This window comes from Oenanthe melanoleuca, chromosome Z (assembly GCF_029582105.1).
Source record: "Oenanthe melanoleuca isolate GR-GAL-2019-014 chromosome Z, OMel1.0, whole genome shotgun sequence".
Classification (NCBI taxonomy): Eukaryota; Metazoa; Chordata; class Aves; order Passeriformes; family Muscicapidae; genus Oenanthe; species Oenanthe melanoleuca.
The window spans coordinates 31,055,930-31,183,913 of NC_079362.1; the positions used below are offsets into that span (position 1 = coordinate 31,055,930).

A 127,984-nucleotide genomic window follows, 5' to 3' on the forward strand; every position below is an offset into this window, starting at 1 on the left:
TGATAGATCCTGAATTATAATGGTTTCATTAGCCAGGGTCACACAAGAAACTAGTAATGAAACAAAAAAAAAGAAAGAAAAAGAGTTGTGTGACTTTGGTTTTAAGATAATGTAAACTAAGTAAACAGATGTAGTTACTTAAGAGGTTTTCATTTACATAGGACATTTAATAGGTGCATCAGCAGCAGGTGTTCTTGGTACTCAGACATATTTGAAGATTCATTCTTGCTTTTGAGAATCCTTATACAGGTTCACAGACATACCTTTTGGATTTGGGAGACATTGGGAAAGGGAAAGGTGAGCTCAGATACTTGCAAAGCCACATTCTTTGCACGCGAGTATATTGCAGAGCAGCTTCCTGCATCATCAGTGGTTTGGCCATGACTGGTCTAGCCTGAAGAGCAGAATTGCCCTCCTCCTCTTTACTGATCTGCTCTCTGCTCCCTGCCTTTGTGTCACAGCATCTCCCTCTCTTCCTCAGCCTGTGCAGTGTCTGTCTTTGCTCACAAGCCTGTGTTACCACTGCTTGTGAGTCTCCTGGTGTTCTCAATAATTAGCTGACAATTTCTGTTGCTAGCTTCTAGTAAATCATATCACTGCATCCTGTGTACTCTTTTGTGATGCTGTTTTCCTGTCTTGCTTTCAACTACTGCCTACAACTCTAGTTTCTCTATCTTGCTGTAACCCTGCTTCTCCCACAGCTCACACTGGTGCACACGACCATCTGACTTTCAGATGTGGTATTTCCTTGCAACTGATTCATGATTTGCATGCCCGCAGTGCTTATCAACTGATTTAGGAATGACAGCATGCTTAAGAACAGATGGAGTTCCTAATTTTTTATTTAGCCCTACATGTGCAGTAGATGACGGGCTTGGCTTTTCAGGAGCAGTGGCACTGCTGCAGCTTTTGTCCAATTCTAGCCTTTGCTAACCTAGGTAGGTGTAGATGTATTTATTTAACATTCATAAGGATCTTCCCTTATCAATGACTCTTTGAGGAACTAGGGGATGCTTCTGTATCAACTGCCCTTGTCCTTATGGGGGACTTCAACTTACCAGAAATCAACTGGAAGCTGTCATACAGCTAGTACAACCCAGGCTGTAACATTCTTAAAAACCTTGGTGACAGCTTTACAGAAGGGAAGGGAACCAGCTGGGAAAGATTCCCTCCTTGACCTACTGCGTGCCAACAAAGAGGATCTTGTGAGTGGAGATTGGCATCTGTCTTGGCCACAGTGGCCATGAAGTGGTTTAATTTGAAATCTTTGTTGATGGAAGGGGAAATCCCAGCAAAACCTCAGCTCTGGACATGAGGAGAGCAGACTGCTGACAGACCTAGTAGGTAAAATCCTCTGGGAGAATGTTTGGGCAGATGCTGGGGTCCATCAGTGATAGTCACTTTTTAAACACCACCTCCTAGGGTCACAGTAGCAGGCAATTCCTAAATGTTGGAAGTCAGGCAGATGAGGCAGGAGGCCAGCTTGGCTGAGCAGGAATCTTCTCTTGGAAATAAAGGCAAAAAGTAAAGTGTATGCGCAGTGGAAGTAAGGTCAGGTAACATGGGGAAAGTGCAGAGATGCTGCTTCCCACTGTAGTGAGAAAATCTATGCAGCCAAAACTCAGCTGGGTGTGGAAGCTGTCCAGAAATGGGGACAATAAAAGCAGTCTTTTCAAATATATTAATCGCAAAAGACAGTGTAGAAATAACATCAGCACGTTACAGGATGAGGATGCAAATGGACAGGGGCAAGGCAGAGATGTTTAATGCATTCTTTGCCTCTGTCTTCAGCATGGATCTAGTGGGGGTGTCAGTGACCTGACCTGGAGGACCATTGCTACAAGAAAGAACGATTTCCTTTTGACCCTAAACTTGTACAGGATCTTCTGCTCCAGCTGGGTGCCTGAAAATCTGTGGGGTCTGATGGGATTCATCCAGGAATCCTCAAAGATTGGCAGAAGTCATCAGAAAGCCTCTCACAATGGTTTTTGAGCAGTCTTAGGAATCTGGAGAGGTTCCAGCTGGCTGGAAGCTGGTGAACGTTATCCCAATTTTCAAGACGGAAAAGAAGACTCCAAAAACTACAGTGAAGTCTCACTTCACTGCCCAGTAAAATCGTGGAAAGGATTATTCTGGGAGTACTGGAAATCACCTGGAGAACAACCCAGTCATTCATCACAGCCAGTAGGTCTTCATGAGGGGAAACTCCTGCTTGTCCAACTTGATTTCCTTCCACAGCAACATAACCCACCAAGCTGAACAAGGGAAGCCAGGTGATAAAATCTTTTCAGGTTTCAGTAAAGATTTCCATTCTATCTCTGTCAGTAACTTTATGCACAAAACATCCAGCACACACCTGGATAAACATATAATGGGATGGGTGAGCAATTGGCTCACAGATCAGGTGCAAAGGGTTACATGAATGGGTGACATCAGACTGGTGACCTGTCACTGGTGGGGTTCCACAGAGCTCCAACCTCAGCCCTGTGCTCTTCAGTATCTTCATAAATTGCTTGGACACAAGACTGGAAGGGATGGTAAGTTTGCCAACAACACTAAATTGGGAGAAGCTGTCTAGTCCCTCAGAGGCTTGTAGAGAATCCTGGACAAATGAGGGGGCTAGACAGGCATCAACTGTATGAAGTTCAGTGAGGGAAAGTGCCAGATTCTGTGTCTGGGCCATGGCAACCCTGGGTGTGTGTATAGTATGAGAGGAATGAGTGGAATGAGAGGCTGGAGAGCATCTCCATGGAAAATGACCAGGGGGTCTTGGTCAGTGGCAAGGTGAACATGAGCCAGCAGTGCCCTGGCAGCCAGGAGGGCCAACCCTGTCCTGGGGTGCATCAGGCACAGCATCACAGCCAGGCAAGGGAGGGGATTGTCCTGCTCTGCTCTGAGCTAGGGCAGCCTCAGCTCCAGTGCTGGGAGCCGCTCTGGGCACTGCCTCAATATAAAAAAGACCTTAAGCTTTTGGAGAATGCTCAAAGGAGGCCAATGAAGATGGTGAAGAGTCAAGAGGGGAAGCTGTATGAGGAGCAGCTGGAGATCACTTGCTCTGTTCAGCCTGCAGGAGGCTGAGGGGAGACCTCATTGCAGTTTTCAACATCCTCACAAGTGAAGGGGCAGGCACTGATCTCTTGTGACCAGTGACAGGACTTGAGAAAATGGCATGAAACTGAGTCGTGGGAGGTTTAGGTTGGATTATCAGAAAAGACTCTTCACCCAGAAGGTGTTTGGGCACTGGAACAGGCTTCTCAGGGAAGTGGTCACAGCACAAAGCGTGACAAGAGTTCAGAAAAGGTTTGGACAATGCTCTCAGGCACATGGTGTGATTCTCCAGAATGGTGATGGAGGGCCAGGAGTTGGACAGAACAATCCTGTGATGGGTCCCTTCCAACTCAGGATATTCTGTCTGTGAATTGCTGCATCCACAATTGCTGTGCTTTTAAAAACATGCAAATAGAATGTGAGCCATCACTTCTGAAATGCATATTCTGCCTAGCACAGTCTCACATGCTGGCTTTTGCAGTGGATTGCACTGTACCGCTTAACATATCACTGTGTCTTAAAGTGCAGTTTCCAGTTGTGAAAGAACTGGGGTACCATCAGACTTCGGGTACCTAGAACAAAATTAAGCAAAAGGTTTTGAAATGGACATGTTGGAGAGGCTCATCCTGGCACCACTAGAAGAGTCTAAAGTTAACAGTTGTGCAGATGCCCAAGCCAACAGAGTCCTCCATGATAAATGTCCTGGGAGATACCCCACCAAGCTCCACTGTCTCACTGTTTCTTCTTCTTGCAGGAGAATAATTTTCACAAAATCGCATTTGCTAGAGTTTGGAGAATGTCTGATTTTTTTGAGAGGCAGTAAAGGGAAGAATATGGAGAGAGAAGTTAAGAAGCAGTTCACAGCTCATTTGAGTACTAGAAGCTTGGGCCATCATATAAACTTACTTAAAAACTATAAATAAGTCCGTGAGTTCAACAAGAGAAGAAAGAATTGTATGCTAAACAAGGAATAGAAATCTTTTTTTCATGTGCAACAGGCTAGTAATGAAATTAAGTACATAGACCATAAGGATTATAGGGTCTGCCATCTTATAAAACAACATCTTTAGCGAGTAGCTGTGATAGTTTTTCACAGTAATTAGAAAAAAAAAAAAAATCATAAAACAATCATGCTAATTGAAAGAAGTAATTATGCATACTGATGCTGCTAAAACACGTTTTTGCAATATCTGAAGTATTGGCTCTCATACAGCTTGCTCTTGCTCTGCAATTTACTGACCTGCTGTTGCTCATAGACCATATCCCTTCTGTGTACAGAGGTTATTACTACCCTATTGCAACATACACTTCCTTTCTACACAAATCTAGTCCAATGTGCAGAGCCTGGAGCACTTTGGGCCTGTATGATTTAATTTTGCTTGGCCTTACGACATTTTGCTGTGTCTTTTCCTTCTGAAGAGCAAGGCCAAATTAAAAAAATAGTTGCTGCAAACTGCTTTTCATCTTCCTGTATATGCCACTGCCTCTTGGGGCAGCATGAACAGTTTTATCGAAATAGAGCAGGGAAAGGAGGTTGCAGAGCATGAAAAGAAGTGATTGAACTTCATCTTTGAGACTTCAGCGTGGAGAATGATCAGGAATAAATGCAGTGGAATACTACAAATGACACAGCATCAAGAAACAAAGATGTCAGTTTTGATCTTGGATGATTTCTTACTCACATACTAAAATGAATTCTATCACCAGACCATCTGTCTGTTATTAATGGGATGTCTCATTCAAAAAATGAATGTGTTCTACAATGCACAATGCATTAACTGTACACAGAAGGACAGGAAACTATACAACTACTGTAGGATTCGACATTTACTGATGAATATCAATACCAGATGCTGAGGAAGTCACAGAGAAGACAAACACAATAATGAATTTGTATGGTCATACAATTCTGCATACCCTTATTTTTGTGTAATGTCCTCAACAAGTCAAGTTGCATCAATTTACTAATAGAAGAAGAGTGGAGAAGATAAAGAATTGTTGTGTGACTTCAGTTTATTGCAGGGGAGGGACTAAGGATGAGGACCAGAAACACAAGCCTGCAAGTTAACTAGAGGTCATGTGGAATGGTTAGCTGCTAAATTCATCCTGAGGTAGCAGGTAGGAGTGCTATTTTGACAGAACTCCATACCTGAAGTGAAAGGTACAATCTGTCTGAACCCATTAAGAAAGGAAACAATGATCTGCTTTGGTAAATCTTTCTCAGGGTATGCGAAATTCAAAATACAGACAAGATTTGCTGAGTTAAGGAGACTATTTGCTGATTAAGGAGACTATTCCTTGGGAATCCACTTACACAAAATACTCCGGGCTCTGGTCTTCCTGGGAATTGTCTTAGTGAGCCCATAATTCTGCTTATGATGGATTTTTGCAAGATCTGATGCCAGGAGGAATCTCAGCATCGAGTGTCTTACACATCACAGCATCCCTGAGCTTCAGAAACACTGCTGAGTCTGTTGGACAGAATTTCTGCCCACATTTCATGGACTGTTAGGTAGGTGGCTCTGTAGGAGAGTAGAAATGAAAAGATACACTTCCATTTAGTTCTTGTCTTGGGACCTGGAAGAAAAAATGAGTCAAAGGGAGTTGAGAAGACTGTACCCAGGCATAAGGAGCCCCTGCTGCACTGTGCCCGTTGGATGGAGCCAAATGCATTAACCAGCAGAAGGCTTTCAGTCTCCCGAGGAAATGCAGATGGCAGCAATTCAACAAGTAATTTGTTTCTGCACGGGGCATTGCCTCCACTGCCCTGTGAATCTGGCTGTGCCTCAGAGCTGCAGCTTCAGAACACAAAATGTTCAAACACGATGCAAGTGCTACAGACTCCCAGTCCTCCTCCTCCCTTTTGTCTTCCCCCACCTCTCCACATGGTGTGTTTCGCCTTCAGTAGTGGGAGGGATCGTGGCTTATTGCCAAGCTGAACCAATTTCCTGCCCTTTGTGACAATGAGCGCACAGAGCAGACACAGCTCAGGACAACATCGCTGCCAATGTGACAAAGCTCCTTGTGAGCTGTGCAGACAGCTCAGCCTTGCTGCCACATGGTGCTGCTGGGGGAAGCTGGTCTCTGAGCTCTTTCTTAGATGCTATCGAGTGTGTGTGAATGTTGCAGAAAGTGCTGAATTTTTTACAGTCCTGCTGTAGCTCTGGGGCACAGCCATGGCACTAGGGAATACCTTTCCACCTCAGAGTGGAAATAGCTGTCTTTGCTATTAGGTGGATGAGACTGGGAGTGCTTCTCTCCTCAGTGGGTTATGCAGAGGGGCAGGGTCACTGACAAACACGGGCATGCAAATTGACAGCAAGCAGACTGTGTAAGGCACAGTCCTCAAACAGGGAGTGTTCTGCTTGGCATCCTTTCTGCCCTGTGGGAGCCAACATTTTCTATGAAAGCCAGACTCCATGAAAAGGAGGATATTTCATTTTGAAAGGGTGGCTTCCATGTGAGTTGTTCATGGACGGCATAATTTCATTGACAGGGCATCTAAATTATGGCAGATTGGCATGTAGATGTATGGGTTCAGTTTTGAATACAGCTAAGGCAGGGTTAACCTAAGTATGTATATGCACTTGTGGCTGCCATTATTGCACAGTAATTATTACATTATTATTATTATACAATAATTACATTATTACATAGAAATTCACCTCTTACACCTCAGATAGTAGGTAAATGGTACCTACATACCTGCTGATAGTCCTGGACTATTTTCCCAAAAATCTGCAGATTGTTATCTGCCACAACTTGGTGGGGCAGTTTCTATTTCCCTGGAAATTTTCTGGGGAGATGTTTTATGTGCCTTTTGGGTAGGAACTTCAGCTGCTGTACTTTGGTCCCTGAAAGGCTACCATCTGTTACACAGGCAAGAACCACCTGCTCTGCAATCAGCAGTGTTGAGGAAGTATTACAAAAAACTGATAACCAGGATAATATGGGTAAGCAAAGGGCAGAGGACATAGAGAAAATCTATTTTAATAAAATTTCAATTCCCAATGAATGCAGATAGATTTTAGCCTTTGCTGGGCTGTCCTAGGAGAGTGGTTTTGATCCTACAGTTCATCAATAACAAGCAAAATAGAAAAATAGAAAGTGAAATCAGAATGTTGTCATAAATAGAGAAAATATATGGAGAAATGGGCAAAGATAATGGGGATGTCCCAGTTTAGGACACTAGGCAGTTTTTAAGACACTAGGGCTCTGCTGAGAGTCGTTTGCCTTGAACCTGGGCAGGTTCGAGGGAGCTGCTCTCAGCAGAACATCATCTTCCTCAGCCCTCAGCTCACACCAGCCAGGGGGGAGGGATGCAGCTTCCTTGTGCTCCAGGCTGTGGCTGCCCACGAGGCACCTGGGGGTGACGAGGCATTCCTTGCACTGGGGTGGGCAGGTGGGTCTGAAACTCCTGCCTGTCATCAAAAGGCAATAAGTGGGAAGTGTGCCAGGGCACTGGGGGAGTGTCGTGGGAAGCAAGAGCGTGTGATTGAAGAGGAAGGAAAGGAGCTAGTTACACTTTAATTCTCTCCCTTCAGCTGGTTTTCAGTTGTGGTATCATTTGAAATGTGGCCTGAAGACCAGAGAGCCTGTGTAATAAAAGTGTTCTGCTTGCAGCACAAAATCTCAATGAATTGCAATGGATTAATGAAAGCAATGAATTACAACTGGTCTATTTTAGTCAAGTATTGAGTGCATTGTTTCACAGGGAGCCTGGGACAGTGCTCCTTCTGCTCTGAAGGCTTTCAGTGCACAAGCTAAGGATGAACTCTGACAGATGCAGCTAAGGCCAAATCCATGGCTTTTACTGTGGCCCAGGTGCTAGAGGAGATGTTCACTCGTCCACTGTCAGCACAGAAGTACTTCATGCTGTAGGGAAGTGCAAGAAGAGGGATGAGGAGCAGCAGGGTTACAAACAGATGCTCTTTGGAGGCACTGAGTGCATGACTGGGGACATTCAGGTGTACCCATACCCTGACCCAACCCCTGCTGGCACAAGTAGCCCAGGAGGAGCAACATGTCCCTCTAACTTTAGCTGGGGAGATTTTTTTTTTAATCCAACCTTAAAACAGGGACAGAGAAGGGGGATGCAGCTGAGGCTGCTAATGTTCCCGTATTCCCTGCATGTGTGCTGCCTCCCAAAGGATGTGGGAGCTAATTCCAAGCCCCTCACACTCTTCTTTCTCCTCTTTTTCTGTCTTTAATTTTCCATCCTCTGTCTGAGGTCCCTGTGCATCAGCAGCAGTTGTCAGGGCTGAGAAAGGCTTGTTGGGTCATACTGTGGACTCCTCTGCCCTGAAACTCTGCTAGTTTCAGGGAAAGCTCATAAGGAACAGCTAGGAATGCCTTCCCAGGTGCCAGCCTACTGGCAGAGAGCTGCTCTCAGCCCTCACCCACCCAGAATGGGCATGTCAGAATGCCTTTGGGGAACCCTTGCCCAGACAGGGTGGCACTTGCAGGCAGGGCTACTGCCTCTCCCAAAGTTATTCTGGAGAAATACCATCCTTGAAGGAAAACCCATGTCTCTTCTGCCCTTCCTTCCTCACCAGATGGTGGATTGGGGCTTGGGGGTTCAAAGGAAATCTTTTCAAATCTCTACCACTGTTTCCAGTCTCATGGTGTTTGGCAAACTGGGAGCTTTGGTGTTTGGCACCTGTTTCTGTACAAGCAGCCAGAGAAGCAGCTCAGTGAGGCTGGTGGACATGGCACATGCTGAGGTGCCAGCATCTGGAAGGGCCATACAGCACCAGGATGAAAAGGCTCAAGGAGCTCAGCTGTGACTTCCCAGCACAAAGGAGATATGGACATACTGGAGAGAGTCCAGCCAAGGGCCACTGAGGTGATGAAGGGTGGTTCTGCTGTAGCAAACACCTACCTATTTGTGGGTAGCAAACAGGAGGGGAAGGAGATTTAATTTTAAAACACCACTTGTGCTTGCAAGCACCAGATGCCTGGCTGTGGTGCACAGTAAGCCTGTCCTGCTGCCAGCATGCACCAGGGCCCTGGCTCCAGCTAGAAGTGCCCCCTGTGCCCCAGCCAGACTCAGCTGCAGGGTCCAGACCCAGGGCCAGCCAGTGCTCTCGGGGTGCTGCAGGATCTCTGCCTGCTGTGAGCCCTCCCAGCAGTCTGAAAGCAGCATTCCTGCAGAGCCCACGCTCTCAGGTCCCTGTGTGTCTCTCCAAAGCCAGAGGAGCTCTGGCCCAAAAGAGCCAAAGGCAAGGCAAGACTTGGTGCTGCTGGGGCTGTGCAGAGCTGCCCCTCATGTTGTCTGAGGGCGCACCTGCAGCTCAGCTCTAGTGCTGGGGATTTTCTCTAGGGCCACCATCCAGCTCCCAGCCTTCCCAGCTGCCAGGGGCTTTGCTGGGGCTCTGCAGTGCCCAGATGGCCCAGCCCCGCCAGCAGGGAAGAGCCCAATTGCTCTGGCTGTCCCCAGCAGACCTTTGCACCCTCCTGCCCTGGCTGAGCAGCTGTCTCTGCTTCCCACACCTGCCAGCAGTCCCCTAGCCTGATTGCCAGCATGCTTGCCCCAAGCCAGGAGCCTGTGTTTGGAGCTCCTCTAATGCATGGACAATCTTTCCCGTCCCTCATGAGCATGCAAATTCTTCTGGAGCAGAGGCAGATGTGCTTGGAGCACAGAGAGAAAGTTTCACATGTTTTAGCCCTAAACCCTGCAGGAAAATAATACTCCTGGGCCATGTGTTAGTCTCTCATCATGGCTCAGGATGATACTGGAATCACACCAAACAAATTTTTTAACAAAATTTGAAGCATTAGAAGGCAGGCTAATAAGGTCCTAGAGGTCCATCCAAAGGGGTCTCTGGTGTTTATACTCCCTGAATGCTTCAATATTAAAGGTGACCTTCCCTCAAACTTTTTCTTTGGGCATGGCTTCTTGTTACATAACTCCCAAAAACCACAGTAGGCCTCTTTATCTGTTTCTCCACTGGCTCCAGCTACATTTATCGTCCTGTGTGCATACCTTTACATAATTTTCTCTCTTTTTTGTTAGTCTTTAAGCTCAATTCAGCAGCTTCAGGGCAGCTGAAAATTTCTATTTCTATGTCACTTGTCAGGGAGTACCTGAGCTTGGGTCAGAATGACAATAAGTTTGTCTTCTTTCTGCTGCAGGGAGCAGTGGTAGCTCCTTTTTTCCTGTTCTGCTTGACCTCTGGTCCTCTCTGGGAGAACTCTGGGACACGAATTAAGCTGGGGCCTGCCCCACTGCCCTGCCCAGTTGCAGCCCTCTTGGGAGACTAGAAGTGCAAGTTCACTGGCAGCTATTTGTGTGTAATTGAGAAACCAATAAACAGCTTTGATTCTGGATGGTTTCAAACCGTGTGAGGTGAGCACTGTTCCCCTGTGACAGGAAGGATCTGGGTTAGTGAGAAACCCTGGGGAAGGACGGCAGGGCAGTCAGCATCCATTCTTTATGCAGTGTTAGGGGCATGTCTTCTGCCCTATAACCACCTTTATGCCCATTTTGGCTTGTCCCAGAGGGCACCTTACCCTGTGCTCCTTTAACCCCAGCCATCAGCAAAGCCCCACACAGCTGCTCACTCCCACACCAGTGGGATCAGATACAGAATCAGAAGGGTAAAAATGGGGAAAACTTGTATGTTAAGATAAAGACAGTTTAATGGGGAAAGCCAAAACCCACCCAAACAAAAAAAGAAAAATAAGGAGGAGTCATTCCTCTCAGTACGGGCTGGGGGATGAATGGGGCTGTGACCAGCCCTGCAGAGAAGGACCTGGGGATATCAGTAGGTGAAAAGTTAGATATGAGCCAGCAATGTGCACTAACAGCCCAGGAAAACAACTGTAATTTGGGCTGCCTAAAAAAGGAATTTGTGTTCCTCTGGTAAACCATCTGAAGGTAACTGCATTGGAGCTCAGCCTTGAGGGAAGACAACAGTGTTGGGTGGGTGGGTAAACAAGCTAGGAGAGGGCATTCCCAGCCTTCCCCCTGTGTGGCATCCCTCTCTCCAGCGTGTCACACAGCTTGGTGTCAGGGCCACAGTGCTGAGGGTCCCACTGCCCTGCCATTGACCAAGGTGTTGGGCAACACTGCTCCCAGCACTGATCCCTGAGGGGCATCCCATCTTCTCACAGCTGCAAAACCTCTTCAGAAGGATGCTGTGAGGGACAGTGAGCCCCACTAAAACCCAGGAAAACTACATCCATTGCCTTCCCTTCATCCTCTAGTTTGGTGACCTCATCATAGAAGGATAGTACATTAATTAAACAGGACTCTCTCCTTGTGAATCTGTTCTGGCTGTGCCTGATTATCCTTTAAATGCCTTTCAACAGCACCCAGTAGGATCTACTTGAATTTTTTTTTCAGGTACTGAAGTCAGACTAAGAGGTCTGCAGCTCCCTGAGTCATCCTTCCTGTAGTCCTTCCTTGTAATAGGGATAACACCAACTAGCTGCCACTCAGCAGCACCTCCCCCAAGAACTTAGCAGGTGATGAGAGGGGTCCTGCTGGAACATCCACCACAGCCTTCATCCTTCTGGGATGAAACCTGTCTGGCCACACAAGTCCTACAAACAGTCAGCTGGTCCCTGACAATTCCAGTGTCCACAGATGGAATGTCACTTCCCATTGTCATGGTCCTCCCAACTCCAGTTGGTTTATTCCCACTATTAAAAACTGAGGCATAAAAAAAATACACTTACTTATTTTTATCCCTATTTGCCTGGGATACTTTTCAGTGCTTTAAAATATGGGTGTTGAAAGGGTTTGCCAGCCAACTCAGTGATACTACAAGGAAAGGCAAAAATTTCATGTCAGCTTGAAGTAATTCTGACATTCCTTTAATGTATACTATCTTTCCACAATACTGGAGAAAGTATATTTTGAAAAGCATGTGTTTGAAAGTGTATGCTAAAAATTAGAAAGAAATATATACACTGATTTTTAATTTTTTTTTTATAGGCTAAAATTAAAGAGTGGACAGCTAAGCGACAGAAAATTTCTACTTTCATTTAGTTTCTTAATGAAAATATCAAAAGAGTATCCAGTGCCAGTAAAATTAAGACTTTCAAAATTTAATTTGTTTTTCAGGAAAAAAAAGACTTGAACATGAAACTGAACTCACATAGCACTGCTAAGACATTCAAGCTGTACAATTAAAACACTAAAAATACATTCATGTATGAATGTTTCCAGGAGGTTCTCTTGACTCAGAATTAAATAGATCTTTCCTGTGTGGTCCCTCTGGGAATGGGTAGCCCTGAGGCAAACCAAACCAGGATAAACTCTGGTTTCTGCAGTAAAAATTATTTCTCTTCTTGAGCCACTGGGAAGGGTGACTTCTGTTGAAAACAGTCCATTTTGATACAGATTTCTTCAGCCTTATTTAACATTCAGCCCTTGTGTGGCAGCAACCAAAGGGTGTTCAGTGTGTACAGGTGGTGTATTAGTGCCATTCAAATCACAGTCCTCAATGTCTTTGCTGAATTGGTGATTGCACTTGGTTTTGAGTTGTCTGGTTGGTTGTTTTGTTGTCTGCAAAGATGTCCAGATCTGCACCAAGACCTGTAAATTGTGCACTAAAACAGACTTCCCTCCTTTACTCCTACACACAAGTATGAAGATGAAATCAGAGCTTGTATCAGAAATTTTCTGTACAAAGAAGTAGAGGATGCTACACCTAAACAAAAGCCTGGTCTCTGTGTTTTGCATGCTGCCAGCTTCACACCAGAATTTTGCAGAAATGCATCTGTATTTTGCATAAGGCTTATATTGGGTCCAAGTCAGGAGAGGGAAAGTGTCATTTCACCTCAAAACTAACAGATGAAGTCTCAGACTCATTCTGACCCTACCAACGCACTCCACCCACGTCTTCCTCAGCTGGCTTTCACACAGAGACTGTGCTGAATGAGGAAAACATTATTACTGCCTGTTTTCTTTTGATTTAATTCTCCTCTCCACTGCCTGGGCTAGAGGATGATTCTTCTTGGCAAAAACAGCATGAGGCATGCTCTGAGACATTTAAAACCTGTTTTGAAAGACTCAAGGTGTTCCCTCCAGAGAAATGAATGTGGGAGCTGGATGCAAAGAGAATCTTCAAACCTCTCACAGCCACAGTGCAGCAGCACTTTCCCCCAGTGTTAGACAGTAAAGTACTGGGGAGAAATTACATCTTATTTTGGTGCATTATACTGTTATCCAGTAGTGTTTACACAAACATTATTTAGTTCTGCCACAACTCACTTCTCCTCAGTAAACAATTTAAAACACTAGAAAGCACAGAGAATCTAACTCAGTAAGTTCATTTGTAATAGGAAATGCCTCTAGGTACTAATAATGTGCAAATTCTAACGCTGCAAGTAATAGGCCTTGAAATGTCCTTACAGACAAACTACGACATTGTTTGATAGATAGACTAGAACACCTGAAATGGCAGCTGGGGACTAGTGCCATTGCTCTGAGGTGGAAGATGAGCCCAGGGTGCCCTAATGCTCTTATCAGCAATCAGGCAATAGGATGGAATATGCCCTCAGAGTTTGCTGTCATTACAAACCAGGATGGTATGAAGCAGAGGATGAGGAAAGAGCCTGTCTTCTGAGGGACTCTGAGGTGCTGCAGAAATGCAGCAGCAGGAACTTCACAAAGATCAAGGCAAGTGTCTGGGCTCATCCAACCCGTGAAGTGACTGCAACAATTGAGAGTGGACACCAACAGGCTGGGGATTAGAAAAGGAGCCAGGGTCCTGAGCTGGGTATCTTCCATCAGCACTGTGTGGCTTTATGGTGATGAAGGCTGGCCATGTGCTGAGGAACACACTCAGTGCAGGTAGCTCGGGGTGCAGTTGCAATGAGAGCTGCAGGTTGAGCTCTGGATGGGAGCCTGAGGCAAGAGGCCATGAACTGCCAGCTTTTGGCACAGTAAAGGGCACAGGGACCTCTGGCACCAGCCTGGGGACTGGACACTGAGACACAGCAGGAGCTGAGGACTCAACGGGAAGATCCCAGACTTTCTGGCATGCAGACTGTGGGGGTATAAAAGCCCAGATAATGTTTTGTTCAGGGTTTCTCCTTGAGGCAGCAGCTTGCACTCTTACTCTGTTGCTACCAGGATTAAATTACTTGTGACCAGAGGTCTGGCTGAGTCCCTCATCAGTGACAGGCAAGCACCACTCCAAATGAAGAGCAGTGACTGCCCTGCCCTCCACCCATCAGTCAGGTGCTGGGTTCAGATCCCTGCACCCAGGGATGGGTGCCATGGGGCACAACCAGTCAGGAGCTCTAAGCAGGGCTCTGACAGTGCCCAGCGAGCTTCCCTGCCCATGGCCATTTTGGGGAGGGAGGGTTGGGCTGTGCTGCTCTCTGTCCGTATCCACAGCAGATCTCCACAGTGATCTGCCCATCTTCTGACAGCTCTTTTTTGAGGCAATTCCTGTGAGACACTTAGAAAATTAGGATCTTAGTTACCTTGCTGAAAACAATTAAAAGTTAGAAGGGAGTAGTTATCTGAAACTTAAATAATTGATTGTCTGTCATTTTATGTTTGCTCAGCTGTGCTTACAATGGGAAAAGACGAAACTAGTGAGCAGATCCAAAGGAACATAGACAGTGCAACCAGAAACCCATTCTTTGGAAAATTGGACTATCCCCAAAAATCATTTGTATTGTCAGTGATAGAAAAGGTCAAGAGTTTAGGGTGAGGAAGACTCGCTTTACTTCCTCCTTTTAAGACCCCTCCCCACAAAAATGAACCCAGACTTAATTTAAGAAGTCAATCACACATGCTTAATAGCTATTCAAGCTAATTACCATAGGAAGCAGGGGATGGAGGGGCTGTTATTATGAATATGTATTTGTTTGAATCCTTTGCTAATAAATACACTCTGTGATCACCTGTGATTTTGCACTGTGTATTAGAGGATTACCTCACGCTGCTGCCCAGCGCTGAATAAACATACACTTTGTAACTTTAAACTGTTAGAGAGTCTTTTGTCTGTCACAGCTGAGTATCGGTGTTAGACCAATACTCATATTTTGGTAATTCACCTGCACAGACAAAGCATGTCTCTGGAGATGCACAAAACACCACAAAAAACAGCCCACCCTCTGTTGCTATTATGTGCACATGGTGTTTCTTCACAGTGGGGAATGCAGGGAAATCTGCACTTGGAGGAATGTTCATCTTCAATCTATGTGTTATTGTAACTATTTGAATTGGTTGTTGTGGTGTAAACTTGAAATAGCAAGAGCAGGTTCTCCAGAAGGTTTATGTCAGCTGAAAACACTGTTTTATTTTTAGTACATGTAGAGATTTCCTCTGGACTAGTACTTGATTGTAATGATGATAATTCAACATATATTTAAAAAAACCTAGTAAACAAGAAAATGCATGAAAGTTCTTTTATGGTCTTCACGATATCAAAGGTTAGACCCATTGAATCTGCAGAGAATATTGGCACTTAATGCACTTCAATGAAGGTATAAAATTACTGGGCAAACTGGTTCTTGTACAATATGTAGGTGGTCTGTCATTGGCTAATTGTGACAAGAGTGGTTATATATTAGACAGTATATATTTATGTATCTTGTGTATTTATGTTGCCAAAAGAGGGAACAGCCTGCATCTCCATCCAAACTTCAGCTGTTCCGGAGAAGAAGTTAAATATTTAGGCTTTACTTTGGGAAGGGATGATCCAGAATGAAGAGAGGCTCTAATTAGGCTCTCACATCCAGTCATGAAAAGCATGTACCAAGTTTGCTCAGAGCTGTGGGATTTTGCTGGCCTTAGATTCCTGTGTTAGAGGAATTGACTTAGCCTCTGACTGAGGAAACCAGGAACAAAGAGATAAAGTCTATCACACAGGACCTAGAGAGGGAATCAGCTTTCACAGCAAAAAAAGGAGCTCTGGTTTCTGCTCCTGGTCTTGGGTCCTAGGTTACACAAAACCCTCCAATCTGTACAGGAACCAACGTGTACAGGAATGTAAAGGAATAGTGGTAAAGCATAATTTATGACCCCTCAGAGACATTTGCATATTACTCAGTTAAATTAACTTCACTTGCAGCAGGAGCACCAACTTGTCAGTGGCAACAACAGCAAAAATATAAGAAATAAGTTGTCCCCCTTGTCCTGACACACCCAGAAACAGTTCATATCCCACATGATGTGGAGATACTGTTGACAGTCTGCAGCCCTAACTCTAACACAGCAATGAGCACATGGATATGAACTGATCTTCACAGTGTCAGATAATATCAAAAAGTTGTAATACGTTGAATCCAATGAGCTCAATGCCTCTACCTGATGGCAGAGAATGTGCTGTTGTGGCTCTGGTTGGCCAGAGTGGACCCTAACCCTAACCTTAACCCAAACTTGAGAGACCCTAAGACCATGCATGAGAAAGACTGCTCAACAGAAGAAAAGAAACAATGGGAAAAGTGGGAGGCGACACAAAATTATGATGGAATATTGTCTACAGAGGGGAAGCCAATTCAGCCAAAGAGATATTTAATCTGTGTGGTTAGATGGTTTCACAATAAAGTCAGTGAGAAGCAGAGGCAACAGTTAGCCAAGTAAAAAAGAATAAAAAATAGGCAACTCCAGGAATTTATGATGCTGCAAAAAGAATCACAAAGAGCTTCCCAGCCTACCAGAAATTCCCAAGTTAGGATGGCTAACCGTGAGCCTACTTCCCTTTTCAGCTACTACAAATAGACTCTGTGGACACCCATGGCTGTGTGTAAGCATTTGTTAGTGATAGCAGACCAGCTATCAGGCTGGGCAGAAACCTTTTCAACAAAAAGAGCTGGCACAAGGGGACCAGAAAAGGCCTTGGCTTAAAAAAGTTATCCTTAGATACAGGGCTCTACAGAGTTTATGGAGTCAGACAGGGGTGCACATTTTACAGCTGATATAAACAATCAGTTGTGTAAGTCTTTGAGAACAGAGAGAAAATTACATGCAACTGTATCACTCACGATCTTCAGGATGAGTAGAGGGGATGAGCAGGACATAATAATATGCACATGCATTTATCTGAAATGACCAGAAGCCTTAAATTTGGTGCTGTGGAATGTTTGGAATGTTCTATCACAACCTGTAGCACTGGCAGAAAATCTCTTTGGAAGGCACTCAGCTATATCAGTACTTATATTCCAGCTAAGGCCAGCCTTTTGGATGGAAAAGAATGCATGACCCAGTATTTTATGTATAAAATATAGAAAGGGTTCAAGGAATGGAGATAGTATGAACAATAGTATCAGCACAGCCCACTTGAAATAAAAGTAAATGATGCACAACCTGCAGATGTAGTGTTAATGAAGATATTCTCACAAAAAGGCCAGATAGAACCTAAATGGGAGGGACTGTATGCTGGCTTACTGTGTTCTTATTTTGCTGTTAAAATTTTGTGTTAGGAAAACTGGATAGACCAGTCTCATATCCAATAAGTAGTGGATGATAAACCAGTTGGACAATAAATGAGTTTCAAGAATCTTTCATGACCTAGCCTTGATAAAAATTTCTGACCTATGACAACGTCAGCCTTAATTCTGTTATTTGTAATAATGTAAGAGCAGTGTAAAATGCCACGAAAGCTTTCTTTTTCCCTTTTAATATATTAGCAGGTATGCTCAATACAAAAAATGGGACGAGCATTCAGTGCAGGTAGCTTGGGGTGCAGCTGCAGTGGGAGCTGCAGGTTGAGCTCTGGATGGGAGCCTGAGGCAAGAGGCCATGAACTGCCAGCCCTTGGCACAGGAAAGGGCACAGGGACCTCTGGCACTGAGACACAGCAGGAGCTGAGGGCTCAGCAGGAAGACCCCAAACTTTCTGTCACACAGGTTGTGAGGGTATAAAAGTCTAGGTAATCCTTTGTTCAGGGTTCCTCCTTGAGGCCCCAGCTGGAGCTGTTACTCTGTTACTGAACCTAAATAAATCTCTTCAGGGATCCAGAAATCTGAGATTCTGTCACTGGAAACGTGGGGTTGAACTGTTAAGGAAGCTTTGTGTGATTGTGTGAGTGCAGGGTGTGTAGGGAGACAGGCAGGGACCCTTTGGCTCACTGTGAACCCTCTGAAGGGCATCAGTCCCAGCAGTTACAGTCTCTGGTGGTCACTGCCAGAGTGCTCCTGAATGGTCAGATGGGAACGTTTACTCAGCACACACATTCCTCTGGTCGAGACCACAAGGGCAAACCCTCCTGCAGAAGCTGCAAAGACAGTACTGGAGATGAAGCCTAGCATTTCAACACACACAGAACTGGAATTGTTCAGCTTCTGTCAGAGAACTCAGTGCTGCCTACAGCTGGTGTATGGGCATAGATTGAGATGGGATTGAAACTCCCCTTGGAAAGGCACAGTGAAACAACATGGCTCCAGCTGTAATGAGAAAAATGTTAACTGACAGCAGGAAAAGTTTTCTTTCTGAGAATGGTCAAACACCAGAACAGGGTCCCATAGAAGACATGAAACTCTTATTTTATTAAAGCAGGCATTAGCACTTTCCTTTGTGTGTGTAGAAGAAGAGCAAACAATCTACAGATATCTATAATGATCCCTGAGATTCCACGACTCTAGCCTGGGGTCCGTACGAAACATTTTCCAAGAAAAAAAAAATCTGACTTTTGTATGTACAAGGAACCTTCTAATTAGTTAGTTATGTCAGCAGCTCTTTTGCAGGCATAAAATTCCATCTGATTTCAACAGGACTGCCCTTGTTCCTCAGTGCTACATATTCTTACGTACTTATACATATTCTGACTTTCATATGTTCCACCAAAATGCTTGGTTTTAAGTATCTTCCTATTTTTTCACATCTTGTGTGTGTATGTGAATACTCTGTATTGCTTTTATTCACAGGAATAACAAAGCATATTAAAAAAAGAGTATGAATTTGGTTGAATGTAGGTAAGAGTTACGGCAAATGAAAGCGTGCAAACTCTGTAAAAGCAAGAGGACCCTATTTCGATTTCTACAGGTGAGAACTTTCAGAGCACAAAATTCTAACTGAAGAAAAGGAAAGTGACAAAACATACTCTGAAAGACACCGCGGCCACGGCTCGCCCGACCAGAGCGCGGCACCGCCGCCCGCTGCGCGCACCCTCCACACGCCGGCCGCGAATCCGCTCTGCCTGCCCCGCCTGCCCCGAATCCTCCTCTCCCTGTCCCCGCCTGCCCCGAATCCTCCTCTCCCTGTCCCCGCCTGCCCCGAATCCTCCTCTCCCTGTCCCCGCCTGCTCCGCATCCGCCTCTCCCAGCACCTGCCGGCCGCGCACCCCTCTGTGCCCGGGCTCCGGGCATGGCGCAGGCGGAGCGGGGCGCTCGGCTGTGCGGTGTCCATGCCGGGCGGCCCCTGGAGCTGTTCTGCGAGGACTGCGGGTGCTGCGTGTGCGCGCTGTGCCCGGCGCTGGGCGCGCACCGCGGGCACCGCGCCGCTCTGCTGCCGCACGCCGTGCGCCGCTCCCGGGTGAGTGCCGCAGCTGAGCCGGGATCGCCCGTCCTGCCTTATCCCTCCTTCCTGAAGCTTGTGCCGCTGGGCTTCCTTCGGCTAGGGCGTGGTGGTGGCCTCTGTGAGCGTTAGTGCAGTGCCGCAGCACTAAGCCGATCTTCAGCCTTGCTTTGCTTGCCTCGTAACACCTTTTGAAGTTCAAAGTTTGTAGGCTGGGTTGAGTAGCAGAACAAAGTTTCTGTACGTTCTGTACTTTGCAGGCCCCACATAGACAGGGTGAGCCTGATGCCACTGCACAAGGATATGGTTTGTGTACAAACCACTAGTCACACCCAAGCGTCCACAAACAGGTGTATAAATCAAGGGACAAGGAGGAAGTGGGTTTGACTGTTAGGCCACATGCAGCAGCATTTTATCCTCAGACCCTGTATGTGGAGTCAGAGGAGTGTGGCTGCCACAGGGAATTTGTTTTTTTGCCAGGCTGAAAGGACCTTTGAGCGAACCATAGATGACCCAGGGGAAGGGGAAAGGTAGTTTCTGTTTCCTGCCTGGCCCCACCATTGCAGTCACAGTGACTGCCCATGCACAGTTCTCTGAAAACTCCTCTGGGATGTTGTGGGTTAACCCCAGTAGGCAGCTAAGCACAACACAGCTGCCTGCTTATTCCCCTTCCTTGTCCAGTGGGAAAGGGGAAGAGGAACACTAAAACCAAGAAAATTATTGGGTTGAGAAAAAAATAAGTTTAATAGAAGGAGAAGTGGAGGGAAGAGAAAAAAAAACAAAAGTGGTGCAAAGGCAGACACTCACCAGACAGCTCAGTTCCTGAGCAAAAGACAGCTAACCACCTAAACACCCCACTTCCAGTTTGCTGAATATGATGTTATATGGCACAGATTACCTTCTGATTAGTAGGGGTCATCTCCTGCTTGTGACCCCTCCTAGTTTTTTGTGCACACACAGTATAGCCACATCTGAAACACAGCACCACACAGGCTGCTATGAGGAAAATTAACTCCATCCCAGCCATGGCCAGCCCAGGGGTTCTTCCCTAAGATTTTTTTTCTTCATCACAGTGTAGCTCTCCACCAAATATTCTCAGGAAGCTTTGCAAGCTTGCCAGCACTCCTGCCTGTGCTTTGTTTTAATTAGAGAGCCTGCCAGGGGGCTTGCTGAGGCCTGCATACTGTGATGCTAAGCTTGGAAGACTTAAAATATTGTAGCACAGAGGTTTAATGTTCAGAAGCTTCTTTTCTTTCTGTCTTTTTCTTTTTTTTTTTTTCCCTCTACAATCTTAGGAAGTTCTTCCCCACTCCTTGTAGGATATTTTGGAGCAGTGTTACTAGGAGGTTTCCTAAAGAAAACACTAGGAATAAACAGTTCCTACAGAACTTCCTGCTTGGAATTTCAAACAGATTGTGAGCTGGTACACAGGTCATGATAAACCCTTGGAGCATTTTATTGCACTTTGTGTTAGAGAGCATTACAAGGGCAGAAGGCCATGCACTTCGGTGCCACAAACAGCAGCACAGAGGTAAAACCATTTAAGACTTCTAAGCAATGCACAGCTCTGCACCTGCCAGCTGGTGTGCTTTCATCCCTCTTGCAGGTGGGAACTCACTACAGTTTGTGCCCTTCAGGGAAGGGCAGCAACGTGTGGATGATGCACGATTGTGCAGTGTCAACCTGATCTGAGGCAAAGAAAGGTGCACAAATCTACAAACTGTGCTGCTTCCCTGGGGCTCTGATGGAGTTGGTGAAGACCTATCTCTGTGTTAATCAGGAAGTGAGTGGGGTAGAAACTTGTACTCCGTGTCACCCTCTGTCCCTAGAAGGTATCTGCTGACACCTACTGGCTTAGGGCTGCAGAGATTTTAGGCACAATTCATCAATAGTTTTAGCCTAAGAGATGGTATTTTGGCTGGTGATTTTGTTTGCTGTGAGCAGTTATTCAGTACAGCCCCTATGGTGTGACATCAGCCAGGCAGCACTTCTTGCATTAAGAATCTTCCACAGCTCTTTCAGCAAATCCTACTGTGAGTGCTAAGGAGAAATGAGAACCAAGCAGTAAGGTCCATCAGCAGCTTCATCCTGGATCAGAGATTGTTTAAAATCATCAAAAAGGATGCTCCTGAATGCAGCACACAGGATCAGCATTCTTTGCACTTGATATGTGTCCTGTGAGCCTGACTGGAGCTCTGAGTGTCATCTCAGAAATCATTGCTTTTACAGTGTTTTCAATTGAATGAGTTAATGCACCCAGGCAATCCCTTAAGGAAGGTTTTCGGAGTTGATTCCTCAGGGTGAATGACATGAGTTGCTGGCATGGTCTTCAACCTGTAGGGAGCAGCTCTTTCATATACCTCTGTTAAGAAAGTAATGCATAACCAGAAATGCTTGGGACTGACATAAGTATTTGCATATGGTCACTGTTGATCACAAAGTGATGTGTGTTACTAGCAAAGAGGGAAGACTGGGTTTTCCCTGTGGTCTTTGTCAGTCTCTGAGGAAGGGAATGAGGTCTGGTTACAAAATAAACACCAAGACTATTCAACCTGCTGGGCAGTGGGCCAATTTCACAGGGCTGCAGGTGAGAAACTGGGGCAAGGCATAAGTAGGACATTGATTATGCTGTGCTGGGCACACTCCCAAATGTCACAGATATTGTGATTGATTACCACCCATCCTGACTCTATTGGCTGTTGGAGACATTCAGACCACAGCATCACTGTGGTGATAGTAGGGGTATCTGATTGGTCATTTTTACATAGGGAAGCATCCTGAATATCCTGGATTTTGATTCTAAATGGAGCCTTCCACTTATCCTCTAAATAAAAGTACTCAGCTGCCTTTCAGCTGCTAAATGCATTAGTCTTGAAATATGCAGCACCACAGATTTAAAGATGAAAATGGTTTTTTTTCACTCTGGGTTTCCCTATGCCTTGAGAAGGTGATGCTAATTTGCACAGACCTTATGACCTTATGAGTATAACCACTGGGTGAAATGCTGAAATCCTTATGGTTCATCACTATACTGGCCTTAATAAGCCTCATAAAAGGCCATTCATTTAAGAGTTGTACCTTCCAATTCAGAATATTTTATGGTTCTGAAACTGAATATTTCAGTATCCCCCTTTACGAAAATCAAGCTGGATAGTTGTTTCTGGCTTTTTACAGATGTTGCTATGAAACAGTGTTTTATTTTGTTTCATTGTTGTATAGGAACTCATGGAATTGCACTTGAAGAATCTAGAAGAGAGAAAAGAGCAAGAATCGGGTAACAAAAGGAGCATAGAGCAGGCTGTAAATGATGTGAAGGTAAAGTGTGGTTTCGTTCTCTACTGGATGGTCATTTTCCAAGGGGACACATTTTGTCTTCTCTGTATCTATTCAAAGACCCAGCCACCTACTGCTTCTCAGGAGAATACTGTATTCCCTGTATCTATCACAATACATTGCACTATCAAAGAGAGGAAAGAGGGATAGTCTCCAAAGACCTCATTCTTTGATCAGGTGAACATCTCTGGAAGACCAAGGGTGAAATTTTTGTGCAGAGAAATACTCGGAGCTGCCTATGTTATTCTGGCTTCACTTACACATCTTGCATTGCACTGAACTGTATTACTGAATTTTCTGGATTCAGAGCTGAGTAAACACAAGAAGAGTTCTTTTGATTCTGTCTTAAGAGCGGGAGTGTATGCTAAGCTGCACCTCATTTATAGAGCATGAAATGACTTCTGCCCTAAGAGCATCTCTAAACAGCTCTGTTACAGAAATGTCAGTAAGAGCTTGAAGGGGCTTTAGAGACTTGGTCTGATGTCACTTTGTTTTGAAGGCTTTCTCTTCCTACCAGCTACTCGTCTCCAGCTTGCTTTAAAAGCAGTCAAAGACTGGCTAGTGAAGGATAAGGTCTGCTTCTTGTTGTGATTGGTACTCTGTTGATTCCAGCTGAAAACAGATTTTTCTACATAAATAGGTATCTTGGAATCTTTCCTCAGTCTTTTTCATCAGCAGGTAGACCATGTCTGCCCTCCCTTAAGGGGTAGAAACATGTTTCTGAAGAAATGGAGAGAATCAGTAAAATTCAACCAAAACTTAGCACTGAAAGCCTGACAGAGAAGTGTCTGAAAGGTTTATGGTCTGTTGATCAGAGGGAAGACATTCTTCTGCTTCATCCATAGGCACATGCTGATATGATCAAACGGCAGCTGTCAGAAAAAATGACTGAGCTTCAGTTAGTTCTTCGGGAAGAAGAGAGTTTGGCAAAAAACTTCATTGATGAGAAGACTCAGCAAGCCCTGGGAGCACATGATCAGCATTTGAGGTCCTGTCAAGAACAGCTTGCAACCCTAGAGACCTTCACACATCAAATCAGACAAATACAACAGGACAGTGATCCTATTAATTTGCTGGAGGTGGTATTGTATGGTCTCTTTCTTTCTTACCCTGACAGTCCTTGGTAAATTTCTGTAGTTATGTCTTCTATAGATCCTTCAGTATGTAAGCAGCATCTTTCTAACTGCTTTTTAATCTGCTTTGTGTTGGTGTTTTGGTAAATGAATTTGGTTCCTGATTTTTGAACTATTAGGTATTCCTGCTAAGGCATTGATTTCAGGTCTGTATGAAATTCATGTTAGTTTTAAGCATAGAAGAAAAAGACACATACATGTCTTTTAATCTTGAAGACAAATGCTGTATCAAGTCTTTCCTTGTCCAGTGTAATAAGATCTGAGAAAAAGCAGCCCTCAGAAAACCTCAGGAGGGAAGTTAAAATGTTAACAGCAAGAAATCCTAATCACAATAAGCAATAGCCATAACTTCACTGGAGAAGGCAGTCCTTTTCTTTTTGCCTACAGATAAACACCAGTTTCTCTCTCCTAATGACCTTCACCTTCCTTAGGAAGAGTGTGTTGCCATGTGCTTATGCCCTGACACAAGCCAAAAGATGCCATTTCTTTCTGGCACATTTTTTCATTTTGGTGTCAGACTTGAGTTTCCATTGCTGTGATATGGTCCTGGCATTCTGCTGTGTGTGCTAGAAACACACCTCCACACAAGGAGCTGCTCTTTGTGGTTTTGTGGGGATTTTCTTGTGGGGAGGTTGGATTTTATTCTTCAGATTGCTTTCAAAACTTAATAGTTTGATTTTGCCATTGCTGGGATTTCCCACAAAGGATCCTGGCCAGGCTAAACTAATTTCCATTCTGGAGGAATCTCTTTTAGCCATGGCTGTTGAGTTCTCCTTGTCTGAGGTGGCCACTGGCTCCAGTGGCAAGAGGAGGTAGTGGGCAGGCTAATGAGCTAAAAGGCAGGCTGAGCTCAGCAAAGCTTGGCTGTTATGGCCCACAGGTTTACCCAGTGATGGAGCTGTCCTTGCTCTGTGGTGTATGCGGGCTGGGAGGGTCTGTTCATGTCACAGTCTCTGCTAATTGTTTGGCTTTCTGCCCTCAGAAGTACACAGAAATTACGAAGGAAATTAAGGAATCCAGGCACCTGCTAGAAGAGTGGCATCCAATACCTCTCTCTTTTGAACACTTACTTAACCATTATAAACACTTCATCAGAGTTCTTCAGTCCATTCTAGAGAAACCATTGGAAGCCCGGCTTAAAGACGGTACCTGGGAGAGTGCTCTAAGTTTTGCTTTCTTCTGCTCTCTCTGCAAATAAAGTATACTTTTTAAAGTAAGAACAGGACTTTTTACCAAATCATCCGGAGTAAAAACAGTGTTTCAGCATGGGTACTGTTTTCTGATAGCGTGGGTGTAATCCTGCTGTAGCAGTGGTGATTTAGGAATGTAAGAAGTTTCTCTTCCAAGTCTGAAAATGATCTTTCGTTTGTTCTTCTCCCCTCCCTGCACCCCCCACAACCCCAAGTTCTATCAGGTATTTCAATACAATTTGATGTAGCCCATTACCCCTACAGAATGTATCTATTCTCTCAGATGCTTCCAATTGTGTGTAAGTGCTCTGGCATTGGGGTACCTCTAAAATTTGAAAGCTTTTTCTAATTGAACTGCCTGGTGATCTACCTCAGTCTGAAAAAAAAAAAGATGATTTTTGGTACTATAGAGCTGAGCTAACATGTTCTATTTAGAAATCCTTTCATTTTTGAGGTGTTATTTCATCCTTAAATTACCTTCAGCATGATTAAGGCACGGAGTTTTTCCTAACAGGACACAGAACCACAAAGCCTAAATAACCATGGGAAAATCCTGATGCTCTTTGAGTGAGCAGGCAACACTGGCCATCACAATTCACCCAGCTGCCTTTTAATCCATTATCAGAGAATTGCCACAGAAAAGACAGTAGCAGGTTGCTGGGGCAAATGGTCAGACCTGATCTGAAAGGCCACTGCAGTGACAGGATGTGTGTAGGATTGCTGGAGAGCATCGTGGAGGTGCTCTGCAAGGTGCAAGCACCTGCAGCTATCTTCAGCTGCCTATTTTCATCTGGTAAGGGCTACCTTTTAAGGAATCAGGTGTGATTACTTAGTGGTGTGCCCAATTCTGAATTTCCTTGGCAACACTAGTCCAGCATAGTGAGTAGCCTCTCCCCAGAAAAAGTAACATAGTTTGTCCATGAAGTTGGAAAATGACTCCCTAAACTGTCCCTTTCCATCTTTGCCTAGATGTTTTCAGTAGCCTCAATCCCACTGCAAAGAAGGAGCCTGGGACAATGCTGAAAACCATGACTCCTATCGATCGGTTGCTTTTCCTAAAACGTAAGTATGATTATACTGGAGTCCTGGAATCTCTTGGGCTGGAACAGAGCCACAGAAATCACTAGGGTCCAACTCCTGGGCCTGCACAGGACCATGTGTCTCAGAGCGTTGTCCAAGTGCTTCTTGAGCTCTGTCAGGGCTGGTGCTGTGACCACTTCCCTGGGGAGCCTGGGGGCACTGGAAAGTGCCCAGAAATCCTCTAGGGAACCTCTTCCTAACATCCAACCTAAACCTTGCATGACAAAACTTCAGGCCATTTCCTTGGGTCCTGTCACTGTCACCACAGAGAAGAGATCAGTGCCTGCCTTTCCTCCTCCCCTGACAAGGAAATTGTAAACTGCAATGTCTCCCCTCAGTCTCCTCCAGGCAGAACAGACCAAGGGACCATAACTCTTTGTATGACTTCTCCTTATCCCATCACGATGAGTGACCCAGATTAGGATGGAGCCAGTCATGGTGCCCTGCTGTGATTCCCTTGGCACGCCTTTTCCAACCCATGTTCCTGGGACTGCAGGCTTTCTGACTGTCCCAAGACACTGCCAACTGTGGGGTCCATTGCAGGTATTTTGTAACTTGACTTCTTCTTAGGGTTAAGAGAAATGTAGCAGGTATGTTTATGGCTTTGACTGCAGATGCAAGATCACCAACCTGGGAATATGACAGCATTCACCCACGACTGAAATTGTCTGATGACCGTCTTGAAGTAAGCTGCAGCTGGAGGAAAATATTTTACCCCTGTAGCCCACAGAGGTTTGATAAATTATGGCAAGTGCTAAGCAGAGATGCTTTCCTTTCTGGGAGCCATTACTGGGAAGTTGACTTGCTCCATGCTGGAGCAGGATGGTGGATTGGCGCAGCCTACCCCACCATTGGCAGGAAAGGAGACTCGGAAGCCTGTCGGCTGGGCTGGAACAGAGCATCCTGGTGCCTTAAGAAGTTTGATTTTGAATACTGGGCATTTCACAAGGGAGAGAGAATCCCCATCCTGATAGAAGACGATCCTGAGTGCGTTGGCATTTTTCTAGATTATGAAGCAGGAATCCTTTCGTTCTACAATGTTAGCGATGGCATGGCTCATTTGCACACCTTCCGCTGCAAGTTCACGGAACCTGTTTATCCAGCTCTGAGACTCTGGGAAGGGTCCATTAGAACATGCAAACTAACGTAAGAAACAAAGCAAAATAAATTTAGCCTATTTCATGCTTTTTCTATTAATGTCACTTCAGCAATTATCTACATTAATTCATCTCTCTTGTATCAAAGTTGTAATTATGATGCTTTTAGAAGGTAGCGTAAGTTCAGGAAAACCAACTGTGATTTTTAATGCTTTTTCTTTTTTCAATGAGGGAAGGTGATCTGGCTTTTATAAATTATGTTGATGGACCATTTAAAGTGCCAATGTATTATTATACTTTTTTCAACTTGTAACAGTAAGAAAACCAACTGTATTTTTTAATGTATATATATTTTTCAATGGGGAAGATGATTTGACTTAAAAATGGTGTTGCTATACCACCTGAAGTGCTGTACGTAGTATTTTTCAACTTGCAAAATGGAAGAAGTCAGGTTGAAAGAAACACATTACAACTCAGACTGGAACCTGGATATTGACTTTTTGAAAATTTTTTTAATGAACTCCCTCCCCTCAGTGCGACCTGCAGAAGCTGCAGTTGTGTATGGCAATAGGCCTGGTTTGATTCAAGCTTCAAGATTATGTACTGCATGGGGGTACCACTGACAAAGTCAGATTTGGACAATAAATGCACTAAGTTCAGCTCATATTTAAGTGTCATCTTGGAAAAATCAAAGACTGGCATTGACTCTTGGAAAGGTCTCTGCTGAAGCTGGAGCTTCTGTGGACACATTTAATTGTCATTAGATGGTCTCACACATGACAGAAACTGAACTGGACTTCTGAGTGGCCCTATTCTTCCCATTGAGTGGAAGCATGGGAAAAAGCTGTGTACAGCCCCTAACAGAGGATGAAATATCTGCAGGGCTCACAGGTGCAATAAAACCACCAGGCCAGAGGTGCATTTGTGGCTCATTTATCCTTGTGTCCAATTTGCAATGTTCACATAAAACTAGGGGACACAGCTTGCAAGTTTCTGTATATGGACATTTCTGCTTCCACCAATACTTTAATTGAAAGTCCTGGAACTTTCTGGAGCCTTTGCTTACAGCAGTCTCCAGGACCAGCCCAGTTAAGAGTGAAAAACCACTGCTACTTGAAACTGGTCAGGTAATGTTACAGTATTCAAATACTAAAGGCCCTGTATCACCAGAGCTGGCAAAGGCAAGGTCTGACTGTAGGGTGAAATGCAGAAACGAGAGATTGTTTTATAAGCTAAATTTATTTTTCAAATTTGAAATAATAAAAAAAAAGTCTTTTAACAATTGAATAATTTTTTAATGTAAGGCAAGCATATTGCAGCAGTCACAGCTCACATATGGTCAAGTACACGACTCAACCTCTGCTTCCCCATTTAAAGATACGAACAGTTTCCTCAGAATTGCACAAGGGTAAACATTTTGAAAGTAAACAGTTTATAGGTACAAAACCACTCACCACTAAATTCAAGATACTTCACCAACTCATGACCCAAAGGTAGCAAGTTCCAAGTAACCATCACTAGTAAATGATTCCACCACAGAGAAAAAGCAGACGAATTATTGCGAAGAAGTTCTGTGCTAAGCAGGTAACCGAAGAATGAGGTTTGCAGCTACTGCTATATGACTCCCTTCTGGTCAAAGGGAAAGCAGCAGGTGATCAGAGTGGGATTGCATTTCTCACTCGAAAAGTGAGAAGTTGGGATGCAAAAGAAGAGCACACAAAAGGTGTGAAGCACAATGGTGTGATGTAGTCAGGCAGTCTGCCTCACGCATCTCGAACACCAGCGTTGAGAGAAAAGCCCAACACAGAGGATTTGCTGGTTAGTACAGAAAAAAACCAAGCTGCTCAGGCTTCACCAGCGTTTGGCTTCCTACCTGAGAAGCTGCCCCTAGGTCCAAACAGAGGCATCCAAATGCTCTGCAGAATCGACTTAATATTCCAGACTTCACTCAACTGGCAATAGATGCTTTTCACAATTTCTGAAGCACAGGTTAAGCTTATTTGCACTGATTCATCTCAGATGTGCTCTTCTTCACTGCTCAATCTCTCTGGCTTGCCTTTTGGCCTTCCCGTTCACAAGATTCTTTTGCCCCCTAAATGGGACCTTTCTAAATATCCCATATGCTTCCTTTCCTGGTACTGTCTCTTGAGAACACAGCTTTCTCAAGAAGCCCATTCTCCCACAGAATACAGATTCCTGCAACCCACTGCTTTATCATGACACTTTTAAGACTTTCATCTTAAAAAAAAATCCATCCAGGTTGCATTTGTAGTTTTCTGTTCAGTATATGTAAACTTTCATTTATCTGTATTCAACTCCAAGCAGAGTACTGCTGTCACAGGTGTGAGGCAAATGGCAGAAAGGAGAGGAATATCCAAAGATGCAGGGCTAGAACAGCTCAAAGTGTAGACAAAATTCTCATGATTTATTCTTAACAGAAAAGGAAAGCTGGAAAGCAGCAGACTGTGGTCTTATATTTGGCAAAATTCTAAATTAACGTAGATTAAGTGGAATGAAGAAAGGATCATGGCATTTCCTAGGCACAATGCAATGCATTTTCTAATAAAATCTTTATAATTTATATCCCCTTGCTTCTGAAACTTCCTGTTAATGAGAACCTGAAAATTCTAACCTGTTTGCATTCTCATAATTACACCCCTTTCTTCTAATCTATCATGCTGCTATTCTCAAACATGTTGTGTGGTAGAAACACTGAGAAATATGGAATGGAGCGCTTCGGTTTAGCACTTCACTTTTTTCACATGATTTTCCACTACTTGCTCAGTGATGGTTTCATCTTCTTCAATACTTTTTTTAACCTTCTGGCCCACCAGATCAAAGATGGATTCTGGAGGAAATCCCTTTGGCTCTCCCACCTTCACTGTCAGCATGTCAAGTGTCAATACTGCACCTTCAGGAATTGCCACTTTTGCCACTACCGACTTTCCCAGCTACAGGGGAGGGGAAAAAAGACAATGTTTATTTTAAATACATTGCTACCTTAGTATTACAAAAAAGGATAAAAAATATTCTACAGTTATTTGAGAACAAGTTGTGTAGAAATGCCTTCTCTATTACTTATTCCAAATGAAGATTAATTAACAGTGGTTACTTTCATTGCATCCAGGCTGCCAGGAACATGCACATGTTTTCTGAAATGGGACAGTGGCTCACTGGAATTTTTCAAAATCACTATGGAGTAAATCTGATTAGAATGACCAGTATTTTAGCTTAGTGTAAAAGCAGCTCATTTAGAATCATAAGAGATATTACTTCTATTACTATTGCCAAGTACCTGGCGCTGGTGAGGCCACATCCTGAGTTCTGTGTCCAGTTCTGGGCCCCTGACTACAAGAAGGACACTGAAGTGCTGGAGTAGAAGGGCCAGAGAAGGGTGGTGAAGGGTCTGAAACACAACTCCTATGAGGAGTGCTGAGGGAGTTTGGGTTGTTTAGCCTGGAGGAAAGGAGGCTCAGAGGTGACCTTAGCACTTTCCACAACTGCCTGAAAGGAGGCTGTAGCCAGGTGGGGGTTGGTTTCTTCTCCCAGGCAGCAAGTGAGAAATTGAGAGCAAATGGCCTCAAGCTGTGCCAGGGAAGGGTTAAACTGGATATTAGGAAAAATTTATTCTCTAAAAGGGTTACCAAGCACTCAAACAGTCTAGAACATGGAAGCAGTTGAGTCATGATCCCCTGAGTTACTTAAAATATGAAGATATGGCACTTAGGAACATACACTGGACTTGGCAGTGTTAGGTTGGACGGAATGACCACATGGGTCTTCTCCAATCTAAATGATTCCACACTGCTACTCAACTTAGTCAACCACTGGATGATAAACACAGAACTCTATTATAATCAAAACTGCCAGCATTAGGCAGTGTGAAATTTTTTAAGGGCAGAGGAAGAAACACTACTGCAATAAACAATTTGCAAGCTATTTTTCTGAATATAGAACATAGGTCTAAATTAGCTGCAGGTTTACATGGACCAAAATCAAAAGTTACCTTTTCATTGCAAGCCATTTCACAGGGCAAGAGTTGTTTGACTGGAGAACCCATTGCTTTCTCCACAGTACGGATGGCTTTCACTAACTCTGCCAGTTCATTTGGCTCCAGGGATGCCTGGTGGTCGCTTCCTTTCCATGTTTTGTCGAGAGTCACGTGGCGTTCCAGTACTTTAGCACCCATAGCAACAGCTGCCACTGAAATGGCTATGCCAGTTTCATGCCCTGAATAGCCAATGGGGATATCAGGAAAAGCTGACTGATATGCCTGGAATCACAACAGAGTTGGTCTGAATTACCAAGGTAGCAGTTTCAAAGACAAAGCAAATTTAACAATGATAACTGCAGTGGACCAATACTGTGCCATAGTATAAGCAGGTGGTTATGCAGAGAACACAACTTTTTAAATTCAACAAGTCACACTGCATGACCAATCACCATGTTCCAAATCTGACTAATACTACCAATACTGACAAGAAAAAGGAAGCATGTTCTTTTCTACGACCTAGGTTTCTTCTTTTTATTCATTTACACTATTCAAGGTCTTCAAAGCCTGTATCAGTGTAACAGTAACAGTATCCTATTTTCATCCAAGAACCCAATGGATTGGTTAAACTTAATTCCTATCCAAAACAGATTTCTTCAACATTGTAGTTAAAATCTGAAGCAATCTTTTAATCCATGCATAGAGAAGAGTCACCAAATCCTAAAGGCACTTAAATGCAGCCATGTATCATTCTATAAAAAATAATATACTGTGTATGCATAGGTCTAAGGTAATGCTTGAACACTGGCCAGTTTGGGAAAACTTTCTTATATTACTACTTGGTGTATCCATAATATTTGAAATTGAGGAAACTATAGTAGGGTGTAATCAATTTTCTTCATTGCTCTGATAGTCATATGAAGCTTTTTAAACAAAATTTCTGGTCTAGCTCCCTATTTAGAATTGCACTCACCTCAAGCACCTTCTTAATAATAACAGTCTACATGATTTTTCTGAGCACTATAAACCACAGGATTAACCTGTTAACCATGTTTTCCTCTGTTGAACTGTGAATACTCCAAAAACATCCTTTATCATATTCCTCAAAGATGAGCTCTGCTAAAAATGGACCCTGAGGATCTTTTTACTCCAGTGCTTGCATTGTGAATTAGAGGAACACGACACATCCTGTAACTTCTCAGAAGCGAATCCCAGCATACCCTAAGACCTGGAAGTGTATCTCAGTACAAGGACACGGCCCTTGAGTGCCTGCCACCCCACCCACAGCACGCTCTGGGTAACCCACTGACCGATATGACACGGAGATTGACATCCTCTGGCTGGAGCGGGTACGCGCTGGTGCACTGCAGGAAGCAGAAGTTCGGATTGATGGGCTTCACAATCTGATAAACCTGATGCATTGTGTTCATCGACTGCATCCCGCTGGAAATCACCATTGGGCGACCTAGCCATTAGAAAGTATGCACAAGTTTTGTCCTGGGTCTACAAGAAAGCTACCCAAGATTTAATTAAACTCTTTAAGTAAATTAATTCAGTAAAACTAGAAAAGAATGTGGGGTAAAACTTTTTTTTTTCAAAGTTTGAGGGTGAGTTTCTTTAAAAGAAACTTCTAATTTTTCCCAAAAATCAACTGGAGGAAAGACCTAATAACTGAGCTACTGAGAAATTGTGATGTTCACCAAGATGGGTCAAAGGAAATGCTTACCTTTCTTGGCAGTTTTTTCCAAATATGGGAAATTATTTGTATCTCCTGATCCTACTTTGAAAAATGGAACATCCAGTTCATGTAGAAATTCCACAGCCATCTACAAGGAGAAGAAATTACTGTGTTTTAACACTTCACTTCAGCTGGATCAAGGGATAAGGAACTACAGTGCTTGGAAATACACAACCCTTTAACACAACAAACCCAAAGCTTGATTAAACAGGTTGGTATTACAGACATCTCCTCAAAAACCTCTGCTCCTGAAATAACATTTGCTACCCTCACAATATTAGTTTCTGATTTCCCTCCAGGTGGAGTGTAATTATGATGCCTTCTTTCATACTTCCATTTTAGCACAGATTTTTGACTGGGATCACTGTCTCAAGGCAGTATCTCATCTCCCACAAGTCTCTCTCTGGTCACACCAGCTGTGCATTCTGCTGCCCAGTTCAAGTGAGCTCCACCTCAGCTTAAAGATGAACTAGCATACCACAGCATTACTGCTTTTTACTGTTTCTCTCTTCTTTCAAACACTACCAGAGAGAGCAACTACCTGCAGATGGAAGTCTGCCCATTGAAGAGGAAATGTGCTACAATCACACACACAGTTCTCCTGCCACACACGTTTTGCAGGTCAGAAATATTAAGCCACAGAGTGTTTAAAATTACAGGTAGTAGAACAGATTCATCACACTGAAAACTTGTATGAGCATATTAAATAAGCACCCTGAAAAAAACCCCAAGAATGCCCAAAAAGGAAAATCCAAAATGAGTTTGCTTTTAGGAGAGATACTAGACAATAATACATAAAATACACAAAAACATAGACTGTAAAACTGTTTATTTAAATGCCAATTATACACTGTCTAAAAATACAAATTTAAGAATTATTAGAGGCTTTCCAAAAACAAGTATTATATCAGTAAGTAGCCTTTTAAAAATTAGTACTTTATTGGAAGAAAATTTAAATTCCATATCTATTACAGGCAAGAGGTATTTAAATCCTCCATTCACCCCTGGGGAAAATAATGAAATAGTTACCTTTGTCCTCTGTCAAACTCCCACAAACAGTTTTAATTTCTTCAACTTTTTCCTTGTTGCAGTTAAATTTACTTAGTGCCAGAGAAAGAATGCTAATGCCCAAGAAGATAATCACATCTTATTTAATCTAATTTTTCTATCATCATATGATGGAGATTCAATTTCTTGTACCTGCAATTATTACATCTCTCCATTCACTATTTAATATAGTTTATTCAGATGCATTGCACATAAAGACAGTAAGTGTTCTATATTAAAACAGATCTTATCTCAGGAGATGGCAAAAATTTAAATATGACACGTAGACTCTGTATCTAAGGCCATTCTTCATCAGGTAATTATCTCTTGAAAATCAGCAGCTCTTCTTTAAGAGATTCAAGAACCAGGAAGTAATTTCAAACAACAGAAATTACATTAAAGGGAGTGGTTCAATGAGATCCTGCTTTGTCTCCAGTACACACTGGAACTGAATAGATAAAGAACTTATTCATAGCCTTTGTATTAATGTCACACACCACTTCAATAATTTCCTCGTATAGGTAAACACACAATTTAACCTCTTTGACACAACTGGACTTCTGGAGATTATGTTAAATTTACAGAAGTTAATGTATTCTCAAAGAGTTTTTTTTTCAATTGATGCAATATTTTCCTTAAGTTCCAAACCTGTGTACTGTAGAAATGCCACCAGAAGTCTCAGGAGCTGTGCAATGTAATTACTGTTCCAATAGAAGGCACAAACATGTATCAGTTCTGTTAATTAGCTGATGAAGCTACATAAAAAGGAGCACAGCAGAGAAAAAGAGGGATCCCAGCAGCAGAAAGTGATCTTAGCTGCTGCCTAAAAAAGGTGCTCTCTGTTGCACTAGAGCCTTTAGAAACCAGAGCTTTTAACATCAAAGAAGGAAGGTGGGGCTTTTTTCCTCCCCAAAGACACGTGGGTCTTTAAGATCCCAGATATAGAAGTCCAAGACTTCTGGGCTTATCTACTCCTTTTTTAAAGGAGTACATGTTGCTCAGCAGGTCTTCTAGATGTGAAGACAGCAACAGAAGAAACATCACCGCACTCCTTTCACAGATCTATTTCTAAATCCTTGGCACTGCCAGATACACAAAACATATTGGTCTATCATCAGATGAAGAGGGAGAACAAATTATAACAAATAAGAGTAATGATGACATATCAGGAATCATCTCTGATTGCAAGAGTGAGACACTGAATAGATTGCTTTAAAACATTAAGTAAATCACAATCTTTCTTATCCTGGATATGTCCACTTGCAGAAAGCCAGTGACATTGCTCTGCTAACCATCTACAAGAGCAGCTAGCTTACTTCTGGTAGGGTCTCTTTTAGTTTGGTTCTCTTTGTTTTCTAGGCAACAAAGAAAATCTCAACAGTACAGATCTCTCATCTATACTGAAGTTCAAGTGTTACCTGACTTTAACAGCTCACGCCTTTCAACTGTATTTGTTAATACTGTCACTACCAATATTCTGAGGCAAGCAACATGCAACAGCTACAAGTATACAAGTCTTAAGGGAGAAGAACAGCAGATGTTTTGTGGAGTTGTGAGGCTGATGACTGACTATTCAAGAGGCCACTGACAAAAATCAGTAAATGATTCAGCAGTAACAGGCCAAGGTGCTGAGGCCCTCCATGAGATTAGTAAAAGAAATAGGGGCATAAACACTTCTGCTGCTTAGAAACACCACAGGGGACTAGTAAACAACAAGGAGGGAGGGAAAAAAGAGGGATATAAAAGGGATTAGATCAAAAAAGGAATCTGGTTTAAGTACAGAAGGAAGTTTGATATGCTTGAAACCAACACGCCAGACAACACCAGAGAGCAGTCTGAATGCCATCTTGATCTACTCTCAAAGCCTCAGTTGTTTAGGAAGGTCAAAACAAAGCCTTGTCCCTAATACTACTTACTGTATATAAGCACCTCAACACATGTGGCAAGTCCTCCAAAATATTCCATCAACCATTGTAGAGACACAGGTGAACTGGTAAATTACTCTAAGTCTCTCAGTCAGAAATTGATTGTCCACATATTCTTTTTATGCAAGAACTATCACACCTAAGTAATGCCCAACAGACACAACAGCCAGACTCCCCTTGTCATTCCAGTATGGCTTACATACCTCATCCATGCCAGAAGCTGTGAAGAAAATGCCAATCTCCTCTGCATACTTCTTTAGCTCTCTGTATTGGTCATGACTGAACTCCAAGTGGCGCTTGTGTTCCCCATAGGTCTTGCCCCAGGAGTGTTTAGAGGTGTAGGGCCTTTCTAATGCTTTCTTGTTGAATTTGTACTCCAGTTCACTCTTCTGGAACTTAGCACAATCTGCCCCGCAGTCCTGCAAAACAAGTTGGTGCACACTGAGTGGAAGTGCAAGTGAAACTGCACTCATCCTAACTCTGAATGGAAGGAGTGAGCAACTGATGTGCTCATCTGCTGTGGAGTTTTCAAGTTACCATCACAGCAATCACAGGAATGGTAAACGAACACAGTAACTGTGGACCTACACACACACACACTCTTATTTCAAAGTCCTGATACACTTAGTAGAGCAGCAGCAGAAAGAAGTCATATTAAACCTATAAAACTACTTAGCTATGCATGCTGCTTATTCAAAGAGTTGACTTCTGTGGTGTTTTTCCCAGATTAGCTGTCACTGGTAATCTTATATTAAAAAAGGACACAGGATTCTGTGGAACAAGGAGTATGAATCTGAAATATACAGAATCATCAAAGCTGGAAGAAACTTTTAAAATCATCCATCCAACTATGCACCCAGCATCACTGGCTATCCCTAGATCACATCACTAGCACCAGACACCTCTTGAACACCTCCAGGAATTTGAAGTCACGCAGTGAAGACATATCCTCATTAGAGCAGTCTCCACTTACCCCCCAGTCACAGAACTGAATACACCATGCTCCATGCTGTGATGATGTGTGGTTTTCTATCGAATGGATATAAATTTGAAAGCAGCCTGGCTGTCTTACTGGATGACACAAGCTTTACTGCAATAAAGTCCTGATGCCAATCAAGTAAAACTGCAGGTTCATTAGTGATGGTTCAGCAGCTGCCTGATACTTCCTAAATTCCCTCTGAGCTCATGCCCCATCTGAGGGGCTGCAACCATGACACAAGGTCAACAAGAATGAATTAGTTGGAAAAGACTTCTGAGATCATGGAGTCCTTGAGGTGACTGAACACCACCTTGTCAAATCGACCATGGCACGAAGTGCCACGTCCAGTCTTTCCTTTAACACTCCCAGGGACAGCGACTCCACCGCTTCCCTAGGCAGCCCATTCCGATGTCCGGGAAGCAATTCTTCCTCATGTCCAGCCGTAACCTTCCCGGCACAGCCCGAGGCCATGCCCTCTCACCCTGTCAGCAGCTGTCCCTGAGGAGAGGCCGACCCCACCTGGCTACAAGCTCCTCTCAGGCAGCTGCAGACAGCGCTAAGGTCACCCCTGAGCCTCCTGCTCTCCAGGCTGAGCCAGCCCAGCTCCCTCAGCTGCTCCTCACACGCCAAGCGCTACAGACCCTTCATCAGAGCCAAACGCAAGGGTCTCCCTGCAAACAATGCGTGTTTGGAATAAACCCTCCCGCGCGTCCCCCGGCCGCGCCCCGGCGCTCTCGCTCCCCCGCCTCCCCCCGCGCGCACCTTGGCCATACGGATCATGCGCTTGGCGATGTCCAGGTCGCCCTGGTGGTTCTGCCCGATCTCGGCGATGATGAAGCAGGGCTGGTCGCCACCGATGCGCCGCCCGGGACACAGCTCGAACTCCCGAGCCATGGTGAGATGGCGCCACCGCCACGTCCCGCCCACGACTGCGCCGCCGCTCCCGGCCCCGCCGCGCCTCCTCCCAGCCGCAGCCAATCAGCGCCGCCTCTCCCAGCGCCGCCACGCCTCCTCCCAGCCGCAGCCAATCAGCGCCGCCTCTCCCAGCCCCGCCACGCCTCCTCCTAGCCTCAGCCAATTAACGCCGCCTCTCCCAGCGCCGCCACACCCTGCTGCCAGCTGCAAGCAATCTGAGCCGCCGCTCCCTGCCCCGCCCCGCCCCCTGCCAGCTCCAGCCAATCAGAGCCGCCGCTTCCGGCCCAGCCACGCCTTCTCCCGGCCGCAGCCAATCAGCGCTGCCGCTTCCGGCCCAGCCACGCCTTCTCCCAGCCTATCTGCGCCGCCGCTGGGCGAGGACTCCCTCCCCCAGGGCCACCGCGGGCCGGCAGGGGGCGCCGCGGCGCCGCGCCCTGAGGGCTTGGCGTGCTGCGCCCCGCGCGGGGCCGTCGGCAGCGCCGCCAGGGCAGCGGCCTCCCGAGAAACGCACACAGCTGGGAGCTCCACCCAAGAGACCCTGAAAAACTTCCAGGAATGGTGACTCCACCACCTCCCAGGAAAACGTTTTCCACTGCCTAACTGTCGCCCTGACAGTGACAAATTTTATTTCTGATATCTAATCTCCCCTGCCTCAAGGCCGTGTCCTCTTGGCGTCTCGCTGCAGGCACGGCAGGAGAGACCCACCCCCACCACACTACATTCTCCTTTCGGGAATTGTAGAGGCTTGGTTCAGACAAAGCTCTCCCCGATACATGGAAATAATTGGTAAAATGTGAAACAATGGCTAAGTCGACTTCTGAGATTCCAAAATCCTTCTCTGACTGACATGCAGATACATTTGTGACATTCTGGGCCTATCTGTGAGGGTTTTGATGGAACTGAAAATCAGTAATTTAAATTGTTACAATTTTATGGTACGTCTGGTGTGTGTTTGTTTATTTGATCTGGTTTATTTTGTTCTGGTGAGGGATATGAAGCTGAGTTGACTCACAATGACAAGGCTTCATTGACACACAATGTTAATACCACAGTTACAGTACAGTAATTATTTTTGCTGGTATTCCCTAAGGAGAACAGCATCCTTCTGCAGACTGCAGTGACTGACAGGACACAGCCAGCAGACTCCAAGCTGTGTAGCACGACATCAGAGACAGCCTAAAAAATTGCCTCAATTTCAAATCAGAACTGGCCTTGAGTGATGTACTGCAGTATGCCAGTGGCTCTCAAAAGAGATGCTTTTACAATGGATTGCATTTTGTAAATTATGGTTGAGAACACTGTATAAATACAATTTTTTTGCGTGTGTGACTAAGAATTTGCAGACTGTATAAAATGTTTGTATCCATGTAAAACCAGCCAGTTCTTTAGAAACAGTTCAGTTGCCTGAGGCTGTCTCACAGAGAAGAAAGTTTCCTGAAAACAGAACTCACACTAAGCATTTCTGGTCAATTACATTGACTACAGTCACAGGTGGATACAAATGCAGGTGTAGCTTTTTTAGGGGTCCTGAACAACTGTTACAGAAAGAGTTCTGAGCAGAATACAGTCCCTATAACAAAGGTTTCATTTATGCAATGAATAATACATATTTAATGTTTTAATGAAAATTTTCCAGAGAAAAAAGTAGAAGGTTAAAACTATTCTGCATATCTATTATACCCCAAATGGGCTATAACAGTATAATTTCAGGAAGTACATAGACTTGAAGCCATACGGTACTCGGTTGACCTTTAGGATACTAAAAATTAACTAACAATTTACAAAACACCCAGCACGCAGTATTGGCTATGCAAAACAATTTGTGAATGTAACCTTAATACTGCATGCATATAAACACTGAGAATAATTATAATGATATTTACCCCAAAAGCTCACTGATTGAAAAAGCAGCTCATTAAGCATTTCTTAATTGTAGTATTTGAAGCAAGCCTCTAACATGCTATGTCTCACTGAATTTTAGTTTACACTTTACTATACCCCATGAGACATTTCTCCAACTAAACTACATGGCTTGAGGCTAAAACCCCAGCTTGTTCTTGTAGTTCCTTAGGTGCTCTAGGTTCTTCCTGCACAAACATTTACCACCATCTCCACAGAACAGACACACCCTTCTTTTCCAGGGCAAGTTCCTTGTTCAGTCATCAGGTAAAGAAGCAGGAAAAGAATGCCTCCAGAACACAAGCTATTAACTTCTGGAATAATTTTGCAATGATAGAATAACATTTTGCATATTATAGCCTAAAAATGACACAAGGGTGAGCCCCTGTTCTTTTAATTATTCAGTATTAAAGCAGTAGAATTGAAGGTAAGATGATATGCAGTGATATGTATCTATATCTATATATCTATATATCTATATCTATATCTATATCTATATCTATATCTATATCTATATCTAATCTATATCTATATCTATATCTATATCTATATCTATATCTATATCTATATCTATATCTATATCTATATCTATATCTATATCTATATCTATATCTATATCTATATTTCTAATGTAAAGCACAAAAGTAAGAAACAAATAATAGTGCAGAATCTGTGAACTATTCCAACCCATGCAGTTTTACACTCCCTAACACTTCCTAATGAAGATCTGGCCACAGCAATTCCAACACTGTATTCTGTGTAATGTCTAAAACCCTAGTTCTGTTGCAGGTTTGTCTTTTATTTCAGTGGCAGAGCCAGCTCATACTGAGGATTTGATGGATGTGGACAATAATGAGAAGCATACTTAGAACACAGTGGAATGCTTCCAGCTGGAAGGGATCATCCATGATTGTTTAGTGCAAGTGCTTGACCATTTCAGAGTGTTGTGGTGGTTGTCACAGTGATAGTTACTACTCTAGGCAAAATTGAATTTATGTGCAGTAATTCTTTATCCAGGAATTACAGAACTTGAGACAACAAGTGCATGTAGTTTATAGACTCCTATACACCACTAAAACTTGACTGGCATGATACAAGACATTTGAAGCGCCTTGTTCCTTGAAACAGGTGATGTGCTGGCAGCTTTGACATAGTTTTAAGGAAGAAAATTCCATGATGATCCAATGATGACAACCATTTGCCAGCAGGAATTCTTTTCAAATATCAGTATTTAGTACATTTCAACATTGCTTGAGTTTGTCATTGAATTTTAATTCTCTGGTCTCCTTTCCTTGGGTGATATACTCTGCAGTTCTGGGAGTGTTAACTTCCCACAGCCACATAATTTATTTGTCGTATTTGTAAACAGTGCATAAACTGCATGCACTTGTTGTTTGATTGCTTCCTTGTCCTCCCTGTTATGTCTAAAGCAGTGTTCTCAGCACTTAAGATTGTAATTCCTCAAGAACCAGAAGCTGACTGGGAGTGAGATGTTTATAGTCTTGTGGCTTCTGTTTTTAGCCTGTGCACATGTTTTTAAGGTCTCTGGTATTATCCCACGCTTAAACTCTACATCATAACAAAAGACACCTGGTACCCAACTTCAGTTTGCACTTGAATAAATTCACTCAAACTAATAACAAACCTAACAGCCTTGTTATTGTTCTTGTGGTCTTTCATTGCTAGCATTAGTTTTCTTACTAGCAATGACAGTATAATTTTTTATTGGGCCATCCAGACAACAGTGATCAGCAGTACATCTCCTTGTGGTGACAGCAAGAACTTGATTTCTGCAGATTTTATTTTAGCCCAACATTTGAATTTTAGTTTCCACACAAGTTCTGACAAGCTAAGAAGAGCAGTATATTTCCCTTTTGCTCTGACAAACTTTCTCATCCAACTTTGAGAGCAAGCCTTTGTACTGTGAATGAGCCCAGATGTGCTAACTGTTCAGTAAATTACAGTAAAGGACTGACTTGTCCTTTCACCACATCTTGTGGAGTTTGAGTAACTGTTTAAACAACTTTCACAGGAAGAAGTGAGAGATGGAGATTGCATACAATATTTGGGAGGGGTGGCTGGGATGATGTGGACAAGACAACTCTTACTGACAAACGGTGATTAAGGGTTACAGAGGCAGGAAGAGATTCAGAAGGTGAAAGATATAAGGAGAAACTAGGGAAGAGTGACAGAATGAAGTGGTACTGGCTGATACTGGCCAGTGGATTGCTGAGAATGCTATGAAGCCCAAAAATCTGAGGAGCATAAGAAGCTGGACTGAAAGTTGGGCAACAGGGGAACTTGAAAGATACTGGTTTCATGAGAAATGCTGCTGGAAATAGCAGCTGAGGGGACTGAGTCATGAAACTCAGAGAGCCTTTCCCTAGTGCTATGAGTAATGCGAGACAAATGGGACTATAAATAAGGGGTCTGCATGAGAAGAAGGCAGATGATGTTAAACATAATCTTTTTTTCCTCTAAAAATCACAATTGAAGGACTGTGACACATTCAAAATTGGTAAAAATTTATAATTTAGCTAGAGGCCTCCCATTAGTATATTTTCTCCCTCCTTCTGCACAAATGTCTTCCCTCCTTTAGTTATTTCCTGAACTGAAGGAGCAGAGATCTCTATGTTCCAATCCTGTGTATATCTCTGGGGTGCACTGGCTCACAGTTTTTGACTTGACAACACACATGATCAGGGCTATGATACAAAGCCGCATCTGTTTAGGGTATACAACCCTCAAATGATAGCAGCTGCTAGTTTTAAGATTTTTCAGTCATCATTTTTGCCTCTTTCAGCATACTTAGTGAACAGACAGTAAAACACCCCCCTTTAAGTGCTATCTTGCCCCAGACTGTACCAGATAGAGTGGAGGTGACTGTCCTACTCTGTATATTCTGTGTTTTACAAGACAGCAGGGAGCTTTGGGGAAGAGAAAGCTAGTCTCTAAATCAACCAGTTCTGATTCACTGTTTTTTGCCACCAAATTGCTGGATGATACTGCTTTAATCACTAAAATAAGCCTTTCACATTTAATTGTCAAACTGAATTCTTATAGCTGGCTTATTCAAGGTGTTATTGTTTAGTTTACAGATCTGTTGAATTCCTGCAGCTACAAATCAGTATGAGAAGTGTGCTGACCTAACAAAACACCTGTATAAAATGTCTGGTCTTTAGCATCTTTGAATTGGCATTTGGAATAAATAGACACCATCCACTCTAATCTGGTTGTACTTCAGTTCTACTCCATAGGAGCAGAGGAGGGAGGAACGTGCACTCTATAAATTGAGGGCAGAGAGGGAGGGGACTAATGCTCTCACTTTTCTGAGGGGTGTGTAAATGTAAATTACTACTTTAAGAAACCTCCAGGCGATTGTAAAAGGCAGAAGGGAGAGCCACAGGACAGAAATAATACATCTGTTGTCAGTGGAACAGTTGAAAAGTGTGTGATGCAGAAACCCGTGACACACAAACCACTGAGAATGAACAGAATGTTTGTTTGTCTTAGCTCAGGGCTGTCAGTCTTGCCTCAGTGGGGCTGTAGGAGTGCCAGTCTACACCTCAGCCTCCCTGCCTGCCTGGGTGACATTGCTCATCATTGACCTGCTCCCCACCACAATCGGTGGGCTGAGGTCAGAGCCAAACCCATTCCCAGCTGGTTTGTACATGCTAGTCACAAGCTGCCGCTGCAAGAGGCGCATCTTGCATCTGGACCAGTTTCCTCCAGCAGATCAGAGTCTAGGTGTGCTGTTGCAAGGAAATAGATCTCTAACACTTGCAAGCATTAGAGGGAAAACTGAGCCCTGACTGGAAAAATAAGCATTCGCATAAGTGATACTGCCTTCATTACCCAGGAAAAAAAGTCAAGTTAATGTATTCTGTGATAAAGCAGCTGAGTAGGTGCTTTATATATGTTCAGAATGTAGATTACTTTGACATTTTTTCCACCTTTGACAGGGGAAAGTGGTGCAATACCTCACCTTCTGTATGGAATTCAGTCATAAACCTGCTGCTGGTTTAGGAGGGAAATGAGAAAATCTTGGCAGATTCAAGAGCTTCAAAAGAGCTTCAAAAGCTCTTGGCTACCCAGATTTTCATACAGTCAAACTACCTTTCAAAGTTCTTTTAAAAGTGGCAATTAATTAAAAAGGCAAAAAGAAAAATCAGTGTCAATAAAGAATGGCTTTCCCCTTCTACCAGAGCCTTCTTAACTCAACTTCCTTACTTTGCAACCATCTGCAGTAAATTGTGATTTCTGTTCAGTATATGCTTCAACAGTCTCTCTATTGAAGTGGTTGCCATTTATTTCAGGTTCAATTAAACTTTAAAAAAAAAATTACATTTTAAAAGCAGTTTACAGCAGAAATAGAATTAAAGTGTTACTTTTATTTATACTTCTTTGCATGAGTTGTTTCTATGCAGTCAGATTCTTCGCAACGTTTTGTGACCTGTGTTGGGTTTGGGCAAGTTGAAATACTCATTCTGCACCTCATGGAATGCTTTTGTATCTGTAAATCAAATCCAGAAAAGGCCACTGCTTCATTGTTTCTAAGGAAGCCAGCAGGACTGTGATACAATAAAGAAGTGGTAGATTATTTGCTGATATTTCAATTAGTTTTACTACCTTAGGAGTTGCAGAGGTTCCACATTCAGAAGTGATTCTAAAAAACTAAGACAATTTATGTACCAGAAGTAGCCTTGGGAATCAAAACTGTAGAACATAGATGTAATACAGATTGTCCAGAAAACTTGATTGAAAATTAATTTGCTGAATACATTTTCAAATATATTACCAAAGAAAAATTTTTCACTGAATACTTCTGACGGTGTTGGGGGAATTTACAATTTCTGCTGTAAATTAAATTGGCCACTTCAATTATGTCAGAGAAGATGAGGGTGAGATTATAAGGCAGAAAGATGCTTATTACCTACACAGTTGCAATCAGTTTGATCAGACAGGCTAGGAAGTTATAATCTGTGGAAAACTAATTTTTCTCTCAGAAGAAAAATTCTGTCAGACAGGCTGACAAGTCTTCCTTTGGATGTAAGAACCTCACATGCAGCACATTCTACAACAACAAGAAACTGTGAAGTCAAACATACATGCCATTGCTTTGTGGAATCAGAGATTCTGTTTAATCTTTCTCTAGTGACGAATTCAAAATGTTTTTCTGTGAACTTGTTCTTGAAGATATGAATGATAATTGCCCCAGGCTTAAGGAACCCTCCCAGCTGGCATTTCAAAGATGATTGAGTAGCTCACAATGACATCAATCATCTTCCTTGTTGGCATGGATACCAGACAAGAGGAGATTTAGCAAATTTAATAAGACAGAAATTTGAGGCTTGTTGCAGGCTTCAGCAGTTCTACATGGTAACTTTTTTTTTTGTTTTGGTAATAAGCCTTTATCCTGCAAAGGGGCTTGCAAATGACCTGGCTTGCAAATATGTTCCAGAAATATCTGAAAATAGGTAACTTTCTCTTCTATCCCTACACAGGGCTTTTTCTTGCTGATGAGGAATGAGTTTTGTACCATTAACTAAAAGGGACCCTTCAGCTTGTTCTCCCATATTATTTCACATACCTCTTAGAACACCACAAAATGTTGACTTCACTGTCTTTATGGAAATGAAACATGCTATAAGAGCTTTTTCTGTGCATTTCATCTGACTCCTTTTTGCAAAGCAGATGCTCTTAAGAAAACAAATAATAAAGCATCAAAAACCTAGTTCTAGTTTTTCTTGTGTTTCTGAGGAAGTAATGATTTAATGGGAGAACATACTACAAAGACACCTATCTCTACACTGGATCTGTATGCACTTGAATCAAGCTCTCCACCTTGGATTGTGAGTAAATTTGGAGCACCTTATCAGGTCTGTTGCAATAAAACAATCCTAACCCTCAAGAATCTCAAGGATCTGCAAACAGAGGAATAGGCTGAACCAGAGAAATTGTCTGGAGCAAAGAAACTTTCCTTGGGTGGAGAAGGACCCATTTAAGGAGCACATAAACAAATAGGCTATACATACTCTTTACATACTCCACCAATGAAAATACTGACTGATGTCTTTGGGAGTTCACCCTTGATAGTCTTTGAAAGGCCATGGCAATTAGGAATGTTTCTCAAGACTGGAAGAGAGCAAGTATCACACATATCTTCCAGAAAGTTGAAAAAGAGCAATAGTGGAGCAACAGGCCAACCAGCTTCAGGTAAGCCCCTGGGAAGATGATGGAATAACTAATCCTGGATACCATTTCTAGTATCAGGAAGGACAAAAAGTCATCAGAAGTTGCCACCATTCACTTACAGAGGGCAAGTCATGCTTAACCAACTTGATGACCTTCCACAGTGAGCTGCATTGCCTGTTGCATGAATGGAGAGCAGTGAGAAATTGTTCATCTTTGTTGTAATAGGGTTTTAATGCTGTATTTCACAACATTCTAACAAGACAAACTGACAAAGTATGGGACAAATAAACGGACAGTGAGGTGAATTGAAATTCACCTGAATGATCAGGTGCAGAGGTTGTGATATGTGGCACAAAATCAAGCTGGAAGCAAGTTCACTAGCATTATACTTCAGGGAGTGATAGTGGGGCCAATACTACTGAGGTTCTTCATTAATGACCTGGATGGTGGAGCAGAGTGCTGCTACAGCAAATTCACATATTATACCAAACCAGGAGGAGTGACTGCTACATCAGGGGGTTGTGCTGCCACTGAGAAGGACCTTGGAAGGCTGGAAAATTGGGCAGAGGGGAATCTCACAGACCTCCACAATAGGAAATGCAAAGTCTTACACTGGGATAATTCCAGCCATCAGTACATTCTGGGAGCTGGAAAATAGCTTGACAAGGAAGGGCCTTGGGGTCTCTGGGAGCGAGAAGCTTATCATCTACCAGCAATATGCCCTCACAATGAAAAATGTGAAAGCATGTGAAAGACAGTGATCCTTCCTCTGCATTCAGCAGATCTGGAATGTTGAATCCAGTTTTGGGTCCACAGAACAAGAAAGACATGGACATACTGGAGTGAATCCAGGGCAAGACAACAAAGATTATTAAAGGACTGAAGTACTTTTGTTTTAAGGAGAAGCCTACTCTATCCATACAAAATGTTGACAAGACTTTACTTTCATGGTATTGCTTACTCTATAATTCATATAATTTCAAGTATCTTGACCCTGTATTTGTAAACCTGGCTTTTTACACTATTCTTGTCATATTACTTACTACTGTTCTGCTCTGACAGTCTAACCCTCCATCCATCCTCCTATCCATCTTTGTGCAGCTTTCTCCTTCCCTTGGGTAGGGAAAAATGTATATTCTCTGCTTGCTCAGATTCTGTTTGAATACCATGCACAGCTGTGATGATTAGATACTGCTTTTGGAGCAACAAAAAAGCATCATAGCACAACATGTTTATTAGTTGTAGGTACGTTCCTTATTTTATTGACTACTGGGTGTCCTTGGAAAGCAGCTGTGCTTATCTTGGGATGTTTGTATTTAACAATATGGATGCTACCAGCAGCGTCTCTTCATTCCTCCACCTAATCAAATTCTCATGGCAGCAAATCAGCATATCAGATAAACTGCAAGCAGTGTGTCTTGCTGTGGTACTGGATGGAGGCCTTGTAGCAGAAGACATGTTTGTCTGTATACATGTGAAGTAAGGGTGGGCCACTTCAAACTCTTGCCTAGCAGGTGACTTGCTGCACCCAAAGAGTCTCTCTCTCATGAAAAACCTGCCTTTTTTCTGAGGATGAGAATAACATATGTTTAGAGACTGGCTTCTTTTTCATGTTGTAGTAATAAACATGTCTCCAGTTTGATTGTCTGAATAGAGAATTGCCTTTGGCCTTCTGAGCTAGTCAGAGTGGGCAGATGGCTTATTTAAGCTGCTACTGTCAATATGAGTTATAGACCCTAGCTTGGCTTTAAATCCTTCCCCATCAAACAAGGTGAACAGCTGCAGTATGAGTCTGCAGTGCAGATGAGCTTGACCTGAATGGCAGCGACATGTACGAATGTTTTCTTTGTGGGCTTTAGTCTTCATAAACCCATTTAGTAGAACTGTTAATTGTAGCTGTAAGTGCCCAAGTCAGTGTATGGGCAGTGACCTTTACAAATCTGCTTTGAGGGAACTTACAGATTGATGTGAAGTGATGTGCAGGGTAGCTGCTGTGCAGCAGACTGATACTGGTAGCTTTATGTTCTTCTCAAACCAGTTCCTTTCAGCCCTTTGTACTTTGCAAAGGAATGGCAATCTGACCCCAAGTAGTCACCATCTTTCTGATACAGCTCATAGGTGAAAAGCTGGGAGGTTTTTCTAACTTGTGTCTACAGCTTGAAAGTTTGGTGTTTTTTTTTTCCTCTGGAAACATCTGTTCTACTAATTATTTAATTTCTTATATCAAAAACATTATGAAAGAGTCAGAGAAATTCCACTACATGTTGTAATGACTTTCTTAACGTTGGAAGTGCAGAGTTGCGAATCCATGTTTTCATAAATGCTCAGAAACGTATTTTTAAACTACTTCTAAACCAACCTCAGTACACATAGAAACTGGAATTAAATGTCATAGTATTTCAAAACTGGAGAGAAACAGAACAATCCTGACACTCCTATGCAGTCTGTTTGCCTTTTCATATTTCCATGAGGTTTTATTATCTAATATTTCTGTAATAAACTCTTCTCCCCATTGTGACATACCAACAAACCACTATGGATGAATAACAAAGGGCATGCTACTCTTATGTTTTGTACTTCTCTCTAAGGAGTAACACCTGCCTTTAGAAAAGGAAGTATCTTGACTTCTTTTACAGGGTAAGAAAGCAGAAAATTAATAATAGCTTTGTCGGTGCAAGAACAATTCATAGTGCATCTGAATTATAGATAACATAAAAATTTTTGAATTCATCGTCAAAACAGATCTAATGGCTCACTGTATTTTCCTTTGCATCTAAAGCAATAGCATTCAGTCACTCATTCTGAACACAGAAAATAATTTTCTTGGGCCATTTGAAAAATTGCAATTCTGCTTATGCTTCATATTCCTTAATCCCTATTCTGCAATTTTTAGACAAGCAAGTAACAGGATTTGCTTTTCATTTTAAATCACAATGTCCTACTTGTTTTTGTGCCATCAGAAATCCCTCAGAGGGCTAAGAGGCAGTGGTAAAGCAAAAGAGGAAATAGCTAGACAGTCATCTAAAATCTACTAGTCATAGTTAAAGGGAAGCAGTACAGTATCACTTTTATTTGCATAAAAGGAAAGAAGAGTGATGAAAATGAGAATGGGAGTATGTTTTTAGAAGAACTTGTGGAACAAAGTCAGCAAGTTTCTGTGAGAGCATGGCATACACTTTATGATAGTATTTCATTTTTATCGTCTCCTGTTGTGAATTATGGGCCTGCTTACTGCTGTTGTTTTTAATTCTTTAGCTTTCCCATGGCAGCTGTAGATTATTTAAAATAAATAACCTTACTGTGTTTCTATGAGAGACAAAATTCAGGAATGTCTAGCCTCCTGCCATACCAGATTCTGGGTTTTCATAGGAGAAACTAGACACATATTTTATTTGACCAAATGAGGTGAATCTCTGTCATGCTACAGGAGTTTACTTGTGCTTTTTTTCTCTAGCAAATGATATTAACTTAGCATGTGATTTATCTCACCCATTAAATTCACATGGGAAACAACTGTCTTTCAGAGTCAAATTTTTCTCTGAATTTGGCCTCCTTCTGAAATATGTCTGAACCTTTGTTTGGGACTATAACAAAAGTCTGAATGGCATTACCTCTAATATTTCATTAAATGTACACACAGATTTACAAGCAACATGTAAGTGGAATTTAAAAAGTACCTCTTTGCAGCAACTGCATCAGCTTGAGGGCTGCCAGCATCATTTTCTCCTTTCTTACAGCAATATTTTCCTCTCCCCTCTCTGCTCTGCCAATAAACTACATACATGACCAGCAGGTCAAATGAGGTGATTGTCCCCCTCTGCTCAAGCCTGGAGTACCTCACACAGCTCCAATTTCCTCAGCATAAGAAAGACAGGGAACTCTTGGAGCAAGTCCAGCGGAGGCCACGATGTTGGTAAGAGGACTGGAGCACCTCCCCTACAAAGACAGACTGAGGAAGTTGGGTCTGCTCATCCTGGAAAAGGTTGTGCAACCTCCTGAGGGGTACTACAGGGAAACTAGAGAGGGAGTCAATGCCAGGAACTGTAGTGACAGGGCAAGGGGTAATGGGTACAAAGGAGGGAAATTTAGTCAGATATTAGGAAGAAATTCTTTAGTCTTCTGGTGGGGAGACAGTGGAACAGGTTGCCCAGGGAGGCTGTGGGTGTCTCAACCCTGTCAGTGTTGAAGGAGAGGTTGGATAAGGCCTGGAACAATCTGCTCTAGTGGAAGGTGTCCCTGCCCAAGGCAGCAGGGATGGGGACTAGATGGTCTTTTAGTCCATTCTAATCCCTTAACATTCTACAGCTGTATGATTCTATCTGTGTTATGAGCCAGATACAAGAACTGATCAAAGTAACTGTCAAAAAAATTGTATCAGAAATGACTGCCCTTCCAGTGAACATTTTGTTAACACACGGTCAGCGGAACACACGCTCCCCAAACTCACACTGGTTTGACTCGTTACACATTAGTGTGTGTAAATATCAAAAGGCAGGGGTGTTAAGAATATGGAGCCAGGCTGCAGGACAGCCACCAGGACATGAAACAACTGATGCACAGTAAATTTCACTTGAATATGAGAAAGAACTTTACTGTGTGGGTGACTGAGCACTGGAACAGATTGATCAGAGAGGGTGTGAAGTCTCCCTCACTGGAGATATTCAAGAACCATATAGACACAGCCCTGTGCCAAATGATCTGGGATGACCCTGCTTAAGCAGGGAGGTTGAACCTGCGACCCACTGTGGTCCCTACCAACCTGACACTTCCTGTGTGTCTGTGACTTAAGCTTCCCTGTGTCAGACAGAAGACTGGCAAAATCACCAGAGAAAGACGTTTGCCAGAAACGATGTTTTGGACGCAATCTGCGGGTTCGAATTTGTCTCCGAGCTGCCGACGGACTCGTGTCCTGTCGCAGCGGAGCACCTGTGCTTCGGCAGCCTGGCAGAAGCGACCCCGGCCCCGCCGCAGCCAGAGGGACCGGATCCGGAGGGAGCGGAGCCCCACGGGTCGGAGCCCCATGGATCGCAGCCCGCCGGTGCCGCCCGGCTCCTCCGGGCATCGGGGCCGCGCCCCGCCCCGCCCGCCCGCTGCTCTCTGGGCGCTGATTGGCTCGCGTTCCGCAGACCCCGCCACGACCGCTCGCTGATTGGGCGGGGCCGGCGGTGCTCGGCGCTCATTGGCGCAGGCGGGGCGCCCCCGCCCCTTCCGCGCTCTGCCCGGCGTAGGCGCGGTGCGGAGCCGCAGCCGCCTGCCCGCCTTCACCCATGGCCGACATGGACCCCTTCGGTGCCCAGCAGCCGCCCGCCGGGAACGGGGCACCCGACGGTGGCGAGGAGGATCCCGCCGCCGCTTTCCTGGCGCAGCAGGAGAACGAGATCGCGGGCATCGAGAACGACGAGGGCTACGGCATCCTGGAGAACGGCGAGGTGCCCGAGGCGCTGCAGCGTCCCGAGGGCCTGGGCGCGGGTACGCGCTGCGGGGGCGGCGGGTGGGGCTGGGCTGAGGGGTCCCGGCTGCCCTTGGCGCTCGGGGCGGTGCCGGCGGGACCCTCTCCCCGGCGGGACCCTCGCCCCGGCGCTCTGCCGGGGGTGGTCCCGGGGCGGGTCGGGGCCGTTCTGGTGCGCTGTGCCTCAAGGCGAGCTACCTCCCTGCTCCCTCGGTTATAGTTTGTATGCCCTGAAGCCGCCTGAGGCGTGCCCGTGTCCTAATGCGAGCGGTGCTGATCTCGTCTAATCCAGCAGCCTGCCTGAAGGAAGGCTTCTGGAAGCAGGATAAATCCGCCAGTTGGGTTTCTGTCTTCAGCGGGGGTGATCTCGGTCTTAAAGCGTAAGAGCAATTAAGCTAATGTTTAATTTTACTAAACCTTTAGCCTTTGTTCCTTGGTAACCTTTGTACTGAAGTGTAGCAAACCCGGCACTGCAAAACCCGCTTTTGGAGAAGGGTGGGAACTGTGTGTTAAGAAGTATAGGTTAGTGTGTTTCCAGTTAGTCTAATGGTATCCACAGCAGCCCTAAATAAACACTTCTCCTTATGAAAGGCTTTAACTGAAGCCTCAGTGGAAAGGGGTTGATGTTGCAACACTCTCAGAAGACTTTGCTTCTACTTGTCACCAGGGCCAAAGGCACATATTTGCTCACATATGACATCCCTTTGTCACTGCAGTAGGATGCCACTCTCCTTCAGACTGAGTTGAATAACTGCTCCCCAGTTCATTGTCAGAACATCTTTAGAATTAAGTCTTCATTTTGCAACCTGATATCAGAAATTACTGATGTATCTTATGAATGAGGGGCAGGTTTGTAGTATCTCTGTGAATAAAGCTCCTCGAGATAAACTGAGTAATGGAGACCTTCCAGTCTATTTAGTGATAGCACTGCCTTTAACATCAGCTCACTCATAAGGTCTAAAACATATGGATTACATACTCCTGAAAAGAAGGTGTTTACTGGGTAGTATCTTGTTCCAGCACAAGAACTTGAGTAAAATTCTTATCAGAACACATCCTGTTTTGGTATCATACATAATTTGGCTTCCGTATTCTATGTATAGTGCAGAAAGAGACACAATGGACACTTCCCTTCTAACTTTCGGAAGCCTTAGGCAAACATCATGCCTTATGTGGGCTTTATGTTCCAAACAGTTGATTTGTTCAATGCTTCTAGATTGGTTTGATATTTAAAAGTAGTTCTTAAACTGCCTTTCAAGCTCTTTTTCTCAAGTCGTGGAAGTTGACTTGTCATGAAGTGCAAAAGGGTTATTAGAGAACTTTAGAAAAAAGTTAATAAAATAATAAATATGATAATAAGGTCCAAGGATCTGGGAAGTCTAGGCAGAATCTGTATGTCATCTTGTTTTTTTTTAAGTCCTGGGATTGCATTTATGCTCTGTCCTGTTAAATAGGTGTGGGATACAAAGCTTGTGGACTTTTGGAGGTCCTTTTTCTTAACAGAACATTGATCTCTGTTGGCTGTCAGTGCCTATACTCTCTCCCTCCATGTTAAAAAGCACAGACTTCAGCTGTGCAAAATGTACTGGTGCAGGCATGGTGACAAATGATCTAATGACTTCTGTTGCCATTTGTGTTAGACATTTCTTATCATCTGATCAGTACCTTAATAAATATTAGACTATTGTAGTCTCGGGCATATTTGCCCATTAAACTCTTCTGTAATTGAATAGGTGAATGCAAATGTCTTCTTGAAACAATGCAAGTTCTTACGTAAATCCTTAAGCATCATGACCAGGGATTTGTGGATTTACTTTTTTTAACAGTAACCTTTTTTTAACTTCTTATTTACAGGTCTGTTGGATAAGTTCTTTCTAAATACTGGGCCAAAAGCACTAACTCGGGCAGCTCTCAACTGAAGTTTGAAGATCTTAAATTCAGACATAGTGACAAGCAGTCATCAGCTTCTTGAAATGCACTTTTAAGAATCATAGTATCTAATCAACAAGCAGTCTTTCAGTTTCAGTCACTTGGTAAATGATTAGACAAATACATGGACAGAAGTAAGCTTAATGAATTGAAAATATCGATATTGGGAATTCTGTTAATTGCTGTAATGATGGATACTGGGTGTGGGAGGAATAGCAAAATGTTGCCAGGTTTGTGTGTCTCACACAGCATAATTTCATATTGATCAGGGTTGGAATACTGATCCAGACCTGATCCAGTAGGCCATTCGTTATGTAAATAGCTATGCCATTCAAGCTGCCTGAGCATGCAAAAACCTAATCTTATTTCCCTTGGAAGGTGAAGCATAATCCCTGCTCCAGAAAGCAGGGAGTATACAATGCTGTTGCCTAGGTATTATCAACGTGATGTCTTATGAGATTTCTTTCTCAGTGATTCAGTGGATCAATGTCCATATATTTGCAGTGAGATTCTGACAGTAGTATGTCTTGAGATTGTATCAATTTGCTTGCTATGTTCTCTGAGCAAGAGAGAGAGAGTTCAGGGGAAAATGTGTGGTTTCTAGATAGCCAATACAAAATCTTCATGGCAGTTTCTCAAGTAGCTTCTTATGGGAGATTTCATTCGAAGACAAGCAGTTATGTATGTTAACAATCATGCAAAAACACAAGTTTAATGTAGACTGACTAGTCTCCAACATTGCTTTCACATTTTCATGCTCTGTAAGTTTCATGTGAACTTGACTGTATTATGTTTCTCTATCTTCATGAGCCTCTAGCAATTAAGAAAGTAATTGTGTCTGGTGGTTTGTCTAGGTTTAATTTAGTAGCCTTTCAGGAACTGAGAGCCAATTTGCTTCAAAATTGTTTAGGAAAGCATTGATTCCTCCTGTCTCAGTAGTTAGCAGCACAAACAGAAAGAGTTCTTGTGTGTGATTGTTGATTTTTTTCTTAATTGTTTGAACAGCCATTGATCTGGGTTTTTTCTATGCAATCAGCATCTGAGGCTTCAGAGCCCCATAAGACAGCACTGAGAAAGGAATGATAAAGGAATGGTATCTCTCTAGCTTGTGTTAGTGATGCTGCATTATTATGAAGTCAGAACAGAAAAATCTGGGGGTTTTTTGTTTTCAAGAGAATACTAGTAGAAATTTACAGAAGGTGAAAATTACAGAAGCTGTTACATTGGAAAATTACAGAAGCTGTTATGGCAAGCTGTTATGGCATGGTATTACTGCAGGTGTGTTTTAGTTTTAGCCTGTTGATTATATTGAAAATGAGGGAACTACTGGGTTTTGATAGGACAGCAGATTAGAACTAAAACACTGGAAATAAGCACTCTTCCTGAGCTGCTTGCCTTTATTTTGCACACAGGCACAAGAATCAGTTACGGCTAGAAAAATTATTTCTTCTCCAGGTTCTTGCATAACTGTGTAAACAAAAGTTTTGTAGAAGATTCTTCTTACCATCTTATGTGGGAGAGCGAGAGGTAAAAGGAAAACATGACTCCCTAAAAGAATAAACTATGGGAAATGAGGCCTCAAGTGGTGAAGTTACTTAACCTTATGTCAGAATATATTAAACTTTATGTTCTTCTGTTGCTTTAACTAGAGCTGCTAGCTCACTGAAAGTAGCAGGACTTAGAGTACTTGTTGTTTAAAAGAGATGCTGAAGGTAACTCATAAAAATACTTCTATTTTAAAAGAGTATAATAAAAATGTTTCAGTGGACTGTATAGCCCTGCCTCTGATGTCTTGGACAACAGTTCTCTTTTGCATTGAGAATAAGACTTCAGAGAGGCTGGTGAACAAGGCTAAGCTAATTTCCTTTTAGACCAAGTGGTATTGAATGGTAATAATGCCAGCAGTAGCCTTCAGAATAGTTGACCATGATTGTGATAAACCTCTGAGTCCATATATTGGATATATATTCTAAGACTGAAGTGACAAAATGGTTTTTGTGTTTATTTTCAAACTACCCAGCCTTTTCTTTTGTAAGCTGTAGTAAATATGGAGGGCATTGGTGCTAGCTTTCTGTTTTTGGCAAGCTTGGGTGTTGTATCTCCTGTGAATGCAAGGCAACTGATAAGACTTATCCTCTTCAGACTCTTCCAGACTCTAAAAGGTATCTGTGTTGCTGTATGAAAATTCATTATTACCATATTGTCAGCATATGTTGCAGAACTGAAAATGTTTGGGTATGTTCATTGCAACAGTGCCCTTAAAAATAAGAGTTACCCTGAGTTGAAAAGCAAACAAGAGTATGGATCATTACTAACTGAGATGGTTCTAAACATGTCAATTTTAACTTCAGGAGATACAATACTGTGATGCAGTTGGAAGGACTCTGAAGCCAGTAGAGGGGTTTCATTGTTCATGACTGCTGAAAATATTATGATGGCACTGCTAGTATTTAGGCTTTTTCTGTGGGAAGCTTATAGCATGATTCTGTGAACAGAAAAATCTGATACACAACTAGCATTAATTACTGATATGAAGGCTGGCAAACAGATAGTTTTTCTATACTTCATACTTAATTATGCAAGCACAAAGACTGCAGAGCTGAAATGAAGGAATGTTTGACTATTGGTCTTGTTCCAGTTAGCACACTTGTATTGGCATATGACAGTATGCTGGTTTAGTTCTGTTTCCTCTTCTGCTTGTGATATGCTCAGTCAGCATGCTGACTCTGCAGCTTAATTGCAAGTTCTAGGGAGCTCAGAACAGATGGGAAATTTGTTCTAATATTGCTAATGCTTCTGGGTGCCCTCTGGAAACATATAGTTCAGTGTCTGTAAGTGGCATTTCTGTGCAGAACAAAAGTGGCCCTTAGACAAACCTATGTGTTTCATCTTAGGCACAGCCTTAAGCAATGATGTTGTTGCTTTTACCTGAGCAGACTACCAGCCTGATTAGTGAAGACCATCATGAATGTTTTTTGGTGTGACAAGAAAACTTACTATCACTGTTCATGGAAGCATCCTCGAGATTTATGAGCCCTCTTGCCCAGCTGGTGATTTTGTCTTTGTAAAGGCCTCCTGTACCTTGCAGAGAAGTAGGACTCCGACAAAGCAGCAACCATCTCTCAGTTATGGGAGTCTAGTTATAAAATGTCAGTTTCTCATAACTGAAAAGCTATTTTTTCTTAATTTGAATCGTCGTCTGCAAAAGGTAGTAACTATGTTCTTGGGGACTAGTATCCCCCAACTTAACTGCCATTCTTGAACTTATGAGTTTACAGTCCTCTGCATAACACAGCTAATGACTGCTCTTCAGGGCTCAGAGATAAAAACACTTGCCTAGTTCCCTGATGAAGGAGAATGAAGAACTTCCTGTGTCCCATTTGCTAGTACTATGAAACTGGTGCATACCTAGCCACAAACAAGAGGATACAGCAGCATAACTTGTTTAGTTTTAGGTCAATCAGCTATCTATTTTTAAGGAGGTGGTGCAAAGTAACTTGATTTTTCTGCTTACTGCTTGGTACAATCACTTCTTTCACTGAGAGGTGTAGTGTGCTGGAAACACTCCTGTGTGATAGATTTATCCATGGTGGCATGAGTAACATGACTACTTGGTATAGCACACAGATGTCATGTGGCGCTGCTCCAGAGAGATGCCCTGCTGAGATTTAGCAGTTATTGAAAGTCTTGGTGAATTTTGTATAGTCCAGAGATTTAAATAGTTTCAAAAACTTAAAAGTCTGGCTTACAACTGGCATGTGTTTCCTACAGCTGTGTTTTATAATATGAAATTTTAGGGTTCTGTGGCAAAGATTTGTACCTGAGCCTGTTCCTGAGGCTCTATTGCCACTGTCACTTCAGAGATAGTAATGCTGCTGCTGAAGTAGGAAGCTGTCAAGCATGTCATCACAGATAGTAACAGAAAGGTGACTTTGCTAGGAATGTTAGCTATATCTTTTTAGCTAATTAGGAGGTAACAACACCTCCTAATAGGATAGGATAAGAATTACCAATTGTTGACTGCAGAATTGTTAATATTCCAGGTAGATGCTAAAAAAGTGGTGATGTTAACTTCAGACCAGTTGTATAGTAGTTAGCCTCTAAGAGAGGGAGGACAAAGTGGGAGTAGCTTTAGAATGCAATCTGTAGCAGCCTCTCAGCAGTATCAGCTCTGCTGTTTATGTTAGAAGCAAGAACTCATGATGCAGAAATAACCTTGTATTTCTGGTTTTGCAGAATGGTGGCTCATTTGGTTTTTCATGCCTGTCGAGAAAAGTGCAGGGAGAAGGAAGTGTCCCTGCAGGGTATCAAGTAACATTCACAACTCCCACATAACATACTCTAGTAAAGCTTTCCATACAAGTTACAGAAATCAGTAAATCTGGCTGTTCTATCTTTTCTCAAATGACTAAACAAGTCACCTCTTTACAGATGCTGTTGATGGAGTGGTTAACGGGGATGTCTATCAGGTAAGATAGAAGTATTCTGTACTTAGAATGTGCTGTTCTACTCTGAGAATTTTACCTTAACGTAGATTAATACTTCCTATTTCTTGTCTTTAAAGTAATTTTGTCTCATATCTGAGGAGGGTCTCCTATTCTGGTAGCTGTCAGTGTTCTTGATTATGCCCATCCTCTGAACTTAGAGGCCACTTAAAGCAGCGGTACATTTTGAAATGTGGCTTAATGGTACATAAACACTGTAAAGCAGAGTGATAGGCTCTGATATGATTTTACACTGACTTTCTCTGTCTGCTAAACTGAAAGTGTGCTCTACCTGGTTTAAGGAAGAGTTTTCAGATTTGCTTGCTTTTTAAAGATAATTCATGCATACTGGTTGTCTTTTCAAGATGGTCTTACAAGGAACAGAGTGAAAACACTATACATTTCTTAGTGACATGAAGTTGCATGAAATTAAGCTTATGACTAAAAAGCTCAGTCACAGTATGAAACCATGTTAGGCAGCCATGGTAATGACAGAAGGAGGAGATACCTCTTTTATTGGTGTCAGGGAGGAATGAGGAATGCTAAGGCAATCACTTTGTTGTAACTGAATTTCACACCAGTGTGTCCAAGGCATGGTCATTGCCTGGTGTCACAGTTGGCTCATTAGCCCTGATTGAATGAATGCTTGGGAAGGAAGCAACATATGAGCGATGTACTTCTCCTCAGAGTTTTAGGTGAATTCTGAGCTTTGTGGAGACACAAAGAGCTTTCACTGGTGCTGACATCAAATGAATGTATTATTGGTTCAGTTCAAATTGAGTCCAATTTTATATAGCTGCCAGGCAGTTTTCTGAAATATTCACTTGTTATGCACAAATGACTTCACTATTCCTTTCCTCCAAGGAGAGTAATGGTCCTACACACTGCTATGCTGCCATCTCCCAAGCAGATAGATTGCAGTCAGAACCAGAAAGTATTCGTAAGTGGAGAGAGGAGCAAAAGGAGCGCCTGGAGCAACTTGGTAAGCATGGTATTTGTTGAGTAACTTAATGTCAGCTTCTCTCAGGCTGAGACAGTTGGGGTTGTTCCACCTGGAGAAGGGCTCTGGGTGACCTTAGAGCAACCTTCAGTACCTGAAGGGGGCGTACAGAAGAACTGGAGAGGGAATTTTTACAAGGGTGTGTAGTTTAAAAGAGGTAATAGCTTTAAACAGAAAGAGGGTAGCTTTGGATTAGCCTTTAGGAAAAAATTCTTTATGCTGAGGGTGGTGAGGCACTGACATGAGATGGTGTGGATGCCCCAGGGTGAATGGGGCTTTGAGCAGTCTGGTGTAATGGAAGATGTCCCTGCCCATGGCAGAGGAGGTGGAACAAAGTGATGCTTAAGGCGTCTTCCAGCTCAAGCCATTCTATGATTCTTAAGCAGTAGAATTCTGAACCATGGCACTGCCTCTTTGGAGTCTGGACATGCTTTCTGAGTTCAAGGGGCAAGCCTGGATGAGTCTTCTAGTAAGCAGACTTAATACTGGTGTGGGAGTCAGCAACAAGTGGCTCTCTGAACCTTTACTTACAGATGAGCTGACAGAAAATGAACAGCCTTTTTAATCTAAAAAGATGATAATAAATACAGTAGGCATTAGTAGTTTATTTCAAAGGATAAAGATTACTCATTTTGTAATTGCTGAGGCCATCTGTTGTCACATGGATCTTAATCTAACTAAATCTAACTAAATTAAGAAAGTAATGGATTGTTAACTAAACTAAATATAGCTGTCAAATGCAGTGGTACCTACCCATGGACAGTGGAGGACCCTTTGCTTGAAATTGTTAGGACAGAACCTTCTATAAAATGTAATTCTGGATAGAGCTGACCTTTTTGCTCCTCTTTTGGACTAGTTACAGCAGATGAGCTGTAGGCTATGTGTAAAAGTATGTGGAATGCCAGATTCCTTCACTTTGTCTAAGCATAGAGGCTTTACTAAACTTTGTTCCAGCACTGGCATAGTAAGGAGACGGTTTCTGGTTTGAGCAGTTTGCAGACAACAGATTTACTGAATCTGAACTACTCTGCAAAATGCCTATCGTAAACTGAAGTGGACTCTCCCAGTTATACTGCACAGGAATTCTGTTTAGCTAATGCTTTGAATGTTTGTAGTATTTAGAGTTCTCATAGCCTAAATCAGGATATCTCCTAACCCTTACCTGAGCTGAAGCACCTGTCCGCCCTAGAGTGCAACCTGAACCATCATTGAAATGTTTGCAAGATGCATTTGGATACAAACATGACTGACAAAGCAATTCTTAAATCTTTAGATGCAAACTCACGAAAACAGGAAGCAGAATGGAAAGAGAAAGCAATAAAAGAGTTGGAAGAGTGGTACGCAAGGCAAGATGAAAAGCTTGAGAAAACAAAAGCCAGTAACAGGTAAAGTTTCGAAAGAATTATGGTTCTAATTATGAAAATAATTGGAGAGGGAGGTTAGAATACTTCTTGTATCTCTTAAGGCAATAGTCCTTCAGATCATTAAAGTAAACACTCCTAACGACCTATCCTTTTAAGTTTTCTTAAATAGTATAGATTTAATATCCAGGAAGCATTAAAATGATGATCAAGTATTCCTAAAGATTCCTCTTAGGACATAAAACTTGAACATGGCCAGAAAACATTTCACCCAGCTGCACAGGCCTTTAGCGTTTGCGATTGCCTACTCTGAGATTAGCATTCTTACTTGCTTATTTTAGAACATATGGAAGTGGCATTCTAGTTAATCTTTGCTACAGGTCATTTAATTAAATATCTTAAAACCTTGTGCTGCTCTTTTAGGAAGGAATTCAGAAATAACATGACTCAGTTCTACTAGTGAAAAACTAAATGCTGACTGTGTCTGTAGTGGTTTGAATTGTCTAATTATGGGTCCTGTGGCAGAAAGTGATGACTTGGAATAGTAAGCTCTTACACTTTCTTAGAAGTTCCATGTGGAATTGTGACTTCAAGCTGCATGAAGGTAAATGTGATAGAATTGGCTTAATGCCTCTTAAATCTCTACATCATTCTGTCCAGGTAATCATCAAGATTGCTTTACATTTTGGAAAGTCACAGGGTTCAGGATGAACTGCTGTTTTCTTAATTTTGGTGTTTTTTTTTTTTTTAAATACCACTTTTCTTATCAAAATGGCCATCAGGTTTGTCTTTATTAAGTGAAGTCCTAGGTAGACTACTCTTCTTTGAAAAGGAAGAAAGGAGGCCTACACTGCCTTCAAATTATGTATTTGCCACTGCCATTCACTGAGGCACTCACTAACTTTTGATTGGGCCAAGAAAGGGGAACTGGATTAGTACTGCTGTAGTTGGTGGCTAGAGCTCATAATACCTCATAGCTTTATTATGGCCACGATATGGAGTCTGGAGCAGAGCTCATAAACAAATGTTGCACAGAAGTGTTTGGCATTGTCATCACCCTGATGAGATCTCTCTCCTGATGGTGGTTTCTATCCTCTGGGAGTAGTCTAATGCTAACATTGGGGCTCCTCTAGTCCTCAGCTAGCTGGTTCAAACTTCTAGGATGTAGCAGGATTTCTGTGTTGCCCCTCTGACCAGTGGCTTAATTGATACATTCCATGTGGTGACTGCTTTCCTGTTACAGTAAGTCTAGGTGATGCAAGGTTAGTGTGCTTTTAAAAACTGCTTCCAGCTGTGTTCCGTACTTCTCATCCTTATCTCTTTTCTCCTGCCTGCTTGCCTGCCTGTTGGACTACTTGCTACCTAGGGTGGCAGATGAAGCTTTCTACAAACAACCCTTCGCTGACGTGATTGGTTATGTGTATGTTTGCTTAACTACTAATTCTGTTTGCTAGTCAACGATAATAAGCAGGATCAGAAACAGTGCCGAATGTCTGAGGGTGCCTTCCAAATGTTTCCTTATTGGACTGCTTCTGGTCTGCAGTATTAAGTGCAGTTCTGCTGTGTGCACTGCACAAAGCCTAGCACTTTCAGATTAAGTCATACAGTGTACATACCACTGGAATTTGGGTAATGACTTCAGTAGTCTTTAGACCTAAGGGTTTACAGTTGTTTCCAGGCCAGTGAACATGGCTTAGCAAGACGCTTTGCTGGGGGTGTGGGCTAGAGCCTGCAGTTTCACATGGGTGCTGTATTTAGTCCTTCCACAGAGAAGCAATGTTTAACTCTGTAATAGGCAGTGACCACCTGTTTTGCCTACATATCAGAAAAATTTTCAAGCACTGCTTGTACATAGAGAGTCACAAGCCAAGGAAGGTAGAAAGGAATTGCCTGACATAAATCAGTGTAGAAAATATGCGTGTATACAGAAATAGGAAGCTGTTAGAGAACAGAGGGAAAGTACGAAAAGGTGGTATTGGAAAATCAGTGTAAACTGCTGGGAAGATATTTAGGAGCAGTGTAGATGTTTTACCAGCCTAATAGGTCAGTGAAAACAGAGCTGTGACTTTCAAGCCTCAGTGAGTATGCTAGTTTCTGAGGGGTAGAAGGATTGCAATGTTCATTGGCTTGTTCATGTATTTTAATTTCTTCCCTTAATTTGTAGACTTGAATTGAAAGATGGACATGTCACAGATTCTAAGGTGACACCTTTAGAAGGTGTACTGGTGAGCCGTGTTGTGGCTTTGAGTGCATTAATATTGAAACCAAGACTTGTGAAATGATGGATTTACAGGTGGTCTTTAACTTTTCTGAAATCTCCTGGAGTTGGTTTTGTTAGGTTTTTTCAATAAAATCCTTATTTTCATATGTCCAATGGAAATGTGCAGTGTAAGTGCTGCAAAATAAAACTGGCTGCCTGTTTCCTGAACGTAGGCTAAGCTACTAGTGCATGTTCAGCCAGCTAATCATCTGCATTAAACTCATTCTCATTTTTCTATATCTGACTTAAACTTTCTCTCCTTGTTTCTTTTCTTCTCTTCACCTTTAAGCACAAACATAAATCATCCTTGCTACAGCCTAGAACAGTTAAGTAAAAAAATCTTCACTGCCCCCTAAAAGTGTCATGTCACATAAAGTAGCAGTGTTGTAGTGATCCTTGTCTTCAGTGGTGTCTGTAACCTTATCATCCCTGTGAATAGTGCTGAACCCTCATGGGAGAGTCATTTTCACTGCTTTCTCTGTACTGCTTGTTGGAGTAGATGGATTTGGTTTGATCTCTCGATGCTTACTGCTTCTGCACTCAGGCAGCTTCCAGGGCCCCACAGTTCATGTAAACTAGATGCTGGAATGTTATCCCTGCATTGAAGCAATGCTATTGGCAGCATAGAAAAGCCAAAATAATACAGCTGTGAAGCCACTAGCACTATCCAGTACATAATGTACAAAGCCTCCTTAGAGTCTTCTTAGGGTGAGAGCAGGGGAAATACATTTGTTCTATGATGTAACCTCAAACAAGTCATCTCCTCTGCCAAGATATGCTGCAGTCTGTTGCACTCACAAGCATGGGATTCATGACTTAAATTCCTTATGATTCATGCTGCTTCACTACAGCATTGGGAATCATCAGCAGATAGTTTTATGATGGCCTGTAGGCCTTGGGGCTGATTTAAATCCTCAAATGGAATTTGTTTAAGACATGCTTGCAGGCAGTTGTAAATTTCTAGTTGGCAAATGTCCAGTATAAGCCATCAAGTGGCAGAGGCTTAACTAGTTAAGACCTGGGCATTTCTCCATAAATAAAATGCCTACATAGAAGTACCTTACTTCTTGGAAGCTTGTGTGGCGACTCCTTAGGCCAAGACTCAATAACTATTCTTAAAACCAAACACCTGTATTCCAACATTTTACACAATCCTCTGCAATCCTCTGCACTGCTTGTGCATAGCATACTACTGCAATCTACTTTCATCTCCAGGATTGGGGCAGTGGGAGCTTATGTGCCCATAATGTCCACAAGCAGCTGTCAGGTCACATTTCTTATGAAACATGCTGAAAGAAACTGCATCCTCTAAGAGGGAAGGAGTGCCTTATATGCTGGGCATTAACACAAGGTGCATTGCATTGCTTTTAGGGCAGCTGAAGAAGCCTTTGTGAACGAAGCAGAAGAAGTTTTTCCAGGCACTGAGTGGGAACGTGTGGCTCAGCTCTGTGACTTTAATCCCAAGTCTAGTAAGCAGGCAAAAGATGTGTCCCGCATGCGTTCAGTCCTCATTTCACTCAAGCAGGCTCCGCTGGTTCGCTGAAGCAAAGCTCGATGGAAACACTACAAATGCAATATCTTAACCTTACTCAGAGAAGTTATGTTTGATTAATTGTTTCAATGTGTTTTTTTGGACCACATCATGATGTATCTAGAGCTGATCATTGTTTGATTGCATGTTCTTCCTGATGTTTCCTATCTGTGTCTGAAATGGGAGGACCTCCAAATCTGTAATCTCTGTGCTGTTGTGCACTGAAGTGCCACTTCCCACATTACTGATAATAAAGATTTATTAAACAGCAAAATGTGTTGACTTTGGATAAATTGAGAAGGTCTTCTGCTTCTTTTTGACAGAGTGTGTTTGAATTGATTGCTAATGATTTCACCTTGATGGTGAATATCCAGCCAGCAGTGCTTCTGGTCTCTGCAAGTCTGTCCTGCTTGTTTCTTTAAGCTTCCTTAAAGCTCTTGAGAGCTTTAGTTTAAAAACTTCTCCCCTATCCAATTTATCACAGTAGACAGCAGCTCAAGAAAACTGAAACAGCAGGCTTGTTAAGGTGCTTATCTTGCTTCCAGTGGGACTGAGGACACTGCCTTCTGCAGGTAGGTATTTCTGTATAGTTTTCTGCTGTCACTCTGGCTGCCTACCTGAAGCTGACCACAAAGGAGAGAGCACTGAGCAGTTAAAACCTTTGGTGTTCTATTGCTCGTTCTGTTCCACTAGGTTTTCAATGCTGTCTTCATATGCAAAGATCTGTGTTTTAGAGGCTGTTTGGATTTTTTAACTGTGTCCTTGTCCTCACTGACCTTTGCAGACACTTCCTCCCACTAGGGTAGTGAACTGGTGAGGTGAAGAGCAAGAGAAGGGAAGACTTGCTCTTGCTGCTGCTTGTCTCGAGGTTGAAGCTCTGCCTGCCAAGGTGGTTGAATATGAAACAAACTGATCTAGAAAAATCTCTATTCTGTTTCTTTGGCTCACCCAGCAGCCACAGGAGCTGTATTCTACCTTGCTCTATTAAACCTTACCTTAGCTGTCTGTCTTGTAAAACTAATCTGTTCAATCTCCTACATTATTTCACCATGTTTATCAAAGACACAGTAGCTTAACTACTGTGTAGCATAATTACTTTAATACCTCTTATGTACAAGCTGGAAGGTTGGCCCAGGCAGCTTGAAAAGGGTTGCAGATGCAGACTCCAGTGTACCAAGGCTCAGACTGTTACTGCACAGCAGCTGTCTCACTGGCACCTGTGTCCCTTTGGTGGGTAAGGTAGTGAATAAATGGTTTCCAGTTGGGCTGCAGCAGTTAAACTGTACCTTACTGTTGTCTCTAATGACTGGAGCTACTCTCATGTTTGCAAGTGTATTCACACACTACTGATGGGTGGTGACGAGAATGATGGATTACAGGTCTGAAAGGTTGGTTCCATGGAAGCTTAAGGCAAGATGTCTTCTGAACTGCACAGGGGTATGGCAGGTGAGTCCACACGACTGAAGCACCTGGAGCAAGTCCACAGAATACTGATACTCATTGCTAGCCTTGACTAGTTACGCATTCAGCTTGACTGAAAATTTCCTTTTTGCTGCACACTCAAAAGCTCTGAAAAGAAAGATGTTCAAAATGAGCTGATAATTTAATAAAGAAAAGTACACTACATTAAATATATAGTCTTTGAAGTGTTAAGAAGAATTTAGGAGAATTTGAAAGAACAGGTTAGGGGGGTTCCTGCTTACTGAATTGTGGTATTTATTGATCACCACATTTTCCTATCTTACAGAGTATTTTGTCTGGCTGTGGATGTGGCTTGGAGCTGCAATTCAAGAAAATGGGCAAAGGCTTGAAATTAAGGCTAAAGCAATGTTAAAGTAGTTAAAGGATATATGCTGGGTTTGTAGAGTGTAAGAATGCGTTTGCATGTTTTTAACATACTTCATCCTGCTGGAACACTTAAAATGCAGCTCTGTGTGTTCTGATTACCTCTGCTAACTCTGGTGCAGAGATTTTGCAGATTACTCTTCTGCCTTAATTTTGCATTCAAGTATGCTAGCTCACTGTCTCCTTTATCAGTGCTGTCACAAAATCATAGAGTGGCTGTGGTTGGAAGGGACCTCTAGAGTGGTTCAACTCCTCTGCTTAAGCAGAATCACATCGAGCCTGTCGCTCATGACCATATCCAAACAGCCTCTGAAGTTCTACAAGAACTGAAATTCCATTGCCTCTCTGGGCAACTTCTGCCAGTGCTTGGATACCTGTACAGTAAAGAAGTGTTTCCTAATGTTCAGATGGAGTCTCCTGTGTTTCAGTCTGTGCTCAGTGTCTCCTGTCATGGCATGAATGAAAAGAGCCTGGCTCCCATTTTCTTTGCACTCTTGCTTCAGATATTTATAGATATTGATAAGATTCCTGTAAGCCTTCTTGTTTCCAAGTTGAACAGTTCCAGCTTTCAGCCCTTCCTCACAGGAGAAATGCTGTAGTTGCTTTGTAATCTTTGTGGCTCTTTGTTGAGCTCTCTGGTGTGCTTATGTCTCATGTACTGGGGAGCTCAGAACCAAATGCAGCACTCCAAGAGTCAGGAGATTTTCTGTGTCTGAGAATTATTTTAGATACTTAGACCTTGTGACACAGCAAAAGAATTTTCATGTTTATTTGGGCAAATCAATTCCCTTGTCTGTATTTCTAAACATTGACTTGTTTACTTCAGAGGTCAGCATTTGTCACTTTGTTTTGTAGCTTCATGTAATAGTGTTGTACTGTCTCTGGCCTGTTGTGTGTGCCCAATCCTGTTTACTGGTTTTAACTTCCCACTATTGCTGCTTATCTCCATAGCATTAGTCAGTGGAATCTAGAAAAAACCCTGGACACTTCAAACAATCCCAGCTGCATGTGTGTGAAGATCTTATGCAGTATTGAGAGAGAAGATGTGGACCCTTGCTGAATACATCCTGGTATAAAACTTGCTTTGTTTAGCTTCTGATCAGGTGGCAGCCAACAGCCAGGCAGTCTGCAATTACAATGAGCATTTGTAAAGAAGAAGGGGGATGGAGAGGTCATGGGTTCATTGGAAAGCAGGGAGCCTGGAAACAACAGCACTGTGCATTCATCCTCTTAGCCTGTGGGACATAGTTAAGTTTTAAGCAGCCATAAAACAACATGGTGTGGTTTATCTGTTTCTTGCTGTTTTTTTTTTTTTTTTTTTTTTCCCAGAGCAACCAGTTAAGAGGGAAATATACAGATTATTGGCTTGTATTTCAGAATGGACAACATGGGTGTCCATAGTCTTTGCCAAGAGGATTCCTCAAGCAATATGTCATGCAGGCAAGCATGCTCCTCTGCAGAACCATGTGCTGTGGACACTAGTTCTAATCAAAATATAATTGTCTGGAATGGTCCAAGGGGTGTACAGCCCAGGTGTTTTATACTTACTAATGCCTGTTATATCTCCATGGTATTTGAAAGGGACACGGTGATCAGATTTCACTGAATCAAGTATAAATTGTCTGACCTTACTCTGTGTTATGTTTTCTAATACAAAATTGCCCTTGCCTCCATTGGTAATATGTGCAAGTTTTTGACAATTTTGTTACAATTAGCTGGAGGAAGGATAGCATCAAGACTACTGCTTCAAGACCACCAGGAAACCAATGAATTTGTTATTCCCAAGTGTCTGGGTCGCAGATTGAACATTCAAAATACTGAATAACTAAATTTGATGGTCAGGAGACCAAAAAGAAATTCCAAACTTTGATTCTGTATGGATTAGCTATGTGGTTTGCAAAGCATCAGCAATGACCTGTAAAAAGAGCTATCAAAACTCAGCTGGTCTCCTTGTGATCCCAAGTCCTGATTATTAAGGATTCTGTGGTAACACAGAACTGTTGTGGACAAAGCAGTCTTTTTCTACAAGCTGTAGGAAGCAACGAGGTGTAGGAACTTGTAGAGGTCTTATATTGCTTACATTAATTAAAAGTTACAGAACTAAGAACTCCTGTTTTAGTTCGCTTTCCAACCTTTTGGCACTCTGCTACTGCCACTTGCTTATGTAATGCTGATTATAAACATCCAAGTTCATGAGGGGACTTGTGCCCAAGCTGTTGATGTTGCACGCAGCTCTGCTTGGAGGGCTGGAGGGTGGCATTCTTGCAAGGCTTCTGCAGTTAGGATACCACATGCACTTACCACAGATGCTGCAAAACCAACCAACACTCCACAGGCAATATGAGCAGGTGCTGCCAGTGCAGGTAATGAGAATGCCCTGCTGCTTTAGGCTCTGAAATACTGGTAACAGCTGGGGAGAGATTTTGTTTCTGCATGCTTTTCCCAGTATTGGTTATAGAAGTTGGTTTGCCCTCATTGAGTCCATGATCTTCATGGTATGGGCTACTCTAAAGGACACTGGGCCAGCATCAAGTAAGCACATTACTGCAGATACTCTGTGAACATCTGTTTCCTCCTTCTGGGACTGGATACAACTGGGGGCTAATGTCCATAAAATCTCTGGTCCAAAGTAACTTCAGGTTTGAAGTACCTGAAGGTGAAAGGATGCCTCTGAACACAGAAAGGAGAGACAAACAAAACCACTATTACGCTATTAAATATGATTTTTTATTCTTTCTGATTTTACAAACCACTTGTACATATGCAGCAAGTTCTTGGCCAATTGACAGAGAAAAAGCATTTTCAAAATAATTTGAAGAATCTTTTTCTTAAAATGACTAGAAGTTAAAGCTGTAAAACTTTTCAACTGTGTTTTAGTCTGTTTTCTTTTCCCTGTGCCTGCACCCTCCCTTCAGCTACTGGAAAAACATTTTGAGTCTGAGATATCAGAAATACACAGCTTCAGGAGTCTGGAAAGCAAAAGCCTGGTCCCACTTATAGCTAGGCATTCCAGCCAGGCATTCCTTGTGATGGCAGAGGATGGAAAGATCAAAGGGCAGGCCTCCTCACTTTTAGAACCTCAGTACTCCTGATCTAAACTACTGTCACTGCAGAGAAATGCCAGTTTCTCCTGCTCATAGAGCTAATGCTCTGGTATTGAAGGTAATGGGAATCATCAAGTAAACCAAGATGTGTAGGAAAAGGAACTAAAACTCCTTGATTAAATAAAGCCTAGTATAACTTGACAAACAGTTGAGAAACAATTATTTGCCAAGTCTGAGAAAACTATGGTGTAGAGGTTGTGTGATTGTTCTTGGAGACATCAGGAGGGAGATCTGGTGGTGTTCCTGAAATCTGCTCCAAAGATGTGAGTTACCAGTAGGCATTCCTTGTGGAAGAGAGGGTGAAGACAGTCTGTATAGATTGTATCCCAGAGTTAGCGAGCGTACTTGGAGCTATTCAGTCCAAGTTCATTGTACAGCACAGGGCAATGGTACAGAAGATTGTTACAATTGGAGAAGTTCAAGTGTGGAAATAGCCCCTGTACTAACACATTACTGGACTTCTGAGAATATCAGTGGTTGAGTCAGATGTCAAAATAGGTCATGAAATTCAGGACAGGATAGTCTTGTGACTGTTCCTCCAGAGCTATCTTTCTGGATTAGTTGATAGATTGGTTGGGTTTTTGATTTCTCCAGCATCTTGAAAATATGCTAAAAAAGCAGCTGGATAAAGACAGCACTATATATCAAGGACTCATTAAAGAAATACAAACAACAGTTTACTTAGGCAAGCCTTCACTGGTATTTGACGTACTTTTCTCCTAGCCCTCTGAATGCTCTGAGGGAGAGGATAAGGGTCAGATATGACTTTCCATCCTGAAAGCTGATGGTGAAAGCAGGACAATAATAGTGTACCTGCAGCCACCCAAATGGCTGAGGAGATGCACCATGGCACACTGCAGTGAAAGGTAGATTTTTTTATGATCAGCTGTGCCATGTAGCTGAATTTCAGCTAACTGGCTACCGAAGAATAAGCAGACCCCCTCTCTGAAAGTAGTGGATTAAGTCTCTTGAGAAATTTCCCAAGATTAAAATTCAATTTTCTATTGGCCATAGCCAGAAGACAAAGATGCTCACTGCTATACTTACGAGTTTGTTTGGATTCCTCTGCAGGCTATAAACTTACTAAACTGTAGATTTTTTTCCTTCATATGCAAAGCTTCTAAAATGGGACTCTACCCTTTAGAGATGATGTAATAAACAAACCTGGTTGCCTCTACCAAATCCTTCATGAAAAGGAAATTCTAGATGTAGCCTTTTTTATTACAGAGGCACTCACTTCCACCCACTGAAATTACTACATGCTACTGGTGATTACATCATCTTTACTTTGTGGGTGGAATCCTGGAAACTGAAAAGCTGGTAAACTTCTCATTTCACATAAGTGGGAAATGAGATATGGATCCCCAAGAGTTATAATAGTTTTACATACCGTACACATTATCCCCATACTGCAAGAGATTCTCAAAATAATTCAGCCATACTCAAAAGTAATGTATAGGCTTACCAACAGAAGTGCTTAAAAAACCAGAATTGCACATTACTTCCAATGAAGTCAGCTGAAATTTAGGAAAAATACAAAAAGATAATATGTCAATTAGGAAATGCTGAAGTAGTCACTAACTGCTTGGTACTACTCTGATTCATTAGCTGCTCTCATCAAAGAAAAATTTGGGAGAAAGTATTCCCTCCACCCATTAGGAATTTGAATAGTCCAATTCTCTAATTCTTCTAGTATATTCTACGTGTAGTATAATCCAGTACCAGGCTAGCAGCTCCAAGAAGAGCAGGATCTGCTAGGTTTGAGACCACTACATCCACTGTTTTAACAGAGGCCAGTGCCTGCCGATTTATCACATCTTTGACAGCATTAACATAATGGTTAGCTAGAACTCCAGAAAGGATCACAAGAGAGGGGTTCACGGTGTGTAGAATGTTCACAACGCCAAGGCCCAGAGCAGTCCCAGCTGAAAAGATCAAGTAAAAAGAAACTGAGTGGAATACTCAGAGCAGTTCTGGCATCAGTAATTGAAACAGTTCTATTCGCAGCAAGTAACACTGGAAAGTCAGTAAATTGTTTTGTTCCACAGAGTTTTATGTTATCAGGTAATACATGCCTGCTATTAACTTTTCTTTTGAAAGTAAAAAAGGCAAAATAGTATTTTTGCACAATAATGCATTATTCAACATTATGGATGTGAAAAGACAAAATGAGGCATTAAGCATGCTTGTAAGCAAAGAGAAAATAACATCACTCTACACCTTAGTTACCACTATGTGTGAGGGAGGACTATGCTTAAAACTAGTAAACTGGTAAAATACCCCATGTAAAGCAACACATAATATTAATTGCCTTTGTTACTTCAGACAAGCCATTCACTTGCCTACAATGAAATGTCCCAGAATTTTTCAATATAACAATGTTGAGACTTCACTTTTTAAAAAAATTGATCTTTGCAGACCTTTTAATCTTCTTCTTTTTTTTTTTTTTTTAATTGGAACTAATACTTTTAACACTTCTGCTGACATTTTCTCCAACATTTATATTTAAAATTTCATTACCATTAGCAATTTCTATATTGAGAGGGCCTCAATGGCTGCAGGCTGTTTGTAGTGTTACAGTGCACTACCATTTCTGTACCCCCTAAAATACAATCATGGAAATGTTTCACCCTCTGGGCTATGTTCTCACCTGTTCTGAGAACGCTCTCTGCTTTTGTATTCCCAAGTTTAGCTGCTTGAATAAGATGTGCAGCACTAACAATCTCCTCTTCCTTCATTGACATTCCTTCTACTAAAAGCAGATCGTCTGAAAATGAGAGAAAGCCAAGAACAAAACATGATAATGTGGCAAGTCAGAGGGTGAAAAAATAGGTAATTAATGTCTTTTCATCTCTTTTACTTGTATACTGAATTCTGAACAATCTGTCCAACCCTGAGTTTAGCTGAAGCAATCATATCCATATTATTCAGGAAACTACTTGCAGAAGCAGGGAATCAAACTCAAACAGTTGGGAGTGTGGTAATTCATTAGTCTTGTTCGACCCAAAAATAAATAAAATATAAATATTCTCAAATTTATTTAAGACTGAGAAGTTTCTGCTGAAAGATAATCACTGTGAAACCAAACATCACAGAATTCCTGTCAGATTAGTTTACACCAAGCTTAAAAAGAAGAGACAAGCTGTGCTTCTGGAAATTCTGAGACCAGTGGTTCCAAATGTTCCTTGCCACTGAGAAAGACCTGCACTAATGCAGGCTGCCTGTACACCTGTTCTTGTCTTCTCCTTGAAAAAGAAGGCAGGTTTATTTTTTCTTAATACCTTATTTGAAAATTTCTTCCTATGCTGCAGTTTAGTAAGTGTGTTTTCAAAACCAGAGTAAATACATACCATCATGCAGTTTCTTAGCTTCTCTCTGTAATGCTATTCCTGAGGCATATGCCTCTATACATCCTTGGCTGCCACACAGGCACTCTGGTCCATCTAAGGATACAACAATGTGCCCAAGCTCAGCAGCACAGAAAGAACTGCCATGGATTAATTCATGTTGATGAACGATTCCACCTCCAATTCCTGCAAAGATATTAAGACTTCTATTGTTTAAAATAAAAGACAAAAACACCCCCTTGCTTTCCAACAGTTTTTAAAGGCCTTAGTTCTGCAAGACACTGGTACTTGCTTATTCTGATATAGACAAGATAAAGTAATTTGCATCAGTGATCATCTACACTAGAAACCAAGAATTACTAGTTGTTAAAGAACCCTTGTCTATTTGACACACCTAATGCACAAGCTCATAGTTCCCTCCTATTCATATATGGATCAAAATGGTATATAATGCTTGGGGCTTTTTTAAGTCTATGTATGGTACTGAACTATGACAGATCTTTTAAGCTTGTGAGTCATGCTCTTTATGCAGAAAACTATCCAAGTGGCCTTAAAATTCTGTACTTCAGAGAAGTCCTAATGCTGCACTTAAGACAGTCAAACCTGTGTGTTAAAAGCTCAAGACACATAAATGTGCAGGCCTCTGCTGCCCCTTCCCAAACTGGCGGTAGATTCATCAGCTAGTTCTTACTGCCACCACCTAAAGGACTACATACTTAACAAATGAGAAAAGTTACCTCACAGTTGCATTTAAGATTTAAGCATACTTTTTTATATTCAGTTCCTTATCTTCTAGATACATATTCTGACCTGACTTGTATTTCTGGAGTTCAAAGAGAATAAAGCTACGAAACTGAAAAAATGCAAAATTATTCCAGTTGAAGTTGCTCAGATATTCCTTGCCTATGTAGCAGTACCAGAACCTCTTTCATCAAAAAGTTTAAAATATGGAAGTGGTTTTATTTGTCTAAATAAATTAAAAAGCACCCTAAACCAAACAAATAGTGTAGCAAAATAATTTTTGGTTTTCCAGGGATAGTGGTAATTGTTTATGCCTATAGAACACCTGAGCCTCTAAGTGATGGACTGGTGCTGGACTTTGGGTTTCACTGAACTACGACATACCCACCTGTACCAGTAATCAGTGTTACAAAATTTTCTATTCCTTTTCCATGACCAAATTTCCTCTCTGCTAGAGCAGCACAGTTTCCATCATTGTCCACCCAGACTGGCAGGTGCAAAGCATCAGATATAGGAGTCCTAAGATCCACAGAGCTCCACTCCTGAATGAGTTTTGTAGAGTGAAGCACAATTCCTTCTCGAGGGTTTACCCGTCCACCTGTGGAAATACCTAAGTCCCAGAAATACAGGAGAGAAAAACGAAAACTAAGTCTGTGTAACAGATTTTAAGTAAAAATATATTTTTCTTTTTCTAATGACAAGATTTTTCCCCCTAGTACTAGGCTTTGAAGCAGAGCATGAAAGTAAAAATTTTTGAAGTATTACTGGCAGTTCAACTTTTGACATGTAAAGATCACAAAATCATGGAATAGTTCGGGTTGAAAGGGACCTCTGGAGATCATCTAGTCCAGCTTCTCTGCTAAAGAAGGTTCACCTACAGCAAGTGGCACAGGATTCTGTCCATGTGGTTTTTGAGTACCTCCAGAGAAGACGACTCCACAACCTCTCCAGGCAGTGTGTTTCAGTGCTCAGTCACCCTCAAAGTAAAGAAGATAATTCATAGAATGCCATGCCTCTAATCACAATGCACCAAGTATCTTAAAGCTTACTAGATGGGTAGTGGTTAATATTAGTCAGAGAGTTAATATTCTTACTTCAGGCAAGATTGCAGCAAATCACTGTTTCTTGTTAGTGATGTACAAAAGACATAGCAGCAAAAATAAATTATTCAAGCCCTGGAACACTGTTAGTGTCCAGAAGTCTGCTGTAACTCCCAAGATTTAGAATGACTAAAAATAATTACTAGACCTAGAGTAGTGATTTTTACCTAAAAACACACTGTTTTTGTGAAAGACCAAAACTGTGTTCAGAGGTTTGTCTACTGAACAGAGTAGGCCAGTAACAGGCTCTATTAGCCAACCTAGTTTTCCCGAGCTTGAGAGGGCTCCTGAGTTGGTAGAGTCTCTCAGGAACACTGAAAAGTAGGTCTCTATTCTGGAGGTGTTGAGCTCTATACAATAAAGTTTGAACATTTTATTGTACAGAGCTTACATAAGTGATGTACATATAAAGATGGTTCCAGGGTTAACACTGTAATGGAAAGCAGCCATAAAAGCTCTAAAACATGCAGCTGAATTGAACATCAAAGGTGTAAGAAAGCTCTGATTTGAAGGGCTAACGTTTCTCCTTACAGCTTTATGTACTTAAGGTTGTTTTTGAACAATACATGTTCAAGTTAACTTTTCTTTTTAGTGTGTAATTCAGGTAAGTTTTCTTCCTGAACAAACTACTTTTCTTTAGGAACATTTCTCAGCTAAAATGAAGATTCTATGTCCTTCTTAAAAATCCAGAACACATTAATCAACATCTTCATAAATAACTAATATCTAAGGCCAAATCTCCTGGTCACCATTAAACTGAAGAAATCCTGTCTGATACAAGCACAGTTTAACACAGAACCGTACTGCAAGTGAATTAGAGGTCAGCAGAAGGGCTGCTTTTGTCTCTGTTAGCTACAAATTTACTCCTAACTTTCTAGCCTTTTTAGTCTGCCTTGGTGTACCTGAAAATTCTGCTCCACAGTTGTTCCTAGCTGTAAAGAAAGGCTTACAGACAGCAGAGAAAACATCACTCAGCTGCAGTTGTTTCAAGAGCTGTTTTGAGCATCTGATTCACAAGGCCAAGACAGCAGAGAGCTTCAAATCCAGAGAACTACATAAACATATTTTAGATACAGTTTACTGTAATTTGACAGATTGTTTTAATGGTTGTTACAAACTGGAGAAACTTCAGTCTTTATAGTCAGCTTCTCACTTTCAGCCACTTAAAAAAGTTTGTTTTTTAAGAATACGTAAGAAAGTATATGAGATCATTTTAGAAAGGCGTTTTAAATTAATGAGTAGTGATTTAATTTCATGTTGGAAAAAAATAAATGTAAAAAGTATTTGTTAACTTACCTACTCCCAGAATTCTGCAGTTTACATTTACTGCCTCTGATGCAGCCTCTACACACATCTTTAGAATTAATGCTAGTCTGTCTTCATAGGTTTTAGGGTTGAGCTGGGTATACTTCTTAACTATTTCACCCTAGAAATTAAAAACAACAAAACATGCCCCAGAGAAATGTATGTCATGATGAAATGTCCCTTCCATTTAAATTACAGGTCAATTTGAAAATAGAGAGCCAAAACTTATCTCTTTAAAAATTATACAGATACTATCCTTTAGATCTTGGGCCTGCAGGTAAGGTTCTTGACAGCTCTGGGGGACAAGTCTGTAAGATTAGGCATTACATTCTGCTTCTGTAATCAATCTCCCATCTCAAATTAAATACACATTTTAAGGAACACATAGCTCATATGAGGAAGTATCACCAGAGCTGCTGCAACTGTTGTTCAGCATAAATCATGATAGAGCAATGCACTTAAGCTCAACACTGAAGTGTTAAAAAAAGAGAAGAGGGTAACAATTGCTAAAAAGGACAGAAAACCCACAGTGCTTCAAAAACAAAATCTTTCCAATCTGACTCCATGAAAGGCTTTTGTAGTCTCACAGACAATGCCATTTCACCAAAAAATGGAGAATCAGACAGAGAGAAATGCTAGAAAGTTCAAGGCAAAATTTACTATCAGAAATATCTTTTAAACAATTACATTTCTGAGTCACTTGCAGTATCTCTGGAGTACCATCAAGTGAGATATATCACAGAATAGTTTGGCTTCAAAGGGACCTCAAAGACCATCCAGCTCCAACCCCCTGGGAAGGAACATTGATCCAAACCAGGTTGCTCAGAGCTCCATCCAACCTGGCCTTGAACACTTCCAGGGATGCGGCATCCCAGACTCCTCTGGACAACCTGTTCCAGTGCCTCCCCACCCTCATAAAAGAGAATTTCTTCCTAATATCTAATCTAAACCCACCCTCTTTCAGGCTCAAGGCATTCCCCCTTGTAAATACTTTGGACAGGGTGAGGAGGGGCCATGAAGATTATTTTCAACCCTACTTGCCATGCAGTGGTCATGAAAGTACTAATGATGCGTGCTTGGAATCTACGGGTACTAAGGAACTGATCTTAATTCAACGTTTATATTGCAGGATTACAGCAGGAGACTGCTGAAGGTATCCTGCCAAACAGTGTCATTATCTGTATTAAATCCCCTGTATCTAAGTGAACTGCACTGAATTAATGCAACTGAGCAAAGAGGAATAACAAAGACAGCCTATAAACAACATGGCTGAGTCACTGCTGCCAAAGAACTTGGAAAATTCCAAACTAACAATTGCTTTGAGTATTGGGTCCCACCATCTGAGCATCACATGAGCAATTTCATGGATTTAAGATGCTTAGTTTCTTTTTAATTTTTAGTTTGGAGCATCAGAGAACTTATTTTAGAAGACGACGCTGCAGCAAATATTATCAGAAGCCATAACAACTTCTAAAAGGAATTTTTGAAATCTCCCTTTTTTGTGAAAATAAAATTAAATCTCATATTCTGCCACTGACTGTTAAATGCTTACATCTGTCGTGTAAATTTTATTATGAAAGTCTGATTGTTTTCCCTCTGATTTCCTAGCATTTCAATTTTCATAAATGTCACTTTGAGCTCTGTAAAGTGGGCAGAATTTTTTTAAATTTTTTTCCAGGTTGTGTTGACTCATAGGAAAAAATGTGGTGTCAATTTTGCTCCTAAAAATACTACACTTTTAAAAGCTGTATTTAAGACCTTGAGGATCTGTCAGATGTCTTTTAAATGAATGTGAAAATTCTGGACTGTATCAGGTCACTCTATATAATTCTTCATACTTCTGCAGGCTCCTTATTTTGGGTGCCTAATTATGGGCAACTATTATTGAACTGATCTACTTATCTGCAAATACGGAGTGTAACTGTAGGAGTAATTGTCCAATGCTGTTGAGAATAAAAGCCAAAGCTTCTCATCATGAGTTTTATTCACATCTTTGAAATGCTGCAGAGTTCAGTAAATTGATTTGCTACATGCTGGCTATTGCTCAGAATGGTCTTGTGAACCCATTACATGGCACTGTAAGGCAGTGGGGAAGCAAAAAGTCTGCTATTGGAGCCTTCCATGTTCTGCTTGACAAGTCTGTAGTCAACCCACAAAGAAGCAGCTACAACCTTGCACCAGAAAATTGGCATTGCTAGTTTAACACCAGTCTTAGAAGAGCAAACCAGTAGGGCAAGTTCTATTATGACTGTATGAGAGGCAGCAAAGAAGGGGAGAACTACCCTTTATCCCTCAACTAAAGTCAATAGACTGCTTTGTTTAGGAGCTCTTTTGCATCACAAGCCCATATCCACAAAGCCCAGTGGAGTTTGCAGAATATCTAGAAGCACAACAGAATATTTACCTTCATACTGACAATTGCTACTCGGAGATTTGTTCCACCTAGATCCACTGCCAGAGCACTCTGTGTCTCTAGAATATGGTCAATATCTTGAGAGATATTATCTTTCACAGGAGGAAAACAGAATTTCTTTTGCAACGGTTCTTTGAGGTCAATAGATTTAAGGAACTTCAAAATCCTTGGAACGGCATTACCATCTCCATATATTTTTGAGCTATAATACAAAAAAGAATTCATGTAATTGGAAATAACACTGCAATTTATAAAGTTCTTGGTATGACAGAAGAGTGTAACAGTGTCATTGCAATATAACGATCTGTTACTCTGCCTGCAGCTCACACTATGAAAGTCAGCTGAAATATGATACATAATGACAGTAGTTTAAAGAACACACAAAGATCTTTCAAGTCTGGCACCACTCCATTTTGGAACATGAAACTGGAAAGTAGAAAACTGAAAATTAATTCTGCCAAAACCCCTGTAAAATTAAGTTTAATGAAGGGACCCACACCAGAAATAAAAATATAGACAGTTTATGTATGAGCTGAAAATCAAATAAGGTGTACTTATCACAAAGATGCCAACTATGTAATAATAAACTGTATGTACATTCATGTCAGTTTTCAACATGTCTGTTTCTAAAATATCATACATGGTGTCATATACTTGGTATTAAAGAATTCAGTTTTATTGCTCTGTTTAGATTCTTAAGAAATAACCTTTTTATTCTTGTCCTTAGTTGAACAAATATTATCTATCAAAGTTTATAAGAACTTACGTGCTAGAGAAATGAGGGTCAATACTCATTAGAGCTGAGGAAAAGCACCTTGCCAGAATTCTGCCTTTCCCTGGAAGCTTGCACTCAGGACTCTACATACCAGGAGGTCAAATCAGCTATCTAGTATTGTGTCACAGAAGCAAAGAATAGCTTGAGTTGGAAGTGACCTCTGGAGATCATCTATGCCAACTTCCCTCCCAAGGCAGGGTCATGTTGAGCAGGTAACAAAGGAACTCATCCAGGTGGGATTTTAATGTCTCCAGGGAGGCAGACTCCACAGCATACCTGGGCAGTCTGTGCCTGTGGTCTGCCAACCTCAACGTAAAGCTCTTCTTCATGTTGAGGTGTAACTTGTGTTTTGGTTTATGGCCACCAACCCTTGGCCTGGTGCTGTGCACCACTGAGAAGTCTGGCACCATCATCTGGCACATGCCTTGGAGACACTTTTATGTATTGAAGAGATCCTCCCTCTCACTTGTGTCTGTTCTTGTCTAGACAGGGCCTGCTTCCACATTATCTCTCTCTCTCCTCAGAAGTGGGCTCAAGAGCCCAAATAACAGAATTACAGAATAAACTAGGCTGGAAAAGACCTTTGACATGATCTAGTCCGACCTGTGACCTAACATTACTGGCTAACCATGACACTGAGTGCCTCATCAAGTCTTTTTTCAAACACCTCCAGGGACAGCAACTCAACCAACTCCCTGGGTGGCCCATTCCAATGTCGAACCACTCTTTCTATGAAGAATTTTTTCTAATATCTAGCCTAAACTTCCCCTGGCAAAGCTTGAGGCTGTGTCCTCTCATCCTGCCACTGGTCGTCTGGGAGAAGAGGACAACCCCTACCTGGCTATAGCCTCCTTTCATGGAGTTGTACAGAGTGACAAGGTCCCTCCAAGCTTCCTTTTCTCCAGGCCAAACAACTCCTGCTCCCTCAGCCATTCCTCATAGGCCTGTATTCCAGGCCCTTCACCAGCTTTGTTGCCCTTCTCTGTATGAATTCAAGCGTCTCAAGGTCCTTCCTAAACTGAGGTGCCCAGAACTGGACACAGCACTCAAGGTGTGGCCTCACCAGTGCTGAGTGAAGGGGAAGAACGACCTCCCTGCTCCTGCTGGACTCACTATTCCTGACATGGGCCAGGATGCCACTGGCCTTCTTGGCCACCTGGGCACAATGCTAGCTCACTTTCAATCACCTGTTGAGCAGTAACCCCAGGTCCCTTTCCCCTGGGCACTCTCCAGCCACTCTGTCCCAGCCTGTAGTGCTGCAGGGGTTGTTGTAACTCAAGTCTAGGATCTGGCACTTGGACTTGTTAAAACTCATATTTTCGGACTTGGCCCATCTATCCAGCCTGTCCAGGTTCCTTTGCAGAGCCCTCCAAGAAATTGACACTCACTCCCAGCTTGGTGTTATCTGCAAATTTACTGATGGTGGACTGGATCCCCTCAACCAGATCACCAATAAAAATATTGAACAGAACTGGCCCAGCACAGACCCCTGGGGGACACCACTGGTGACTGATGCCCCATCTGGATGCAGCACCATTCACCACTCTCTGGGCCCGGCCATCCAGCCAGTTCCTAACCCAGCACAGAGTGCTCCTGTCCAATCCAGGGGCTGCGGCTTTTCCAGGAGTGTGCTGAGGTCCAGGTACACAACATCCACAGCCTTTCCTACATCCACCAGGTGGGTGTCACCTGGTCATAAAGGGAGATCAGGTTGGTCAGGCAGCACCTGCCCCTCTTCAATCTCTGCTGGCTGGGTCTGATCCCTGGCCATCCTGTAGGTGCTGTGTGACCACACTCAAGATGATCTGTGCCATAATCTTGCCAGGCACTGAGGTCAGGCTGTCAGGCCTGTAGTGTTCTGGATCTTCCTTCCTGCCCTTCTTGTGGGTGAGTGTCACACTGGCCAACCTCCAGTCATCTGGGACCTGCCCAGTGACTGTTGGTAAATGATGGAGAGCTGCTTTGCAAGCTCATCTGCCAGCTCCCTCCGGATCCCATCCAGTCCCATAGACCTGTGAACATCTAAGTGGCTCAGCAGGTCTCTGACCGCTGCCTCCTGAATTGTATGGGGGCTACTTTGCTCCCTGCTCCCGTCCACCAGCTCAGGAGGACAGTCCAGAGGACTGTCTTTCTGTTGAAAATTGAGGGAAAGGTGTTAAGTATCTCTAACTTTTCCTCATCTAATAATGAACGGAGATTATCCTTGACCTTCCTTTAGTCATTAACATATGTATAAAAGTATTTTTTATTATTCTTCACAGAAGTGGCCAGATTAAGTTTTAATTGGGCTTTTGCCTCCCTACTTTTTTTCTACACGACCTAGCCACATCCTTAAACATTTCCTAAGTTATCTTCCCCTCTTTCCAAAGGTGATACATCGTCTTTTTCCTCCTTAGTTCCTTCAGAACTTCTTTTTCATCCAGGCTAGTCATCTTCCCCAACACCTCATCTTTTGGCACATAGGGACAGCCTGTTTGCCTTCAAGATTACTTTCTTGAAGTACATTCATCCTTCCTGGACCCCTTTGTTTTTAAGGGCTGCTTCCCAAGGATCTTTCCCAATCAGCTTCTTGAATGGGTAAAAGTCTGCCCTCCAGAAGTCCAGTGTGGAAGTTTTGGTGATGCCCCTCCTTGTTTCACCAATTATTGAGAATTCTATGATTTCATGATCACTATATCCCACATGGCCCCAACCACCGCATCTCCCACCAGCCCTTCTCTCTTGCCCTTTTTGAAGATGGGAGTATCATTGGCTTGGCATCTCTCCCATTCTGTGATTTTTGAAAGGTAACAGAGACTGGCTTAGCAACATTTGCCAGCTCCCTCAGCACACATGGGTATGCCCCATCAGGCCTGTAGACTTATGGGTGCTTCATCTGCCTCTAACCCAACCCTCTACAAACAAGTCTTCTCTTCTCCATCCTTTTTCTCTTGCCTCTGAGGTACTGGATTCCTGTGGGCTCTTGTCAGCAGTAAAGACAAGCACAGAAGCATTCAACAATCCTACCTTCTCTATCTTTCATCACCAGGACACCCATATGGTCCAGCAGACTGAATTCCAAGTCGGCTTTGGCCTTCCTTCTCACACCCCTGCATTTTCTGACAATGTTCCTTTAGTCCTCCCATGTGGCCTGGCCGTTTTTCCACATCCCATACATTTCTTTCTTCTGTTTGAGTTTTACTAGAATCTCATCTACTTAGGTCCCCAGCCCTCTTTGCCTGATTTCTGGATCACAGGGATGCACTGGTCTTCAGGTCAGAGGAAGAGATACTTGAATACTGACCAGTATTCTCTGGACACTCTCCTCATCTGGAGTCCTGACCCATCAGATTCCTCCAAATGGGTCCTTGAAGAGTCAAAATTAGCTCTTTGCAAGTTTAGGGTTCTAATCCTGCTTGCTGTTTTGCTTACCCAGTGTGGGATTATGAGTTTCTAATGGTCACTGCAGCCAATGCCGTCCTCAACATCTTTAACCAGTGTTTGTTAGTACAAGGTCCAGAACACACCTTTCTTCACTGGCTCCTCCACCATTGCACCAAAATTATCTTCACTGATCTGCAGGAACTTCCTGAACTGTGTGTGCCAAGCTGTGTTGTCACTCTTATGAAATATCAGGTACAAGTCTCCTAGGAGAAGCAGGGCCTGCAACTGTGTGGCTATTTCAGTTGCCCACACAAAGCCTCATTAACTTCCTCTTCCTCATCAGGTGGCCTCTGGTAAATAGCCACAACAGTGTCACCCATATTAGCCTGTCCCTTAATTCTCTGCCATAAACTCTCAACTTGTTCATCTGTCCCTAAGTAAAGCTTGACACATTCCAATTGCTCTCTCACACAAAGAACAACTCCACTACATTGCTTTTCTGACCTGTCCTCTCTAAAAAATACATAGCCACTCATGACAACGTTCCAGGTATGTCACCATAATTCCAATGAGCTCACAGCTCTGCAACCTCACAATGATTTCTAGTTTTAGATTATCTTGTTTATACCACTTGTGGTGTGCATTGGTATATAGACACTTCACAGAAGATCAAGCAACAAGGTTGCTTAAAGGGGAGTTAAGAGTCATAAACACCAGAGTCATAAAAATACTTGATGTGTTTTGCCCTATGATCCTGTCCTGCAGTGATCTATAATGTTATTGCATTCCCCATCTATCAGTGCCCAAAAATCGTTACTGTCTCTTCAAGACCCCGCAGCTGGGGACCTTGTGCGTGTGTGGTAGGTGGGGGGGTGACTGCAGGCATTTTTAAAATTGCCTTGCCCTGGCAGTTTCCTGCCTTTTGCTGCGTGATGTTTATTTTGTGGGCTGTTTCATCTTTGTTTTGGCAGAGGGTTTTTTCCCTTCCCTTTCTGGGTTGTCTTTTAATTTCTTTTACCCCTTGTCTCAGAGGAACTCCAGCTGGTGTTTCTGGGATGTCCTGGGGCAAGGTCCACAGATGCCCTCCTGCTCTCGCAGGGAGGGACAGACCCTGTCCAAGTCCGAGTTGTGCCAGGAGAGAAAACTATGGGAGTAGAGCCTCTCCCTTTTGTGGCAGCCTCGGATTTGCTGTATTTTGCAGTTAGGAACTGTTTCAAAGTGTTTGCAAGGTCTGCTGGCAGCAAAAAAGCCATGGAGTTCCTGGGGTCGGGCACCCTGATCCAGCATTCATGAACTGGTTCTTTCCCTCCACCCTACCCCATAGCCATGGTGCAGGGCATGGCAGCAGTGCCAGCAGAGCCCACAGACAGCAGGAGGAAGCAGAAGCAGCATCATGGACTCCACATGAACCAGCAACTATCGATCTGCCTCCAGAACTGCTCTGCAGTTCTCCAGCCTCCCTGGTGGGGATCGTCACCATCTTGCCTCTTTGTCCCTGCCAGCATGTGGTCACCTGGAAGCATTTTGGAAGGGAAGGGTGTGATGCCACCTTCCCTTAGTCCTTCACCCAGGTGGCTGCCTCTGGCAGGCACTACTTCGGGAACAGGTATTTCTGGCATTTCAGGTCTCTCTTTGTTCCCGTGGGGTTGTGAGATTTAGCAGTTTGGAACCTAGCAGTTACTTCCTTTTTCCTCTCCCCTGCCTGTTGGCATCCTTTTTGTTAATAAACTGTTATCTTTTCACTTACATCTTGTGTCTTGTTCTTTACTGGTAGAAAGTGACCGGTTGGAATCAAGGGCTAGGTTACCCATTTTAGAGTGCCCACTTTATTACACTGCCTCAGAACAAGACAGATCTTCAATCTGAAGCTGCAGCCAAGGAACATCTGTCTCTGCACAGGCTGCTATGACCTGCTCCCTAGGAGGATGCAATGGCACAATCATTGCCCTTTGGACTCTTTCAGTTTAAAGCCCATCTCACCAAACTGGCCAGTGTGCTACCAAAGACTCTCTGCCCCTTTTAGCCAGGAGGATCCCATTCCCCTGCAATAGGCTAAAAATCATTAAAACACAAGCCACTGTTGTAAAAGCCAAAACCTTCTCAATTGCACCAGGCACCAACCCAGACATTGATCTGCACAATGTGTCTGCCTCTGTCTGTCCCGATTTCTCTAACACGTGGGACAGAAGAGGAAGTGACTTGGGCAGTGAAGTTTTTCACGTGCTTCACCACAGCTTTATAGTCTTCCTTGATCCTGGCCATTTTTTGGCTCTCAGTGTCATTTGTACCCACACAAAGAAGTGTCCTTTAGGCTTAAGTCAGAGTAGGTGGACAGAATGTTCTCCCCCATGCTGCTCCTAGAGAACAAGCTCTCTTAATCACACTGATCTAAGTTAATATCAATTTTGTTCTCTTGACTTTCTGTTGGATGCTAAATGACTACTTGTATTGAAACATTTTGCTCTATAAATACTACTGCATACCAGACATCACATTATGGTTCTGAAATGAAAAATCATTTGTAACCTCAGATCAGTGCATAAAAGCACTCCAATCAAATATGATGAAACACCTTAGGACTAAATGGCTTTTACTCTAGTGCTTTAACATCCTCTCCAATGAATTAAGATGAATATACTCACCATGGATATTGCTTCCCAAACTGCAGCTGTAGAGCATGAAGAATCTTATCCTGTGTGTCAGCATCACGAACATGAAGAACATTTTCACCTAGATGACAAAAATTAACATAATAGGACAGATCAGATCCTCAAATTGTGGTAAGAGTATAAGCTGCTTTAGAAACCAAATAAAACCCTGTTTTTATTTCCTCTGTGAGGGGAAGATGCCCATCAGATTGATATCACTCTTCATCAGTTAAGTGCCTCCTCTTGCTTCCACTAAAGCAACAGTGACACCTCTGATACACTATCCTGCATTACAAAACACTAGAGTTAAGCAAAATGTACCTGTTTCTCTTCCTGTTTGACGTGTCCCCAGGTTGATGACAGGTGTGCCAAAAGCACCCACCTCTCTAACACCACAGCTGCTGTTACCAATCATACAACCAGCATGAGCAACTAGCTGAATGAACTGGTCAAATGGCACATGCTTTACTGCCCGAAAATTAGGATGGTGTTCAATGCCCTTTTTCCTCATCACACGAACCATCTCTTTGCTTCCTACAGAAAAACAAAGTAGAACAAATTATTTAAGCTTTAATTTTAAAATCAAAGTCCAGACACACAAAGGATCTAGCAGCCAGCCATTCACTGAGATGCCAGCTCTGAATAGGTTTTGTTCTCTATCCTTACAGTGTAAACTGAATAGCTCAGCACATATGCCAAAGTTTGATATAAGAATTCACTGCAAACACGTGTTTGTAGTTTTAAGTTAATTTAATAGGCACTAATATTGCTCCTACATGTCACGTGGTTTCTCCTCGTTTTCCTTTCCCACACTGAAAAGCTGAAATTGTCCTCCAGCAATGTGAACATGGAGCTGCAGCAGATGTACCCATGAGGCTGCCACCATCCAGCTATTTCCATCTGGCTGGAGCACCTGGGACAAAAGCACTCTTTTGAAGATAATCTGTTAGGTGTCACTCTGTCATGAAGGTATTCTACTCACCTGCATCCACATTAGGGAACAGGACAAGTGTTCTCTTGTTGAAGGAAATGAGTGCATCTAGTGTCAACTCAAACATCTTTATGGAATGTTTAATATCTGTGGTTACAGGATGTTGTAGAGCAACTATATAATCTCTGGTTTTGACATCTTCACCTGTTCAAATGGAGGGCAAGAAAAGTTTTTTTATTGGCACAGAATATCAAGAGGAAGGAAGGACATTATTTTGGAACTACAGATGTGAAGGCTTGAGAAGTCAAGGCAGTGAATGGGATATATGTAACACATAGGGATCGATGCTGGAATAAAAATCAAGGGAGTTACAGAGTAACCTACAGAGTTATTTCCCTCTCTAAGCACGTCTCATAACTTTAGAGACCATTACCTAAATGTCAACAAACTGTTAACTAGCAAGTTTACTTCTGAAGCTTTCCAAGACTACACCAAGATTGAAAGACTGTTCTCACACCACTGTAAATCTGGAATAACTCCTTGGAATACTTGGAATAACAAGTCATACTTGTCCTAGTATATTTGATAAACATCTATCTGCAAAACATACTGATTGAAAAAGACTCCAGCTTTCAACTACACATGGTAACCGTACAGGAGACTGCTTTGTCACAGACAAAAAGCAAACATTAAACTCCACCGCTTACGGGAATTATTTGTAAGTCAATGAGTATGAAATACCAAAAGCCTTTGGCACATTTTGTCCTGCTGCAGTGTGTTCCTCAAAAAAGGTTCATAATAAAAATTCTGTTTGATTTTTTTATATTAGGGCCTGAACAACTTTGAACCTATTTAACCAAAACTTTATTATACCAAAGTAACTGCCCATGTAAGACTGATCTGCTATTAAATTGTTCAACTCAGAGAAATTACCCATTTAAAGAGTTATTTTTTGACTTGGCAGAAGGTATAGAAGTGTTCAGTAAATTAGGTTTGTAGCTTTTCAGCTGTATGTGGCAGAATACAGAATACAAGCAAATGTAGAAAGAAATACCAGCTACTATTAAAAAATATAATACTTTTTGACTAACAACCTACTTACTGAGTTCCTCTAATGTTGAAAGGCGTATGTGAAAAACATAAAAAGTGGCCTGCTTACCTAGCCACATGCTAATAATGCTCATGTAGTCCTTGTTTTTGGCAGAGAGAAGCTTGTCATACGAGGGACAGCCTGCTAAAAGGATGCGGTCGTGGTCCTCACACATGGCTATCAAGTGCTGCTCCGCACTCCTCGTGCAGCACACGTGGTAGTGGGCCAGTTTGGTTATGGCATGTCTGATGGAGTCATCGATGGTCCCGCTGACCTCCCCACCTTCGATGTGAAGAATGCGAATGTTCATCAGGGCTGCAGACGTGGCCAGGGCCAAAGCATCGAATCTGTCCCCATGGACTATCATTATGTCAGGCTTCAGGCGGTTGAGGACATCGGGCAGCTTGACTAAAGCAAGGCCCACTGACTCCACCATAGCTGCCTCATCCTCCCCTCTCACGATGGTGTGCAATCTTGTATGAATATCAAAGTCATCTTGCTCAATCATACGGTAGGTATTACTGAAGGTCAGAGAAAAAAGGTTATTAGAGTAAATACAACTTGATTTTACAGCAATATTGCTTCACACGATAAACATGAACTACAAAAGCTGTACTGGCATTTGACAGAAGATCTGCTTCTCACATCTTCTTCACTGAGGAAAGCAGCCTGTAAGATTTTAACAGAATATTCTCATCCATGTGAAGATCTAATGTTCCAAACATCTAGTTTCTCTAGATACCTTTAAGGAAGAACTGTGCTGAACATACTCTGGGAATCCCCAGAAATCTCTATGTGTCCGCAGAGCCTTTCGGAGAACAGACGTGGCAAGATTTCCTGTCAGAAAGAGTTTATTGACTTTTCTGTGGACAACTGTATAAATACAACAGGTGTGGTGCAAAGCTGAGGCCTGTATGTTTAAAGAAAACATCCCATAGTTAGTATATATTATTTCAGATTCTGTATTTTTTTAAGGCAAATCCTTTTTATTTTACTGAGTAAAGGGGCTTGTGTTTATATAGCATAAACTTTGTTACGTTTCCAACTCCATTTACAAACATCCTTCACAGACCTACCATTTTCCTGATTATGTACATTTATTAAATGTTTTTCTTTTTGTTTCAGTATTCTTTGCCTTTTGAAAGGTGAAAATCTAGGAGGAAAACAAGACTGTGCATTTCTGGTGGTTTTGTTTCTTTTCTGATCCTCCATGCATTTCAGTAACAGACACTTCACAGGATCACTGGCATCTGACTTCTGCTACTGTTGATTACCCCATTCACATCACTATAGTATGCATGTTTGAGGACCCACTCATTTTCTAGGACAACCCAGATTAAGGGGTGCAGGCTAGGCCCTGGAAAAACTCCAAGGACTACCTGGGTTTTAGAATACTTACCACAAAGTAACTAACTGCAAAAACATTTGCCAGATCCAAATCTCTAATGTTTGCTTTGTGCAAATTATTCACAATACAGAGGCAAGTGTTAAACACCTTGAAACTGGAAAAGCAGTATTTTGTATTACTTTGCACAAGTCTAGCAGACAGCGAAGGGTTATGTGATATAGAGAAATCAGGGCCAATTCAACCTATTAACCTGTCAAGAAGTTCAACTGGGTTGTTTTTTTTTTTTTTTTTTTGGTCTGTTTTTGCTTTGAATCAGATTAGTTTTGTGATGTTGAATACACCTTGCCATGTCACTGTATGGAAACAATGTCCAGTACAAAGTAAGGATAGAGCACTGTAATGTGCAGAAAGAGAACAGTCAGCAGTGGAACATCCTGTCTTATCAGTTTGAGATAATACAACTTCCTCCTGCCCTAGCTTATAAAATGCCAAAATTTCTCATTGTAAAATCCAAAAAGTATCTCTACATGAGGATACACTTTTACATTTCTAAAAGTTCAGCAATGCTGATATACTGCAGACCTGAGCTGAAGTCTGATTTTGTTTTCCAAAATATGTATTTTCATATCTATTTCACTTACTGGGTCCAATCTGGTAAATGCAGCCCACAGAAAATCAACCACAATCCCAAAAAGGCTATCCATGCTGTTCCTTTTACCTTTTCCCCAGCAACCAGAAGAATAGACACCTGGTATGTGGGAAGTCCTTCCAAGGCAAGGGATTTGGACCACGACACCTCATCCTCTAGGCAGGCCACTTGACACCACATATCTATCGTCTTGTTATTCATTTTGTCAGACATATATGACCACACTTTCCTGCCTCCACAGTAGTGGAACTAAGAACTAACAGTGTTCTCCTGGGATATGCAGTATGTAAGTACTTTCTCCAATAACTGTAAAGCAGAAGAGGTGCAATTTAAAATGACTGAGGAGGCTCTTTGCTCCAAGAAAAACAAAAAACTGTAGCTCATTTGACAATCACCAGGTTTCAGGAAAAATGCAGGACATGAGTTTCTCACTTCACACAGTCTGTGATCCTGTTTAGGGTCTCAATCACAGCATTTGCACAAAACTTTCTAGAATTCCAAGACTGGCTGAAAAAATACCAGAAATATGTAATCTCATAAGGAGCTGCAAAAGAAAATTCTGGGGAAAAAAAGTAAAATTTTTTTGTACACACTCATGATGCCAAGACTTCTTTTTCCCTAATGTTCATATTATTAGTCCTAACACCTCAGAAACATACTGGTAGATAAAAATTAATCTTACCCATAATCATCAATCAGGTGGGAGCCAAGCACTACGACATCAAGCTCAAAAAACTGTGGTTCAGCCTTAATACCAAACATAATGGGAGCTAATTTTGAATAATCAGCACGGTTGCAAGTAGCAACACAAACACGAAGTTTGTGGTTGTTTCCATTCTTCTCCATGACTTCCTTCTGCTTCTGTTTTGAAAGATTCTTGAAGTACACCTCCTGACATAACAGATAAAAAAAAATAAGTGTGCCATTAATAACAGTAATTTACCTACAGCAAGTAGTATACACTTCACGAACAGTATACACAAATGCAGCCCAAACTATGGGTGCACAGTAACTACTCCACTGATAATGGACACCTAGTACCTAACAGAACAGAAGTTCTGTTTCCAAAATTTAGAATATAAATATATTTTTTTCTAGTTAAAACTCTCAATTTTTACACATAGAATACAAAAATTCTTTATAAGCAACATTTAAGTATGATGAAGTTCTGCTGTAATTAAACAGTAAAATGACCTCTCTGTTGTGATGGAAACCTCTGTATAAGTAGAAAAATTATTCTGCCTTAGTAAATGAAAGAAAGAAAATCTCATAATCCAAATTACAGAATGGAACAATTGACTGACAGACTCTGTAAACAAAAAGAGTAAGTTTTTGACTAAAACAGTTTATGTATCTCCATTAGACACATTTGGAGAGGTAAAGCAAGTTAAACATTTACTCCTAAACCCTTACATATCCTATTGTAGGCCAAAGTACATTAAGAAAATCAATAATACAGCATTAGGTTCAAATAAACCAATTAAAAAAGAATACTAACAATAATACTAGCAATAATAACCCCAAAATAACCCAAATTTCCTCTCCTCCCAAACAGATATTACTAATGTAATTAAATGTAAATGTAAAGTAAGTACCATCCTTTTGGTATAAATCTAATGTTATGCCAGATTTTTGCTCCACTGTACAGACTGAACTTTTTCTGGGTAATGCACAATGCTTGCTTATCCTTGACTCAAGCAGTATCAATCACTCTACTGAATTTGCTAGCTAGAAAAGCGTGACAGTACATGATAATTTTAAGAGAAGCAATTCCATGCTCCTTTTAGTTTGCATTCAGATTTTTCAGTAAAGTTCTGAAAGAAAGGTTACTGTGACATCACTCTCATGAAACTTAAAAAATTCAGCAACTTTCCAAGATTTCACTATTTTTAAGACATTAGTTTAGGTTTCATCACACATGACAAAACAATGCTTTGGTGTAATAGCAATATTAGGGTGATCAGGAATCTATGCCAAGTTGTCAAAGGTAAAGTGGTATCTCTAGTCCATCTGCAACCCATTATGGCTCTGTAAAACTATGATTGGAACAGACATTAGCCAGACTCAGATCTAACAGACCCACTGTTTTTCCTCATTTCTAAAACAACCTCTCTTTGCAGGTGGTTCTGAGCAGGACATCCTGTCATTATTTATGTAAAACCTGCCATTAATTCAAATAAAATGGTGATCAAGATGTGAATGCCACTTCTGATACACCTATAAGCTTGTCTTTGAAACTGTAAGAACAATATTAATACAACTAGAGGCAAACCTCTCACAAAACCCTTCCAAGTTGGCCCCTGCTGCATACATATTCTGTATTACATAAAACAAGAAGCCAAAGTAATAAACTGCAAAATAAGGATGTGACAAAGCAAACTTAACTGAAGCCTATTAACTCCAAGTTACCTGTCTGAGCTAGGACAACCACAACCCCTCTGACAAAGTGGTTTCTTTTCATTTATGCAAAGCAGGCTTTTAAGAAGCAGAATAGATTTCTGTCCTCATTTTTTCTTCAAGCATTGTCAAAAATTCTAAAAACCTTCCATCTGGACACAGAACATGCCATCTCCAAAAACAGTAGGTCTGTAAGTCGATAAAAATTAAAATGTTATTTTTCACCACAGCTACAGATCCAACAGAACTGAATCACTAGCCCACACTTCTTTCCAGCATGAAGATCACATTTAATTACAGTTGGTATTTGCCTGTAATAATGGTCTCTTGAAATAATTTTAGAGGTAGATGTGGAGACACTCCAAATCTGTCTGAATTGACTAGAATCAAAAGCAGTTCCTGCTATTTGCCCATTTCAACTTCTGTTAACATTATATTTCAAAGCAGAATTATTTCCAGTACTTCCTTAAAACTCTGTAACACAATAGTTTCAAAAAGCTGCCAAGTGAGCCATGCACAGGCCTTGGTGCAGGTTTTCTAGTGCTGTCAATTTTAAACACCTGCTTATCTGAAGAACCAAAATATTTACCCCAGCATAAGGCAGATAACAATGCAATGTAAGTATCAACTGAATGTGGAAATTTGCCACTAATTAAAGTGGCGTATTGTTTTCAAGGATAACTTGGATGTTTCCTAAAGAAACGTGATGTATTGCTACATCACAGTTTAATAACAGACATTATTCTAGCTGGACTCCGACCTTTTTTGAGTCTAAATGCAAAAATAATTCTGTATTTTCAGACAGTACTCACTGTCAACAAGTAATGGCCAAGTGCCTTCTTGGGAAGAATTCCTTCAAGCAGAGCTGTGATGCCCTCCCTAGCTACAGAATTTTGTTACCACTGTGGTTTTAGAATTTATTATCAACTTTTGCAGGCAAGTCATCTCTTTTCAGAATGTTCACCAAAATTATTTGACATAACTAATCACTAACACTTGCCTCTCAGTTTCCAGATGTTTGATTTTATACTGAGTTTGATCTACATCGAACTCTAGCTGGGAGATCCTCCTGTGGCAAGGTCTACCTCTTCCACCCTGTGGGTGCAAGCAATCTTTAGCAGAAAGGAGAAGAGATAAAACAGTCTTCAATGAAAGACCACTTGAAATCATTAATCTCCACGTGCTCTGGTCTACTGCTCTCCTATATCCCATCCTAAAGCTTTTAGGTTATTACAGATACAAGGACTTTTTTAAGACTGAGAAACAGCAGTCAAGCAGCCACTATTTCTGCTAGCAGTCCCTGCAGCATGAGACACCCCTCGATCACTGTTTCACAAACAAATGACACCACCTGTATATTCTACATTCTGCATTCTAAATTCATACCTCTGAAACACTGGGTTATAAAATCAAACACCCTGGAATACTCCCAGTCTCTACACTCTGTGTATGCCCAAGTGTCAAGGGCAATTTCACCTTCCCACTTGCTCTCATACAGGATATTCTGCTATTCTGCCCTGAACTCTTCCCACACCCTGTACCAGTATGTGCACTTGCACCACCCTTCTCCACCCATGGGCTGAGACATCAGTTCTACATCACCTGTGTGCACACACCCGGGGCCTCTTCTTAGAGCTCGATGCAGGTGACCAAACACCAAACCAAGTTCCTTCAGACACCCCCAAACACCTCTGTGAGGGTGGAAAAGCATCCATCACCCTGCACGTGTTAGGGCAAAAAATGCTCCCCACCATTCCCCCCAAGAATGCGGCTGATGCCCCCACCAGACCCCCTCCTGGTGCGAGTAATCACCCCCTGTGCTTCTCCAGAATACTGATACACCAGGAATCACAGAATACGATGATTCCAATGCTGAATGGGAAGGGACCCGCATGGATCATCGAGTCCAACTCTTATTCCTGCACAAGACATCCCAAGCATCCATGTGCCCGAGAGGATTGTCCAAACGCTCCCTGAACCCTGTCAGACTGGTACTGTGGCCACTTCCCTAGGGAGCCCATTCCAGCCACCCTCTGGGTGAAGAGCCTTTTTCTAATACCCAGCCTAAACCCGCCCCGACACTTGTTTCGCAAGGGCAGGGTCTGCCCTGGTCCTGCCCGGCTTCCGCACCCCCACAGACGGGGAAAAGCCACGCCTGCGGCCCGCCGCTCTCCCTGTTCCTCTGGACGGTGCCCGGCGCACCTTTCCCCGGGGGGCTCCGGATCCCCGTTCATCCGGGAAAAGCCCGCGCCGCATCTGCGGGGCTGTGGGGGCACATCCCGCGGGGGCGCGCCCCGCCCCCGCCGCGCTCCCGCCCCCGCGCTCGCCGCGGCCGCCCCGCCGCCTCCCCGCACATCTGCGGCGGCCCGGCCGGCCCGGCCCGGGCTCTGCGCGCCGCCTCGCAGTCACCTTGCCCTGCGCCATCCGCCGCAGCAAGCCCCGCCCGCAGGAAGTGAGCGCGGGGGAGGCGCTGCCGCTGCCGCTGCCGCGCCCGGGCAGCTTCGCCCTCACACGATCACGCCAACAATCAGGCTGGAAAACACCTCTGAGGTCATCGAGTACACCTCAGGACCCAACACCAGCTTGTCAACGAGAGCTCAGCACTGAGTGCCACATCCAGTCTTTCCTTAAACACCTCCAGGGATGGTGACTCCATTGCAACGGCAGCCCATTCCAATGTCTAACCATCCTTTCTGTGAAGAAACTCTTCCTAAAGAGGGACCATATCTCTGAGGTGGAACAGTTTCTCCTTGTGGGTTTGCATATGGAATACTCCATAGATACACATCTGAGCAATCTGGTTAAAACTGCTGGACGTCTCACGGCTTCAGTGGCGGCTGCCGTCGTGTTAAGAGCTTTTAAAGACAGGGCTGTCAGGGACCTTCGTGGGGCTGCTGTAGGAGACGCACAGGCAGGACAAACGCAGCCTACAGGGGTGTGTGGAAGAAGAGGGCATTGCCTGATCGTGCAGGCTCTGAGGAACTGCGACCCTCCACTCAGGGCACCTGAAAAGTGCCTGGGCATGACGCAGAATTTTATAATTTTGGCATTAATTCAGACCAGGGTGTCGCCAAATGACAACTTCGTTGATACACAGCACAATCAAAGAAGCTGTTAAACCAACTACCAGGAGGTAGCTGGAGGTGTTTTGAGGTCAAGTCTCACATTAGTGAAGTGACTGTGACTTGGATTTTATTTCAATACCTGAGGCACCATGTGTAACAACAGCAACCTTGCCCACTATATTCTGATATGAAAACAACTACATAAAACATTTCAGTAGCTGGTGTCACACAGTCCCAGTAAAAGGACAATTCTTCACCCATTTTTATATCTCTGACCTCACATTTGTGTGGCTGAAATCTGAGTCTAGTGTGGTAGGGCCATATATCTGAACAAGACTGTACGACGTTCAGCTGTTTGGTACCTGAACTTTGCCACGGTTTTTCCATCCTGATTGTATCTTTGCTCATCCATATAATACCTGAGGGGTCTCAGATCCCTTCTAGTTTTGCCCTTTAATTCTTAGAAAAATTAGCCATAAGAGTGACTCCTGTGTCTGACATACCTAGAAGGTAAGTGCAAGGAATCAGGTAGTTGCATTTCTGGCCTTTACCAAAGAAAAAGGTTGACTTTCCTAGTAGTTACAAATATTTGTTAAAAAAAGACTTCGAGAAACAATTACTGAAGTCTTCAGCTAAAAGAAAAAATATCTTCAATAGCAATTATTAAAGTAAAAACCCTTTAAGATTTGCCCTTGGGAATGTGAAGTGATGATGTATCTATTCCCCAAGAGAGCTAGAAAGGATCTTATGCTGACGTTCAGAAAGTCCTTAGACATCTGTGCTTCAATGAGTCATAACACCTCAAAGACTCAGTGTTTTGAGAATGTTGCAGCACACCCACTTCAGAAATTACCAGGCATCTTTGCTTGCAATACTGACCACATGCAGTAATAGCAACTGGAAGGCACCTTAGGTTCAATTCGTGTCCATTCAAATTATTTTCATTGTTCTCTGTATCACTAGACTTCCTTTATGCACACTGATTAAAAACCCTAAGTCTACATTCTGGAAATGTCATATTAAATAAATTTGAATTGTCTCATGTAAATGCTTTCAGGTTAAGCTTAACAGCATATCTATGGTTGGTTTCACTGAAACAAAATGCTGAAGAGCCTGAATCATATTTGAGCATGAGTGTATGGAAGTGTGAACATATGGACTCAGACTGGTTTATACTGGTACTAACACAGATAGAAGCAACTACATTGAGAGTTAATTACTCTTACAACAGCATCACTGCATCACTTCATGAGATTTTTCTGTAAATGTTCTAATGGTGTTTCAGCATGTTGCAGTAAAAGGTGGAGAAGAAACAAGAAAGTTTATGCTCCTTTTGGTTATTTCTCTCTCACATATTACATAAACAAGATTAAATTTTTCTTATTACTGAGCCCTGCCTCAAGGCCTTCAGCAGAAAGACAAATGCTATGCAGAGAGATGAGATGGAAGGAGGAGCCTCAGCCCATGCTCCAGTCAGTTTTATGCTTTGCTGCTCAAAATCTCCAATGACACTCTGAAGCCTTGACAAGGCCTGTGGCTGTGAAGAGGTTCATTAGAGGAGTAGGGTCTTGGTATCCAGATAATTCATTGGCACTTCCCCCATCAGAAAGCTTTGCAGGAAGAGTAAAGGCTCTGTAGAGACCATTAAATGGACATTAGTGTCAAAAGTGTTGGGAAATGTTGGAGATAGGAGCTTACTAATTTTGGGAGAGGTCATGTTGCTTAAGATCTGAACAGAAGAATCAAGATCAGTGGGTTTGGTTTGCAGCTGGCCTCGATTCATTGGAAACCCATCCTGCAAGAGGTGAAGGGTGCTGAAAAGGAATGGTCTGTGCATGACAGGGCCCAGGACATAGATAATGTGGACAGACAGAATCAGTAGCAGTCTGATCTGCACTGGTGGTAAAGCACTGTGTTACTTATTCCCTTCTAAAAGCAGAGCATTATGACTTTTCAACATCTACATGATGTGAATCTTTTATTACTTCCGCTTAATTTTTCATTTACGTCCATTTTATTTATGTCAAAGACACTTCCACTAAGATTTTTAAAAGCAGCTGTCCATATCAATTCTGTACTGTCCAGCCTAAAACACCTGAAAGCAACTTGAATTTTAAAGATCAAGGCTTTCAGAAAAGCAGTTCTTTCTGACACAGCCAAACTGATGAACTGAAGATTCTGACAGTAGTGTTCAGCTGCTGTGAATGCACTCCATTACAAATATCCCTTGTAGGAAGAGAGCAAGTACCATGTACCACATGATACAAGGGGAATATAAGGGGAATGTAGGGGAAAGCCTAACAAGTTTTACCTTCCTGCATGTTTGTTTGTTCCTCCCAGTTAAAACTACCAGGTGAGTTGTGCAGTTAACAGCAACTGTGGGCAACCACTTCACAGTTCATATCTGATGTTCCAGAGAAGGGGAAGAGATGAGGGATAAGACAATGCCATAGATGCTATGAAGAGAGAAATTTGGGATTTATTTTCTTCTCATCAAAACACAGATCTCTTACATCTTTGCTTAGTGTCTTATGCTAGCACAAAATGGGCATCTACATATAGCTAAGATTGTAAGACACAGAATTCTCAGCTGAGAGAGATGAAATCAATAACTATATGAAATTTTTTTTGTCTCTGGAAAGATACTGCCCAAAGAAATCAGTGAAGCTGAAGTGCAGGGGACTCTTATGAGGAGCAGCTGAGGGACCTTATCACTCGCTACATCTACCTGAAGGGAGATTGTAGCAAGGTGGGGATCAGTTTCTTCTCCCAAGTAACAAGTGATAGACAAGAGGAAATGGTGTACCAGTGGAGGTTTATTCTTGGATATTCAGAAATATTTATTCACTGAAAGGGTTATCAAGCATTATAAGCAGCTGCCCAAGGAAGTACTGTAGTCACAATCCCTAGAATTATTTAAAAGGCACATAGATGTGGCACTTAGGATTTAATGTTGGACTTGGCAGTGCTGTATTAATGGTTGGACTTGATGATCTTAAGGTTCTTTTCCAATCTAAATATTCCATGAGTCGGTGTAAAAATTAGGTGCTTCAAAAACCCAGGTAACAAGCAGAGTTGTGAATCTCAGTGACATAATTAAGAATTAGGAAAAATATCCCATACATTTTTCAGAGTTTGCAATGCTCTATAATAGATTACGTCCCTTTTTTCCTTGTTGTAAAGATGGCATATTCTGGTGTCTAATGTGTTACAAAATATTGGCATTTGCATGTATCCTATAAAATGTGAGTAAAGTTTATTGTAACTAGCTAGAGTTGTAGAATGTGATAGATGCATGGCATAAAGAGCAATCTCTGTTCTAGAGAATTCCTTGATCAGGAGTGTGTGTGTGGGCTAAGATAATATCCATCTGAAACCAATGCAAAGCACTGGAAAGAGTACGCAAAACCTCAATAGTTTTTTGGTTTTTTTTCCCCAGTTCATTCAATGTCTTGAGCCTTTATCTTAATTTCAGTTAAAAAGAACACCAAGCCACTAAAAATAGTGGAACTGACCCACTTTTTTTGTCATCATGTGACTAACTCTGCCTGTGTGATCAGCTTAATTCTTCAAAAGGATCTGTTTTCTTCACTTGTAATCAGTGCTGTTAAGGTTATGGCTTGTCTGTTTCTTATGAATCTCCACCCCTTGTTCAGTCCTGCTGGAATGATTGCTGCTGATGATTTTTTGACACACATGAGACATCCACGAAATCTGACCCATATACAAGTTCAGCATATCCAAGCTGGATTCAAAGCAGCTGGTCTTGAACAGTGATGGCAGCCTAGGCTGGGGTGATTCTTGTGGTGTAATTCTTCCTCTTACTCTGCTGTGCATCTCCCCCCCTTGATCAGTAGACAGTGTGGTTCACTTAAAACAGCTTGGGCTATGTACAAAATGGAATGAGTGGAGTTGCTGTACATACTCAGAATATTTGGACTTGAGCCAGCAAAGAGACAACTTGATTGGAAGCTGTCATCACTAGGTAAAACAGTGGGTAACTTTGCCAAATGCAAGATCCCAATTTCCATCTCAGGTACAGGTGGAAGAACTATCTGTTATATATGAATATATATATATATAATATTATATATATATAATATTCATTTATGTATATGTGAATACGGAAACCATGCAGAAGAAACAGCCAAGTTTGCAAGAGCCAAAGATGCAAATGTCTCTCATTTGTGAAAGTTTGGAAAGAAAATTCTGTTAAGCTTTCCCAGTAAAGTAAAAAACTGCCTAGTTTTTTACTTCAAATTTACGTGAAGTGCTGAAAAGAAAGTTAGAAGTCTGGTAGGAAGGAGGAGTCAAACTCTAGCCACTTCTCACTATTAATAAATACCTCCTGTGTTGCACAAACGTCAACAGATTCCTCTTTGCTCTTTTTGTCCAACTGGTTTGTTTTTGCTTTTTGCTTTTTTTTTAATCTCTCCCAATCCTTTTGAGGCTCTTTGGCATCCTACTTGAATGCAACTGTGTTTTTCATTGTGACCATCAGATGACAATATTTGAAATATTGTGTCTTATCTGATAATTGCTGATTTCTAATTTTAAGGAATACTAATTCTATTACATAATTACAAAAAAAAAAAAAAAAAAGAACCATCAAGAAGGGATCCAATAGCAGGACTAAAAATAATAGTAAATATGTAAATAATAGTAAACATGTATTTCCACCCTTTATGCCATATTAAAATAATTTCTTTCATGTGCAGTTTGTGGATTTTGGCTATTAACTGCACTAAGACAAAAAATGTGATGAAAGAAGAAAATGAGATTGTAAAGTTACAGTACAAAGCAGATGAGACAGGGAATATAAAATGGACAAAGAAGTGTAGCAGTAGCTACCCTTCACTAAGTCGGTATTCTCCTATCTTTTAACACACTAGGTACTATTAGGTAAGTTATTCAAATGTCTCCTTTAATCATGTAACTCTCAGAGGAACCTTAAATCCTAACCTATTACATGGCTACTATAATTCCCTGAAACAAATTCAGATTTTTCCATTTAAAGAAGCTTGTGGAGATGAAACAGAAGAATTAAGTGCTAGTCAAAACCACAGTGGTATCAGGTATTCCACAAAAATACATCTGTGCTTTTAATTCTGGGTCAAGAATAAAATCTCGATTTTTGAAGTGTCTGTAGCCCTTATTTTCATTACCAGAAATGTTCAGAAAATATTTGGTTATTCCAAACAACAAATAGAAGTCAAGGAATAGTAAAAACAAGCTCATAATTTTAAAAAGAGGTTCTGTTTCTAAAGCCTTCAACAACAAGCCTTCTGTAAATGTGCTTTGATTGGACAGTAAATCAAGATCTTGATGATGAAGAGCAAATCTTTGGAATTCAGGATGACATTTGGGGAAAAAACCCAAAATACCTCACATGCTAAATTGCCATTTAGTTATTTCCTTCCAGCTTTTTGATACTGGAAAAAAAGTCACATGAAGAGCATCTGAGTCAGATGTTATTCTAGAATAGTCTAATTTTCCCAGCTAGATTTGCTATCTATGTTCTTTTATTAAAGCTTTGATTTAGTACCAGATGTTTTAATGAAAAATTGTCCAGAATTACAGAGACATATAAGTAACTGCTAAAATATTCCCTGATATTTGCAGGAAGAGCAACTCTTCAACAGACATTCCAACAAACACCCATGTCCTTAGGCTGTGGAAAAACCATACCCCATTAAGAGAATAGCAGCCTGTTTTCCCAAGGCCTTCTGTGTGCCAGGGTTTTGGAAGTTACTCAGAATCATGTGGACACAGACCACCTTCTGACTGGCCTGACTGAGTACTGCCTATCTAAGGCAGTATTTATAAAAAACTCAGCCTGAATGTCCCTGACAAGGAGACTCCAGGTTGTGAGAGGCTCTCCCTCTTACTTTTGCTGTGCATTTTGAAACCCTTTTGTGTGTCTCTGAAAGGCAGTTATGAAACACTGGCATTGTGTGGAATGCTCTCATGCCTCTATTTTCTACACAAAGATCCAATGATCCAGCTCAATCTTTTAATTATAATTAAAATTTGATTACAATTGTAAGAAAAAGCATACCATTTGATTTTGAGAAGGGCATTCCTGTACTTTCAGAGCTAAATACTTAATGGAAAAATCACTACGATTGACTTCTACCACATGAAATCATGCCTATTTACAGAAAATATTATGGGTGTCCTTGACTCTGCTCTAGTTTCAATTTTACATAGCCCTTCTCCAGGCAGCACAGTGTTGATGGGAATCATGTCCCCGAGTGTGGGCCACCAACCTTCTTACTAGGTAAAATTCTCAGGCTGCAGGTAGGCTTGTTAAGTGTGATATGCTTAAGGAGCAATGCAGAAGAGGTGAGAAATCTTCTGGTGGAAGAGTGCTCCCAAGTCAGACAGTCCATATAGTTCCTGTGTACTGACATTCTCATTCAAAACCTTGGGGGATATGCAAACATTGTATAATTTCCATCAACACCCTTGATTTCCTTAAATGAATGAGGACCTTTGTTAATTTTCGCTTTTGTCCCTGAGTTGGTTTACTCTTTAGTATCTGACATGCTGACATGGTGGTTTCAGATTTGGACTCAGAGCACCATAGGAAAACACTGCTGCAAGAGGGCAAAAAATGTCAATTAATTTCTTACTTAAAAATAAATACAACAGATACATTTTTAGTGCTTTTTTGAAATCCGTTTCTTAAAAGCCCAGATTTGAGTCCTAGATGGATGCCTTCACTGGTGAATATCCAAGGTGATATTTCTCAACACCTCCAGATCTCAGGAAGACCTGGTGCCAAATCTGAAATCAAAGCTGGCTGGAACACAAGAGGAAAGGGAGGATAAGTAAAGAAAAGCTTCAGAGAAAGAACTGACACTTAGGACATTCAGACTGAAACGGAACAGCCTTCTTTGCATGATGGGCACACACCTTTTGTTTTGTATTTTGGCAGACATCACCTCTGGTATCTGTTCACACCCTTCAAGTGTGCAGAGAGCCATAGCTCCTGGTGGTTAAAACCAGCTGGCAGTCAGACACAAAACCTGCTCTACAGGTGGCAAAGTGAATGGCCCGGGGCAGGGCTACTTCCTGCAGTGGCACTGCTGGCCAAAGAGCAAGGAATCTGGACCCATCCCATTGGCCTTGGCCCCCTCTCAATGCCATCTTCCCAGCCTTCCTGCACCTGCTATCCTCCCTGCTGTACAGCTCTCCTCGTCTTCCCCTCAATGTTGTGTTGACTTCACCTGTTAGCTGCTAACACCTTCTGAGAAAACCTACCTGAAAAATTACCCCACAGAGCTCAAGTCCTCTCGTTATCCCGCCCGTATTCATGCCTCTTCTCCCAAACCCTGTCCACATCCTGCTTGAAAGTGAATCATTTGAGCGAGAATGGCTTTCTTCCTAAAGTGCTTCTATAGCACCTGGCAGGTTGGGGCCATCCGTCATTACCACAGGTACACAGACAAAATAAAACTGAAAATTATTCTAGACCCTTGCCGAGACCACCCTCCAGGGTGGGTGAACCTAATGTGGGTGAATCTAATTTCTCATCTCCCAAATAGAAAGGTAGTCACAGTAACAAGAAACAGTGTGCTAGCTTTGGGAAGGTCACCGGCTCCCCACGGCTCGCTGTGGACGGGGTAATGAAGAGAGAATCCAGAGAGAAAGGGCACAAATGGACAACCATTCAGCACAGGTCTCACGAGAACTTCCAAACGCCCAGAGCATCACCCGGCACGGCCCCAGATCCCGTGTGCCCGGTGGAGACACGGCGGCGGGTCCCGCGATGGCCCTGGAGACGGCGCCTGCCGTGACATCCTCGCCGGGCGGGCAGGCATCTCCTCCGCGCCGGGCTCGGCGGAGCGCTGCCTCCTCCGCCCGGCACGGCCCCGCCGCGCCCCGGCCCGCCCGCGGCCCCCGCGCCCGCCCCGACTTACGTGAGGGCCGCGGGCCAGCGGCTCCCGGCGCGGCGGCGCGTTCGTCCCCATGGCGGCCGCCGCTCCCCTCCGCTTTCCCGGGCCGGCTCCGCCGCTGCCTAGCCGAGAGGGACGCGGGGCCGCGGCCACGCCGCGAGAGACGCGCCCGGGGCCGGGGCCACGGCGGGACCGCCCCGCAAGCGCCGCCCTCCGCCCGCCGCCGGGAGGAGTCCGCGGTGGAAGGCGCCGGAGGGATGAGGTGCGGGGTGAGGGGCTGTGCTGAGGCTTCTCGGTGTTCCCGGGTGATGCGGGCGTGCTGGGGCCCGAGCTGTGGGACCGCTGCGTGCGCTAGGGCCGCCCGGTGTCGTGCGCGGCAGCGGGGGAAGCGGGGTCCTGCTCCGGGGGCTCCCGGCATCGCCTCTAGTGCTCCCCCGAGCCTCGGGGAGCCATTCCCCGGCTCGGTGCCCTCAGAGCGCGCCCAGCGGTGAGGAAATGCAGGCAGCCTTGCTGCTGCCAAGCATCTCTGTGGGTATTAACCGCTAATATCCGTGACACCTAGTGCGCTTAACATCACCAAGACTATCCAGATCCGGTCAGAACAACAGGAATCTGCAGCTGTCTCGAGGCGAGGAACCTGTCAAGTGAGTCTTCCAAACACAGGTCTAGAAGACAGCAGCAGCCAGAGCTTCACAAATCTGATTCCAGTTTCTCCCTGTCTCAAGACAGTGTTTCAAGGCTGTGACATGCTGTGTAGCTGTAGCTCTGGCCCCTGGGCCTCCCTTTCCAAGGGAGTCCTGAAGTTACCCTTCTCATGGAGAGCCCCCAGCTGCTCTGGGCCCTGTGACCACCAATTTCGGCGTCATTTTGGGGTACTTGCAGTTCTTTCGTGAATGTCTTTTGATTTTTGAGATGTGTGCCTTTGTGTTTGCAGAAAAATTACTTATCTCCACCCATTCTTTCCCGCTTGTTTTTCCTGGAACATAGCTGTTCAAAGTGACACATAAATTTATAGCACTTTACTCCAGTAAGTAGATCAGCACACAGCACCTGTAAATTCTACTGTCTTTTTCTCTGTAACCAGTTTTACACCTGTATACAAACAATTCAACAGTAGTAGATAGCCATGACTATTGCTGTGATATTATTTTAATTTCCATGAGTGTGCTATACTGGTTTCTGTTTTGATTCCTCCCTTATAGCCATGGCAGTTTATGATTGGCAGTTTATAATTTTCTGCGTTATGTTACTACAGTGTTTTCCTTGTTGCTCATTTTATCCTGTTAAATATCTACAAGGTAAATTACTAAATAAGACATCAGAACAAAAGGAAGGACAATAAAGCAGCACAAAAGACTCTAAAAAGGTGGTCAATTGTAGAGCTGGAGAAAAAGTAAACATTTTCTTAGTTTGCTGTAAACAATATATTGCATTTCCCCCCCATTTTACACAGCTTGCAGATCTGTGTGATTTTCTTTTCTATATATTTTCACTGTGAGTTCTTTGCTGTCTTCTTTCTTTGTCTCAGAAACATACATAATTTTTTCTATTTCTAGCCTAATCTGAAACCCAACAGTGTTACACTCTGTTCTACTGAAGTCTCATCCTGCACATATGTATTTTCAGCTCTTATTTCTTCTCAACATTGAAACATCCAGTTAACAAATTTTCTTCTCCCAGGGCTGCATTACACAGTTGTATAAATGTGGGCATATACATAAATATTTATGTAGGTATATAGGTTTTAAATGTATTTGCCAGTTGTGGGAGAAAACAAGCTGTATTGGAAGTTCCCTTTGTGGGATACTTGGTTTCTAAATTTTTTCTGTTGTTGACAAAAAGAGGACCTTAGATTTGGAACTTGAGGCTCTGTTTTTTTCCTCTGGGACGGCACTACCAAAAAAGAAAAACCCAATTCCCTTGGGCTTCTCTGAACAGCATTCCTTTCTTACTGTACTTTTCCACTTTTGCAAACATTTATCATCCTGCTTCCCCAAATGTCACTGATCATTTGTTTGGCATGGGACCTTTACTTCCTACTCTACTGATGATTAGTACCCTTACAAATAGGCCTTTGTTTTGAATTGATACAAATTCAAGTTCATTTATTTAACTATTTTTTTTCCCTTTAGTACTGTATTCTGTAGCACTGTGGAAAATTCACATCTTCCAGGAACTGTGTCTGTTGTGCTACAGGACTGTGTTTTACGTTTTCTGAAACTTAGCAAAAGCAGGAGCCTGAGGGTCTGGGGTGTCAGCTTGAGAACTTATTGAGTCTGCTCTGAAAACTCGCCAACTCCTTCAGACAAATGAGCACACCTGAGTTCTTGTAGGGACAGTCACATGTTCCTGTGCTGGTCCCTTGTGCCATATGAATTGTACTGATGTTTTACCCAGCCTGCAGGATATCATGGCTTCAGCAGTGCAGTAAAGTATCCCCAAGGTGTGTGAGGCTTTCATATTATGTGCCTTTGTACCTGGCCTCCCTAGCTGAAAGATGATTGTTACTTTCAGGCAGGCTCTACAGGCATAGCTGTGTAGGTGCAGTAATTCATAAATGAAAGACTTTATGCAGGAGGGATGGCAGGTGCATAAAGTGACCCTTTAACAAGGTTTCCCCTCACTATCTCTTGATACAGCAACAGGGCATTTCTGTGATACATCCCAGTCCTGGTTTTAGGAAGGATAAGTTAGTTTCCATCCTAGTAGGTGGTATAGTGTTGTGTTCTGGATTTAGTTTAAGAGTAATGTTGATAGCAGACTTACATTTTCAGTTGTTACTAACTTTATAGTAGTGTTTATGCTAAGTCAGAGAACTTTCAGCTTCTTATGCTCTGCCGCAGGAGGGCTGGCAGGACACAAGAAGCTGGGAGAACACACATCTAGGACAGCTGACCCCAACTGTCCCAAGGGATATTCCATACTGTATCATGCTTAGTGTATGAACTGGAGAAGAAAGCTGTCTGGGGCCTGCTGCTTGGTAGAATCAGTGAGCAGGCAGTGAGCAATTGCTTTGTGCATCACTTTTTTGTAGATTCTAACTATTATTATTATTATTATTGTTATTGTTATTGTTATTGTTATTGTTATTGTTATTGTTATTGTTATTGTTATTGTTATTGTTATTTATATTGTTGTTGTTGTTTTATTGTTGTTATTAATCATCACCACCATCATCATTAATATGTTCTCTGTCCCTGTTAAACTGTCCTTATGTAAAGCCAGAAGTCTGAGTCTGCTGTTTCCCTACCCCTTCCTGATGAGAGAGTGGACTGAATGAGCAGCTGTGCAGTGATTCATTGCCAGCTGGGATTAGAACCATGACAGTCCATCACTCCTTCTCTGCACACCAGACAAATGGAGAGCATTGTGTTCTCCTTAATCTTCAGAAGGCTTGTGAACCACCTGAGGTACAAACTACTTGGGCCTGAGTGCCTGCCTTCTCACACAAAGCCAGACCTTCAAGTGTCTTGTCTTCTGGACTCTCCTTTAAGGAACAAGCCTTTGTAAAATGCTATTGCCCTGTGTCAACTCTGTCTACAGTCTAAAAGATTATTGCATTTTAAATAACATATTTTTATCAGTTTGGCAGAAGTTTCGGTTTCTTCCCCTCTTCCCCTGCTTTGATGAGACCAGTGACTTGCAAGTAGCAACAACCCCATTGAACAGTGTTCTGAGAGAGGGAACTGCATGGTGAACTCAAATTGAGCTGCTTGCACTGCCTGCTGCTCACCAGCTGGGGCAGCTGACACGTTGCTGACAGCAGCCTGGCTGCTTGATAAGGAAAGGGGAATAAAAAAGGTTTTGCTTTTGTAAAGTTGTATGTGGTATTAAAATGAAGACAGTGATATGTAAGATACACACTGATGACTTCACACATCCATATCTGTTTTCCACACATCTTCCCTTTCCTGTTGAAAGGGAAATAGCATCACCCTTTTCCTGCTAGTGTTGCCTGGGCTTTCAACAACACCTTACAGGTTCACTTGATCTTCTTTGGCAGTTTATATAGTCTGGAGACTTACGCCCTGCCCAAGTGATGAGGTATTAAGTGTGGAGGAAGCCAAAGTGTGGACATGGATGATTTGCAGAAGTTTTTTCTGCTCCTTTGTGGGTATTCAGAGCACTGACCTGGTGCTGCAGGAAGCTGAGAATAAATGTTAAGTCCTCTGACCCCTTCTAGGATATACTTACTTCTCTCTGCTTTAGGGCAAGGAGGGACAGAAGGAACTTTTCAAATAATCTCAGATTAAACAATTAACCTTGCTTAACTAGATTTTCTTGCTCTACCCTCCTTTATTTGCCTCCAGGCTGTTCCTGTAAAAAAATATGTGAAGAACATCCACTAAGAAAAGAGCAGACTGCTGTTATGTAGTGCACTCAGGCTCAGCTAATAATGTCACCACAAACACTGGAGGAATTCAGTACAGCAATTAGTATGGTAAAGTTTCTGAAGGAGAAAGAAAGGTCTTAACTTCCAGAATGATGGAAATAAAGGTAATTTCTATCAGCCATGCCATGAAGGACTGTGAATGAGGCAGATTACTTGAGAGCTTCCTCTGCCATTTTCATCCTCTACATGAATGCCTGACAAGACTGTCTGAAAGAAGAGGAGTGTGGATCCTGGATTCACAAGAGGAGAGACTCTGGGTCAAGAGGGAGATGAATGGGAAAACTCTGTGTAGAAAATCCCCACGTTTGCAGTACTTTACACTGATTCAAACAGATGATGATTAAAACACATTACTGAAACATAGAAAAAGACCAGTGCTTCATCTAAAATCCAAGTGTGTTAATGTGGTAAAAGCCCTAGAATTTATATAGCTAGTAGCATACAATATGGTAAATGGTTAATATATTTAGGTAAACAAAACACATTAAAAAAAACCCCAGTAGTCTCTGCTGTATAATAACATCTTTCTGCTAGCAGAAACAACATCACATTTGTTACATGTTTACAGCCTGCTACAACACTCAGTGAATTCAGATCTTACTCCTTTGCCAGTTTTTGCCTAAGTCTTCTGCTGCATCCCAATAACATGGCTGAATGTAACAAGGTTCTCAAGAATAAAGGTTTAGTACACAAGCTATGTGGTGTTAGTGGAAAACATTTACCTCTGCTTTTTTAATTTCAAAGGCTTCAAGCTCTGAAGGATCCTGCACAGATGGAGTGCAGTGAAGTATTTGTATGGTGATCATCTTCTGACTGTTCAAGCAGAAATAAACTGCAATCCCTGCTGCTTTTTATTGGAGCAGGAGACTGGAAACACTGGGTTGGTATAGCTAAATATGTATGGAAGCAGCCTGAAGGTAGGATTAATTTGAGATAGTATGGAATGTTTAGCTTGAAAAGAAGAAAGGCCAACTGGTGTCCTATATTTAAAGAAGGTCACATTTTACTTACAGGTTTTTACCTGTGGAGATTTCAGATCCCCTGGCGACTTAGATTCTTGCTTGTTTTGGTGCTCCAGAAGGGAAATGAGAGCAACAAATATTTTGAGGAAGGTGAGTGATTAGCTCCAGGAAAGCCATGTGGGTCTTAGAATTTTCTAAGGAGGCCTGTGACCATTGTGCAGGAGTCATGAGATCTAATTAAGGAAACAGGTCCATGTGGCTGTTAGGGCAGCTCAGATCTGACCTTTAACAGAAAAGTGCACTAACATCCCTGTTAGAGGTCCTTAGACAGCCTCTGCACTTAACCAAATCTTGGGAAAATACCTTTACCTTCCTTCTACCTCAATGCTGTAATGAGGTGTACCAGGGGGACCAGTCAAGATTTAGCACTTTCCAATAAACCCTGGTTCTTCACAGAGCTGGCTGTTTCTGAAGGATGCATCATTGTCAGGTGTTGGAGTATGAGAGAGCTCTGGCTGGTGTTCTCAGACCTGCCTGTCATGTCTTCCCTGGCAGAGCAGTGAGAGGTACTGAGTGCTTCTGCTCCCACTCTGAGATGTGTCATCATATGTCTAGGCTTGAAAGTTGCCCTGGGAAGATTTAGCCAGCTGTTCTGCTATAACCCTGACAACTGCTCATTCTCTGTCTTTGGTCAGAGCAGAGGAAACATGAGATTTTCTTCCACAGCTTAAATTATCTGAGCAGGAGAGGACAGCTAAGGAACACAATATAGGGTTTTCTGGTTAATAGCAGATAGACAAGAGAAAAAACACATTCCCGTCAGAAGACAACAGTGATCCATGTCCATATAGATCTCTACAGAATGGTCATCACAATTAGCGATAAACCTTGTCCCAGCCCTATCTGGAAAGTGTCATACTAAGTAAATGCAGGCATGCACAAGAAACAACCCTTTCTATTCTTCTATTCTTGCTGTTTAATTGACTTATTGATGCTAGTGGATTTGTTCCGTTCCCAGCACCTGGGAAGAATCAAAACTATCTCACTTGGGTGCCAAATAACAATCCAAGGAGCTCTGAATTTGACACAGAAGACTGAAGATGCCAACATTTAGAAGACACCTCTGTACCTTGTATGTCTTGATCTGAATCAGTAAACAATGGTTTCCTCATGGTTTACACGGGGTGGTTTGCCCACAATATGACTGCTTGCTTGTCAAGCACCATAGGAAATAATTTGTTTAAATGTTGGTGAAACTGAGAGGAAGTCTTAAGGGAGGAGGATTTAGTACTCTTTGTCTCTCTTTGGAAGAGATTCAGATTAGGGAATACTTAAATAAATTAATACCTAAGGCTGTGGGCCCTGATGGTGTATACCCATGAGTGCTGAGGGAGCTGGCAGATATAATTATGAGGCCATTCTCAATTATCTTAGACTGATCTTAGTGACTGGGAGAGGTTCCTGAGACTTGAAGGAAGAAGAATGTCACTCCTGTCTTGACTTCAAGGAGGACAAGAAAGAATACCAGGCAGCTATAGGTCAGTCACCCGCATCCTGACTCATTAGTAGGATAACTAATCCTACTCATCAAACTTACTGATGGTACCAAGCTGAGTGGTGCTGTTGACACTCCTAAAAGGACAGGATGCCATCCAGAGGGACCTGGACAAGCTCAAGAAGTGTGCCCATAGGAATCTCATGAGGGTCAACAAGGCCAAGTGCAAGGTGCTGCACCTGGGTCAGGACAGCCCCCAGCATGGCACAGCTGGGGATGAACAGATCAGAGCAGCCCTGGGAGAAGGACTTGGGGGTGCTGGGGGTGAGAGGCTGCACATGACCCAGCCATGGGCACTGCCAGCACAGAAACCAAACGTGTCCTGGGCTGCATCCAGAGCAGCGTGGGCAGCAGGGGAGGGAGGGGATTCTGCCCCTCTGCTCTGCTCTGTGAGACCCCAGCTGGAACCCTGCACCCAGCTCTGGGGTCCGGCACAGGAAGGACATGGAACTGCTGGAGGGAGTCCAGAGAACGGACACCAAGATGAATAGGGGAAGGGAAAGCCTCTCCTACAAGGAAAGGCTGACAGAACAGGGATTGCTCATGATGGAAAAGAGAAGACTTTGGGATGACCTAATTATGATCTCACAGTACCTGAAGGGAGCCTATAAGAAAGACAGAAAGGGACTTTTTACAAGGGCATGTAGTGACAGGACAAGAGGGAATGTCTTCAAATTGTAAGAGGGTAGATCTAGATTGCATGTTAGGAACAGATGCTTTCCTGTGAGACTGGTGAGGCACTAGAACAGGTTGCCCAAAGAAACCCTTGATGCCCAATCCCTGGGCATGTTCCAGGCCAGGCTGGATGTGGCTCTGAGAAGCCTGGTCACTGGGAAAGTGTCCCAGCTAAGGACAAGGAGTTTGAAAATAAATTATACTTAATGTCCCTTTCATCCCTTTCTATGATTCTCTGTTTCTTGTCACGATGGTGGAACAACTTTCTCAAAACTATTTATTCCTGGAAAGAAGGTGATTTGGATTACTCAGGATATACAAAGAGGAGATCCTGCTTAATGAAGTCGATAACCTTCAGTGATGAAATTACTTATTTTATATACTAGAGGATAGCAGAAGATATTGCCTGCCTTGACTTCATTAAGGCTTTGGATACTTCCGTAAAATTCATGGATAAACTGCTATCATATGGGCCTGATGAGCAGACAGTGTGGTGGATTGAAAACTGGCTGAATGTTTGGGCCCAGAGGGTAGTGTTCAGTGGCCTGAAGTCTGAGGCCAGTAACTAGTAGTGAACCCCAGGGGTTGATAGTGGGTCCAACACTCTTTAAACAGCTTCATTCATGAGCTGGGTGATGAAACAGTGTGCATCCACAGCAAGTTTACTGAAGATACCAAGCTGGGAGGCGTGGCTGATACTCCAGAGGGTTGTTCTGCTTTTTAGTGGGACTTTGCCATCAAACAGTTCAGCCAAGAGTAGTGCAAAGTTCTGCATTTATGGAGGAGCAGCCAGATGCAGTGGTACTTGTTGGAGGGCAATTGGCCAAAACAGCTTTGTGGGAAAGGACCTAAACTCCTTGTGGGCAGCAAGTTGAACAAGAGCTATCAGCGTGCCCTTGTATCAATGTAGTTGAACAGTATCCTGAGCTACATTATAAGGAGTGCTACCAGCAGGCTGAGAGAGTGAGATGAGAAAGGGCCTGAAGCATCTTTCCTATTAAGAAAGTCCAAGAGATCTGGTATACTTTTTCAAAGAAGGCTCAGGGGGAAATCTCATCAATGTGTACCAAAATCTTAAAGGAGCTAGACTATTTTTGGTGACAGACAAGTGTGCAAACTGAAATGAACTTTCCTTTGAACATCAGGTAATACTTTTCTACTGTGAGAGGTAATGATCAAGGTGGTGGATCGTCCTGCCTTGGGGATCTTCAGAGGTCATCTGGGCATAGTCCTGGCAACCATCATGAAGTGGCCTTGTTTCAGCAGGGTCGTTAGGCCAGGGACCTCCAGAAATTGCTTACAATGTCAAGTATTCTATGATAGATGTCATAAAGTAATGAAGATGTAAAAGTTCCTACAGGTTGTGTACTGACAATTGAAGGCCATGAGGGTTGCTTAAAGGTCTCTAAAACTATGTCACAGATGTCTGTGTTTGAATGCCTTTTTTACTTTTTAGTGTCTTGGCACTAAATTCTACACAGAGCAAACATTTTCCCTTCAATGTTGTTTCTGTGGATGGGCAGGAGCAGGATGTGGATCCTGCTGAAGAGGAAGAGCATATTTGTCTTGAAGGTGTTGGCTTGTTTTGTATGTGAAATGATGCATACAGAAATTCCTGTATTTTTTTCCTCAGGAATGGACTTTTTACAGTGTTTTTTTCCCCACTTTTTCTTTTCTTTTTTTTTTTTTTTTCTTATTTTTTTTTCTCTTTTTTCTTTCTTTTTGTCTTTTTTTTTTTTTTTTTTTTTTTTTTGAGTCCGGTTTGGATTCTATTGTTTTTCTATTTTCTATAGTTTTTATTCTTGTAGGACACAGATATGTGCTTGGATTTGTGGTGGCAATGGACACTTTCAAATATATGACCTCAAGTGTCAAGGTAGGAAGGGTCTGGGAGCCTGAATACCTTTACAGATCTGAAACTTGCTGTGTGATACTTCAGAAGTAGAGATTACAGTCTGAGTGACCCCAAGCCAAGTGTTTGGGACTTCATGCAGAGAGATCTGCATCAGGAGACTTTGACAGAAGTGTTGAAATCAGGGTTGGTCACTGCTGTCTTTCAGCTGAGAATCTGGAGTCCAGTTGGGATTTGGGGTAGCAAGAAAAAACCTCTTTACTGATGAGAGAAAATTTTCAGGATTGTACTGCTGCTGGCAGTAGGCCCATCCCAGATCACCTGCAATCTCATCCTGCTTGTTTCTGACAGTAAAATAAATTATAACAGCTATTGCAGGTATCATTTTACTGGGTTCTTCTCTTGAAGAAAGGTAGATTGCTGTTTATTTGCCTTTTTTATCCTGATCCTGTCAATATGATTGGTGGGACATCCTTGCTTGGATGACCACTTTTTACTGTCCTGAAACCAAAAGGCTGAGCTCTGACGTGAGAGTTTAAGTGAGGATCTGAAATACGTTGGGTCTGAAATGTGCTGGATTCACAGCTGCAACAGATCATTGAAAATCCAGGGGTAGGAAAAGATGTAAATTATCCAGATTTCCTATATAAAAAGGATAAAGTAGAAATATTTGTGGGCATCACACAGAAGGGAATATGTGGAGCCAAACTCAAAGTATTTATTAAGCAAGTTTTCCTTGGAAGGCAAGAAGAGAGAGCCATCTTCTTGCAAGTCACTGTTCTTACTAAATGCGAGGGGAGCAACAGAGATTGTACTGAGAGCAGCCCTGAAGGTGAGTTCATACTTGGAGATGTACAGGGAACAGGGCAGGAGTTTTTGTTCTTGGCAAATGTATTTGTAATGAGCTGTGTAGCTGGCAGTCTTCTGCAAAGAAAATACAAACCCAGCTTACATACTGAGGCTAGTCTTTTTCAGTCTACCTGATGAATAAGTGAGATCCCTACTTACTTCAGCACTTTGCTCATCCAAATTATGAGATGCTCTACTAGCAAAGTGCTTTGGCATCAATGCAGTTCTGTGAGTCAAGGTGCCATACACTTTTATTGTTTTGCTCCAAGAGGAAAAGAGAGACAGGAAGGCTCTGGAGGACATTCTGGTGTATATTCTGTTTTTATTGGGTTTTTACTCCAAGTGAGGACCCTAGTGGATTCCTTTGTGTGGGTGAGGCCATCAATCTACTATAGAGAGTTAGTTTAGGAAGCAAAGATGTAGTGTACAAGTGGTATCTCTTTTAAAATTTCTGCAGTGACACTCACTGCTGTACAGACTCTCTGCACAGAGAATCTTAAGGTAAATTCCCTTTTAGCCCTCAAAGCAGAATCTTTTCCCAGTGCTTCAGGTTGTCCATCTTCATAAGTGTCACACATGCTTCTAGAAAGCACAAGAAAGCATGTGTAGAGCGCACAGGTTTAGAAAATTCCTAGCATTAAACCTATGGAAGAGATTTAGTGCTTCATATGTGCTGCAATTATCTGTATATTGGCTTTCTGATATCTGAAAGGTTGTTGAAAATGTTCTGTTTTAAATGTTCTACATCAGTTACTCCCCAAAAGCCAAACTGAAATGCTTCTAAATCAGGAAAATAAATTGCCTCGAGAGAGTAGACTGCAGTATGACAGACCAAAAGAGGTTGAGGAAGTTATGAGCAATAAAGAAAGTCAGAGGTGCCTAAAATCATAAAAGGTCTAGCTGGATTCTTCTCAGCCTAGTCTAAAAGCCACTTTTGACAGGCAGGGTTTCCTGGATTTTAACTGTGGAAGGCCAACTTTTTAGAGGTACTTGAACACTTTAAATGTATGAAAACACCGCTGGGAATTTTGAATATGCATTGGAAGAGGGTAAGATTCAGAACTCCCTTTCCTTCCAGTATCTGCCCAGCTGGGATCTAACTCAACCAAGACCTTTCTCCATTCATAGGGACCACAGTGTGTTTGAGAAGCTGACAGAATGATGTCAGGTTTTTTCCTGGAACAGAGAGTTCTGAGGCTATTAAGAAACTAAGAGTGCAATCATCCTCGACTTCATCCCTGGCTGAAGGTAGGGAAAGTATTAGCAAACCTGCTGGATGCTTTGCCAGACTTTGGGTCTTGGCACCACCTGTGTGGGCTGTTGCCTCTTTTGTGTCAGAGGACTTTCCGGGGTGCCACATCACGGCACAGCAGGAGGCAGAGTGTGTGAACAGCTCGTCTTCTTCTTCCTTGTTCCCTTTAGGTCACATAGTTATTTTAACAAAGAGGTACAGTTCACACTCCAAGCCACAACTCCACCCTCTAGGGCATGTAGTCCCACAGGAGTACTCTGCTCGTTGCAGTGTGTTCTGCAGCCAGTCTAGTGGCTTGGAATAGAAATGTGTGTTTGTGCTTTTGCTTGTGGTTTGTGGCTGGCTTTTCCTAGGTCTCTGTTTAAGCCACAGAACTTAAGAGCACACAGTTGTCTCAGTGGAGAAGCAGCAAAGAATAAGCTGTATGGTAAAAGTCTGCTTCAGGGAAGGAAAGCTGTAATACATACGTGAGAATGTCGTACCTAGAACTAAACAACTCCAGATCACCAGTAGTTAGCTAAAATCTGTGGCATATAATACCTGGCATAGACCAATCTTTCCCTTCTTGAAAATACAGATAAGAATGAGTCAAAAATAGCTTACAGAGCATGCCTCAAACATTCAGGAGGGAGAAGATCAAAGTAAGAAAATCTAAAATACATGGCATCAAAATCTTCCATTGTCTTTTTAGTGAATAAGACAGTGAAAATAAAAAATCTGGGACTCTCTCCCCTCTCTTCACTTTCCACTGCTCTCCTTCAGTTTGTTTGTGCTTTGGTGTGTTTTGGAAAGTTTAGGACACTATGATCTAAGCAGACTATCAAAGCCTGTGCTGTGTCTTGGGATTCTGCATACCTACAGTTGCAAGAGCAAGGGAGTCCTTCAGTGACTTCTTAATCAGCTAAGCTTAGGGACAGTGAGGAGGGCTATGGGCACTTCACAATGGCCTTTTGCAGAAAAGGTTGCTCTGAGAAATTCTGTATGCTAACTTATGGTGGGGACTTCTCTGTCAGAGCAAAATATTCTGAACTAGTCAAAACAACTGGTTTAATGGACTACAACTAGTGCAAATCAGCAGGGGAGGTACTTGTGTGGGTTATTTGGGGTGTCTCTCTGAAGCATCATGGTGTGTTTTATTCAGGTCTTGCCAAATAAACTGTGCTAGGATGTAAGAAGTCAAGGCAAAACTAAGTGTTCAAGGACTGAGGAGAACTGTAGACAAGTGTCCAGAATTCATCTACAGCAGCAGTGAAGGGACCAGAAAGAAATGACTTGAACCAGAGAAAGCCAAGACCCCTTTAAATTGGATACCTCTTTCTCTACATGGCTGAACACAGATCAGTGCAGGTCAATGTGATCTTCATGAGAGAATTTGGGTCTCCCTGCTATGGGGGCAACATTTGAAACCAGCATGGGTAGCATGACACAGCAAGGTAAGCATAGCATCCTCAGAAGATCAGAGGACTGGTTATGGACAGAAAGCCAGTTATCAAGAAAAGCTGCAGGCAGCTTCACCTAAATCAAGCTGAGTGTTTGATGTTTGAGAAATTTGGGTTGGGTTAGGTGAGTTGTCTTCCAAGGAGAGTTGCCAAGAAGCAACAATAGTATTGTCAGTACTAGAGGTCTAAATGTCAGTCCCATGGTACTTAAAATCTGAATTTGGACTTTAAGAAAGTGTAAAAAATGCATTTGTAGCTCTTGGGCCTGGGATTTGAGAAATTTTCTCTGAAGGTAAAGGGAAAGATAAGACCTAGAAAGACTCAAAATAATTTAAAAAAGCAAAAAGTCAATCTGACAGTGGTTTGCATTTCTATGATCCTGTTCTGTTTGCATCCCTGGGTGACTAATCCTCATTTCCTGCCCATATGTTGCAGTCCTGACTGAAGCAAGTCCTGACCTTCAAGATAAAATTGGAATCCATGTGCTGGACCTTTGGATCTCTGGCATATATCCCTCTGATGTGGAAGAGACCTCATGCACTCCAGGTGTACAGTGGCTCTGTTCACTGATAGAAGGGTGAGACTCACAGCCTAGGATGCTGAGAGGAGCAGCTTGTTGAGGGGCTTGCATACTGAGAGGTCTAACACTTTACCACTGCTCCTTTCATCTGCCAGTCCAAGATTTTGTTCCAACACCAACTGCGAGCACCGTGTGACACAAAAACTTTAGTGACACTAGTGCAAGGCTTGGAGGGCACTTAAGTGTGAAACAATGTGTGCTTGGATCTTATGGGCTAGGTATTCTTTCTTCAGAACCTTTCTTCTGTTTCCAGGACAATTAATGAGCAAAGCAGTGATGGAACTGTATATGCAAATGATAAATTCAGCACTCATAAATAAATTAGATTTGCAAACAGGAGCTGCCACTCCACCTTCTAACAAAGCAGAGTGCTTCATACAAAAATCTGCATTTAAGCCTGTAGAGATCAGGGCCCAGCTCCTATCTCAGACAGCAATCATACTCAGTATTAGTGCTGCTGTCGTGGGGTAGCCAGATGTGAGGTGAAGAGAAGAGAATGAAATAACATATGGATGTTGGCAGAAGGCCATGCAGGCAATTATCAGTTGTTTAGAAAGGGTGCGAAAGGGCTCCAAAGTGCTAAATTTTGCACATTCATTCCTGCTCTGAGCAGTGTTCAGATACTGGGGCTACTGTGTCTGCAGGAATCTTTCCACTCTGATATCCACCATCTTAGAGCAGTCAATTATTGAACTCCTTGAGTTAAAAATAAATGTGTTACAGTAGTTCTGAGAACACTGTCTATTTTAAACAAGGTGACTAAAAGGTGTTTCTCAAGTTGATGGCCGTCATGCGTGAAAATTTTCTATGCAAGACAGCCTTATCTAATCTTTACAGGTCATTATTTCTGTGCAAATGTTTGAGTAAAAGTTTAATTGTAATTTCTGGATCTGAACCTGGCTCTTTGTCATCTCCTTCCTGGCCATACAGGGAGATGAGGCAGAGCCAGGCCTATGTTTCGCAGAAAGCAGAGCTGCAGCTGTGCCAGCTGCAGGCAGCAGTTCCGTCCCACATCCTCTACCTGTGCTGGGGTTAGGAGGGCAGGAGCTCCTCTCTCACGCCAAGCAGAGCAGAGATAAGGGTCGTATGAACATCTGGCTGGCTGTGCCTGGGGAGCAGCATTCAGGTTGGCATGTCTTGTCTAAAGTCAGAAATGCTGAGTGTTTCTTGTTGGCTGTTGGCTGGATCACATCTTGGTAAAGTATTCAGAGCTGGCTGAGGCTATATCATCAAAGCTCCAGGGCATGTATTTTCCCCTTTCATCTATTCCTTCTATTCCTATGTGGTTGGTTTGACATTTCATGAGATTATTTTATTCAGACTGTCTTTTCAAACTTGTTTTCTCACTGTAGCCACTACAGGTCCTTTGAGGTCCCCATAGTATTTCTGGGAATTAGCAGGTTGGAGTCCTGATTCCAGAGAAAGAAATTTCTTTTTAACTTGCGGACTTGTTTACAACCCACCGCAGTTGACCTGGGATTGGTTAACTTTACTAGAAAGGGAATATTTCATAGTGAAATTATAACTCATCCTCAAAACTCAACAGAGATTTTTATTTTGATGTACAAGCCAAGCTGAAAAATGTTTCCATTTTATACTGACTGACACCTCATGAACCAAATAAAAATTTCTGTCTTCCTGACCAGCCCATGCCCATTAAGTTTTCTTCTGGAACAAAGCACAGTCAAAAGCCCAGCATGTCTCTCCATTTTTGTTAATTAAAGATTCAGCTGAACTAAAGCAATGACTCCTGAAAACAGATTTTTTTTTAACATCTTGGGAGAAAAACAAAAACTTTTTTCTTACAGAGCATGTAGATTTGTGTTTGAACAAACTATTTTTTTCCTTTCTCAGGAAGGAAAAAAACTAGTCAGTTAATATTTTTGTTTCATTCCCCTTTTCAGTTGGGGCTTAAGGAAAACATTCACAAGGTCCTTCTGGGAACAGCGGCTGAAATCCTGCCTGGCATGGCAAATCTAAGTGTGCCTTGTTGAACTATATTCTAGTCTCAATATATGCAGGGATGGTGATGTGATATAAAAAGCTGTCTCTCAACAATGAAAAGAATAATGTATAATTAACCAAACCAAATATATGCAGTTATTTCATAAGATTTGCTTCAGGAGACTAAGCTACCAAGTGAGACAGTGGGAGGTCAGAGAAAATTCCAGTGGTTGAGACTGTTTGGAAAAACGATGCATTATTACAGGACAAGGATACCCCAAGGACTTTCTTTCCACGTCCTGTAGTCAAATTCTGACTAAACACTGTTAAAATTTCAAATCTAGTACCAGGAATTGTGGAGGGGAAACCGATGTATGCAACACTGTGCTTTTTATTTTTGTTTGTTTTACTGGTGGACCAGGTTGGCTTGGCTGATTGGGATTGCTCCAGAGGAGGAATGGTCTGGAGGGGTGAAAAAAGAGAAACATGAAGGAGGCAGGGCCAAAGGACACGAAGAAGTTCCACTGTTATTACCAGATCTGGGAAAAAGTGCAGCAAGCACCTTGGTATTCCTTCAAGACGTGCTCCTTGCTCCTGCAGTGGAAATTCTGCAGGAGGTGCAAAGTCAATCCCAAGAGCAAGTCCTACACATGCTGGCTGAACAGCACACCTTTGTAACCCCAAGCACTATGTCAGTAACAGCATTCTCCCAAATCCCCATTTCTTCAAGTCTAATAGGAAGCTTATCTTAAGAGTTTTTTTTACCTTCTGACAGGCCTGGTGTATTTTGACTCAGGAGTTTCAATGTAGTTTATGATCTTTTAGTGTTAGAATTGGTTTGTGTGTAAGATGCTTCAAGAACTTTGGCTTTCCAGTATTAACCCAGAGAGCATGTCCCACAAATTAGTGTATTGCTCAAAGTTTGTGAATGAGTCTGTTGTGGTCTGTCATTCAGATGAGGGAAAACTTTTCAAACACTCTGAAAAGGGCATTTAAACTCTGCTTTACTCTCGTGTTCTGTTCTAAGAGTATCACAATTGAGCCTTGAAGCCTTTACCTATAAACTGAGTCAGATAACAGAGTTTCCTGGTGGAAGTTAACTTTCAGTTCCAGCTAAAGAAATTGGGCAAAACTGTGTATCTCTAATCTCCAAGAGTTCAGAAAACATCAGTTATTTTGTGAAATAGTGTTAAATTCTTTGCTTTGAGAAGTTTTTTCAGGTTTTTTTTACTTTGAAAAGCTACTGACATTTACTTAAAATCATAAATCAATGCCTTCTGATTTTGTGTTTGAGTCTTTCATGTGCCCCTATTTTTCAAGTTTTTTCTGCCATTCTGAAGACCTGAATCTAAATTTTTTTTATTAATAAGGAGGAAGTCAGATAATGTGACTGCCCTAGCTGGGACTTAAGGCAAAACCAGAGTACTTGCCAGTATAGTTAGTTGAATTCTCTGTAACAACCGAGTGTTTGAGGCTCCACATCAGTCTCCTGGAATGGCCTGAGTTATTTACTCAGTAGGCAATGTGCCTCAGAGCTTGGTTGTATAAATCACGAATCAAGCAACTCTGCACAGAGCACTGCTTTTTACATATGAGGCAGACATTCCTGTTTGGCTGTGGTGAAAACCAACCAAACCCTGACACGCTCCCAGCATCGAAGAGAAAGCTGAACTGACCTTGTTATTAGTCTGTAGGGGAATTGGAGAATAGAGTCAGCTTTCTCTTGTTCGTTTTCACCCCAGCTGAGAGAGGAATCAGTTTTTCTAATTTAGGTCTCATTCCTATAATTCCTCTGTTATCATCCCCCGGGTACTATGTTGTTGCAGACATAGTAGGGATGGTAGACAGAGGCTTGTGGTGTTATAGAAGAAGGAATAGGCTCTTTGGTATTTACTTCAGTCTTCCATTCCTACTACATTCTTCCGTGACAACCTCATTCATTCCAAACTCAGTTTAGAAAGAGTGGGAAAGGGCCATTCCCAGAAAGATAAGTGAGATTCCCTCCAAAATGTTCTGAAATGTGTGTGTGAGAAATTTGCAGACAAGTCCAGAGAAACATAAATAAGATTTTTAATGTCTCCAGTGCAGCAGTATATTTTTTGAAGCTTGTAAGATAAGTCTGAATGCTATAATAGTGAATAACCGAGATTGGGTCTGAAGCCACTGTAGACACATGCAACTTAAAAAATCAGTTATGTTCTTGGTGTGTTTGATGGCCTAGAAATGTCATTGTATTGACTAGGGAGGAAATCAGCTACCTTTGTTTGTGGCCTTTTTTTCTACTGTTAGACCACAGAGTAGAATTTCATAGTCCATTTCCATTGGAGTAATACCCTCTGGGAAATAAAATTTTAAGGGAGGTAAAATGATCTACTAAATTGGAATAGTTTCAATAACAGTTAGTTGAAGAATAAAACAACAAATGTAACTAAAAATTGATCCTAAAAGCTGTGTTATTTTCATGTGACTCAGTTTTATTTAACCAAATTCCATTGAAGAAATAAGTAAGTAGGCAAGTGTTGTGGAAAAGTGCTTAGAATCAACAGAAACTAAAAACATAGATTGGGTTCCTAAAAGATGTCTTTTATCTCAATTTTAGGTGAATACATGAATATGAAATATGAAATGTCAAGCATTTCCCAAAGTTTTCTTTCTGTTGTATCTCTAAGTCAGCTTAGCAGGGTACCCTGAAAATCTATCTGCTTTCCTAGAAATGAAGGTCCAGTAGGGCACTTCATCATACCACACTTAGAATAACAGCAAAGTTGCCAGAAGTGTCTGATGTTGTAAAGCATACTTAACACAGAATTGATTTTTAAGCCCTGAAAGGCTAAGCCCTTTGAGTAAGGAAAGAAGCACTCAAGCGAGGCTTGATTTTTCTTTCTTTGCCGCTTTCTATGCTGTGTCCACAGCATCGAATATTTCCTTTTTTTGCCAAAGTACATTCACAGTATTGTGCAGTAGCACACAGCATGATATTTCCAACTAACTACTCATGTAGAAAATGAGGCTGTCATTGGTTCTTGTTCAGCTGAAAGCAGGCAGGCTAGACAGTGATGGCAATGATGCGAACATAATGAGTCTGTCATACTGGGAGAGCTTGGATAGTACTTCTCAAGTGACACTGGGATCATCTTTTGTGGGTGATCCTGACAGCCATGAGTCCTGGATGGTCACACTTGGCCAAAGCAGAGCTTTTTCTGATGTTTGACACATGCATGTTGAAGCTAGATCTTGCAGGCTTCTTCAAGTGATTACAAAAGTCCAAAGGTGTAAGATCAAATTAAAATAGAGATAACATCAGAGCATGGACAGCAGACTTCAGACTGGGCAAGAGGGTTGGTTAGGAACCTGCTGGTGGTGTTTGGTGAATAGCAGGGACTGGTGGCTGATAGCCCACACCTTCTTATGCATAAATAATTTTCAGAAACACAAATAGAGTTGGTTGTGTTTGGGCCAAAGAGTATTTATTTTTCTCCTTGTTTTTTTTCTTTTTTTCCCCAAGAAAAGCACCATATTGCTCATTTATCTAATGAAGGCAGAAGTTGCAAGGGAAAATACTTGGTTATCTGGAACAGGCTCAGAGAAAACTAACTTTTGTTAGGCAGGACACCAGCTTTTAGCCAGATATCCAAATCCAAAAGGCTCATTTCAGCTTTTGATGGACAGTTATCTAGTCACAAAACAATCTCAACCCACTCAGTAGGTACCACCTACTGAGAGAACAAAATCCCTAAATTTTAGTTGAATTTTATCTTATTCCACTTTTTGCACAGAGTAGTGGGATTCTTTCAAAACATCTATTCTCCTTTGTCACCTAAACGTTTTTTATAAACTGGTTTCTGCCATGAAATACTGATATTTAAACAGAAAATATGTTCAAAATTAGGTAATGAATTTATTTTTCTCTTTCTTATTTTCAGTGACACCTTCTTCCTTCTTTGCTTCCTGCAGCTTATTTCTCCTACTCAGTCAGCAGACAATTCTGTTTGCTATTATAGATTTGCTTGAAAAGTGTGACTGAAATTTGGGGATGGTTTCTTTTTGGCCAGAGATGGCATGCAATTGTGCTCAATATTGCAGAAAATGCCTCGAGTAATTTGTGTATGTCCCAACAAAGGTAAAACCTGAGGTGTGTGCAGAGAGTGTGGCAGTATCACATGCACTGCACTGTCATTGTAATTAAACTGGCTCAACTGGTCTATGATAGCCTAGTGTAATTATTAGGCATTATTGATACCATCAATATGATGGTATCCTAGTCTAATGAAATCCTAATCTAATGAAAGTAAGAGAGTGACCATAGGGAAGCAGACCTGTGGAAACCTGCATGCTGTCTGAACGTTTCAACAGAAGGAGGAAGGAAAAAGCAGTGATGCTTCCAACAGGACTGTTTCTTACTGTGCCACTCTCTGATTCCAATGTCAGTCTTCTTTGACCCTGCTGGTACCACCAGGGATGGTGGTCACTGCCCACATGGACACACAGATGTTTCTCTAGGGGTGAAGGGCACTGGGGGTGTGGTGGTCAGAGGGGATCTAAGCCTACTTCAGTTTGGCAAGTATGGAGAAATTGCTTAAGTGCCTGAATGCTACTCTGGTTTTCTGATGTTGGGGTGTGGTTTAGAGGGAGAGGTGCTCATTTGGAACTTTATCATCATGGGCACATAAACAAACCCACACCATGGAGGCAGGTGGGGGACAGAGAGTGTTCAGTGCAAAAGACCTCAGAAGTTCAGGGGATTCATCGGTTCACTGTGGTTTGGATCTGAGAAATGCTAGACTTCTGGGGAGTTGCTGTCAGCAAACCTCTGTAGTGTAAACAAGAGGGAGAGGGAGCAATTTCAGAGATTTCTTTGCTCCTTGATTTAAGAATGTTGTTTAAATGTGTATTTGAATTTAAAATAATTTTAAGGGGTAGTTGTAGAAAAATGGGACACTTTGATTGCAAATTTTCTTTTGTCTTTTCAGTTTGTTTCTGTGAGTCAAGATATTTTTTGGTTTTGATAAAGTTGAAACTTCTTATTTGTTTTTGGAAGGCTGACTTCCTGCCCAGCTGGCAACTTGTAGTTCCTCCCACCTCAGCCTTTCAAAAAATCTTGAGGAGTGCTCAAAAAAGGCATTCAGCCCACTTGATTCTGATGCCTCAGAAACTTACTGTCCACTGCCAGCTGTGTCTGTTTTATTTTTGTTTCCTTTCTCTCTCTCTTTTTTTTTTTTTTTTGTTTGTTTGTTTGTTTGTTAGTTTATTTTGTTTTTGAGAAAGCACAGGTGTTCTCCAAACTGGACTTGAGATTTTCTTTAAAATGCATGTGATTTGTGAAACCAGTTGCAGACATATGAATGTTGTTGTTTTAGGGGACTGTGTGTGTGTCTTAGTTCTCTGCTTGGAAAAGGTGGTTCTATTCCCTTCAAGTATTTGCTATTCTTTGAGAACATTAAACAGCACCAGGATTAGGGAGCTGGGTGGGGAGCCACAGGAAATGTCTGTAGATGAACTTTTAAATTGTAGAGAAGAGACTCCTGGGTGTGACAGAGCAGCTTATGGGACACTGGGCGAGGTGTAAGGCATTTCAGACAGTGAAGGAAAAGTAAGACTCACTCAGTTCCTGTAAGTTCCTCCCTTGACATACCAAGTCTGAGGATGTCTCATTTGGCTTGCAACCAGAAGGAACAAGCAAGTAATCCTCATTTCTGCAGCCAAGAGAAACAGGCAGGTTCAGCTTTCACCAACTCTGGGGAAGTGCAACAAAACAGTGTGCCAAGACAAAGTGGGTACAGAAACCAGACAGCTCAGGCCAGTGCAGAACCCTCCACTTTCTTGGGTTTCCTGCTGCTGTAGAAGAGGTGGAGGAAGGAGAGAATCTGTACAGCAGGCCTGCATCCACTCATCACCCCAAAGATCTGCCCTGAAGATTACTTGGACCATGGCCTTTAACAAACCACGTAATGGCTAGACTGGGCTTCAAGGCAGTTCTGATCACCACCCTGTTCTGACAGCCACGCTCCCTGATGGAGTCAGAAAACTGGAACAAGGGTGTCACCCACCCTAGACAGGAGCACATTCTGACCCACAGGCAGTTTCTGGGAAAGGTAGGACTGTGCACAGAGTCCTGGCTTGGAAGAAGTGTAGGGGTGGGGGAAGTGAAGCAAGAAGAAGCAGAGAGATATGGTTCAAGAGCTGGATGATGTGAGTGATTTTGGTTAACATTCCCATTTCTTATCTCTTGTTGAGGTCTAGGATAGGTATTCTTTGTGTCTCCTTTGGAAATTGAGTTACCTTCCCTCCCACATCCCTTCTATTTGTAATGGAAGTACTTATCAAAGCTCTAGGTTTTAGCAAGGTACTTCAGTTATGCAAGACAAACATATACTGACAGAGGCTGTAGGTAAATAAAACTCAAGAGATACTGGAGTGAAAGGCTGAGCTGATCCAAACTTGTGAAACTGAAGCTAGGCTGGCTCCTATCAGGTGACAATTTTGGTCTATGTGCTCCATCAAGAATTTCAGTCATATATTTTCAGTTCTTCTGCTTCCTTATGCTTTGTTATTTAGTACAGTAGCCACCTCTGGTCCCCCATGGCCTTTGGCCTCCAAAATGAGGTTAACAGCTGTGGAACTAAACTGTTGTCCAGAAAAGAGAATCCACTCTACCTGCCAGTGTCAACCCCTTTAGCTTCTCACATAAAAGAATCCAGAAATAGCACTCAGGCTTGTGTTCAGTCACCACAGAGACAAATTCCACCATCTCACTCTAACCAAATACCATTTTGAGATCTGCTTGGTAGAAATAAAAATTATAATTGCAAGGATGCTGTCCTGCATACCATTATACTTAATTTGTCAGTGTCAATCTCACTTGAGTGATGGGCATCTCTAGACTGTTGCAACCCATTCATTCCCAGGAATATGGAAGGGTTCTGGAAACCCTGTTGTCATACTTGACATAAGGAGGGTATGTTTATGGTTAAAGAAAGATATATTGGAAGAAGATGATAAGTCACAGGTAAGGAATGGTGGATCTTTTGAGGCCTTCAGCAAGAATCATTGAAATGGCAGGGCTCTGGGGAGCAAGTTGGGCCTCTGGCTCTGTGGCCTTGACAGCCTGGTACAGTGGCTAGATCTGGGCTTAAGGAGACACAGGCTGTGTCTCTGTTAGGAAAAGGCCAGCCTGAGCAATAGCCTGTGCTGTGATGGGAGGTGCAAGCACACACACGGCACTGTGCAATGCTGGTGCAGTCTCATGTACTGTCTGTCTTTCCAGCCTGTCTGCTGATCACCTGCTTGAAACCCCCATTCTCTAAACTAAGGTTAACATTTACCCCACCTTGAAATCCAGTGCTCTCAGGGAATCCACCTTGACCATTCCTACTTCGTAAGGAGCTCTCTTGCCTTGGAAAGTGTTACTCCTTTCCAATTCACCTTCACTTCTCATCAAGCTGTCACAGTCCTTTAAAAAAAAGTGCTTTGTCTGGTGAGAAAACAAAGGAGGCTTAGTAAAAGAAGAACAAAGACTGCTTGGTTAAATGAAAGAAGCCAGGGAGGAGATGTAGCAAAGTTTATAAAATGTAACAGATAGAACCGCAGTATTACAACAAGCTATAACAAAATGCTCGTTCTGAAAGAAACGGTCTGATGCTTGAATCATTTATTCTGTTGGCTGTCTAGAGGCATGTTATTTTAATCTGATGGTAAAAATATTATAAAAAGTGTATGCTTTTCCAATAAAAGTTTCTGGCCTTATCACTCTCTGGGGACCATGCTTAGCATGCTGATACACCGCAAAATGTCACCTGCTTAACAGGGACCTGAAATCTCTGAGATGAGTCTGGACCTGAGGTGTATTCCCAACTGAACTGAAGGGTGGATTTCAAGAATTGTTGAGGATGTCTTCTCATCGTGGGCTAAGGAACAATTACAGGTTAGCCTTGCGAGCAGTTGGGAAAAAAATTAAATTTTATAGATAAACAAAGGACAAGCAAACAAAAAAACAAACTACAAACCAAAGATAGATAGATAGATATAGGATGGGGAATAATATAAATAGGTTATAAACCCTTGATAAAAAAACTGTTTGTTACGTATCACAAGGGAGCAAGGTTATAGTATTCAAGAAAGAAAGCTTATGCAACTCCTTATATGAGTGAAGGCTAACTGTCTGGGGTATAAGGTAAAGTAATTGTATAACCTTGAAAGCTGGAAGTGAGTGGGTGATTCTTTCAAGACTCACAAATCAGAGAATCTTGAGGTTCATCCTGATGAGTTTATTACATGGCATATTGTTTATTCTGCACTGTGATCTTTTCACGACTTGGATGAAATTGATCAGCCTGCAATAGATCTGTCGGCAGATATTTCTTCCAAACCACCACTTTCACATCGTGATCTGGTAGTTTTGCAAATGAAGCAGGAAATTAATGAGGAGGAAATGGAAGGCGATCCCATAAATTTAAAGGGCTGTTATTTACGTCCTACTGTAAAACCACAGCCAATGAAAGCTATGAGTGCACCACCATCTAGTGACACAAAGCTGCTAAAACAGCAATTAAATTATCCACCCTATGTGACTGATAATGAAACTTTGCTGTCCCCTGGGCCAAACACTTTTTAGATACTTGCCAAAACCAAACAATCAACCAAGGGGATGTTGAAATGTTTAATGCTATGCCTATAATTTATCACAACAAGGATCCTCATCATGAACAAATTTCTTATGATATGGCTAAGGAGTTAAAAAAATCTGTGACTGAAAAAGGTCTGCAATCTTCCTATATGGTGGGACTTAGAGAGTCTACTGCAAAAGACTATATAATGTTACCTGCTGATTGGAAAGCTTCACTTAAATTGGTTATGACACCACTCAATTTGGTGGTCTGAATACCAAGACATATGTCAAGAACAGGCACTGGCAAATATGAATGCTTGTAATGCTGCAATAACTAGGGATCTTCTGGTAGGGATAGGAGCTCAGGCATCTATAATTAAGAATGACCCCAGAAACACTTAACCAAGTGAGGGGGCTAGTTTTGAAAGCTCTAAGAAGAGTGCTTGGCTTTTTCACCATAAGGCAAGGACACCAAGAGCCTTTCATCACCTTTACTGATCATTTGCAAATAGCCATGAGTAGGCAAGTTGAGTTACTACCTACAGCAGGAGCTTTATTGAAATCCTCAGCCTATGAAAATGCTAATACTGACTGTCAAAAGGCAATTGATCCAATCAGAAACAAACTTGATATTACTGTAACTGACTTTATCAAAACCTGTGCACATATTGGTACAGAACCACACAGAGCAGATTTGTTGGCAAATGCTTTGGCTCAGCAGCTACAAGTGGCTTGGGCAAAAATTAAATTCTTTGACTGTGGAGAAGAAAGTCATGTGAGAAAGCAGTGCCCAAAGAATGAGTAAAGGAAAAAAAGACCTAGCAGACCATGCCCCAGATGCAAAAAAAACTATCACTGGTGTAGCCAATGCCATTCTAAATCTGACCAAGAAGGAAGATCCCTGCCAAAGAAGGGAAACTCAGTGAGGGGCTCAGGTACCTGTGCCCTTCAAAAAAAACAAGATCCAGCCACAGGCAATCCCCTTAGCTCGAGCTGTATCAGGGGAGCCCCAGGCAGTTGCTGGCTTGGACTTTGCAATTTTCAGCACAACCACAATAAATGACATTGGTTCACCTTATACCTACAGGTTTAAACGGACTCCTTCCTTTTAGATGTCATGCATTGTTACTCAGGAGATCAGCATCATCTAAAAGTGGACTTTTTGTTTTACCAGGAATAATCAACTCTGATTCTAGGGGTGAAATAAAAATCATGGCTTGGACTCCTAATGCACCTTGCACTATTCCAGCAGGATCATGCATTGCTCAACTCATCCCACTTCCTATACTACCAGACGTGCAATCGATACCATCTGTCTGTGCTGACAGAGGCACTGGAGGTTTTGGGAGCACGGGCACTCCTCAAATTTACTGGTCTGAATTTATTTCCATACAGCAACCTTTTCTAACCTGTGTTGTAGATACAAGTCTTTTTACAGGATTCATACCAGAGCTGACAAAGCCACCATCAGTGAACCCACCTGGCCCTTGTCACGGCCATCAGAGATCATCACAGGCACCGGAGGTCAGCAGATGCCACAGCAGTCAGCTAAGGCACTTATGGGCCACAAGGGAAACAGGCACAGCTCAAACTATGCACTTTCTACTACGTGCACATTGTGGGAAGAGATTGTTATCACAATGGGACTGACACTGACAACTAATTTTTAAAAGGGCCCACTGATGTGCATCCGAGACTTAAACTCACATGGAACACTAATACCCCTCTGTGGTGCACTCCTCAGTAGCCCCTCAGAGGGGAATGGCTGCAACAAATACAAAAACTGGTCAAAGAACAATTGGATCTGGGAAATATGGCTCCTCCTACAAGCCAATGGAACACCCAAAGA

The 127,984-nt window shown here is 42.3% G+C and overlaps 5 protein-coding genes across 9 annotated transcripts; 3 read left to right on the plus strand and 2 right to left on the minus strand.

The window, feature by feature from the left end:
• Nucleotides 1-19,242: 19,242 nt before the first annotated feature.
• TRIM14 (tripartite motif containing 14) lies at nt 19,243-28,225 on the plus strand. Its single transcript, XM_056513122.1, has 6 exons — nt 19,243-19,489; nt 22,691-22,786; nt 23,650-23,883; nt 24,920-25,082; nt 26,097-26,189; nt 26,822-28,225. Exons 1-6 carry the CDS (start codon nt 19,322-19,324, stop codon nt 27,355-27,357), a joined length of 1,290 nt encoding a protein of 429 aa, XP_056369097.1. The 5' UTR covers nt 19,243-19,321; the 3' UTR covers nt 27,358-28,225.
• A 299-nt stretch (nt 28,226-28,524) lies between these two features.
• NANS (N-acetylneuraminate synthase) lies at nt 28,525-37,943 on the minus strand. Its single transcript, XM_056513123.1, has 6 exons — nt 37,747-37,943; nt 36,209-36,424; nt 33,022-33,121; nt 32,606-32,760; nt 31,311-31,577; nt 28,525-30,255 (listed from the first exon to the last, which is right to left on the minus strand). The coding sequence occupies exons 1-6, from the start codon at nt 37,876-37,878 to the stop codon at nt 30,046-30,048; spliced, it is 1,080 nt and encodes a 359-aa protein (XP_056369098.1). The 5' UTR covers nt 37,879-37,943; the 3' UTR covers nt 28,525-30,045.
• LOC130265455 (uncharacterized) lies at nt 37,877-38,461 on the plus strand. The gene has a single exon (XM_056514555.1). The coding sequence runs from the start codon at nt 37,877-37,879 to the stop codon at nt 38,459-38,461; it is 585 nt and encodes a 194-aa protein (XP_056370530.1).
• Nucleotides 38,462-51,153: 12,692 nt separating this feature from the next.
• Nucleotides 51,154-64,281, plus strand: CLTA (clathrin light chain A). Of its 2 annotated transcripts, none has more exons than XM_056513023.1 (5): nt 51,154-51,462; nt 57,803-57,840; nt 58,720-58,837; nt 60,129-60,240; nt 63,848-64,281. In XM_056513023.1, the coding sequence occupies exons 1-5, from the start codon at nt 51,261-51,263 to the stop codon at nt 64,017-64,019; spliced, it is 642 nt and encodes a 213-aa protein (XP_056368998.1). In that variant the 5' UTR covers nt 51,154-51,260; the 3' UTR covers nt 64,020-64,281. The 2 variants fall into 2 exon arrangements, with proteins under 2 accessions (XP_056368998.1, XP_056368997.1); XM_056513022.1 differs by having other exon boundaries at nt 51,212-51,456.
• Nucleotides 64,282-68,557: 4,276 nt separating this feature from the next.
• On the minus strand, nt 68,558-102,233 carry GNE (glucosamine (UDP-N-acetyl)-2-epimerase/N-acetylmannosamine kinase). Of its 4 annotated transcripts, none has more exons than XM_056513019.1 (12): nt 102,054-102,233; nt 89,349-89,557; nt 86,739-87,190; nt 85,631-85,783; nt 84,970-85,182; nt 84,643-84,730; nt 77,854-78,064; nt 75,441-75,570; nt 73,433-73,654; nt 72,307-72,489; nt 71,607-71,723; nt 68,558-70,881 (listed from the first exon to the last, which is right to left on the minus strand). In XM_056513019.1, the coding sequence occupies exons 1-12, from the start codon at nt 102,102-102,104 to the stop codon at nt 70,646-70,648; spliced, it is 2,265 nt and encodes a 754-aa protein (XP_056368994.1). In that variant the 5' UTR covers nt 102,105-102,233; the 3' UTR covers nt 68,558-70,645. The 4 variants fall into 4 exon arrangements, with proteins under 4 accessions (XP_056368994.1, XP_056368996.1, XP_056368992.1 ...); XM_056513021.1 differs by lacking the exon at nt 102,054-102,233 and adding an exon at nt 93,473-93,508; XM_056513017.1 differs by lacking the exon at nt 102,054-102,233 and adding an exon at nt 93,266-93,356.
• Between the last annotated feature and the right edge of the window lie 25,751 nt (nt 102,234-127,984).

Excerpts from the sequence above, each read along its gene's own strand:
- NANS (XM_056513123.1), bottom strand. The coding sequence starts at position 37,878 with ATGGCTCGGGAGTTCGAGCTGTGTCCCGGGCGGCGCATCGGTGGCGAC. Across the intron at positions 32,761-33,021 it reads GGAAAAAACTGCCAAGAAAG|GTCGCCCAATGGTGATTTCC; the intron begins GTAAGCATTTCC and ends TCTAATGGCTAG. Across the intron at positions 31,578-32,605 it reads TCAATCTCCGTGTCATATCG|GCATATCAGTCAGCTTTTCC; the intron begins GTCAGTGGGTTA and ends TTGTGATTCCAG.
- TRIM14 (XM_056513122.1), top strand. The coding sequence starts at position 19,322 with ATGGCGCAGGCGGAGCGGGGCGCTCGGCTGTGCGGTGTCCATGCCGGG. Across the intron at positions 19,490-22,690 it reads ACGCCGTGCGCCGCTCCCGG|GAACTCATGGAATTGCACTT; the intron begins GTGAGTGCCGCA and ends ATTGTTGTATAG. Across the intron at positions 26,190-26,821 it reads TCGGTTGCTTTTCCTAAAAC|ATGCAAGATCACCAACCTGG; the intron begins GTAAGTATGATT and ends CTTTGACTGCAG.
- CLTA (XM_056513023.1), top strand. The coding sequence starts at position 51,261 with ATGGCCGACATGGACCCCTTCGGTGCCCAGCAGCCGCCCGCCGGGAAC. Across the intron at positions 51,463-57,802 it reads TCCCGAGGGCCTGGGCGCGG|ATGCTGTTGATGGAGTGGTT; the intron begins GTACGCGCTGCG and ends ACCTCTTTACAG. Across the intron at positions 57,841-58,719 it reads TTAACGGGGATGTCTATCAG|GAGAGTAATGGTCCTACACA; the intron begins GTAAGATAGAAG and ends CTTTCCTCCAAG.
- GNE (XM_056513017.1), bottom strand. The coding sequence starts at position 93,319 with ATGCGGCGCGGGCTTTTCCCGGATGAACGGGGATCCGGAGCCCCCCGG. Across the intron at positions 78,065-84,642 it reads TTTGGGAAGCAATATCCATG|CTCAAAAATATATGGAGATG; the intron begins GTGAGTATATTC and ends TTTGTATTATAG. Across the intron at positions 70,882-71,606 it reads AGAGAGCGTTCTCAGAACAG|CTGGGACTGCTCTGGGCCTT; the intron begins GTGAGAACATAG and ends TGATCTTTTCAG.
- LOC130265455 (XM_056514555.1), top strand. The coding sequence starts at position 37,877 with ATGGTGAGATGGCGCCACCGCCACGTCCCGCCCACGACTGCGCCGCCG.